This window comes from Ranitomeya variabilis, chromosome 4, assembly GCF_051348905.1.
Source record: "Ranitomeya variabilis isolate aRanVar5 chromosome 4, aRanVar5.hap1, whole genome shotgun sequence".
In the NCBI taxonomy this organism is placed as follows: Eukaryota; Metazoa; Chordata; class Amphibia; order Anura; family Dendrobatidae; genus Ranitomeya; species Ranitomeya variabilis.
This window is the reverse complement of record NC_135235.1, coordinates 214,695,039-214,839,217: the sequence shown is the minus strand read 5'-3', so window position 1 is coordinate 214,839,217 and position 144,179 is coordinate 214,695,039. Positions and strand designations below refer to the sequence as shown.

The 144,179-nt window shown below is 45.0% G+C and overlaps 1 protein-coding gene and 1 long non-coding RNA gene across 3 annotated transcripts; both read left to right on the top strand.

Moving 5' to 3' along the window:
* Positions 1-38,446: 38,446 nt before the first annotated feature.
* ATP1A3 (ATPase Na+/K+ transporting subunit alpha 3) lies at positions 38,447-139,149 on the top strand. Of its 2 annotated transcripts, none has more exons than XM_077259908.1 (23): positions 38,447-38,648; positions 124,655-124,774; positions 125,008-125,067; positions 125,171-125,374; positions 125,515-125,628; positions 125,787-125,921; positions 126,337-126,454; positions 126,991-127,259; positions 127,705-127,903; positions 128,006-128,115; positions 128,237-128,371; positions 131,220-131,412; positions 132,747-132,922; positions 133,666-133,802; positions 134,622-134,772; positions 135,404-135,572; positions 135,666-135,820; positions 135,925-136,048; positions 136,666-136,811; positions 137,201-137,331; positions 137,936-138,037; positions 138,457-138,548; positions 138,938-139,149. In XM_077259908.1, the coding sequence occupies exons 1-23, from the start codon at positions 38,643-38,645 to the stop codon at positions 138,964-138,966; spliced, it is 3,075 nt and encodes a 1,024-aa protein (XP_077116023.1). In that variant the 5' UTR covers positions 38,447-38,642; the 3' UTR covers positions 138,967-139,149. The 2 variants fall into 2 exon arrangements, with proteins under 2 accessions (XP_077116023.1, XP_077116022.1); XM_077259907.1 differs by lacking the exon at positions 38,447-38,648 and adding an exon at positions 40,282-40,317.
* A 380-nt stretch (positions 139,150-139,529) lies between these two features.
* Positions 139,530-139,956, top strand: LOC143770352 (uncharacterized). The gene is made up of 2 exons (XR_013214617.1): positions 139,530-139,648; positions 139,755-139,956. It is a non-coding gene; the product is annotated as an uncharacterized LOC143770352 (long non-coding RNA).
* The last annotated feature ends 4,223 nt before the right edge of the window (positions 139,957-144,179 follow it).

Sequence of the window (144,179 nt, the reverse complement as noted above, 5' to 3'; positions counted from 1 at the left end):
CACTTCTATTGATACTTCTTATGGTGTACACCGGTTATCATAAGTTAGAGACATTTCAACCATTATCTTCTATGGTTCTCATTTAGAAAAATAAAAACAAAACCCTGCGGGTTTTTCCTAATTTGTCCTTCTGAAGACACAAAGCCTAATGTCCCCCACAAACTATCTGTACGGTCTGTGTTCTGCTTTATACACAGCCAGTCACTGACTGTCATTTTTAGACATACAACAGTCCCGATAGATGAGTTGTAGACTGCTGCTACTGATAACGACAGAGAACATTGTGGGCACTGGGTTTTATTTCTATGTTTTCCTCATACATGGACCTGTTGGTATTGGTAGTTTAGCTGCTGAGAATAGTTACTGCAATCTGCAAGATGTCATGAGAAATCTTCAGAAAATGACCAAGCCATTTCTTAGTTTTAACTATTATCCTATGAATGTGTAATTTTCCTACAAGCCCTGAATCTACGACCCCTGGACATGGAGGAGGCTCGTCACTACCGAAATGGAGCTGCATTGCCTTATCTGTCACGTTACCCTGACTTATATACTGTACATTAGAGGGATTTACATATTCTATCACACGAGTTTGATACTTTGCAACGATGTCTGATCTGAATTACAAAGAAAACAATCTATTTTACAAAGCACCGGACATAAAAGAAAGTCATTTGTATTACAAAGAGTCGGCAGCCGCTGTGCCTTATTCTTTACATGAGCAGGAAATGGGCAGAGAACAGAAAGAGATGAAGGCGCATGGCAGATACATTTTGGAAAGAATATTATGTAGGAACCAAGGAAAATGCATCAAATAATTATTAGGCGACTGCTTATGGCTGATCTGAGAGCCTGTAAAGAATTTAAATGTTGGTGAAGAATTAAGGAAAATAGCGCCACCCTTGTCCACTGGTTGTTTCTGGTATTGCAGCTCTGCACCATTTACTCCAGTGGAGCAAAGCTGCAATACGAGACAACACCTAATGACAAGGTAGTGTTTTAAAAAAAAAAAAAATAAGATAGACATTATTTTAACAAGATATGGAGTCATGGATTGGTACTGAGGATATAACCCAACTCCAAAAGGATAGGAGCTGCCCTACAGTATTTGGTGACATCACATTGTATAGTCGCATAATACAAAGGAGGAATAGCACAAAATCATTTGATCGACGTCGATTTGGCAGCTATAAATCACATTTTAACTACAGCGGCCACCACAGGAGAAATGTGGTATTGCATAGTACCAATTTAACTGAGAAAGGTGACCATATACAGGGGCTTATAGCAGAGGTCCTTGCGTATAGAACAGAATGCAAAATCACTATATGCCTTAATGGGGTGAGGACAGGGACAGAAGGAATGTATTAAAAGTAGAGATTCAAATACTGTGATGTTTGTGTCACCTATAACTATGAACCTGTCATGATCCTGACCGGGTTTTGAGTCCTGTCAACCCCTTTCCCTGTCTGGTCATGTCAGGGATTAACTTTGCTCTGCCTTATTCTGGGTTCAGGTTTGCTATTTAGCTCCGCTGCATCCTGCAGGCAGTGTCAGCTATATTTTCTGCCTACGGCAGGTTTTCCTTCCTCTCATCCCGTCCCGACTTAGTTTTTCCTTTTGTATTTGAATTTCCCGGTGTGTGACTCTGCTTTGGTTCTGACCTGATTTTGTCTCTTGCTTCTGTTACTGCAGCTTCTGACTGGTACTGACCCTCTGGCGCTCGGCTGACTCTGTATATTGTGTTTTCCCTTTGTACTGCGCTACTCTCTAGGTTTTGACCCGGCTTGTTTGAGTATTCTGCTGCCACCCGGTGGTAGTCTCGCTGCAGCGCTTCAGGTCTGCTTTTGCAGACTTGCTGTCCTCCTTCCACTCTATTGCCGTCTAGTGGAGCTTGCATCATCCTGCATAGCTGCAGCGTGACAGAACCTTTCTATAGTAAGGACTGGTAATAATAGGGGATATAACCCTAATAAAATTCAGATTTGTACGTCACTTTGGAAACCACCATAAACTCCTAAACAGATGCCAGGAGCCACTGAGCGTAAGGGATCCATGGAAGCTGGGTAAGTGTAATTCACACTGGTCGAGCAGAAGATGGAACAAGTGTAGATTGGAAAGCTAGTGCAATTTTGTCACCTACCTGGCATCATATCTTAGTGTCTAAAGATCTAATCACCCAACTATCTCTGAAACGGGGAGGCACTGGAACATTATTACTTAAAGGGGTTGTCTGGTGTTAAGCTACAAGTTTACAGTCACTCTATATCCCTCTATGTGACTGCAGACTTGTGAACCCTCACATCACACACACTGTACACTCTGAGGATTCACTAGTGACGGCGCCGGTATTAGCCGGTGATGTGACCTCAAGTATGTGGTTTTCAAAGTTCCGGCAATATTCCTACTAGACTGTGTATGACCTCACGCAATACACTTCCACCCAGTGCTGGCGCTGGGAGTACAGGTATGTGATTGTGGTGGGGTGTGGGACAGAGCAGGCAGGGACAGCAATCATAAATACCTTTATTAAGACTGGGAGAAAATAATACCAAACATAGATATGATTCCTTAGAGTCTACAATCTCACCCCACCCCCCCACCCCCCCACCCAAAAAAAAAAAAACAAGTGGGGGGGTCGCCACCTGGAAATACGACGCCAACAATAGTCCTTAGACCAGTTCCTGAAATCCAGCAGGGTGGGCAAGACATCACAATACCATGTGGCAACTGATCCGCCGTCTCCAATAGTCCATACACTGTCCGCGGCAGCAGATCCTCTCCCTTTGCATGATACAGCATCAACTAACGAACCAAACATATGGCTTATTGCTCTCTCTCTCTTGGGATCAGACCCCCGACTGGGCAGAAACACTCACACCCCACCCCTCTTAAATATTTCCAAAGGTAGCTCAAATTATGAAGAAGCTTCCAGAAGCCAAGTCTCCAGCTGGTCTGCAGGGTTGTGTATTAGGGAGTCCCCCTGCAGAGAGGAAGAAAAACACACATGCCCTCACCAGATGCAGGACAGAAAATGCTAGTGATTACAGTAATGTCCATGAAAAGAGGCTGGGGGTGGCACACTGTTACAGTGATTTGCATACATGCAGTCACGTACCTACTAGACGTCCATGGCCTCACTCACTGCAAGTGTATTGAGCAAGACCAGATACAGTCTAGTTGGAATGTGGCTGGGACTATGAGACTAGCAGGGGTTGTTCTCTTGTACTTTGTCAATCTCTATAAGGGGTTAACAGTGGGAAAACGACACTTGCTTTTGGGGTTGGGATGGGAGTTGGAAGACAAGGAAGATACCCAAGGTCCTAAAAGGCACGGGTAAATCTGCAGGGCTCTAAGGACTAAGGAGAAGCAGCATCACTTCTGTAGCCAATTTATGGTGAACAAATCTACTGGGAATACAGGCGAGTTTAGTGATGCAGTAAAGAGAGCGGGTGCAACTATCCACCTGACATAGGTCCCCTTAGCCCATAAAACCTCGGATTATAGATATCGAGCAGCTTTGTTTGCATAGATTTGTTTTCCTTGAGTGGTTTCAGCCTATGGGGTCATCTGCTGAGGGAGTCGGGGTCTGGTGGTCCAAGTAATTCTCCTTAAGAGAGCGCTGTTGGTGTATATCAAAATTTAGAGGTGGGGGCACTTAGTGTTTTAAGGACCACTTAATCGGAGCGCCAAACAGGTTATTGGGTGGATCAGAGAAGTCCCCTACTGCGAGACCGACGGGTCAGAAAGCGTGACTCATGGAATGGCCAAAATAATGAGAAGAGAACATACGGTCGCGCAAGAAAACATTATTGAATTGTGTGGCTGGAATTACTTAGGGGGTAACTGATACCCCCATCTAACTGGGAAAGTAAGGATAAATGTCACATAAATGGGAGCTTCGTTACTGGGACTCCAAGCAGTTGATAGAATTGGGGACCCCCTATTTCTTTACACCAGGAGCAATAAAGACGTGGTTAAGCACGCTCACTGCCATTACACGCTATGGAAGATAACGTAAGAGTCTCGCACTGCAAAGAAACATCAAACCGAATATTACATGGTGACTGTATCCATTATTCACATGGCTCTCCATGATGAATATGTGGCTGATCTCCGCTAATAATGACAGATGGATACATTGGGAAACAGACAGGGAAGAGGGGGATGCGGCTGCAGAATCTCTCACTGTAAGAGAGGCTGAATACTATGTGAATAAGGAGCATGTGATACATCACCGAGGAGAGGGAAAAAAGGAAAAAATATTCAGTTAGGAGTTTACAAGCTGCCAATACACACATAGTATCACACATGTACACCCTACTACTGGACATCTACAATATATACACATAGTATAACACACACACACATCTGGCAGTACAACCAAGTGCTCATATAGTATCTCCCCCTCATAAGTGCACACAAATAATTAAATCACTACATACTTTGTTTCACCCAACCCCACACATAACATTACACATGTACACACCTGTTGTCAGAAATGTATCACAAGTATCACACATCAATATTATCTCACATCAGTAGTATCACACATCAGCAGCGTCTCTCATCAGGAGTATCACACATGAGTAGTGTCCCACATCAGCAGATCAGCAGTGTCACACATGAGTAGTGTGGTACATCATTAGCCTCATACATCAGCAGTGTTGATGTTACCATTATAACGTTTTTGAGGCTGGCCACCAAAGCCGAGGCTGGCCACCAAAGCCGAGCCTGTTGACCACCATGAGGTTTTACCTCCTCTATTAGTTAAAATGAGTCCACCTTTACTTGTGTGCAACTTCCACCGGACTCCTAAACTGCCACGAAAGAGGACATTTGACGCCTTAAATGGACTCGATTGCCATCAACCATGCCTAATAAAGCCATCAACCATTTCTACATACTATGGAAAGACTATGCCTACAAGTAACAGAATCCCAGAGCTCCAACAGAATAATTTCAACAATGCAACTCTATCAAATTATGATTGATAATACAGTAACTAAAGCAAAATAACAGTCGCTAAACATCCTGCAATGAGGATCCCATCATGGGGAGTGTGGAAAGTACACCATAATAAAAGTGGAAGCCACAGTCTGAATACCTGTATAATGACATCTGTCAAGCCTCAAAAACTATTATACTGCATGTATTGTAGCCAGCTCTAATAATTCACCAACTCACAGTTTTTGGTTCTAGAAACTACCATTATGTAGAGTAGCTGTGCTGTGCAGTAATAGTTTCTTAAACCCACTTACTACTGCTACCTGAAAAGTGATGAGTATATATAAAGAGAAAGATATTATAAATAGGGAGTAATTAAAAGCTATACACAATATAACATCAACATTATAATCGACCATTAAATAACTTCATAATATTTGGACATAGTAATTGAAATAAACCTATAGCAGAAAAAGTCTACAAAGGCATTATTAATAGCCCTGCCTTGCCATTGTTAATTGTTTTTCAAGCATTTGATGACATTTACTGTTAACCGCTCCCCCTGGGTCAAAGGCATCGGGGATAGGCATAATGCCCTTCATGTTAATACACTTGATTACTTTACCGTTAGCTGCTCTCACTGGCTCAAGGGCACCAGGAATAGGCATATTGCCCTTTGTGTTAATGAACTTAGTTACTTTACCCTTAGTCTCTCCCACTGACTCAAGGGCTTTGGGGATAGGCATATTGCCCTTTGTGTTAATGCACTTGATTAATTTACCCTTAGTCACTTCCACTGACTCAAGGGCTTCGGGAATAGGCATGTTGCCCCTCGTGTTATTGCATTTGATTACTTTACCCTTATTCCCACCAACTCAAGTGCACCACGATTACGTACATTGCTCTCCAGTTTAATGCCCCAGATTACTGCATTGTCCAGACGACAATCTTGAAAGAAATAGGAGTTGATCAATATAAACAGTCAAAATCCGTACCTCAGCATTCTCAAGTCACATGAAAAAAAGAGGGTCCTTGAAGTTACAGATTGTATTGAAAAGCATGGCTACCTTTTATTCTTCTCCCCTCAGCTGCTGTTTCTAGCTCGGAGGAACCAATTTATTCTGTAGGCATGCAAAATATGATTGCCATGACCCCAGGGACTTTACCTAACAGGGTCTTATAAGATATAAACGCTTCTAGAGACCAGGGGACCATACCATGATGGTCACCCCTCCACACCAGGGGGCCATACCCAAGATGGTTACCCCTCCACACCAGTGGCCCATACCCCAAATGGTTACCTTTCCATACCAGGGGTCTATACCTGAGCTGGTTACCCCTCCACACCAGGGGCCCATTCCCGAGATGGTTACCACTCCATACCAGGGGGCCATACCCGAGATGGTTACCACTCCACACCAGGGGGCCATACCTAAGATGGTAACCCCTCCACACTAGGAGGTCATACCCAAGATGGTCACCCCTCCACATCAGAGGGCCATACCCGAGATGGTTGCCTATCCACACCAAGGGGCCATACCTGAGATGGATACCTCTCCAAATCAGGGGGCCATACCTGTGATGGTTACCCCTCCACACCAGGGGGCCATACCCGAGATGGTTACCCCTCAATACCAGAGGGTCATACTGTGATGTACACCCTTCCAAACCAGGGGGCCATAGCTGAGATGGTTACCCCTGCTGACCAAACTATAAGTAACTTTAAGGACCCACTAAAAAGGAAAAACAAATAACTGATTTTTTTAAATGTATTATATAGATACATATAATGATCAGTAGCAGTTTATCCACAACACTAATTTTGAGAACTCTTTACCTCCACAACCATTTTTTTAATTCAGTTCCAGAAATGTATAAGATGTGGGATAAGTGAGGATGAAACACCATGTATGTACAAATAAGATAGAGTTTACAACCAAGGTATACAACAGGTTGATACTGGAAAATATCCCTTCATCAGGTCAGATATAGTCAGTGATGGGCAATGCTGTGTGAAATGTTGCAACAATAAATGAGGAGAAGCCGCCTGCTCCTCTACAGCAGTCACAGACAGACACGGCTCTCAAATCACCAGCTGTACATAAATAGTAAGAAATATAATATCTAGGTCTAGTATAAGCTGCCTGCAGCCATAGGTGGATGTGCAGAAGACTTTACTCCAGTCAGTCACGCTACCTACATACAATAGACGAGAGACAGGGCTGAAAACTGGGTCCGTGATGTGTCCTCCATAGCAAGGTGTAGCATCACAGTAGGATGTGCTGTGTTATTGTGCCCACTCACTGCCCCGCCATGTGCTGAGTTATTAGTGCCCACTCACTGCCCCGCCATGTGCTGCGTTATTAGTGCCCACTCACTGCCCCGCCATGTGCTGAGTTATTAGTGCCCACTCACTGCCCCGCCATGTGCTGAGTTATTAGTGCCCACTCACTGCCCCGCCATGTGCTGCGTTATTAGTGCCCACTTACCGTCCCGCCATGTGCTGCGTCATTAGTGCCCACTCACAGCCCTGCCATGTGCTGAGTTATTAGTGCCCACTCACCATCCCGCCATGTGCTGCGTCATTAGTGCCCACTCACCGCCCCGCCATGTGCTGAGTTATTAGTGCACACTCACCGCCAAGCCATGTGCTGCGTCATTAGTGCCCACTCACCGCCCCGCCATGTGCTGAGTTATTAGTGCCAACTCACCGCCTGCCATGTGCTGCATTATTAGTGCCCACTCACCATCCCGCCATGTGCTGCGTCATTAGTGCCCACTCATCGCCCCGCCATGTGCTGAGTTATTAGTGCCCACTCACCGCCAAGCCATGTGCTGCGTCATTAGTGCCCACTCACCGCCCTGCCATGTGCTGCGTTATTAGTGCCCACTCACCATCCTGCCATGTGCTGCGTCATGAGTGCCCACTCACCGCCCCGCCATGTGCTGAGTTATTAGTGCCAACTCACCGCCTGCCATGTGCTGCGTTATTAGTGCCCACTCACCATCCCGCCATGTCCTGCATTATTAGTGCCTACTCACCATCCCGCCATGTGCTGCGTCATTAGTGCCCACTCACCGCCCCGCCATGTGCTGAGTTATTAGTGCCAACTCACCATCCCACCATGTGCTGCGTCATTAGTGCCCACTCACCACCCCGCCATGTGCTGAGTTATTAGTGCCCACTCACCGCCAAGCCATGTGCTGCATTATTAGTGCCCACTCACCACCCTGCCATGTGCTGCATTTAGTGCCAACTCACTGTCCCGTCATGTGCTGAGTTATTAGTGCCCACTCACTGTCCTGCCATGTGCTGAGTTACCCCCCAAATATTTATTTTATATACGATACAACATATATGGGGCAGAGGGACCGGACTCACTGAACCTTGTCACGCTGCCAGGATCCAGGTAAAAGTGCCATGATCTTCCCCTAACATTGGGTCACTGTGCTTGATTAAATAAAGTAATCCACTAATGGTTAGTAACAACATGACAGTAGGGTTGAGCGAAACGGGTCGTGCATTTTCATAAGTCGCCGACTTTTGGCAAAGTCGGCGTCTCATGAAACCCGACCCGATCCCTGTGCGTGGTCGGCCATGCGGTACGCGATCTTGGCGCTAAAGTCGCGTTTCGTATGACGCGTTTAGCGCCATTTTTTCAGCCAATGAATGAGCGTGGGCAGAGTGATGACATAGGGGTTAGGGGAGTGAACGCCTATCGTCATGTTATCGCTTGTGCGCAGTAGGGATTTGAAATGTGCAATACGAAATTTTCTGTGCTGGGACGGAGGGGAGAGAGAGAGAGAGAGAGAGAGAGAGAGAGAGAGAGAGAGAAAAAAAATAAAAGAAAATAAAAAAATAAATTGCTTCATTGGGTTTCGTGTTTCGGCCGAAACCCGACTTTTCACGGTGGTCGGCCGATTTCACTCGACTCGACTTTTAAGACAGTCGGGTTTCACAAAACCCGACTCGACCCTAAAAAACTAAAGGTCGCTCAATCCTACATGACAGTATTTGTGTGCCTATAATAGACATGTCGGATGGTGTGCATTACTTTGCACAGGCTTGATGCACAAGTTATTGATTAGAGATACCAATTTGGTCAAATATATTTTATGTTTGCATCTTGACCTCTGCAAATTAACACACGTTTTAATGCATGCGCTATTTACTTGGTAAAGGCTTGGTATATAATTTTTTTGCGTGTTTAGAGCACGTAGCTTATGATCTCCTGTTTAGGCTCACTGATGGGACTTTTATGTGGTTACTTTGAGCTTGAGATTTGATCAAGTCACCTTGCTAGACAGCAATTTTTACTATTGTTTGAGTTCTAAAGTCCCTCTTTCCCATTTCTGCACCTTTCTTAACCCCTTACCGACATCGGGCGTAATAGTACGCCGATGTCAGTATCCCCCTCTTTGATGTGGGCTCCGTCTGTGAGCCCACATCTTTTCCGGGACATGTCAGCTGTTTTGAACATGTGACATGTGCCCGCAATAGCCGACGGTGGAATTGTGATCCACCCGCCACTATTAACTAGTTAAATGCCGATATCAAACTGACAGCGGCATTTAAATGGCGCTTCCGGCCATCGGGCTGGAAATACACGTATCGGTGACCCCCGGTCACATGATCGGGGGTCATCGGTTCGTCGGCATGACAACCAGAGGTCTCCTTGAGACCTCTATGGTTGTCAGTGCTGGATTGCTGTGAGCGCCACCCAGTGGACAGCGCTCATAGCAAGTGGGTATTTCCGCTACATAGAGGCGACCTGATCATCGCCTGTATGTAGCAGAAGCGATCGAGTTGTGACAGCTTCTAGCTTCCCATGGAGACTATTGAAGCATGGCAAAAAGTAAAAAAAAAAGTATTTAAAAATATTTAAAAAATATATATATATATACATAAAAGTTCAAATTACCCCCTTTCGCCCCATTCAAAATAAAACAATAAAACTAAAATCAAACATACACATATTTGGTATCGCCGCGTTTAGAATGGCCTGATCTGTCACTTAAAAAAAGGATTAACCTGACCGCTAAATGGCGTAGGGAGAAAAAAAGTCAAAATGACAAAATTACGTTTTTTTGGTCACTGTGACATTGCATTAAAATGCAATAACGGGCGATCAAAAGAACGTATCTGCACCAAAATGGTATAATTAAAAATGTCAGCTCGGCACTCAAAAAATAAGACCTCACCCAACCCAAGATCACGAAAAATGGAGACGCCATGGGTATCGGAACAAAGCATTTATTTTTTTGTAAGCAAAGTTTGGAATTTTTTTTCACCACTTAGAGTACACCTCGACCCGCAAAAAATAAGCCCTCACATGGCCATATTGTTGGAAAAATAAAAAAAGTTATGGCTCTGGGAAGGAGGGGAGCGAAAAACGAAAACGTAAAACTGAAAAAAGCTCCGGGGGTGAAGAGGTTAAAGTTTTATCTTTGCATTTTATCATGTAATTGATATAATAAAAAATTAATAGTTTTTTTTTTCCTTTGATCCACTCCTTTATCCTTTGGGGGTACCTTTACCTAGGATGTTTTGTAATATTTAACATATATGATAAGGCGCCAGGTAATCCACTCAGGCCTGTGCTATCCACCATCTTAGGTAATAAAAAACAAGCACTTGGTGGGTATACACCGATCCTGCAACATATGAGGGGGACAATATACAGAAACAGGATGGATATATAAGGCAGAAAAATACCTGTATACACAGCATGATCCGTATATAGCAGAGTGAGGAGTGATAACATGTACCACAGGATCTGTATACATGATAAGTATACAGCACAGGGATGGAGCCTCTACCCAGATACCACATATAGTGAGAATAACTGGATACACAGGATCTGTATACACAGCATGATCAGTATGTAGCAGACATGAGGTCCCATACAGGTCACCAGACTCCATAAATTGGAAGAGGGGAATAATCAGCACACAGCAGGGACAGTATACACTGCACTGACATGAAGTGCAGCCTCTCCTCATCATACATATACCATCCCCCGACTGTTCCCCTCTCATTAGTGTCTAGTACATGTGACTGCCCAGCTCCACCCTAGTAATAGCAGACACTGTATCCATAGCTCCCAACCGTCCCTCATTGTGCGGGACTGTCCCGGTTTTGATGCTTTGCCCCACTGTCCAGCACGGGACGCTCTGCTTCCCGCAGACAGCAGGAGAAGCAGCCGACACGCCCCCTTGTGTTAAGCCATGCCCCTTACCCTTCCGTATGCAGTGCAGTACGTATCAGCCGGTCATCCCTGCACCCGCAGAGCCTTACACCACATATTGGCTGCTCTGTGCGCACAAGACCTGTGATGAGGTCACAGGAGGGGAGGAGTCAGGGGTCACATGATCGGGACCTCCATGGATTGCAGAACTTAGCTGTGCTGGTTGCCAACTTGCCACATGGTGCTGCTGGATGAGGTAAGTAAGCTGCCTTATGTGGGGTCAGGAGGTGTACAGTGTGGATGTAGCAGAGCCATGTCTGTGTATGAGGTGTATGGAGCGGAGCCATGTGTGTATGAGGTGTACGGAGTGGAGCCATGTGTGTATGAGGTGTACGGAGCGGAGCCATGTGTGTGCGAGGTGTATGGAGCAGAGCCGTGTGTGTATGAGGTGTATGGAGCGGAGCCGTGTGTGTATGAGGTGTATGGAGCGGGGCCATGTGTGTACAAGGTGTACGGAGCGGAGCCGTGTGTGTACGAGGTGTATGGAGCGGAGCCGAGTGTCTGTGAGGTGTATGGAGCGGAGCTGAATGTGTACAAGGTGCATGGAGTGGAGTCGTGTGTGTGCGAGGTGTATGGAGCGGAGTCATGTGTGTATGAGGTGTACAGAGCGGAGCCATGTGTGTGCGAGGTGCATGGAGCAGAGCCGTGTGTGTATGAGGTGTATGGAGCGGAGCTGTGTGTGTATGAGGTGTATGGAGCGGAGCTGAATGTGTACGAGGTGTATGGAGTGGAGCTGAAGGGTTACGAGGTGTATGGAGCGGAGCTGAATGTGTACAAGGTGTACGGAGCAGAGCCGTGTGTGTATGAGGTGTATGGAGCAGAGCCATGTGTGTATGAGGTGTATGGAGCGTAGCTGAATGTGTACGAGGTGTACGGAGCAGAGCTGAATGTGTACGAGGTGTACGGAGCAGAGCCATGTGTGTATGAGGTGTACGGAGTGGAGCCGTGTGTGTATGAGTTGTATGGAGCGGAGCCGTGTGTGTATGAGGTGTACGGAGCGGAGCTAAATGTGTACGAGGTGTACGGAGCGGAGCCGCGTCTGTACGAGGTGTACCGAGTGGAGCCGCGTGTGTACGAGGTGTATGGAGCGGAGCGCGTGTGTACAGAGCGGAGCCGTGTGTGCAAAGTGTACGGAGCGCAGCCGCTTGTGTAGGAGTAGCTATGTGTGGCCATTATACAGTATGGAGCATCATGTGCGGTCATTATACAGTATGGAGCATCATGTGTGGTCATTATACAGAATGGAGCATCATGTGGGGCCATTATACTGTATGGAGCATCATGTGTGGTCATTATACAGTATTGAGCATCATGTGGGGTCATTATACAGTATGGAGTATCATGTGCAGTCATTATACAGTATGGAGCATCATGTGTGGTCATTATACAGTATGGAGCATCATGTGCGGTCATTATACAGTATGGAGCATCATGTGGGGCCATTATACAGTATGGAGCATCATGTGGGGCCATTATACAGTATGGAGCATCATGTGCAGCCAATATACAGTATAGAGCATCATGTGCAATCATTATACAGTATGGAGCATCATGTTCAGTCATTATACAGTATGGAGCATCATGTGTGGTCATTATACAGTATGGAGCATCATGTGGGGCCATTATACAGTATGGAGCATCATGTGCGGTCATTATACAGTATTGAGCATCATGTGGGGTCATTATACAGTATGGAGCATCATGTGCGGTCATTATACAGTATGGAGCATCATGTGGTGTCATTATACAGTATGGAGCATCATGTGCAGTCATTATACAGTATGGAGCATCATGTGGGGTCATTATACAGTATGGAGCATCATGTGCAGTCATTATACAGTATGGAGCATCATGTGTGGTCATTATACAGTATGGAGCACTGTGGGGCCATTATACAGTATGGAGCATCATGTGCAGCGAATATACAGTATGGAGCATCATGTGCAGTCATTATACAGTGTGGAGCATCATGTGCGGTCATTATACAGTATGGAGCATCATATGCGGTCATTATACAGTATGGAGCATTATGTGTGGCCATTATACAGTATGGAGCATCATGTGCGGTCATTATACAGTATGGAGCATCATGTGCAGTCATTATACAGTATGGAGCATCAGGTGCGGTCATTATACAGTATTGAGCATCATGTGTGGCCATTATACAGTATGGAGCATCATGTGGGGTCATTATACAGTACGGAGCATCATGTGGGGCCATTATACAGTATGGAGCATCATATGCGGCCAACATACAGTATGGAGCATCATGTGCAGTCATTATACAGTATGGAGCATCATGTGCAGTCATTATACAGTATGGAGCATCATGTGTGGTCATTATACAGTATGGAGCATCATGTGGGGCCATTATACAGTATGGAGCATCATGTGCGGTCATTATACAGTATTGAGCATCATGTGGGGTCATTATATAGTATGGAGCATCATGTGCAGTCATTATACAGTATGGAGCATCATGTGCGGTCATTATACAGTATGGAGCATCATGTGTGGTCATTATACAGTATGGAGCATCAAGTGGGGTCATTATACAGTATGGAGCATCATGTGCAGTCATTATACAGTATGGAGCATCATGTGTGGTCATTATACAGTATGGAGCACTGTGGGGCCATTATACAGTATGGAGCATCATGTGCAGCGAATATACAGTATGGAGCATCATGTGCAGTCATTATACAGTATGGAGCATCATGTGCGGTCATTATACTGTATGGAGCATCATGTGCGGTCATTATACAGTATGGAGCATCATGTGTGGCCATTATACAGTATGGAGCATCATGTGTGGTCATTATACAGTATGGAGCACTGTGGGGCCATTATACAGTATGGAGCATCATGTGCAGCCAATATACATTATGGAGCATCATGTGCAGTCATTATACAGTATGGAGCATCATGTGTGGTCATCATACAGTATGGAGCATCATGTGTGGCCATTATACAGTATGGAGCATCATGTGTGGTCATCATACTGTATGGAGCATCATGTGTGGCCATTATACAGTATGGAGCATCATGTGTGGTCATTATACAGTATGGAGTATCATGTGCAGTCATTATACAGTATGGAGCATCATGTGCAGTCATTATACAGTATGGAGCATCATGAGTGGCCATTATACAGTATGGAGCATCATGTGTGGTCATCATACTGTATGGAGCATCATGTGTGGCCATTATACAGTATAGAGCATCATGTGTGGTCATTATACAGTATGGAGCATCATGTGCAGTCATTATACAGTATGGAGCATCATGTGTGGCCATTATACAGTATGGAGCATCATTTGTGGTCATCATACTGTATGGAGCATCATGTGTGGCCATTATACAGTATAGAGCATCATGTGTGGTCATTATACAGTATAGAGCATCATGTGTGGTCATTATACAGTCTGGAGCATCATGTGTGGCCATTATACAGTATGGAGCACTGTGTGGCCATTTTTTTTGTTTATAATTATTGTATATGAAACAGTGTGATCAGCAGGGCTAAATGGGTGAGGTTGGGACGTGGATATGGGTGTGACTAATTATGAATGGGTGTGGTCAGAGGCGTGGCCTAAAATTTGCGCGCAACGCCCGCCGCAAACTTTGGCCCTCTTTCCCATCTTCAAAAGTTGGGAGGTATGACTGTATCATGGCAGATATCTGCTCACAGCCCTTGTTTCCCAATTTATACAGTCACCAGCACCCACAACTCATAAAGACTCTGTATAATACAGCAGTAGTGTGTGATATATCAGCGATGTCTGCAGGAGGGTCACACAGGAGCGGCCTCTACATGTGTGAGATAATAGCAGACACATGAAGGAACATGGCGGCTACGTGAATTTCTGAGGTAACATTGATCCCATATATGATGGAGGGCACGCTAGTACACAATGTCTGAGGTAAATATGCTCCTATCAGCTGTAATGTGAGGTGATGACCCCAGTATTATACTCCTGACACTGCGGACACATGAAGGAACTAGGCGTCTACATACATTTCTGAGGTAATATTGATCCCATATATGATGGAGGAGCTGATACTACCCTACCCAGCAAGTTTGACTTTCAAAAGAGATAAAATTAAAGACTCCAGTAGCGCTTCAGAAACTGTGAATCCTGCAGCAGATACAAATACAGTGCCACCCTTCTGTATTAGTAGCTATAAACAGGTATATATATAAAAATGATCCGCGCTGGGTTCTCCAGTTTTGTAGCCACTAGATACCTCCAAAAAACAATAAGTATTTGCACCTTTTATATGACTTTAAAAACTATTAAAAAATATATTTGTGTTGTGTTTTAAAATAACTCCACCGTGGAGCACGACATTACCATAAGAAAATTCTGAGCAAGATAATAAATTGAATTTTTACCTGGTGCGGTACAGTCGATAATGTCCACAGTTCCCTTTAATCGGTCTTTGTAAAAGTCCAAATGTGGAAAAATGCGGCTTCGGTGGAGTTTTTTTTCTTTTTTCTCTTTTGCTTTCACTTGAGCGGGCTCCAGGCAGTGCCCCGGCCGGCGGCAAAACAGCCCTATGCTCGCTCACTGCTAGTAGCGACTATGCGCTGTTGTGCAGCTCTCGGTTCTCTGCCTCTGCAGGACCTTGCGTGACGTCACGGTCATGTGATTGCTCACGTGACTTGCTACAGATAGCACAGTGGACCAATTTCGGTCCAGGGATGAAGGAATACGTCCTATTCCGAAACTAGTAGGAAATTGGTCCACTGTGCTATCTGTAGCAAGTCACGTGAGCAATCACATGACCGTGACGTCACGCAAGGTCCTGCAGAGGCAGAGAACCGAGAGCTGCACAACAGCGCATAGTCGCTACTAGCAGTGAGCGAGCATAGGGCTGTTTTGCCGCCGGCCGGGGCACTGCCTGGAGCCCGCTCAAGTGAAAGCAAAAGAGAAAAAAGAAAAAAAAACTCCACCGAAGCCGCATTTTTCCACATTTGGACTTTTACAAAGACCGATTAAAGGGAACTGTGGACATTATCGACTGTACCGCACCAGGTAAAAATTCAATTTATTATCTTGCTCAGAATTTTCTTATGGTAATGTCGTGCTCCACGGTGGAGTTATTTTAAAACACAACACAAATATATTTTTTAATAGTTTTTAAAGTCATATAAAAGGTGCAAATACTTATTGTTTTTTGGAGGTATCTAGTGGCTACAAAACTGGAGAACCCAGCGCGGATCAAGTTTGACTTTCAGCCTCCATAAGTGAGTTTACACATGATGTTATACCTTTTTAACCAATGGTTTATTGAAACTGCCTTATTTTAAAATTCACTTATTTCAGGATCTCTAGAGGGATATATCCTTACACCTCATACACCATGTATTAACTACCCCACTCCTCGCCTTGGAAGAAATTTATAGAGCAAATTTCTCCTATTTTCCACTGGATTTATGTTTGACATCTCTATGGTGGTGTTCTTTTTGCTGCTTATACCTTCCTTATTATAATTGCGCCTCCAACCATTTAGGCTATGTGCACACGTTGCAGATTTGCCTCTGGAATTTTCTGTGCGGATTCTGCATCTTTTGGCAGAAAACGCAGGTGCAGACTTGATGCATTTTTCTTGCGGATTTTGTGCGGTTTTCCTGCGGATTTACTGTGCATTATGTGCTGATTTCATGCGTTTTTACCCCTGCGGATTTCTATTTTGGAATGGGTGCAGAAATGCTGCAGATCTGCATAAAAGAAGCGACATGGTCGTTTTTTGAATCTGCTGCGTTTTCGGAGCAGATTTTTCAGCACCATCAGCACAGCATTTTTTTTGCCATTGATTTATATTGCACTGTAATTCACTTGCAGATCTGCAGCGTTTCTGCGCACAAAAAAACGCTGCAGATCCGCAGGAAATCTGCAATGTGTGCACACAGCCTTACTATAGTTTCTGATATCAATAGTGTCTCCCATCAGTAGTAGTGTCACACATACACAGCGTCTCCCATCAGTAATGTCTCCAATCAGTAGTGTCTCCCATCAGTAATGTCTCCCATCAGTAGTGTCTCCCATCAGTAATGTCTCCCATCAGCAGTGTCTCCCATCAGCAGTGTCTCCCATCAGCAGTGTCTCCCATCAGCAGTGTCTCCCATCAGCAGTGTCTCCCATCAGCAGTGTCTCCCATCAGTAGTGGCTCCCATCAGTAATGTCTTCCATCAGTAGTGTCTCCCATCAGTAATGTCTCCCATCAGCAATGTCTCCCATCAGTAATGTCTCCCATCAGCAGTGTCTCCCATCAGCAGTGTCACACATCAGCAGTGTCTCCCATCAGCAGTGTCTCCATCAGTAATGTCTCCCATCAGTAATGTCTCCCATCAGCAGTGTCTCCCATCAGCAGTGTCACACATCAGCAGTGTCTCCCATCAGCAGTGTCTCCCATCAGTAATGTCTCCCATCAGTAATATCTCCCATCAGCAGTGTCTCCCATCAGCAGTGTCTCCCATCAGTAATGTCTCCCATCAGTAATGTCTCCCATCAGCAGTGTCTCCCATCAGCGGTGTCTCCCATCAGTAATGTCTCCCATCAGCAGTGTCTCCCATCAGCGGTGTCTCCCATCAGTAATGTCTCCCATCAGCAGTGTCTCCCATCAGCAGTGTTTCCCATCAGCAGTGTCTCCCATCAGCAGTGTCTCCCGTCAGTAATGTCTCCCATCAGCAGTGTCTCCCATCAGTAATGTCTCCCATCAGCAGTGTCTCCCATCAGTAATGTCTCCCATCAGCAGTGTCTCCCATCAGTAATGTCTCCCATCAGCAGTGTCTCCCATCAGCAGTGTCTCCCATCAGTAATGTCTCCCATCAGCAGTGTCTCCCATCAGCAGTGACTCCCATCAGTAGTGTCCCCCATCAGCAGTGTCTCCCATCAGCATTGTCTCCCATCAGTAGTGTCTCCCATCAGCAGTGTCTCCCATCAGCAGTGTCTCCCATCAGCAGTGTCTCCCAACAGCAGTGTCTCCCATCAGCAGTGTCTCCCATCAGCAGTGTCTCCCATCAGTAGTGTCTCCCATCAGCAGTGTCTCCCATCAGTAATGTCTCCCATCAGCAGTGTCTCCCATCAGTAATGTCTCCCATCAGCAGTGTCTCCCATCAGCAGTGTCTCCCATCAGTAATGTCTCCCATCAGCAGTGTCTCCCATCAGCAGTGACTCCCATCAGTAGTGTCCCCCATCAGCAGTGTCTCCCATCAGTAGTGTCTCCCATCAGCAGTGTCTCCCATCAGCAGTGTCTCCCATCAGCAGTGTCTCCCATCAGCAGTGTCTCCCATCAGCAGTGTCTCCCATCAGTAGTGTCTCCCATCAGCAGTGTCTCCCATCAGCAGTGTATCCCATCAGCAGTGTCTCCCAACAGCAGTGTCTCCCATCAGCAGTGTCTCCCATCAGCAGTGTCTCCCATCAGTAGTGTCTCCCATCAGTAATGTCTCCCATCAGCAGTGTCTCCCATCAGTAATGTCTCCCATCAGCAGTGTCTCCCATCAGCAGTGTCTCCCATCAGTAATGTCTCCCATCAGCAGTGTCTCCCATCAGCAGTGACTCCCATCAGTAGTGTCCCCCATCAGCAGTGTCTCCCATCAGTAGTGTCTCCCATCAGCAGTGTCTCCCATCAGCAGTGTCTCCCATCAGTAATGTCTCCCATCAGCAGTGTCTCCCATCAGCAGTGTCTCCCATCAGCAGTGTCTCCCATCAGTAGTGTCTCCCATCAGCAGTGTCTCCCATCAGCAGTGTCTCCCATCAGCAGTGTCTCCCATCAGCAGTGTCTCCCAACAGCAGTGTCTCCCATCAGCAGTGTCTCCCATCAGCAGTGTCTCCCATCAGCAGTGTCTCCCATCAGCAGTGTCTCCCATCAGCAGTGTCTCCCATCAGTAATGTCTCCCATCAGCAGTGTCTCCCATCAGTAGTGTCTCCCAGCAGCAGTGTCTCCCATCAGCAGTGTTTCCCATCAGCAGTGTCTTCCATCAGTAATGTCTCCCATCAACAATGTCTCCCATCAGCAGTGTCTCCCATCAGCAGTGTCTCCCTTCAGTAGTGTCTCCCATCAGTAATGTCTCCCATCAGTAGTGTCTTCCATCAGTAGTGTCTCCCATCAGCAGTGTCTCCCATCTGTAATATCTCCCATCAGCAGTGTCTCCCATCAGTAGTGTCTCCCATCAGTAGTGTCTCCCATCAGTAGTGTCTCCCTTCAGCAGTGTCTCTCATCAGTAGTGTCTCCCTTCAGCAGTGTCTCCCATCAGCATTGTCTCCCATCAGCAGTGTCTCCCATCAGTAGTGTCTCCCATCAGTAGTGTCTCCCATCAGCAGTGTCTCCCATCAGCAGTGTCTCCCATTAGTAGTGTCTCCCATCAGTAGTGTCTCCCATCAGTAGTGTCTCCCTTCAGCAGTGTCTCCCATCAGTAGTGTCTCCCATCAGTAGTGTCTCCCTTCAGCAGTGTCTCCCATCAGCAGTGACTCCCTTCAGCAGTGTCTCCCATCAGCAGTGTCTCCCATCAGCAGTGTCTCCCATCAGTAATGTCTCCCATCAGCAGTGCCTCCCATCAGTAATGTCTCCCATCAGTAGTGTCTCCCATCAGCAGTGTCTCCCATCAGTAGTGTCTCCCTTCAGCAGTGTCTCCCATCAGCAGTGTTTCCCATCAGCATTGTCTCCCATCAGCAGTTATTCCCATCAGTAGTGTCCCCCATCAGCAGTGTCTCCCATCAGCAGTGTCTCCCATCAGCAGTGTCTCCCATCAGTAATGTCTCCCATCAGCAGTGTCTCCCAACAGCAGTGTCTCCCATCATCAGTGTCTCCCAACAGCAGTGTCTCCCATCAGCAGTGTCTCCAATCAGCAGTGTCCCCCATCAGCAGTGTCTCCCATCAGCAGTGTCTCCCATCAGCAGTGTCTCCCATCAGCAGTGTCTCCCATCAGTAATGTCTCCCATCAGCAGTGTCTCCCAACAGCAGTGTCTCCCATCAGTAGTGTCTCCCATCAGTAATGTCTCCCATCACCAGTGTCTCCCATCAGCAGCGTCTCCCATCAGCAGTGTCTCCCATCAGTAGTGTCCCCCATCAGTAGTGTCTCCCTTCAGCAGTGTCTCCCATCAGCAGTGTCTCCCATCAGCAGTGTCTCCCATCTATAATATCTCCCATCAGTAATGTCTCCCATCAATAGTGTCTCCCATCAGCAGTGTCTCCCATCAGCAGTGTCTCCCATCAGTAGTGTCTCCCATCAGTAATGTCTCCCATCAGCAGTATCTCCCATCAGCAGTGTCTCTCATCAGCAGTGTCTCCCATCAGTAGTGTCTCCCATCAGCAGTGTCTCCCATCAGTAGTGTCTCCCATCAGTAATGTCTCCCATCAGTAATGTCTCCCTTCAGCAGTGTCTCCCATCAGCAGTGTCTCCCATCAGTAGTGTCTTCCATCAGCAGTGTCTCCCATCAGCAGTGTCTCCCATCAGCAGTGTCTCCCATCAGCAGTGTCTCCCATCAGTAATGTCTCCCATCAGCAGTGTCTCCCAACAGCAGTGTCTCCCATCAGTAGTGTCTCCCATCAGTAATGTCTCCCATCACCAGTGTCTCCCATCAGCAGCGTCTCCCATCAGCAGTGTCTCCCATCAGTAGTGTCCCCCATAAGTAGTGTCTCCCTTCAGCAGTGTCTCCCATCAGCAGTGTCTCCCATCTATAATATCTCCCATCAGTAATGTCTCCCATCAATAGTGTCTCCCATCAATAGTGTCTCCCATCAGCAGTGTCTCCCATCAGTAGTGTGTCATGATTCCCAATGGCAGGGAAACATCAGAACACAAAAATAACGGACGAGCTCTGGGTGATGGAATCTCGAGCTGACCGTGAGCTAAATCTACCACACAACTAATAGTAGCCAGGGAGCATACCTACGACTTCCTAGATGCCACGCGCCAGCCGGAGGACTAACTGCGCCTGGTAGAGGAAGGAACAGACCTGGCTTACCTCTAGGGAAATACCCCAAAAGATGATAGCAGCCCCCCACATGTAATAACGGTGAGTTAAGAGGAAAAGACATACACAGTATGAAAGTAGATTTAGCAAAGAGAGGTCCACTTACTAGATAGCAGAAGGATACAAAAGAGGACTTCACGGTCAACTGAAAACCCTTTCAAAAAACCATCCTGAAATTACTTTAAGACTCCTGTGTCAACTCATGACACAGGAGTGGCAATTTCAGCCCGCAAGAGCTTCCAGCTACAGAGAATAACTAACAAAAACTGCAAACTGGACAAAAGATACAAAACAAAAGGACAAAGTCCACTTAGCTGATCAGCAGACTAGTAGCAGGAACATGCAACCGAAGGCTCTGGTTACAATGATGACCGGCAAGGAAATGACAGGAGAGCAAGGCTAAATAGGAAACTCCCAAACACTGATGGGAGCAGGTGAACTGAGGCAGCAAAGCACACACAAGTCACCAGTACCACCAGCAACCACCAGGGGAGCCCAAAAAGCGGATTCACAACAGTACCCCCCCCTTAAGGAGGGGGCACCGAACCCTCACGAGAACCGCCAGGGCGATCTGGATGAGCCCTATGAAAGGCACGAACCAAATCCGAGGCATGAACATCAGAGGCAGTTACCCAAGAATTATCTTCCTGACCATAGCCCTTCCATTTAACCAGATATTGAAGTCTCCGTCTGGAAATACGGGAATCCAAGATCTTCTCTACAACGTACTCCAATTCACCCTCCACCAGCACAGGAGCAGGAGGTTCAGTAGAAGGAACCACCGGTACCTCATATCTCCGCAACAACGACCGATGGAATACATTATGGATAGCGAAAGATGCCGGGAGGTCCAAATGAAAGGACACAGGGTTAAGTATCTCCAAAATCCTATAAGGACCGATGAACCGAGGCTTAAACTTAGGAGAAGAAACCCTCATAGGGACAAAATGGGAAGACAACCACACCAAGTCCCCAACATGAAGGCGAGGACCAACACGACGACGGCGGTTAGCAAACTGCTGAGTCCTCTCCTGGGACAACTTCAAATTGTCCACCACTTGTCCCCAAATCTGATGCAACCGATCCACCACCGCATCCACTCCAGGACAATCCGAAGATTCCACCTGACCAGATGAAAAACGAGGATGAAACCCTGAATTGCAAAAGAAAGGAGAAACCAAAGTGGCAGAACTAGCCCGATTATTAAGAGCAAATTCTGCCAACGGCAAAAAGGCAACCCAGTCATCCTGATCCGCAGACACAAAACACCTCAAATAAGTCTCCAAAGTTTGATTAGTTCGCTCCGTCTGGCCATTAGTCTGAGGATGGAATGCAGACGAAAAAGACAAATCAATGCCCAACCTGGCACAGAATGCCCGCCAAAATCTAGACACGAACTGGGTTCCCCTGTCAGAAACGATGTTTTCCGGAATACCATGCAAGCGAACCACATTTTGAAAAAATAGAGGGACCAACTCAGATGAGGAAGGCAACTTAGGCAATGGTACCAAATGAACCATTTTAGAAAAACGGTCACACACCACCCAGATGACAGACATCTTCTGAGAAACAGGGAGATCAGAAATAAAGTCCATAGAGATGTGCGTCCAAGGCCTCTTCGGAACAGGCAAGGGCAACAATAACCCACTAGCCCTAGAACAACAAGGCTTGGCTGGAGCACACACATCACAAGACTGCACAAAAACACGCACATCCCGAGACAGGGAAGGCCACCAGAAGGATCTAGCCACCAAATCTCTGGTACCAAAAATTCCAGGATGACCTGCCAGCGAAGAAGAATGAACTTCCGAGATGACTCTACTGGTCCAATCATCAGGAACAAACAGTCTACCAGGCGGACAACGATCAGGTCTATCCGCCTGAAATTCTTGCAAAGCGCGTCGCAGATCTGGGGAGACAGCAGACAAAACCACCCCATCCTTAAGAACACCAGCAGGTTCAGAATCCCCAGGAGAGTCAGGCTCAAAACTCCTAGAAAGAGCATCTGCCTTAACATTTTTAGAACCCGGTAAGTATGAAACCACAAAATTAAACCGAGAAAAAAACAACGACCATCGTGCCTGTCTAGGATTCAGGCGCCTGGCAGACTCTAGATAAATCAGATTCTTGTGATCAGTCAAAACTACCACCTGATGTCTGGCACCCTCAAGCCAATGACGCCACTCCTCAAATGCCCACTTCATGGCCAAAAGCTCCCGATTACCAACATCATAGTTTCGCTCGGCGGCCGAAAATTTTCGAGAAAAGAACGCACAAGGTCTCATCACTGAGCAGTCGGAACTTTTCTGCGACAAAACCGCCCCCGCTCCGATCTCGGAAGCATCGACCTCAACCTGAAAGGGAAGAGAAACATCAGGCTGGCACAACACAGGGGCAGACAAAAAGCGGCGCTTAAGCTCCCGAAAGGCCTCCACAGCAGCAGGGGACCAATTGGCAACATCAGCACCCTTTTTGGTCAAATCCGTCAGAGGTTTAGCAACGCCAGAAAAAACAGTTATAAATCGACGATAAAAATTAGCAAAGCCCAAGAATTTCTGAAGACTCTTAAGAGAAGTAGGCTGCGTCCAGTCACAAATAGCCCGAACCTTGACAGGGTCCATCTCAACAGAAGAAGAGGAAAAAATGTACCCCAAAAAGGAAATCTTTTGAACCCCAAAAACACACTTTGAACACTTTACACACAAACAATTCTCCCGCAAAACCTGAAAAACCCTCCTGACCTGTTGAACATGAGACTCCCAGTCATCAGAAAAAATCAAAATATCATCCAAATACACAATCATAAATTTATCCAAATATTCACCGAAAATGTCATGCATTAAGGACTGAAAGACTGAAGGTGCATTAGAAAGGCCGAAAGGCATTACTAAATACTCAAAATGGCCCTCAGGCGTATTAAATGCGGTTTTCCACTCATCCCCCTGCTTAATTCGCACCAAATTATACGCCCCACGAAGATCAATCTTAGAGAACCACTTAGCCCCCCTTATGCGAGCAAACAAATCAGTCAGCAAAGGCAACGGATACTGATATTTGACTGTAATTTTATTCAGGAGTCGATAATAAATACAAGGCCTCAGAGAGCCATCCTTTTTAGATACAAAGAAAAAACCAGCTCCTAAAGGAGATGAAGAAGGACGAATATGTCCCTTTTCCAGGGACTCCTTAATATACTCTCGCATAGCAGCATGTTCAGGTACAGATAAGTTAAACAAACGACCCTTTGGAAATTTACTGCCAGGAATCAGATCTATGGCGCAATCACAATCTCTGTGGGGAGGGAGTGAACCAATTTTTGGCTCCTCAAAAATATCACGATAATCAGACAAAAATGCCGGAATCTCAGAGGGAATAGATGACGAAATGGAAACCAAAGGTATGTCCCCATGAGCCCCCCGACATCCCCAGCTTAACACAGACATTGTTTTCCAGTCAAGGACTGGGTTATGAGATTGTAACCATGGTAATCCAAGCACCAAAACATCATGCAAATTGTACAACACAAGGAAGAGAATCACCTCCTGATGGTCTGGAGTCATACGCATAGTCACTTGCGTCCAGAATTGTGGTTTATTACAAGCCAAAGGCGTAGAATCAATACCCTTCAGAGGTATAGGGACTTCCAGAGGCTCTAAATCAAACCCACAGCGCCTGGCAAAGGACCAATCCATAAGACTCAGAGCGGCGCCAGAGTCCACATAGGCATCCACGGTAATAACTGATAATGAACAAATCAAGGTTACAGACAGAATAAATTTAGACTGTAAAGTGCCAATTGAAATAGACTTGTCAACCTTCCTTGTACGTTTAGAGCATGCTGATATAACATGAGCAGAATCACCACAATAGAAGCATAACCCATTTTTACGCCTATAATTCTGCCGCTCGCTTCTGGACAGAATTCTGTCACATTGCATTTTCTCTGGCGTCTGTTCAGAAGATACCGCCAAATGGTGCACGGGTTTGCGCTCCCGCAAACGCCGATCAATCTGAATAGCCATTGTCATGGACTCATTCAGACCTGTGGGCGCAGGGAACCCGACCATAACATCTTTAACGGCATCAGAAAGGCCCTCTCTGAAATTTGCCGCTAGGGCGCACTCATTCCACTGAGTAAGCACAGACCATCCACGAAATTTTTGGCAGTATATCTCAGCTTCATCTTGCCCTTGAGATAGGGCTATCAAAGCTTTTTCAGCTTGAATCTCCAAATTAGGTTCCTCATAAAGCAACCCTAAAGCCAGAAAAAACGCATCCACATTGAGCAACGCAGGATCCCCTGGTGTCAATGAAAATGCCCAATTTTGAGGGTCACCTCGCAGCAAAGAGATTACAATCTTAACCTGCTGGACAGGATCTCCAGAGGAGTGAGGTCTGAGAGAAAGGAACAATTTACAATTATATTTGAAATTCAGGAACCGAGATCTATCTCCGGAAAACACATCTGGTGTAGGAATTTTAGGTTCAGACATCGGAGTATGTATAACAAAATCTTGTAAATTTTGAACCTTAGTAGCAAGATTATTTAAACCTACAGCCAAACTCTGAGGGTCCATCTTTAAACAGGTAAGATCAGAGCCATTCAAGGATTAGAAGGAGAGAAAGGCAAAGGCTGTAATTAGAGCTGAAATACAACTGATCCAACTATGGAGCAAGCATAGGGGGAAAACCCCAAAAGATGATAGCAGCCCTCCACATGTAATAACGGTGAGTTAAGAGGAAAAGACATACACAGTATGAAAGTAGATTTAGCAAAGAGAGGTCCACTTACTAGATAGCAGAAGGATACAAAAGAGGACTTCACGGTCAACTGAAAACCCTTTCAAAAAACCATCCTGAAATTACTTTAAGACTCCTGTGTCAACTCATGACACAGGAGTGGCAATTTCAGCCCGCAAGAGCTTCCAGCTACAGAGAATAACAAAAACTGCAAACTGGACAAAAGATACAAAACAAAAGGACAAAGTCCACTTAGCTGATCAGCAGACTAGTAGCAGGAACATGCAACCGAAGGCTCTGGTTACAATGATGACCGGCAAGGAAATGACAGGAGAGCAAGGCTAAATAGGAAACTCCCAAACACTGATGGGAGCAGGTGAACTGAGGCAGCAAAGCACACACAAGTCACCAGTACCACCAGCAACCACCAGGGGAGCCCAAAAAGCGGATTCACAACAGTAGTGTCTCCCATCAGTAATGTCTCCCATCAGCAGTGTCTCCCTTCAGCAGTGTCTCCCATCAGCAGTGTCTCCCATCAGCAGTGTCTCCCATCAGTAGTGTCTCCCATCAGTAATGTCTCCCATCAGTAATGTCTCCCATCAGTAATGTCTCCCTTCAGCAGTGTCTCCCATCAGTAATGTCTCCCTTCAGCAGTGTCCCCCATCAGTAGTGTCTCCCTTCAGCAGTGTCTCCCATCAGCAGTGTCTCCCATCAGCAGTGTCTCCCATCTATAATATCTCCCATCAGTAATGTCTCCCATCAATAGTGTCTCCCATCAGCAGTGTCTCCCATCTATAATATCTCCCATCAGTAATGTCTCCCATCAATAGTGTCTCCCATCAGCAGTGTCTCCCATCAGTAGTGTCTCCCATCAGTAATGTCTCCCATCAGCAGTATCTCCCATCAGCAGTGTCTCCCATCAGCAGTGTCTCCCATCAGTAGTGTCTCCCATCAGTAATGTCTCCCTTCAGCAGTGTCTCCCTTCAGCAGTGTCTCCCATCAGCAGTGTCTCCCATCAGCAGTGTCTCCCATCAGTAGTGTCTCCCATCAGTAATGTCTCCCATCAGTAATGTCTCCCATCAGTAATGTCTCCCATCAGTAATGTCTCCCTTCAGCAGTGTCTCCCTTCAGCAGTGTCTCCCATCAGCAGTGTCTCCCATCAGCAGTGTCTCCCATCAGTAGTGTCTCCCATCAGTAATGTCTCCCATCAGTAATGTCTCCCTTCAGCAGTGTCTCCCATCAGTAATGTCTCCCTTCAGCAGTGTCCCCCATCAATAGTGTCTCCCTTCAGCAGTGTCTCCCATCAGCAGTGTCTCCCATCAGCAGTGTCTCCCATCTATAATATCTCCCATCAGTAATGTCTCCCATCAATAGTGTCTCCCATCAGTAATGTCTCCCATCAGCAGTATCTCCCATCAGCAGTGTCTCCCATCAGCAGTGTCTCCCATCAGTAGTGTCTCCCATCAGCAGTGTCTCCCATCAGTAGTGTCTCCCATCAGTAATGTCTCCCTTCAGCAGTGTCTCCCATCAGCAGTGTCTCCCATCAGCAGTGTCTCCCATCAGTAGTGTCTCCCATCAGTAAAGTCTCCCATCAGTAATGTCTCCCATCAGTAGTGTCTCCCATCAGTAATGTCTCCCTTCAGCAGTGTCTCCCTTCAGCAGTGTCTCCCATCAGCAGTGTCTCCCATCAGCAGTGTCTCCCATCAGTAGTGTCTCCCATCAGTAATGTCTCCCATCAGTAATGTCTCCCTTCAGCAGTGTCTCCCATCAGCAGTGTCTCCCATCAGTAGTGTCTTCCATCAGCAGTGTCTTCCATCAGCAGTGTCTCCCATCAGCAGTGTCTCCCATCAGCAGTGTCTCCCATCAGCAGTGTCTCCCATCAGTAATGTCTCCCATCAGCAGTGTCTCCCAACAGCAGTGTCTCCCATCAGTAGTGTCTCCCATCAGTAATGTCTCCCATCACCAGTGTCTCCCATCAACAGCGTCTCCCATCAGCAGTGTCTCCCATCAGTAATGTCTCCCATCAGCAGTGTCTCCCATCAACAGTGTCTCCCATCAGCAGTGTCTCCCATCAGCAGTGTCTCCCATCAGTAGTGTCTCCCATCAGCAGTGTCTCCCATCAACAGTGTCTCCCTTCAGCAGTGTCTCCCATCAGCAGTGTCTCCCATCAGCAGTGTATCCCATCAGTAGTGTCTTCCATCAGCAGTGTCTCCCATCAGCAGTGTCTCCCATCTCTAATATCTCCCATCAGCAGTGTCTCCCATCAGTAATGTCTCCCTTCAGCAGTGTCTCCTATCAGCAGTGTCTCCCATCAGCAGTGTCTCCCATCAGCAGTGTCTCCCATCTGTAATATCTCCCATCAGTAATGTCTCCCATCAGTAATGTCTCCCTTCAGCAGTGTCTCCCTTCAGCAGTGTCTCCCATCAGCAGTGTCTCCCATCAGCAGTGTCTCCCATCAGTAGTGTCTCCCATCAGTAGTGTCTCCCATCAGTAATGTCTCCCATCAGTAATGTCTCCCTTCAGCAGCGTCTCCCATCAGCAGTGTCTCCCATCAGTAGTGTCTTCCATCAGCAGTGTCTCCCATCAGCAGTGTCTCCCATCAGTAATATAATCCATCAGTAATGTCTCCCATCAGCAGTGTCTCCCATCAACAGTGTCTCCCATCAGCAGTGTCTCCTATCAGTGGTGTCTCCCATCAGCAGTGTCTCCCATCAGCAGTGTCTCCTATCAGTGGTGTCTCCTATCAGAAGTGTCTCCCATCAGAAGTGTCTCCCATCAGCAGTGTCTCCCATCTGTAATATCTCCCATCAGTAATGTCTCCCATCAGTAATGTCTCCCATCAGCAGTGTCTCCATTCAACAGTGTCTCCCTTCAGCAGTGTCTCCCATCAGCAGTGTCTCCCATCAGCAGTGTCTCCCATCAGTAGTGTCTCCCATCAGCAGTGTCTCCCATCAACAGTGTCTCCCTTCAGCAGTGTCTCCCATCAGCAGTGTCTCCCACCAGCAGTCTCCCATCAGTAGTGTCTTCCATCAGCAGTGTCTCCCATCAGCAGTGTCTCCCATCTCTAATATCTCCCATCAGCAGTGTCTCCCATCAGTAATGTCTCCCTTCAGCAGTGTCTCCCATCAGCAGTGTCTCCCATCAGCAGTGTCTCCCATCAGTAGTGTCTCCCATCAGTAATGTCTCCCATCAGTAATGTCTCCCATCAGTAGTGTCTCCCATCAGTAATGTCTCCCTTCAGCAGTGTCTCCCTTCAGCAGTGTCTCCCATCAGCAGTGTCTCCCATCAGCAGTGTATCCCATCAGTAGTGTCTTCCATCAGCAGTGTCTCCCATCAGCAGTGTCTCCCATCTCTAATATCTCCCATCAGCAGTGTCTCCCATCAGTAATGTCTCCCTTCAGCAGTGTCTTCCATCAGCAGTGTCTCCCATCAGCAGTGTCTCCTATCAGCAGTGTCTCCCATCAGCAGTGTCTCCCATCAGCAGTGTCTCACATCTGTAATATCTCCCATCAGTAATGTCTCCCATCAGTAATGTCTCCCTTCAGCAGTGTCTCCCTTCAGCAGTGTCTCCCATCAGCAGTGTCTCCCATCAGCAGTGTCTCCCATCAGTAGTGTCTCCCATCAGTAATGTCTCCCATCAGTAATGTCTCCCTTCAGCAGCGTCTCCCATCAGCAGTGTCTCCCATCAGTAGTGTCTTCCATCAGCAGTGTCTCCCATCAGTAATATATCCCATCAGTAATGTCTCCCATCAGCAGTGTCTCCCATCAACAGTGTCTCCCATCAGCAGTGTCTCCTATCAGTGGTGTCTCCTATCAGAAGTGTCTCCCATCAGTAGTGTCTCCCATCAGCAGTGTCTCCCATCTGTAATATCTCCCATCAGTAATGTCTCCCATCAGTAATGTCTCCCATCAGCAGTGTCTCCATTCAACAGTGTCTCCCTTCAGCAGTGTCTCCCTTCAGCAGTGTCTCCCATCAGCAGTGTCTCCCATCAGCAGTGTCTCCCATCAGTAGTGTCTCCCATCAGCAGTGTCTCCCATCAACAGTGTCTCCCTTCAGCAGTGTCTCCCATCAGCAGTGTCTCCCACCAGCAGTCTCCCATCAGTAGTGTCTTCCATCAGCAGTGTCTCCCATCAGCAGTGTCTCCCATCTCTAATATCTCCCATCAGCAGTGTCTCCCATCTCTAATATCTCCCATCAGCAGTGTCTCCCATCAGTAATGTCTCCCTTCAGCAGTGTCTTCCATCAGCAGTGTCTCCCATCAGCAGTGTCTCCTATCAGCTGTGTCTCCCATCAACAGTGTCTCCCATCAGCAGTGTCTCCTATCAGTGGTGTCTCCCATCAGCAGTGTCTCCCATCAGCAGTGTCTCCCATCTGTAATATCTCCCATCAGTAATGTCTCCCATCAGTAGTGTCTCCCATCAACAGTGTCTCCCATCAGCAGTGTCTCCCATCAACAGTGTCTCCCATCAGCAGTGTCTCCCATCAGCAGTGTCTTCCATCAGCAGTGTCTCCCATCCGCAGTGTCTCCCATCTCTAATATCTCCCATCAGCGGTGTCTCCCATCAGTAATGTCTCCCTTCAGCAGTGTCTTCCATCAGCAGTGTCTCCCATCAGCAGTGTCTCCTATCAGCAGTGTCTCCCATCAGCAGTGTCTCCCATCTGTAATATCTCCCATCAGTAATGTCTCCCATCAGTAATGTCTCCCATCAGCAGTGTCTCCATTCAACAGTGTCTCCCTTCAGCAGTGTCTCCCATCAGCAGTGTCTCCCATCAGCAGTGTCTCCCATCAGTAGTGTCTCCCATCAGCAGTGTCTCCCATCAACAGTGTCTCCCTTCAGCAGTGTCTCCCATCAGCAGTGTCTCCCATCAGCAGTCTCCCATCAGTAGTGTCTTCCATCAGCAGTGTCTCCCATCAGCAGTGTCTCCCATCTCTAATATCTCCCATCAGCAGTGTCTCCCATCAGTAATGTCTCCCTTCAGCAGTGTCTTCCATCAGCAGTGTCTCCCATCAGCAGTGTCTCCTATCAGCAGTGTCTCCCATCAGCTGTGTCTCCCATCAACAGTGTCTCCCATCAGCAGTGTCTCCTATCAGTGGTGTCTCCCATCAGCAGTGTCTCCCATCAGCAGTGTCTCCCATCTGTAATATCTCCCATCAGTAATGTCTCCCATCAGTAGTGTCTCCCATCAACAGTGTCTCCCATCAGCAGTGTCTCCCATCAACAGTGTCTCCCATCAGCAGTGTCTCCCATCAGCAGTGTCTTCCATCAGCAGTGTCTCCCATCCGCAGTGTCTCCCATCTCTAATATCTCCCATCAGCAGTGTCTCCCATCAGTAATGTCTCCCTTCAGCAGTGTCTTCCATCAGCAGTGTCTCCCATCAGCAGTGTCTCCTATCAGCAGTGTCTCCCATCAGCAGTGTCTCCCATCTGTAATATCTCCCATCAGTAATGTCTCCCATCAGTAATGTCTCCCTTCAGCAGTGTCTTCCATCAGCAGTGTCTCCCATCAGCAGTGTCTCCCATCAGCAGTGTCTCCCATCAGCAGTGTCTCCCATCAGCAGTGTCTCCCATCTGTAATATCTCCCATCAGTAATGTCTCCCATCAGTAATGTCTCCCATCAGCAGTGTCTCCCATCAACAGTGTCTCCCATCAGCAGTGTCTCCTATCAGTGGTGTCTCTCATCAGCAGTGTCTCCCATCAGCAGTGTCTCCCATCAGTAGTGTCTCCCATCAGTAATGTCTCCCATCAGTAATGTCTCCCTTCAGCAGCGTCTCCCATCAGCAGTGTCTCCCATCAGTAGTGTCTTCCATCAGCAGTGTCTCCCATCAGCAGTGTCTCCCATCAGTAATATATCCCATCAGTAATGTCTCCCATCAGCAGGGTCTCCCATCAACAGTGTCTCCCATCAGCAGTGTCTCCTATCAGTGGTGTCTCCCATCAGCAGTGTCTCCCATCAGCAGTGTCTCCTATCAGTGGTGTCTCCTATCAGCAGTGTCTCCCATCAGTAGTGTCTCCCATCAGCAGTGTCTCCCATCTGTAATATCTCCCATCAGTAATGTCTCCCATCAGTAATGTCTCCCATCAGCAGTGTCTCCCATCAACAGTGTCTCCCTTCAGCAGTGTCTCCCATCAGCAGTGTCTCCCATCAGCAGTGTCTCCCATCAGTAGTGTCTCCCATCAGCAGTGTCTCCCATCAGCAGTCTCCCATCAGTAGTGTCTTCCATCAGCAGTGTCTCCCATCAGCAGTGTCTCCCATCTCTAATATCTCCCATCAGCAGTGTCTCCCATCAGTAATGTCTCCCTTCAGCAGTGTCTTCCATCAGCAGTGTCTCCCATCAGCAGTGTCTCCTATCAGCAGTGTCTCCCATCAGCTGTGTCTCCCATCAACAGTGTCTCCCATCAGCAGTGTCTCCTATCAGTGGTGTCTCCCATCAGCAGTGTCTCCCATCAGCAGTGTCTCCCATCAGCAGTGTCTCCCATCAGCAGTGTCTCCCATCTGTAATATCTCCCATCAGTAATGTCTCCCATCAGTAGTGTCTCCCATCAACAGTGTCTCCCATCAGCAGTGTCTCCCATCAGCAGTGTCTCCCATCAGCAGTGTCTCCCATCAGCAGTGTCTTCCATCAGCAGTGTCTCCCATCCGCAGTGTCTCCCATCTCTAATATCTCCCATCAGCAGTGTCTCCCATCAGTAATGTCTCCCTTCAGCAGTGTCTTCCATCAGCAGTGTCTCCCATCAGCAGTGTCTCCTATCAGCAGTGTCTCCTATCAGCAGTGTCTCCCATCAGCAGTGTCTCCCATCTGTAATATCTCCCATCAGTAATGTCTCCCATCAGTAATGTCTCCCATCAGCAGTGTCTCCCATCAACAGTGTCTCCCATCAGCAGTGTCTCCTATCAGTGGTGTCTCTCATCAGCAGTGTCTCCCATCAGCAGTGTCTCCCATCAGTAGTGTCTCCCATCAGTAATGTCTCCCATCAGTAATGTCTCCCTTCAGCAGCGTCTCCCATCAGCAGTGTCTCCCATCAGTAGTGTCTTCCATCAGCAGTGTCTCCCATCAGCAGTGTCTCCCATCAGTAATATATCCCATCAGTAATGTTTCCCATCAGCAGTGTCTCCCATCAACAGTGTCTCCCATCAGCAGTGTCTCCTATCAGTGGTGTCTCCCATCAGCAGTGTCTCCCATCAGCAGTGTCTCCTATCAGTGGTGTCTCCTATCAGCAGTGTCTCCCATCAGTAGTGTCTCCCATCAGCAGTGTCTCCCATCTGTAATATCTCCCATCAGTAATGTCTCCCATCAGTAATGTCTCCCATCAGTAATGTCTCCCATCAACAGTGTCTCCATTCAGCAGTGTCTCCCTTCAGCAGTGTCTCCCATCAGCAGTGTCTCCCATCAGCAGTGTCTCCCATCAGTAATGTCTCCCATCAGCAGTGTCTCCCATCAACAGTGTCTCCCTTCAGCAGTGTCTCCCATCAGCAGTGTCTCCCATCAGCAGTCTCCCATCAGTAGTGTCTTCCATCAGCAGTGTCTCCCATCAGCAGTGTCTCCCATCTCTAATATCTCCCATCAGCAGTGTCTCCCATCAGTAATGTCTCCCTTCAGCAGTGTCTCCTATCAGCAGTGTCTCCCATCAGCTGTGTCTCCCATCAACAGTGTCTCCCATCAGCAGTGTCTCCTATCAGTGGTGTCTCCCATCAGCAGTGTCTCCCATCAGCAGTGTCTCCCATCAGCAGTGTCTCCCATCAGCAGTGTCTCCCATCAGCAGTGTCTCCCATCTGTAATATCTCCCATCAGTAATGTCTCCCATCAGTAGTGTCTCCCATCAACAGTGTCTCCCATCAACAGTGTCTCCCATCAGCAGTGTCTCCCATCAACAGTGTCTCCCATCAGCAGTGTCTCCCATCAGCAGTGTCTTCCATCAGCAGTGTCTCCCATCCGCAGTGTCTCCCATCTCTAATATCTCCCATCAGCAGTGTCTCCCATCAGTAATGTCTCCCTTCAGCAGTGTCTTCCATCAGCAGTGTCTCCCATCAGCAGTGTCTCCTATCAGCAGTGTCTCCCATCAGCAGTGTCTCCCATCTGTAATATCTCCCATCAGTAATGTCTCCCATCAGTAATGTCTCCCTTCAGCAGTGTCTTCCATCAGCAGTGTCTCCCATCAGCAGTGTCTCCTATCAGCAGTGTCTCCCATCAGCAGTGTCTCCCATCAGCAGTGTCTCCCATCTGTAATATCTCCCATCAGTAATGTCTCCCATCAGTAATGTCTCCCATCAGCAGTGTCTCCCATCAACAGTGTCTCCCATCAGCAGTGTCTCCTATCAGTGGTGTCTCTCATCAGCAGTGTCTCCCATCAGCAGTGTCTCCCATCGGCAGTGTCTCCTATCAGCAGTGTCTCCCATCAGCAGTGTCTCCCATCAGCAGTGTCTCCCATCTGTAATATCTCCCATCAGTAATGTCTCCCATCAGTAATGTCTCCCATCAGCAGTGTCTCCCATCAACAGTGTCTCCCATCAGCAGTGTCTCCTATCAGCAGTGTCTCCCATCAGCAGTGTCTCCCATCTGTAATATCTCCCATCAGTAATGTCTCCCATCAGCAGTGTCTCCCATCAGCAGTGTCTCCCATCAGCAGTGTCTCCCATCAGCAGTGTCTCCCATCAGTAATGTCTCCCATCAGTAGTGTCTCCCATCAGCAGTGTCTCCCATCAGCAGTGTCTCCCATCAGCAGTGTCTCCCATCAGTAATGTCTCCCATCAGTAATGTCTCCCTTCAGCAGTGTCTTCCATCAGCAGTGTCTCCCATCAGCAGTGTCTCCCATCAGTAGTGTCTCCCATCTGTAATATCTCCCATCAGTAATGTCTCCCATCAGTAATGTCTCCCATCAGCAGTGTCTCCCATCAACAGTGTCTCCCATCAACAGTGTCTCCCATCAACAGTGTCTCCCATCAGCATTGTCTCCTATCAGCAGTGTCTCCCATCAGCAGTGTCTCCCATCAGCAGTGTCTCCCATCTGTAATATCTCCCATCAGTAATGTCTCCCATAAGCAGTGTCTCCCATCAGCAGTGTCTCCCATCAGTAGTGTCTCCCATCAGCAGTGTCTCCTATCAGTGGTGTCTCTCATCAGCAGTGTCTCCCATCAACAGTGTCTCCCATCAGCAGTGTCTCCTATCAGCAGTGTCTCCTATCAGCAGTGTCTCCCATCAGCAGTGTCTCCCATCTGTAATATCTCCCATCAGTAATGTCTCCCATCAGCAGTGTCTCCCATCAGCAGTGTCTCCCATCAGCATTGTCTCCCATCAGTAATGTCTCCCATCAGTAGTGTCTCCCATCAGCAGTGTCTCCCATCAGCAGTGTCTCCCATCAGCAGTGTCTCCCATCAGTAATGTCTCCCATCAGTAATGTCTCCCTTCAGCAGTGTCTTCCATCAGCAGTGTCTCCCATCAGCAGTGTCTCCCATCAGCAGTGTCTCCCATCAGCAGTGTCTCCCATCAGCAGTGTCTCCCATCAGTAGTGTCTTCCATCAGCAGTGTCTCCCATCAGCAGTGTCTCCCATCTCTAATATCTCCCATCAGCAGTGTCTCCCATCAGTAATGTCTCCTTTCAGCAGTGTCTTCCATCAGCAGTGTCTCCCATCAGCAGTGTCTCCTATCAGCAGTGTCTCCCATCAGCAGTGTCTCCCATCAGCAGTGTCTCCCATCAGCAGTGTCTCCCATCTGTAATATCTCCCATCAGTAATGTCTCCCATCAGTAATGTCTCCCTTCAGCAGTGTCTCCCTTCAGCAGTGTCTCCCATCAGCAGTGTCTCCCATCAGCAGTGTCTCCCATCAGCAGTGTCTCCCATCAGCAGTGTCTCCCATCAGTAGTGTCTCCTATCAGTAATGTCTCCCATCAGTAATGTCTCCCTTCAGCAGTGTCTCCCATCAGCAGTGTCTCCCATCAGTAGTGTCTTCCATCAGCAGTGTCTCCCATCAGCAGTGTCTCCCATCAGTAATATCTCCCATCAGTAATGTCTCCCATCAGCAGTGTCTCCCATCAACAGTGTCTCCCATCAGCAGTGTCTCCTATCAGTGGTGTCTCCCATCAGCAGTGTCTCCCATCAGCAGTGTCTCCTATCAGTGGTGTCTCCTATCAGCAGTGTCTCCCATCAGTAGTGTCTCCCATCAGCAGTGTCTCCCATCTGTAATATCTCCCATCAGTAATGTCTCCCATCAGTAATATCTCCCATCAGCAGTGTCTCCCATCAACAGTGTCTCCCTTCAGCAGTGTCTCCCATCAGCAGTGTCTCCCATCAGCAGTGTCTCCCATCAGTAGTGTCTCCCATCAGCAGTGTCTCCCATCAACAGTGTCTCCCTTCAGCAGTGTCTCCCATCAGCAGTGTCTCCCATCAGCAGTCTCCCATCAGTAGTGTCTTCCATCAGCAGTGTCTCCCATCAGCAGTGTCTCCCATCTCTAATATCTCCCATCAGCAGTGTCTCCCATCAGTAATGTCTCCCTTCAGCAGTGTCTCCCATCAGCAGTGTCTCCTATCAGCAGTGTCTCCTATCAGCAGTGTCTCCCATCAGCAGTGTCTCCCATCTGTAATATCTCCCATCAGTAATGTCTCCCATCAGTAATGTCTCCCTTCAGCAGTGTCTTTCATCAGCAGTGTCTCCCATCAGCAGTGTCTCCTATCAGCAGTGTCTCCCATCAGCAGTGTCTCCCATCAGCAGTGTCTCCCATCAGCAGTGTCTCCCATCTGTAATATCTCCCATCAGTAATGTCTCCCATCAGTAATGTCTCCCATCAGCAGTGTCTCCCATCAAGAGTGTCTCCCATCAGCAGTGTCTCCTATCAGTGGTGTCTCTCATCAGCAGTGTCTCCCATCAGCAGTGTCTCCCATCAGCAGTGTCTCCTATCAGCAGTGTCTCCTATCAGCAGTGTCTCCCATCAGCAGTGTCTCCCATCAGCAGTGTCTCCCATCAGCAGTGTCTCCCATCTGTAATATCTCCCATCAGTAATGTCTCCCATCAGCAGTGTCTCCCATCAGCAGTGTCTCCCATCAGCAGTGTCTCCCATCAGTAATGTCTCCCATCAGTAATGTCTCACATCAGTAGTGTCTCCCATCAGCAGTGTCTCCCATCAGCAGTGTCTCCCATCAGCAGTGTCTCCCATCAGTAATGTCTCCCATCAGTAATGTCTCCCTTCAGCAGTGTCTTCCATCAGCAGTGTCTCCCATCAGCAGTGTCTCCCATCAGTAGTGTCTCCCATCTGTAATATCTCCCATCAGTAATGTCTCCCATCAGTAATGTCTCCCATCAGCAGTGTCTCCCATCAACAGTGTCTCCCATCAACAGTGTCTCCCATCAACAGTGTCTCCCATCAGCAGTGTCTCCTATCAGCAGTGTCTCCCATCAGCAGTGTCTCCCATCAGCAGTGTCTCCCATCAGCAGTGTCTCCCATCAGTAGTGTCTCCCATCAGCAGTGTCTCCTATCAGCAGTGTCTCCCATCAGCAGTGTCTCCCATCAGCAGTGTCTCCCATCTGTAATATCTCCCATCAGTAATGTCTCCCATCAGCAGTGTCTCCCATCAGCAGTGTCTCCCATCAGCAGTGTCTCCCATCAGCAGTGTCTCCCATCAGTAGTGTCTCCCATCAGCAGTGTCTCCCATCAGCAGTGTCTCCCATCAGCAGTGTCTCCCATCAGCAGTGTCTCCCATCTGTAATATCTCCCATCAGTAATGTCTCCCATCAGCAGTGTCTCCCATCAGCAGTGTCTCCCATCAACAGTGTCTCCCATCAGCAGTGTCTCCTATCAGCAGTGTCTCCTATCAGCAGTGTCTCCCATCAGCAGTGTCTCCCATCTGTAATATCTCCCATCAGTAATGTCTCCCATCAGCAGTGTCTCCCATCAGCAGTGTCTCCCATCAGTAATGTCTCCCATCAGTAGTGTCTCCCATCAGCAGTGTCTCCCATCAGCAGTGTCTCCCATCAGTAATGTCTCCCATCAGTAATGTCTTCCATCAGCAGTGTCTCCCATCAGCAGTGTCTCCCATCAGTAGTGTCTCCCATCAGTAATGTCTCCCATCAGCAGTGTCTCCCATCAGCAGTGTCTCCCATCAGCAGTGTCTCCTATCAGCAGTGTCTCCCATCAGCAGTGTCTCCCATCAGTAATGTCTCCCATCAACAGTGTCTCCCATCAGCAGTGTCTCCCATCAGCAGTGTCTCCCATGAGTAGTGTCTCCCATCAGGATTTTACATACAAACCCCTGTTATCTGTGGATACTTGCAGTTCTACAGTGTGGCCTTTGCAGCCTTTCGTGCCCCACGCACACTCACACACGCACACTCACACACGCACACGCACACTCACACTTTCAGACTTGCACTCACCTTCAAGAATGTAACAGCTGCAATAAAAGGGGAGGGAGCATCAGGGTGACAAGTGTGGAGGACGGATTCCGGGCTGGGATTGGCTGAGAGCCTCCTAGGGGTGTGGCCTATGTGACTGCAGCATATGAGGGACCAACTGTGTGAGAGGGGGGAGCAGAGCGGCAGAGGGAGGGACGTGAGCGCAGCCTCCGAGCACAGAGCTGAGCGCCGCATCCTCCGCCGCCGCCGCCACCTCTCCTCCTCTCTTCCCCTCTTTCTTTTCTCTGTCTCCTTCCCTCCCTCTCTGGGGCTCAGCTCTCTGCGCCCCCTTCCCCTGCTGAGGTTTCCGGCCACATCAGACCCCCGCCTGAGACAAAGCCATGGGGGTGAGTATAGATCTCGATCCTGTCTGTGATTGCGTGTAGATCTGCTGGGGAGAAGATCCCAGATTGCATTGCTTCATTGTGCTCAGCTGTCTGTACAAAGAGCTGTCCATGGTCCTGATCAGATCTCCTGAGGCTGTCCATGGTCCTGATCCGATGTCATGGGGCTGTCCATGGTCCTGATACGATCTCCTGGAAGTGTCCATGGTCTTGGTCAGATCACCTGGAGGTGTCCATGGTTCTGATCAAATCACCTGGAACTGTCCTTGGTCCTGGTCAGATCTCCTGGAGCTTTCCATTGTTCTGGTCATAGCACCTGTAACTGTCAATGGTCCTTGTCAAATCTCCTGGATGTGTCCTGACCAGATCTCTTTTAAGAGTCCATAGTCCTGGTCAGATCACATGGAACTGTCCATGATCCGGGCCAGATATCCAGGAAATGTCCATGGTCCTGATCAGATCTACTTGAATTGCCCATGGTCCAAATCAGCTTTATGAGAACTGTCTATGGTCCTATTCAGATTTTGTGGAGTTGTTCAGGGTCTTTTCCAGATCTCCTGGGGCTGTCCATGATTGTTAACAATTCTTCTGGCTCTCCATGGTCCTCGTCAGTTGACCTGAAAGTGTCCATGGTCCTGGTCAAGTCACTTTAGGAGTCCATAGTCCTGATCAGATCACATGAAGGCATCCATGGTCCTGATCAGATCTCCTGGCTCTGCATGGTCCTGCTCAGGTTACCTGGAACTGTCCATGGTCCTGGTCAGATCACCTGGCTGTCCATGCTCTTTGTCAGATCACCTGGAGGTGTCAATGGTACTGATCAGATCACCTGGAAGTGTCTATGGTCCTGATGAAATCTACTATAGGTTTCCATGGTCCTGGCTAGATGTCCTGGAGCTGTCTATGTTCCGGATCAGATCACCTGTCTGTTTGTGGCCTTGACCAGATCTACGATAGTTTTCCATGGTTTTAGTCACGTCTCCAGGTGCTGGTCATGGTCCTGATCAGATCACCTGGCTTTCTGTGGTCCTGATCGATCTATTGGAGGTTTCCAGGTCCTGATCAATTCACCTGGAGCAATCTAAGGTTCTGGTCAGATCTCCTTTGGCAGTCCATGGTCCTAAACTGCTTCTTTGACTGATCAATGGGTCTAAAAAGATCATAGTCCTGAACTGCTTCTTTGACTGATCCATGGGTCTGGAAAGATCTTTACGATCTCTCCATGGATTTGAACATCTCATCTGGAGGCATCTATGGCACTGAATAGTTTCCTTTCCAAAGCCCTAAATGGATCCTCATAGGCACCCTAGATATGCTATACACCTCTTGTAGTGGACTCCCCGTTGCATGACCCCTGCCTACAGTACATGTCGGATCTTCATACGGATCTTTTTAGGCAGTCACCCAAGTGATGTCATGTTTAGCAGCTGAAGGGTTAACGCTGGGCATCACCACCCTGGATAATTGAGTGCACAGCGCAATGCGGTGTCTGTAAGTCTGTCGGCATTCAACGAGATGGAGGGAAAAAAAGCCTTGGGAAATTAGATGAGGTCATCTGCCATAGAGAGGATAGAATACAGTGGAGGGAGCGGAGCGAGAAGAAGACGGGAGAGATGGGGGTGCTGGTGGGAGAATTAGACGGGAGGACACAATGGTATCCGACATAGGAGTGGTGGGTGAATAGGGAGCTGGAAATATCACATCTTCTGACTCATGAGAAGAGGTGGGGGGAGATTTATCGAAAAATTTTCTTTATGTTCGATGAAAAGGTTAAAGTTGGAAGTCTGGAATGTAGAATTGCCGAGGGGCTCACGTGGTTTGGAAAGATGGAGGAGCCCCAAGTTGTCATCTGGTAGACTGGAAGAAGGGCACTTGAAGGTCAGAGGGTGGGATAGGATCCACGGCGGTGGAGGGTAATCTCCCTGGCATCGCTCCTCACCGGCCCATTTCATGCCATCTGTGCATCATCCCGGGGGAAGAATTGTGCTGGTTTTTTTTCAAGGTTATGTAAAAGGCCTCATAATGATCCCATGATCGATGTGATCCCCCCATGCGGGTGATTGCCTGGGCTGTACTGTATCAATCCATCAATAGTCAATCAGGGGTTGCCTGTGGTGGTTGATCTCTTGGGAATGCAAATAATGACCTTTGGGATGGCAGCAGCCTGTGATTTACAACAGAGCAAAAGACCTGCAGGCTTCAAAGATGGAAGAAACCTAAAAGATGGATTACGGTCGAGGAGAAATCGATTCATTTAACCCCTCAAAATCTGTATGCTGCTACATGTCTGGGCAGTGCAGGGTCATCTGTATTGTATCCTGACCGTAATATCTGCGCCATTTGAATTTATTACCTACATGGACTGAATTTTTGGAAATTCGTGACTTGTGGCCTGTTGGCTCCTGATGTCATTGATCAAGGTCATGTTCCTGCAATGGTTTGACTTCTCCATCCACTAATGCAGCAGATATGAGAGGAGATCGCATATGACCTATGGGAATTAATAAAAAATAGAAATAAATGCTGCAGACATCAGGGGATGGATCAGTATTCACCGAGAAGGTGACCCATCTGTGCCTGCCGGGATGTGAATGCTTTACATAAGGATTTGCCTCTTGTACTGCGCATGGTCCCTACAGAGAGGCAGAATGGGGGCTGGGAGTAGTGACATGTGGCATGTGAGCTAGGATAATCCACCACTAGAAACAGATAGGGGGAACACTATGGTGTGTATGTGATACAGGTAGATACCGTACATGAGACATAGGCGTCACATCAGTAGGGTACACAGTGAGTGTATAGTATAATACCTGTGTGTATGGTGCAGTATATAGTATAAAACCTGTGTATGATGCAGTATAAAGTATAATACCTGAGTATGGAGCAGTATATATTATAATACCTGTGTGTATGGTGCAGTATATAGTATAATATATGTGTGTATGGTGCAGAATATAGTATAATACCTGTGTATGGTGCAGTATATAGTATAATACCTGTGTATGGTGCAGTAAATAGTACAATACCAGTGTGTATGGTGCTGTATATAGTGTAATACCTGTGTGTATGGTGCAGTATATAGTATAATACCTGTGTGTATGGTGCAGTATATAGCATAATACCTGTGTATGGTGCATAATATAGTATAATACCTGTGTATGGTGCAGTATATAGTATAATACCTGTGTATGGTGCAGTATATAGTACAATACCAGTGTGTATGGTGATGTATATAGTGTAATACCTGTGTGTATGGTGCAGTATATAGTATAATACCTGTGTATGGTGCAGAATATAGTATAATACCTGTGTATGGTGCAGTATATAGTATAATACCTGTGTATGGTGCAGTATATAGTATAATACCTGTGTATATGATGCAGTATATAGTATAATACCTGTGTGTATGATGCAGTATATAGTATAATACCTGTGTATATGATGCAGTATATAGTATAATACCTGTGTGTATGGTGTATTATATAGTATACCTGTGTGTATGGTGCAGTATATAGTATAATACCTGTGTGTATGGTGCAGTATATAGTATAATACCTGTGTGTATGGTGTAGTATATAGTATAATACCTGTGTGTATGGTGCAGTATATAGTATAATACCTGTGTGTGTATGGTGCAGTATATAGTATAATACCTGTGTGTATGGTGCAGTATATAGTATAATACCTGTGTATGGTGCAGTATATAGTATAATACCTGTGTATATGATGCAGTATATAGTATAAAACCTGTGTGTATGGTGCAGTATATATTATACCTGTGTGTATGGTGCAGTGTATAGTATAATACCTGTGTGTATGGTGCAGTATATAGTATAATACCTGTGTATGGTGCAGTATATAGTATAATACCTGTGTATGGTGCAGTATATAGTATAATACCTGTGCGTATGGTGCAGTATATAGTATTATACCTGTGTGTATGGTGCAGTATATAGTATAATACCTGTGTGTATGGTGCAGTATAGAGTATAATACCTGTGTATGGTGCAGTATATAGTATAATACCTGTGTATGGTGCAGTATATAGTATTATACCTGTGCATATGATGCAGTATATAGTATAATACCTGTGCGTATGGTGCAGTATATAGTATTATACCTGTGTGTATGGTGCAGTATATAGTATAATACCTGTGTGTATGGTGCAGTATAGAGTATAATACCTGTGTATGGTGCAGTATATAGTATAATACCTGTGTGTATGGTGCAGTATATAGTATATTACTTGTGTATATGATGCAGTATATAGTATAATACCTGTGTGTATGGTGCAGTATATAGTATAACTGTGTGTATGGCACAGTATATAGTATAATACCTGTGTGTATGGCGCAGTATAGAGTATAATACCTGTGTATATGGTGCAGTATATAGTATAATACCTGTGTGTATGGTGCAGTATATAGTATAATACCTGTGTGTATGGTGCAGTATATAGTATATTACCTGTGTATGGTGCAGTATATAGTATAATACCTGTGTATGGTGCAGTATATAGTATAATACCTGTGTGTATGGTGTAGTATATAGTATAATACCGGTTCAGTATATACAGCAGTATGATACCTGTGTGTATGGTGCATTATATAGTATAATACCTGTGTATATGGTGCAGTATATAGTATGATACCTGTGTGTATAGTGCAGGATATAGTATAATACCTGTGTATGGTGCAGTATATAGTATAATACCTGTGTATGTAGTGAAGTATATAGTACTAGATTGTGGCCCGATTCTAACGCATCGGGTATTCTAGAATATGCATGTCCCCGTAGTATATGGACAATGATTATTCCAGAATTCGCGGCAGACTGTGCCCGTCGCTGATTGGTCGAGGCAACCTTTATGACATCATCGTCGCCATGGCAACCGTTATGACATCTACGTCGATACTCTGCCCGTCGCTGATTGGTCGAGGCCCAGGCGGCCTCGACCAATCAGAGACGTGGGATTTCCAGGACAGACAGAAAAACCCTTAGACAATTATATATATAGATAATACCTGTGTGTATGGTGCAGTATATAGTATAATACCTGTGTATATGGTGCAGTATATAGCATAATACCTGTGTATATGATGCAGTATATAGTGTAATACCTGTGTATGGTGCAGTATATAGTATAATACCTGTGTGTATGGTGCAGTCTATAGTATAATATTTGTGTATATGATGCAGTATATAGTATAATACCTGTGTATGGTGCAGTATATAGTAAAATAACTGTGTGTATGGTGCAGTATATAGTATAATATCTGTGTATATGGTGCAGTATATTTATAATACCTGTGTATATGGTGCAGTATATAGTATAATACCTGTGTATATGATGCAGTATATAGTGTAATACCTGTGTATGGTGCAGTATATAGTATAATACCTGTGTATATGATGCCGTAAATAGTATAATACCTGTGTATGGTGCAGTATATAGTATAATACCTGTGTGTATGGTGCAGTATATAGTATAATATATGTGTGTATGGTGCAGTATATAGTATAATACCTGTGTATATGATGCAGTATATAGTATAATACCTGTGTGTATGGTGCAGTGTATATAGTATAACACCTGTGTCTATAGTGCAGTATCTAGTATAATACCTGTGTATATGGTGCAGTATATAGTATAACACCTGTGTCTATAGTGCAGTATATAGTATAATACCTGTGTATATGATGCAGTATATAGTATAATACTTGTGTGTATGGTGTAGTATATAGTATAATACCTGTGTATATGATGCAGTATATAGTATAATACCTGTGTATGGTGCAGTATATAGTATAATACCTGTGTGTATGGTGCAGTATATAGTATAATACCTGTGTATATGGTGTAGTATATAGTGTGACGGGGTGTACGGCAGAGCAAGAAGGGACAACAGGCCAAGGGATGATTCAACAGATTTATTACCAAGAACGCTGGAACAACACATGCAGGTAGATCTACAGAGTCCACAGTTAGTCCAACGGAACAGATTCGGGGGCACCTCCCGATAATCCTTGTGCCAGCTAACAAAGCAATAGTCCACACGAGTCCAAGGGATCCCAAAACAATCCCACGAATGACGAGATATGTCCTCAGCTCAAGTCTCGCCCCGTTCGCTTCCACAGTCACGGATGGACGTGGGGTCTTGCCTCGGCTAAGAATCCCCACTCCTTCTCATTCAAGGGTCAACTCACATCTGATCTCAAAAATAAGAATGGATTGTCTGAGCTCCTGGAATCAGCCCATGAAGGGGGTAGGGGTCACACCTTCTATTCAATGGTTGGGTCCACCAGAAGATTCTAGACTGGTCGGCTCCGCTCAGTCTATCCAGTATGTGCATTTGACTAGCCACCTGCTGTGAGGAAGAATGGTTATTCCTTCACTAGTGGTGTTGACAAAGCTTTACATTATAGCTTAGGGCTGCAAGTATTGGGGGAAGGAGACAGGTTAAGTTACATACATCCCATGGCATTGCAAAGTGTACAGTAAATACAACCGAAGAGAAGTCGCACCACATCATGACATATTATACAAAATACAGGACAGGGAAAAAAGTACATATCATGACATATAGTATAATACCTGTGTATATAATTCAGTATATAGTATAATACCTGTGTGTATGCTGCAGTATATAGTATAATACCTGTGTATATGGTGCAGTATATAATATAATACCTGTGTATATGATGCAGTATATAGTATAATACCTGTGTGTATGGTGCATTATATAGTATAATACCTGTGTATATGATGCTGTATATAGAACAATACCTGTGTGTATGGTGCAGTAAATAGTATAATACCTGTGTATGGTGCAGTATATAGTATAATATCTGTGTATGGTGCAGTATATAGTATAATACCTGTGTATGCTGCTGTATATAATACCTGTGTGTATGGTGTAGTATATAGTATAATACCTGTGTATATAGTGCAGTATATAGTATAATACCTGTGTGTATGGTGTAGTATATAGTATAATACCTGTGTGTATGGTGTAGTATAGAGTATAATACCTGTGTGTATGGTGCAGTATATAGTATAATACCTGTGTATATGGTGTAGTATATAGTATAATACCTGTGTATATAGTGCAGTATATAGTATAATACCTGTGTGTATGGTGCAGTATATAGTATAATACCTGTGTGTATGATGCAGTATATAGTATAATACCTGTGTATATGGTGCAGTATATAGTATAATACCTGTGTGTATGGTGCAGTATATAGTATAATACCGGTGTGTATGGTGCAGTATATAGTATAATACCTGTGTGTATGGTGCAGTATATAGTATAAGACCTGTGTATATAGTGCAGTATATAGCATAATACCTGTGTATATGGTGCAGTATATATAAACAAAGACCACTGATACATCCTAAATATCCATATAAGCTGGCACTACCAATCTTAAGGAACCAGCATAGAGTATATACGGACACTCCCATATAATATATCCTATAAAAAACAACGGAGTTATAGTCCATAATATTTTAAAACCAAAATATTTTATTTAAATAGTTAGACATAAGAAAAATTAACAAGGCAGTATAGATATACAATAGATCAATCAGATAGACAGGCTCAGGTGTGAAGACCAAACCACATCCCAATATGTAGGCAGAACCAAGGGAGTGCTACTCTATCTGGATTATATTAGCATATATAAGGTGCACATCAGATACACCACTGCAGCTAGCATAAATGTAAAGTGAGCTGGAACCTCATAATGGTATTACTTACAAAAGTGTTACAAACCCAAAAAGGAGGAGAACCAAAAAAGTCTCACTAAGAGCTGTCTAGCAGATTCACTGACACAAAGCACCAAAAAAATGTAAACTAGATAAGTCTATTAGGAGAGCAGCTTACCCATGGACATATCTGTGGGATGGGAGGTCTAATGCAGCCCCAACGCGCGTTTCGCGTGGGCTTCCTCGGGGGGGTTGCAGTATATAGTATAATACCTGTGTATATGATGCAGTATATAGAACAATACCTGTGTGTATGGTTCAGTATATAGTATAATACCTGTGTATATGGTGCAGTATATAGTATAATACCTGTGTTTATGGTGCAGTATATAGTATAATACCTGTGTGTATGGTGCAGTATATAGTATAATACCTGTGTGTATGGTGCAGTATATAGTATAATACCTGTGTATATTGTGCAGTATATAGTATGATACCTGTGTGTATGGTGCAGTATATAGTATAATACCTGTGTTTATGGTGCAGTATATAGAATAATACCTGTGTGTATGGTGCAGTATATAGTATGATACCTGTGTATGGTGCAGTATATAGTATAATACCTGTGTATATGGTGCAGTACATATTATAATACCTGTGTGTATGGTGCAGTATATAGTATAATACTTGTGTGTATGGCGCAGTATATACAGTTGTGTTTAAAAGTTTACATACCTCGACAGAATTTTTGCCTTCTTGGCCTTTTTTTCAGAGAATATGAATGATAACTCCAAACCTTTTTCTCCACTCACGGTTGGTGGTTGGGTAAAGCCATTTATTGTCAAACTGCTGTGTTTTCTCTTTTTAAATCATTATGACTAACCAAAACATCCAAATGACCCTGGTCAAAAGTTCACATACACCATTTCTTAATACAGTGTATTGCCTCCTCTAACATCAATGACAGCTTGAAGTCTTTTGTGGTAGCTGTGGATGAGGTTCTTTATTTTCTCAGATGGTAAAGCTGCCCACTCTTCTTGGCCAAAAGCCTCCGGTTCCTGTGAATTCCTGGGCTGTCTAGCATGAACTGTGCGCTTGAGATCTCCCCAGAGTGGCTCAATGATATTGAGGTCAGGAGACTGAGATGGCCACTCCAGAACCTTCACTTTGTTCTGCTGTAGCCAATGACAGGTCGACTTGGCCTTGTGTTTCGGACCTTTGTCATGTTGGAACGTCCAGGTCCGTCCCATGCGCAGCTCCCTTAAATGTAAGCTAATTTCGTGAGAAGACATGTAAACCCTTCATCGTCGCTCTACGAGGTCTCCAGCTCAATATATGACAGAAATTTTTAATGTGGTTCTGAGTCTCTTTGGAAAGGAGGAGTCCACCAATGGTGCAGCCCACTCACTGACGTCATGAATCAGAGGGTATAAAATATGGAACCTCATTTTAGGAGTGGTCTTTTGCCCAGGACGTCAGCTAACAGAAGCTCTACAATCTGCTCTGATGCATTTTCATGTGTCGCCCTTCCCCCCACCACATGGCTTGCCATTATCTGAGATGACTGTAAGTGGTTTTCTTCTTTAATCCCTTTTATTTTGTAATTGTTCAGTACATACTATGATTGTCCCATTTTGTAATATCGTTTTATATACTTTTGTAAACACTGCCTAATTTTTATGGAGTAAAAGCTATAATATTTACTAGTCTCATTTTCCTTGCTCTAAGCATACCCTAAGTCCTCCAACTTAAGTCACATCTACTGATTGGGTTGGCTCCTGACCCGTTATTAATCAAAGTAATAGGAGCTAGTGGCAGCGAAGAGTTCTGAGCTTGTCGGGCAAAGCTAAACTGTATCCAGTGTCAGTGTCTCCTTTCAGCGCTCCTGTGACCGATTTCTACCTTTAACCCTGTGTCTATCCTCCTTTGGAGGTTTTCGGCTGGAGCTGCGGCGGTTCCTGGCATTTCCCTTATCCCTGGGGATGCCTCCTCAGCGCTCTTAAATGACCGCCTTACATTAGCTCTAATTGTTGGGCAAAGCCGGCAGCGACAGAAAGGGTTTTATAAGTGGATCTCCCTCCTGTGATTGGGAATAGTTATATCGCCCTCACTGCAGCGTGCCCAATAGCCAGTATACAACCGGGCAGCCTTTCTGGCGACTACTTATCCTAGGTGCAGGTCCCTCGCTGATCTGAGGGTAAGGGGGGGGGGGGGCGCCAGAGAGCTGCAAGTTCCAAACCAGAACTGGGAAATGGGATATAATAAATCCCTGATGAAGAACTGGGGGCAACCAAACACCCCCGGTTGATGACAAGCAATAATGGCTTTCTTCTGGCGACTCGACCATGCAGCCCATTTTTCTTCAAGTGCCTCCTTATTGTGCATCTTGAAACAGCCACACCGCTAGTTTTTAGAGAGTCCAGTATTTCAGCTGATGTTATTTGTGGGTTTTTCTTTGCATCCAGAACAATTTTCCTGCCAGTTCTGGACGACATTTTTGTTGTCTACCTGACCATGGTTTTGTTTTTACAGAGCCCCTGATTTTCCATTTGTTAATCACAGTTTGAACGATGCTGACTTGCATTATCAATTCCTTGGATATCTTTTTGTATCGCTTTCCTGTTTTATACAGTACAGTTCAACTACCTTTTCCCGTAGATCCGATGACAATTCTTTTGTTTTCCCCAAGACTCACAATCCAGAAACATCAGTAGCTGGATGGAAGATGCAAGAGTCTGTCTGGATCTCAGAATCTCACTCAGCTATTATGCACACATACTAATTACAGGCAAATAGGTCACAGGTGAGAATATTACCTTTAGTAGCCATTCAATCCCATTTGTGTCAACTTCTGTGCATGTTATCAGGCCAAAATCACCACGGGATGTAAACTTTTGATCAGGGTCATTTGGATGTTTTGGGTTATCATTATGATTTAAAAAGAGAAAACACAGTAGTCTGACAATAAATGGCTTCACCCAATCACTAACCATGAGTGGAGAAAAAGTTTTGGTGTTATCATTCATATTCTCTGAAAAAAGGCCAAGAAAGAAAAAATTCTACCAGGGTATGTAAACTTTTGAGCACAACTGTAGTATAATACCTGTGTATGGTGCAGTGTATAGTATAATTTCTGTATATGGTGCAGTGTATACTATAATACCTGTGTATGGTGCAGTATATAGTATAATACCTGTGTGTATGGTGGAGTATATAGTATGTTACATGTTACGGAACCACTCAGCACCCAGAATATGTTGTGCAGTTATATGTATGAATAATAGGTTCCATGTGAGATGCATGTCCCTAATGCATCAGCCCACAGGCTGCGCCTCTGGGAAGAGGGGACAAGATATCCCCCTTCTGTTCTCCCCCCACCTTTGTAATTCCCACAGTAAATATCGGCAGGCTCCGGCCCCCTGCGGCTATTGTAATGTATGTCTGGCCTGCTGCTTTTCTATTGGCCTGCCCTCTGTATCTGTGTAATATATTTTGTGTCCTGTGAATAAAGTGTTGTGAGACTGGAAATACGTGGAGAAGCAGTCAGCTTTTATATGCTTTCATGTAATCAAGGAATTCCAGCCAGCGTCCTTCATTCAGACTTCAGCCAAAGCAAAGTGGACCTCCTGAAACATGGGGTGGTACTGAAAGAGGTACCCCAGCTTGGTAGACCCCTTTACACTGGAGGCAGACAGCGGGATGTGATACCCCTTCTACAGGAGGAAAGGAATGAATGGAAAACAACTACCAGAAGTTAAAGAGGACTACATTAAAAGATCTGGTGGAAGCCCGAGGGTTAATTTCCAGCAACAAAACAAAAGCGGATTTGATAGCAGCCATCATGGAACACGACAGTGCAGCACCCCCCAATGTGAGCGTGGAGGAGACTGAATTCCAGAGGGAGGTAAAGAACAGACTGGCTTTCTATGGCCCAAACCCTGCAGTAGAGATCATACTAGAGGTGATGGCTGATGTGCGTACTGATCTGAAGGAAAAGATGGCCGAGCGGACCAGGATAGAGCTAACCAAGATGGAGATGGCAGAGCGGACCAAAGTGGAGCTGGCCAAGATGGAGATGGCAGAGCGGAGAGAGGAGAGTCAGCGAGCAGGGGGAGCTCTGGCCTCCGACCAGGTACCTTCAACAGTAAGCCACAAAAAGATCCAGTATAATGCCTTCTGACAGTTGGGGGAGGCAGAGGAAGACATTGATGGCTTTCTGCAGGACTTTGAGCGGCAGTGTGCCCTTCATCAAGTGAAGCCGGAGGAACGGGTTCAGATTCTGGCCAGCAAGCTGACAGGCCGGGCAGCGGACGCCTATCGCAGGGTACCTGATGAGGACTGTATGGACTATGAGCGGATCAAAGAAGTGATCTTGGCCCGGTATGCGCTGACACCAGAGGCATACCGCCAAAAGTTCCGCAGACTTATAAAACGAGTAACCGATACCCACGCTGAATGGGCCTGTAAATTACGGCGGTCACTGCTACAGTGGGTACAAGGGAGCCAAGCAACCACTAAGGAGGACGTCCTCCAGCTCTTCTTGTTAGAACGATTCTTTAATGAACTAACCCCCGAGACACAGGAATGGCTTCGGGACAGACGGCCAATGACTCTTGAGGAAGCCGCTCGTCTGGCCGATGAACATCATGACGCCAGGAGGCCTCAGTTGTCCGGATCAAAGATGGTCACTAAGGGTCCGCCCATGGACCTGGAGGGCCCCAAACCACCGAAGATTGTAGGGGGACCAGCTAGAAACCCGGCCTACCACAGTTCCCCTGGGGCGCGATGCCACACCTGCCGTCAGCTGGGCCACCTGCAAAGACAATGTCCCAACCGGACTCAGCATACCCAGTGGCCAAAGGCGGGAACAGCTACCTTCAGCCGGGCCGCTGTACACTGCTACCAAGGCGAAGCTGACCCGGCATTGGGGGCTACAACTAACCAAGGGGTGGAAGAAATGGAGGAAGTGCTGCATGAAGTAGACCCCGTGCAGGCAGCCCGGGCAGATAATCGACAACAGCATCGACAGGTCGTGTGGGTTAATGGGAAACTCATGCAGGGACTAAGAGATTCTGGAGCAACTTTGACCCTTGTGAAGCCTCATCTCGTCCAGGACCAAGAGAAGACGGACCGGACAGTGGCAGTCCGTGTAGCAGGGGGAGCCATACATCGACTGCCCACTGCCAGGATTCACCTGAACTGGGGAGTCGGGGATGGCCTGGTTGAGGTCGGCTTGATGGAGGATTTGCCTGCAGACGTCTTGCTGGGAAATGATTTGGGGCCCATGTTGTCTGCCTTCTCGGTTGGCCCTCTGGCTGAGACATATCCTGTGACCACCCGGAGACAAGCTCGAGCTGCGGAGGTGGAATCACACTCAGAGGAGGCCCAGGTAAGACATCCCAGCCCTACACGTATTCCCATAGCCAGACACATTTCTTGGGCCACCCCAGATGAATTTAAGAGGGAGTTACTTGAGGATCCTTCATTGGAGGGATATCGTGGGAAGGCACAGGAGGGGAGAGGGGTACTGGAAGGGGAACAGTTTATATGGAAGCAGGGACTCCTCTACCGGATCACAGAGCAGCACCACACAGGGACGAGCCCCACTATAAAACGACAGCTGGTAGTTCCCAAGAAGTATAGGCAGGAGTTACTGCGAATCTCTCATGACATACCCTTGGCCGGGCACTTCGGCATCAGTCGCACCAGGCATCGTCTGACACAAAACTTCTTTTGGCTGGGGGTAACCTATGATGTTCGTCAGTACTGCCAGACCTGTGACAGTTGCCAGCGCATTGGCAAGAGGGGAGATCGATGCAAGGCCAAATTACGCCCCCTCCCCATTGTGGAGGAACCATTTAGCCGAGTAGCGGTCGATCTGATAGGGCCGTTAGCCAAACCCAGTCTGTCAGGGAAAAGGTATATATTGACAGTGGTAGATTATGCCACACGGTATCCAGACGCGGTTGCGTTACCTAACATACTGGCAGAGACGGTGGCGGCTGCCCTGCTCCAGGTTTTCTCACGGGTTGGATTACCCTGGGAGATTATCTCGGACCAGGGTACCCAGTTTACAGCAGAGGTGACCAACCAACTGTGGAAGCTGTGCGGCGTAAAGTCCATTAGAAGCGCCCCGTACCACCCGCAAACCAATGGGTTGTGTGAACGCTTTAACGGGACGTTAAAACAACTCATTGGGACTTTTACCAGGACCTACAGGGACTGGGAGAAATTCTTGCCTCACCTCCTATTTGCCTATCGGGAGGTGCCCCAAGAATCCACGGGGTTCTCCCCGTTCGAACTAAGTGTTAGAAAACTGGGAAGGAGAGGGCATCATAGAAGGGGTACCTATTGTACCCTATGTGCTGGAATTCCGGGACCGCCTACAGGAGCTGACCCAGGCTGTACGTGGGAACATGCAGGTGGCCCAGCGGCGCCAGCGCGTATGGTACGAACGGAGGGCCAGAGAGCGCACCTTGGAAATAGGGCAGAAGGTCCTGGTGTTAGAGCCCACTAGGCAGAACAAGTTCCAAGCTGCATGTCAGGGGCCCTACCAGGTAGTAGGGAAAATAACCGATACCACCTATAATGTCGCCAATTGTGACGACCCCAGGGTTATCCGCATGTTCCACGTGAATATGCTGAAGCCCTACCGGGAGCACCCTGAAGAGGTAGTGGCCATCTGTGCACCTGAAGCAGAGGATTTAGCCGGACTTCCCTTGCCTGATGTCTTAGGGGAAAGGACTCAGTCTGAAACATGGGACCAGGTACACTTGGGTGAAGACCTAGGCCCCCGGGAGAGACAGCAGGCGGAGGAGTTGTTGAGGCAGCGACAGAGGATGTTTTTGGGGAGACCAGGGCACACTCGCCTGGCACATCACAAGGTTGAGACCCAGGATCAGACCCCCCTGTGACAACCCCCCTTCCGCGTCTCTGAGTCTGTATGAGAAGGGATGCGACAAGAGATGTTGCGTTTAGGGGTCATTGAAGTGTCAGTTAGTCCCTGGGCATCCCCCGTAGTGTTAGTGCCCAAGAAGGATGGGACTACACAGTTTTGTGTAGACTATCGTAAGCTCAATGAGAAAACAGTGACGGATGCGTATCCCATGCCGCGTGTGGATGAGTTGTTAGACCGGCTGGCGGGGGCAAAGTATTTGACCACCATCGATCTATGCAAAGGCTACTGGCAAATTCCTTTTAGTCCTGACGCTATTCCCAAGTTGGCATTTGTCACCCCGTTCAGCTTATTCCAGTTTCGAGTTATGCCATTCGGGATGAAGAATGCCCCGGCGACCTTCCAGAGGCTGGCTGACCAGCTTCTGGATGGTCTCCAGGACTATGCTTGTGCCTACCTGGACGACATCGTCATCTACAGCGCGACATGGGAAGAGCATCTAAATCACATAGAGACAGTATTGGACAGGATCCACAAGGCCGGAATCACCCTGAACCCAAACAAGTGTCACGTGGGCAAAGCAGAGGTTCAGTATTTAGGGCATTGGGTGGGAAGTGGGAAACAGCGACCAGAACCAGCCAAGATTGAGGCCATAGCCAAATGGCCCACCCCACACACTAAAACCCAGGTCATGGCGTTTCTAGGGACAGCAGGGTATTACAGGAAATTTGTTCCCAGTTACAGCAGCGTAGCCAAGCCCCTCACTGATCTGACCCGTAAGAACCAACCCCGCCAGGTAACCTGGACCTCAGAGTGTGAGGAAGCCTTCCGCCAGCTAAAGGACGCCCTCACCAGTACCCCTGTATTGGCCGCACCCGATCCAACTAAATGTTTCCTTGTTCACACAGACGCTTCTATGTTTGGATTGGGGGCAGTACTGAGCCAAGTCGGGCCGGACAGCCAAGAACACCCGGTAGCTTACCTGAGTCGGAAACTACTGCCCCGTGAAGTAAGCTATGCGGCCATCGAGAAGGAGTGCCTGGCGGTAGTATGGGCACTCAAAAAGTTGCAACCATATTTATATGGATGACAGTTTTCCCTCCTAACGGACCATAATCCCCTAGTCTGGCTTAATCGGGTCTCCGGAGACAACGCCAGATTACTGCGGTGGAGTTTAGCCCTACAACCTCTGGACTTCACCATCCACTACAGACCCGGCAAACAAAACGGTAACGCCGATGGACTAAGTCGACAAACGGAACTTGTACCAACCCCATAAACTTTGGTCATCCCCAAACCGATCCGTTAAGGATCAGACTGTGTATGCCGATCGCGTCGCTGAAAAGGGGAGCCATGTTACGTGTTACGGAACCACTCAGCACCCAGAATATGTTGTGCAGTTATATGTATGAATAATAGGTTCCATGTGAGAAGCATGTCCCTAATGCATCAGCCCACAGGCTGCGCCCCTGGGCAGAGGGGACAAGATATCCCTTCTGTCCTCCCCCCACCTTTGTAATTCCCACAGTAAATATCGGCAGGCTCCGGCCCCCTGCGGCTATTGTAATGTATGTCTGGCCTGCTGCTTTTCTATTGGCCTGCCCTCTGTATCTGTGTAATATATTTTGTGTCCTGTGAATAAAGTGTTGTGAGACTGGAAATACGTGGAGAAGCAGTCAGCTTTTATATGCTCTCATGTAATCAAGGAATTCCAGCCAGCGTCCTTCATTCAGACTCCAGCCAAAGCAAAGTGGACCTCCTGAAACACTGGGTGGTACTGAAAGAGGTACCCCAGCTTGGTAGACCCCATTACATAGTAAAATACCTGTGTGTATGGTGCAGTATATACTATACCTGTGTGTATGGTGCAGTATATTGTATAATACTCGTGTGTATGGTGTAGTATATAATATAATACCTGTGTGTATGGTGCAGTATATAGTATAATACCTGTGTGTATGGTGCAGTATAGAGTATAATACCTGTGAGTATGGTGCATCATATAGTATAATACCTGTGTGTATGGTGCAGTATATAGTATAATACCTGTGTATATGGTGCAGTATATAGTATAATACCTGTGTGTATGGTGCAGTATATAGTATAATACCTGTGTGTATGGTGTAGTATATAGTATAATACTTGTGTGTATGGTGTAGTATATAGTATAATACCTGTGTATATGGTGCAGTATATAGTATAATACCTGTGTATGGTGCAGAATATAGCATGATACCTGTGTATATGGTGCAGTATATAGTACAATACCTGTGTGTATGGTGCAGTATATAGTATAAAACCTGTGTATGGTGCAGTATATAGTATGATACCTGTGTATATGCTGCAGTATATAGTATAATACTTGTGTATGGTGCAGTATATAGTATAATACCTGTGTATGGTGCAGTATATAGTATAATACCTGTGTATGGTGCAGTATATAGTATAATACCTGTGTATGTTGCAGTACATAGTATAATTCCTGTGTATATGCTGCAGTATATAGTATAATACCTGTGTATAGTGCAGTATATAGTATGATACCTGTGTATATGGTGCAGTATATAGTATAATACCTGTGTCTATGGTGCAGTATATAGTATAATACCTGTGTGTATGGTGCAGTATGTAGCATAATACCTGTGTATGGAGGAGTATGTAGTATATTACCTGTGTATGGTGCAGTATATAGTATAATACCTGTGTATATGGTGCAGTATGTAGTATAATACCTGTGTATGGTGCAGTATATAGTATAATACCTGTGTGTATGTGGTGCACTATATAGTATAATACCTGTATATGGTGCAATATATAGTATAATACCTGTGTATGTGGTGCAGTATATAGTATAATACCTGTATATGGTGTAATATATAGTATAATACCTGTGTATGTAGTGCACTATATAGTATAATACCTGTGTATGGTGCAGTATATAGTATAATACCTGTGTATGTGATGCACTATATAGTATAATACCTGTGTATGGTGCAGTATATAGTATAATACCTGTGTATATGGTGCAGTATGTAGTATAATACCTGTGTATGGTGCAGTATGTAGTATAATACCTGTGTATGGTGCAGTATGTAGTATAATACCTGTGTATATGGTGCAGTATGTAGTATAATACCTGTGTATGGTGCAGTATGTAGTATAATACCTGTGTATGGTGCAGTATATAGTATAATACCTGTGTATATGGTGCAGTATGTAGTATAATACTTGTATATGGTGCAGTATGTAGTATAATACCTGTGTATGGTGCAGTATGTAGTATAATACCTGTGTATATGGTGCAGTATGTAGTATAATACCTGTGTATGGTGCAGTATATAGTATAATACCTGTGTGTATGTGGTGCACTATATAGTATAATACCTGTATATGGTGCAATATATAGTATAATACCTGTGTATGTGGTGCACTATATTGTATAATACCTGTATATGGTGTAATATATAGTATAATACCTGTGTATATAGTGCACTATATAGTATAATACCTGTATATGGTGCAATATATAGTATAATACCTGTGTATGTGGTGCACTATATAGTATAATACCTGTATATGGTGTAATATATAGTATAATACCTGTGTATGTAGTGCACTGTATAGTATAATACCTGTGTGTATGGTGCAGTATATAGTATAATACCTGTGTGTATGGTGCAGTATATAGTGTAATACCTGTGTGTATGGTGCAGTATATAGTATAATACCTGTGTATGGTGCAGTATATAGTATAATACCTGTGTGTATGATGCAGTATATAGTATAATACCTGTGTATGGTGCAGTATATAGTGTAATACCTGTGTGTATGGTGCAGTATAAAGTATAATACCTGTGTGTATGGTGCAGTATATAGTATAATACCTGTGTATGTGGTGCACTATACAGTATATAATACCTGTGTGTATAGTGCAGTATATAGTATAATTCCTGTGTTTGGTGCACTATATAGTATAATACCTATGTGTATGGTGCAGTATATAGCATAACACCTGTGTATGTGGTGTACTATACAGTATATAATACCTGTGTGTATAGTGCAGTATATAGTATAATACCTGTGTGTATGGTGCAGTATATAGTGTAATACCTGTGTGTATGGTGCAGTATATAGTATAATACCTGTGTGTATGGTGCAGTATATACTATAATACCTGTGTATATGGTGCAGTATACAGTATAATTCCTGTTTGGTGCACTATATAGTATATAATACCTGTATGTATGGTGCACTATATAGTATAATACCTGTGTGTATGGTGCAGTATATAGTATAATACCTGTGTATGGTGCAGTATATAGTATAACACCTGTGTATGTGGTGCACTATATAGTATATAACACCTGTGTATGTGGTGCACTATATAGTATATAATACCTATGTGTATGGTGCAGTATATAGTATAATACCTGTGTATATGGTGCAGTATATAGTATAATACCTGTGTGTATGGTGCAGTATATAGTATAATATATATTATATATATACCTGTATATGGTGCAGTATATAGTATAATACCTGAATATGGTGCAGTATATAATATAATACCTGTGTGTATGGTGCAGTATGTAGTATAATACCTGTGTATATGGTGCAGTATATAGTATAATACCTGTGTGTATGGTGCAGTATATAGTATAATACCTGTGTGCATGGTGCAGTATATAGTATAATACCTGTGTGTATGGTGCAGTATATAGTATAATACCTGTGTGTATTGTGCAGTATATAGTATAATATCTGTGTGTATGGTGCAGTATATAGTATAATACCTGTGTGTATGGTGCAGTATATAGTATAATACCTGTGTGTATGGTGCAGTATGTAGTATAATACCTGTGTATATGGTGCAGTATATAGTATAATACCTGTGTGTATGGTGCAGTATATAGTATAATACCTGTGTGTATGGTGCAGTATATAGTATAATACCTGTGTGTATGGTGCAGTATATAGTATAATACCTGTGTGTATGGTGCAGTATATAGTATAATACCTGTGTGTATGGTGCAGTATATAGTATAATACCTGTGTGTATGGTGCAGTATATAGTATAATACCTGTGTGTATGGTGCAGTATATAGTATAATACCTGTGTGTATGGTGCAGTATGTAGTATAATACCTGTGTATATGGTGCAGTATATAGTATAATACCTGTGTGTATGGTGCAGTATATAGTATAATACCTGTGTGTATGGTGCAGTATATAGTATAATACCTGTGTGTATGGTGCAGTATATAGTATAATACCTGTGTGTATGGTGCAGTATATAGTATAATACCTGTGTGTATGGTGCAGTATATGGCACCCCCTTACCCTGCTAGCCAATAACGGTATTGATAGAGGATAAGAAAGTGAGCGCAGCTGCTCTAATTTATGTTGAATAATGCGGCACAGGATGTGACGGGATGTACTGTATATATACTACCAGTTCCTGATAGGAACATGTATATACCCCGATCCAGTCACCATCATGTCCCCAACACCACATAAATACGAAAACTATGCTGCCACCATGACCTTTTATAGGTGGGTCGGACACCCATTTGGTAATGTGAATTTGCGCGGAGTACGTGGCGAATCGCTCATAAAGCAAGAAGAACGAAGCTAGCAAATTTATAAGTTTACTCCAGAAAAATCCAATGAAACATAGCAACGTGTGCATAGCCGTTAGGGAGGTTCCGGAGTAGGTTCCCACACCATTAGTATTAATAGAAGAAACTCGGCACTCAACTTAATTATGTGCAAGAATAGACGATTTTAATGAAGTCCACAAAATGTAGTTAAAATAGAAACGTTTTGGTCACAAAACAGGACCTTCATCAGTCACTAGCAACTGTTATTTGCAAAAAAAGGGGACTCATTTGGGTGCACTCGCATTATAAATATTGCAGAGATTATGTGAACAGCCACTTAGAGTGGAAGAGCCAAGAAAAGTGGGCAACCTTGGTAATAGGATAGTGCGCCTAGCCTGTGTGGCAGTATGGAAGCGGTATCCACCGCTGGTCCCTGGATACCGCGTCTAATCTTGCACATAATTGAGTGCTGAGTTTCTTGTATTATTATTCCAGAAAAATCGGCAATGTTTACAAAACATACAAATGATATTACAAAAGAGACAAAATACAAGTATGTACAAACAATGACAATAGTGTAATACCTGTGTATATGGTGCAGTATATAGTAAAATACCTGTGTGTATAATGCAGTATATAGTATAATACCAGTGTATGGTGCAGTATATAGTATAATACCTGTGTATATGGTGCAGTATATAGTGTAATACCTGTGTATGGTGCAGTATATAGTATAATACCTGTGTGTATGGTGCAGTATATAGTATAATACCTGTGTATGTGGTGCAGTATATAGTATAATACCTGTGTGTATAGTGCAGTATAAAGTATACTACCTGTGTATATGGTGCAGTATATAGTATAATACCTGTGTGTATGGCACAGTATATAGTATAATACCTGTGTGTATGGTGCAGTATATAGTATAATACCTCTGTTTATGGTGCAGTATATAGTATAATTCCTGTGTATGGTGCAGTATATAGTATAATACCTGTGTATGGTGCAGTATATAGTATAATACCTGTGTGTATGGTGCAGTATATAGTATAATAACTGAGTGTATAGTGCAGTATGTAGTATAATACCTGTGTATGGTGCAGTATATAGTATAATACCAGTGTATATGGTGCAGTATATAGTATAATACCTGTGTTTCTGGTGCAGTATTTAGTATAATACCTATATATCGGCTGCAGTGTTTAGTATAATACCTGTGTATATGGTGCAGTATATAGTATAATTCCTGTGTATGGTGCAGTATAAAGTATAATACCTGTGTGTATGATGCAGTATATAGTATAATACCTGTGTATGGTGCAGTATATAGTATAATACCTGTGTATATGGTGCAGTATATAGTGTAACACCTGTTTATATGTTGAACTGTATAGTATAATACCTGGTTATGGTGCAATATATAATAATAATAATAATAATAATTTTTATTTATATAGCGCCAACATATTCCGCAGCGCTTTACAAATTATAGAGGGGACTTGTACAGACAATAGACATTACAGCATAACAGAAATCACAGTTCAAAATAGATACCAGGAGGAATGAGGGCCCTGCTCGCAAGCTTACAAACTATGAGGAAGAGGGGAGACACGAGAGGTGGATGGTAACAATTGCTTTAGTTATTTGGACCAGCCATAGTGTAAGGCTCGGGTGTTCATGTAAAGCTGCATGAACCAGTTAGCTGCCTAAGTATGTAACAGTACAGACACAGAGGGCTATTATCTGCATAAAGTGTATGAGAACATGATGCGAGGAACCTGATTATGTTTTTTTTTTGTTTTTTTTTATTTAATAGGCCTCACAGGGATAGTTAGGCTAATGCGTTGAGGCGGTAGGCCAATCTGAACAAATGAGTTTTAAGGGCATGCTTAAAACTGTGGGGATTGGGGATTAATCGTATTAACCTAGGTAGTGCATTCCAAAGAATCGGCGCAGCACGTGTAAAGTCTTGGAGACGGGAGTGGGAGGTTCTGATTATTGAGGATGCTAACCTGAGGTCATTAGCGGAGCGGAGGGCACGGGTAGGGTGGTAGACTGAGACCAGAGAGGAGATGTAGGGTGGTGCTGAGCCATGGAGTGCTTTGTGGATGAGGGTAGTAGTTTTGTACTGGATTCTGGAGTGGATGGGTAGCCAGTGTAATGACTGGCACAACGTAGAGGCATCGGTGTAACGGTTGGTGAGGAATATGATCCTGGCTGCAGCATTCAGGACAGATTGGAGCCGGGAGAGTTTGGTAAGAGGGAGGCCGATTAGTAGAGAGTTACAATAGTCCAGACGAGAATGAATAAGTGAAACAGTAACAGTTTTTGCAGAGTCGAAAATAAGAAAAGGGCGAATTCTAGAAATGTTTTTGAGATGCAGATAAGAAGAGCGAGCCAGTGATCGGATGTGGGGGGTGAATGAAAGCTCGCAGTCAAGGATGACCCCAAGGCAGCGGGCATGTTGCTTTGGAGTAATGGTGAAACCGCACACGGAGATGGCAATGTCAGGCAAAGGTAGGTTAGTAGAGGGAGAGAACACAAGGAGTTCAGTTTTTGACAGGTTCAGTTTCAGATAGAGGGAGGACATGATGTTAGAGACAGCGGTAAGACAATCACTGGTGTTTTCTAAAAAGGTCGGCGTGAGAACAGGAGAAGAGGTGTAAAATTGGGTGTCGTCAGCATAGAGATGGTACTGGAAACCAAATCTACTGATTGTTTGTCCAATAGGGGCAGTATACAAAGAGAAGAGGAGGGGGCCTAGGACTGATCCTTGAGGAACCCCAACAGTAAGGGGAATGTGAGAGGAGGAGGAACCAGCAAAAGATACAGTGAAGGATCGGTCAGAGAGATAGGAGGAGAACCAGGAGAGAACGGTGTCCTTGAGGCCGATGGAGCGGAGCATAGTGAGGAGGAGCTGATGATCCACAGTATCGAATGCTGCGGAGAGATCCAAGAGAATTAGCATGGAGTAGTGACCATTAGATTTAGCTGTTAGTAGGTCATTAGAGACTTTAGAGAGGGCAGTTTCAGTAGAGTGTAAAGAGTGGAAGCCAGATTGAAGAGGGTCGAGAAGAGAGTTATCTGAGAGATAGCGGGTAAGACGGGAGTGGACCAGGCGTTCGAGGAGTTTGAAGATGAAGGAAAGATTAGAGACAGGTGTATAATTAGCGGCACAGTTTTGGTCGAGGGATGGTTTTTTAAGTAATGGATGTATGATGGCATGCTTAAATGAGGAGGGAAAAATACCGGAAGTGAGAGAAAGGTTGAATATTTTTGTTCGGTAAGAGGTGACAGCCGGGGAAAGGGACTGGAGGAGATGTGACGGAATGGGGTCACTGGTGCAAGTGGTCGGGCGAGAAGATGCAAGGAGCCTGATTACTTCTTCTAGTATAATACCTGCATATATGGTGCATTATATAGTATAATACCTAGGTGTATGTTGCAGTATGTAATATAACACCTGTGTATATGGTGCAGTATATAGTATAATACCTGTGTATATCGTGCAATGTATAATATAATACCTGTATATATGGTGCATTATATAGTATAATACCTGGGTGTATGTTGCAGTTTGTAGTATAATACCTGTGTATATGGTGCAGTATATAGTATAATACCTGTGTATATCGTGCAATATATAGTGTAATACCTGTATATATGGTGCATTATATAGTATAATACCTGGGTGTATGGTGCAGTATGTAGTATAATACTGTCACCGGTGTGTCTGCAGAAGGTTTCTGCATTTGGCATTGCAGACTCCTTCTTAATCCTTCTGACTTTGGGACCTAGTGGCAACCTCCCTCCGGCTCTAATTGACACACCTGCACCTGGGTGTTTATAGACCCTCAGCCTGTTTCATGGATTGTCGGTGATATTCATATTTTCCCTTGTGAAGGCTTTGTAATAATTATAGGGGATAACTCAGGAGACTCTTTGCGTGGAACAAGACAACTACAGGACACAGTTTTATAAGTGGTAAAGTCTATATTATCATACGGTGATTCAAACAGGTGCAGAGAGAAACTCAAGTCCACAACACTTGGTGTAAATATTAAACGCAGCTTAACAGTCTATAGGAAACTTCAGAGGAAAATGCAATAAAGCAGAAAGTCTATGAAGCACAGTTATTCTTGAGGATACGTGACACGAATAAATCATTGTCTTAGTGCAAACACAGATAGATAAGCTTATAAGGCAGTTCACATCATATCTTAGCTCAACCATGAGCTAACCATGTTCCTTGGCAAATGCGATATCCATGAAATTGCCACCTGCACCAGAGTCAATCATAGCTGCACTGGAAATCCACTGTCCTGAACACAGGATCTTAATAGGGAGAGAACAGTGAGAGTTCTTTTCCTTCAGCTCCTTGGGGGGTGAAGTCATAGAAAGTGAATGGAATACAGCGTTTAAAGGCAGGCTACATTCAGAGATGTCAGGTTCATCATCACAGTTGTCATACTCCCCTACTGCTGCTAGCACCTTGTTAGGCCGTCTAGGACACTTAGGACAATTGATCAAGAAGTGGTCAGACTGGCCGCAGTAGAAACATAGACTTTCACGATGGCGATGCTCCCGGCGCTCATTGATCTCGCACCTCTGAACGGAATCAATTTGCATGGGCACCTCCTCCACCTCCCGAGAGGTTTTACCTGCAGGCTCTTTGGAAGGAAGGGAAAAGTTAGAAATACGGTTATATGCAGCAAATTTCTCCTGCCTACGCTCAGTAAGGCGAATGTCTATGCGCACACAATGCTGTATAAATGTCTCTAGCTCCTGTGGTGACTCAGAGCGAGCTAGTTCATCTTTTATAATACTAGACAGACCCCTTTTCAAAATAGGCAATTGTGCATAACTGTCCCAATTATTATCTACCGCTAATCTCCTGAATTCAGTGGCATACTCAATAACAGAACGTTTAGCCTGGCGTAAAGACAACAAAGCAGATTCAGCGGTTGCACGGCGATTAGGGTCATCAAACATTAATGCCATAGCGGCCAAGAAATCATCCAAGTTATATAACCGTGTCGCGATCACCATTAAATCTGAATGGGGGCAACTTAGGTGGGCTAGCTGGTGGCGGTTGCCCCAGAGGGTAAAGTCACTTGTGCAGCTATTTTGCGTGCTTATGTCCTGAAAAGCCCGTCCATACTGGTACTCTAGGCCAGCAAGTTTGTTTTCCTGGGCTGCCATGCGGTTGCTTAAGTCCTGAAAAGTTTGTCCAAACACTTGTTGATTGTGTTCAAAGCTTCCAAACTTCTTTTGCAGACCTTCCACATCTGTCTGCAGTGATCTAATTATGGAAAACACCTGCTCTAATCTGCTCTCTGCCATCATTGTTCCAGCAGTCTCCTTTTTTATGGCTAGAGTATCCTGTAATAATTATAGGGGATAACTCAGGAGACTCTTTGCGTGGAACAAGACAACTACAGGACACAGTTTTATAAGTGGTAAAGTCTATATTATCACACAGTGATTCAAACAGGTGCAGAGAGAAACTCAAGTCCACAACACTTGGTGTAAATATTAAACGCAGCTTAGCAGTCTATAGGAAACTTCAGAGGAAAATGCAATAAAGCAGAAAGTCTATGAAGCACAGTTATTCTTGAGGATACTTGACACGAATACAGTTATATGGAAAAGTTTGGGCACCCCTATTAATCTTAAGCTTAATGTTTTATAAAAATTGCTTTTTTTGCAACAGCTATTTCAGTTTCATATATCTAATAACTGTTGGACACAGTAATGTTTCTGCCTTGAAATGAGGTTTATTGTACTAACAGAAAATGTGCAATCTGCATTCAAACAAAATTTGACAGGTTCATCAGTATGGGCACCTCACCAGAAAAGTGACATCAATATTTATTAGATCCTCCTTTTGCAAAAATAACAGCCTCTAGTCGCTTCCTGTAGCTTTTAATGAGTTCCTGGATCCTGGATGAAGGTATTTTTGACCATTCCTCTTTACAAAACAATTCCAGTTCAGTTAAGTTTGATGGTCGCCGAGCATGGACAGCCCTCTTCAAATGATCCCACAGATGTTCAATGATATTCAGGTCTGGGGACTCCTTGTCTTAGTGCAAACACAGATAGATAGGCTTATAAGGCAGTTCACATCATATCTTAGCTCAACCAGGAAGGCCTGGTTAATAGTCTCAGGTTTTTGCAGAGCAGAAACAGCTTACATGTCCAGCAAATGCAGATGGAAGTAAACACGAGCAGCAGATGAAGGAGGATTACTGGAACTGGTGTATGCAGCAGGAACTCAGAGCAGAGTAGCAGGATCACCACACAGGTTCACAGGAGCAGGTATATAGCCAGGGAGTAATCAGAGGTCAGGAGCTGGATGCAAGGCAGAATACTCTAGCACAGACTGAAGGCTGGGGTGGAGTTTTATAGCAGGAAGACACAGTACACATGAGACCAAAGATGCCATCTTGGAAAAGGGCAGTAATGCACAAAAGGTAAAAAATGTTCAGAGTACTGACAGGCTTGGAGCTATAGCAGTTGGCTTACTTTCTCTGTGGATCTGTTGGAGGACGTTACCTCTCTGAGTCTGCTCAAGATCAGTTGCTTCCCCCTTGTTTGTCTTCATTCTTTTCTTTAGTGTGCAGTGGGGACTGACCAGTGTGCATCCCCCTTCCCTATTCAGAGCTTAGCTCTGGGGATATACAGAGCTTAGGTTCCTGCTCATCGATTGGTGTGGAACCAATATAAGGACGGTTAGGGCAGACAGGGTGATTTTAGATCTGCCTAGGGGTCTCCTCTCCCCGCTTTCCTAGTGTTGGGCTTCCTTCCCCACTTCCCCTCTTATTGCACTTACTCTTCCCACACAGTGCGTGACATTATTACTGGTCGTGCATATTTAGGAAAAAAAACACCTGACATGTGGTTTTATTTATCCTTGTTTTTTTTTTCCTTGGGCATGTTTTTTTTTTTTTTTGTTTTCTCTTGGTTATGGATCCGGTTGCAGGGCTGGCAGAGCAGCTACACTGTCTGTCTCTGGTAGTGAACGACCTCGACTATGAGGTTCAGCAGCCGCAACAGCAGCTGCAGGTCGCTGATGTTGTGGTATCTGCAGGTAAGCCGGTCCTGCTGGAACGCAAGGTTGCCCACCCGGATAGGTTTTCCAGAAGTATAGTCAAGTTTTTTGTGTTTAACCCCTTAACGACCGCCAATATGCCTTTTAACGGCGGTAGTTAAGGGTACTTAAACCACAGCGCCGTTAATTAATGGTGCTGTGGAAAAAATGTATAGTGCCCACCAGAGTCGGATTTTCACAGGGGGTCTCAGCTGCCGGAGGTAGCCTAGACCCCCAGAGAACATGATTCGGGTTGGTTTCTACTGACCCCGGGTTGCAGTCTCCGGTAATTAACCATTTACCGGCGACCGCAAAAAAAGCGCGATTTGCCATTTAATTTCTCTCTCCTCTGATGTGATCGCACAACTGATCAGAGGAGAGAGAAATAGGGTCCCTGATCCCCCGATACTTACCGGTGTCTCCCGATGTCCGTGGGACCTCCTGCTTCCTCCCCCCATGAGCGACGCCATCTTTTCCTATTGGTTCATTTTGGTCATTGTGATAATCCCTATCACAGTGATCAAAATAAAAAAGATAGTAAATAACCCCCCCCTTTATCACCCCCTTATTTAGGGAAAAATAATAAAACAAAGAAAATGTATTTATTTCCATTTTCCCATTAGGGTTAGGGCTGGGGCTAAAATTAGGGTTAGGGTTGGGGCTAAAATTAGGGTTAGGGTTGGGGCTAAAATTAGAGTTTAGGTTGGGGCTAAAATTAGGGTTAGGGTAAGGCTTCTTTTACACTTACCGTGGTTTTGCGTCCCGTTTTTGCGGTCATTTCTATGGGGCCGCAAAAACGGGCTGCAATAATTCTATGGAGCGTCTTATGGCCGTGAGGGCCATATTTATGGCTGTGAATAAATATCGAGCCTGCTCTGTATTTTTCACAGCTAACGGACACGGCCCCCATTGTAATTCAATGGGGCCACAAAAACAACGGAAGGTTGTTTTTGCGGTGCACCGTGACTTCCGGTTTTGCTGACCACTGTTCTTTTTTTCCAATATTTTTGCCATAGTTTTGCAAACCCGAAAAACGGCAATCCGCAAGTTTTTTGCTGTCCGTGATTGCGGCAGACCGTGAAAATTGCGGCAATACAGCCCACAAAAAAGGCCCGCAACAACGGGCCGCAAAAAACCCGGTAAGTGTAAAAGAATTTTTAGGTTTAGTGTTAGCCTTGGGATTAGGGTTATGGTTAGGGATGGGATTAGGATTAGGGTTATGGGTGTGTTAGGATAGGGTTAGGTTTGTGGTTAGAGTTATGGTTAGAGTTGGCATTAGGATTAGGGGTATGTTGGGGGTTTGGGTTGTGATTAGAGTTATGTTAGGGTTGGAATTAGAGTTAGGGGTATATTGGGGTTAGGGGTGTGATTAGGATTATGGTTAGGGTTGGGGGTGTGTTGGGATGAGGGTTAGGTTTGTGGTTAGGGTTATGGTTAGGGTTGGCATTAGGATTAGCGGTATTTTGGGGTTAGGGTTGTGATTAGAGTTATGGTTAGAGTTGGGATTAGGGTTAGGGGTGTGTTGGGGTTAGGGTTGTGATTAGGATTATGGTTAGGGTTGTGTTGGGGTTAGGATTGGAGTTAGAATTGGGGGTTTCCACTGTTTAGGTACATCAGGGGGTCTCCAAACGCGAAATGGCTCCACCATTGATTTCAGCCAATTTTGCGTTGAAAAAGTCAAATGGTGCTCTCTCCCTTCTGAGCTCTGCCGTGCACCCAAACCGGGGTTTACCCCCACCTATGGGGCTTCAGCATACTCAGGACAAATTGGACAACAACATTTGGGGTTCAGTTTATCCTGCTACCCTTGGGAAAATAAAAAAAATTGGGGGCTAAAAAATCATTTTTGTGGAAAAAAAAGATTTTTTATTTTCACGGCTCTGCGTTATAAACTTATGTGAAGCACTTGGGCGTTCAAAGTGCTCACCACACACCTAGATAAGCTCCTTGAGGATCTAGTTCCCAAAATGGAGTCACTTTTTGGGGTTTCCACTGTTTAGGCACATCAGGGGCTCTGCAAACACAACATGACGCCCGCAGACCATTCCATCAAAGTCTGCATTCCAAAACATCACTACTTCCCTTCCGAGCTCTGCCATGCGCCCAAACAGTGCCCCCCCCCCCACATATGGGGTATCAACGTACTCAGGACAAATTGCACAAAAACCTTCCTGGTCCATTTTATCCTATTACCCTTGTGAAAGTAAAAATTTGGGGGTGAAAAGATCATTTTTGTGGAAAAAATATGATTTTTTTATTTTTACGGCTCTACGTTATAAACTTCTGGGAAGCACTTGGGGGTTCAAAGTGCTCACTACACATCTAGATAAGTTCCTTAAGGGGTCTAGTTTCCAAAATGGGGTCACTTGTGGGGGGTTTCCACTGGTTAGGCACATCAGGGGCTCTCCAGACACGACATTGCATCTGATTTAAATTCCAGCCATTTCTGCATTGAAAAAGTCAAACGGCACTCCTTCTCTTCCAAGCTCTGCCATGCGCCCAAACAGTGGTATACCCCCACATATGGGGTATTGGCATATTCAGGAGAAATTGCACAACACATTTTGTGGTTCATTTTCTCTTTTTATACTTGTGAAAATAAAAAAATGGGTTCTGAAGTAATATGTTTGTAAAAAAAAAGTTAAATGTTATTTTTTCCTTGAATATTGCTTCACTTCCTGTGAAGCACATAAAGGGTTAATAAAATTTTTGAATGTGGTTCAGAGCACCTTGAGGGGTGTAGTTTTGAGAATGGTGTCACTTTTGGGTATTTTCTGTCATGAACACCCCTCAAAGTGACTTTAAATGTGAGGTGGTCCCTAAAAAAAATGGTTTTGTAAATTTTGTTGTAAAAATGAGAAATCGCTGGTCAACTTTTAACCCTTATAACTTCCTAACAAAAAAAAATTTGTTTCCAAAATTGTGCTAATGTAAAGTTGACATGTGAGAAATGTTATTTATTAACTATTTTGTGTGACATATCTCTCTGATTTAAGGGCATAAAAATTAAAAGTTTGAAAATTGCAAAATTTAAAAAATTTTCGACATATTTCTGTTTTTTTTCATAAATAAACGCAAATAATATTGAAGAAATTTTACCACTAACATGAAGTACAATATGTCACGAAAAAATTTCAGAATCAGAGGGATCCGTTAAAGAGTTTCATAGTTATAACCTCATAAAGTGACAGTGGTCAGAATTGTAAAAATTGGCCCGGTCATTAAGTACTAAATTGGCTCTGTCACTAAGCTTGCAAACTGTATTTTAAACTTTGTCCTCACTCCTCCAGAACTTAAGAGCAACGAGTCAGTATTGTGATCTCTCTACTACAGGGAGATCCACAGTCCTGGGGTTCCTCTTTGTCGCAGGAATCGGTTTGTCTCCAGTCTGTGAAGGGATTTTTTTTGGCTCTAGCACTAATTATTATTATTATACATTTTTATAGCGCCATTTATTCCATGGCGCTTTACATCTGAATACGGGGCAAATATAGACAAATACATTAAACATGAGCAAAAAACAAGGCACACAGGTACATAAGGAGGGAGGACCCTGCCCGCGAGGGCTCACAGTCTGCAGGGGATGGGTGAGGATACACTAGGAGGGGGTAGAGCTGGTTGTGTGGCGGTTCAGTAGGTTGAGGATCACTGCAGGCTGTAGGCTTGTCGGAAGAGGTGAGTCTTCAGGTTCTTTTTGAAGGTTTCTATGGTAGGCGAGAGTCTGATGTGTTGGGGTAGAGAGTTCCAGAGTATGGGGGAAGCACGGGAGAAGTCTTGGATGTGGTTGTGGGAAGAAGACATAAGAGGGGAGTAGAGAAGGATTGGAGGTTGCGTGTAGGTATCGGGAGACCATGTCACAGATGTATGGAGGAGATAGGTTGTGGATGACTTTGTATGTCATTGTGAAGGTTTTGAACTGGATTCTCTGGGCGATAGGAAGCCAGAGAAGGACTTGGCATAGGGGAGAGGCTGCTTAATAGCGGGGAGACAGGTAGATTAGTCAGGCAGCAGAGTGTAGGATGGATTGGAGTGGTGCCAGAGTGCTAGAGGGGAGGCCAGAGAGTAGGAGGTTGTAGTAGTCAAGGTGGGAGGTGATAAGGGCATGCGCTAGTGTTTTTGTTGTGTCGCGGTCAAGGAATGCGCGGATTCGGGAAATATTTTTGAGTTTGACACAGCAGGATGAGGCAAGGGCTTGGATATGTGGCTTGAAAGAGAGGGCAGAGTTGAGGATCACCCCGAGGCACCGGGCGTGTGGGACTGGGGAAAGTGAGCAGCCATTGACATTGATGGATAGGTCTGGTGGAGGGGTAGAGTGAGATTGGGGAAAGGTGATGAATTCTGTTTTGTCCATGTTCAGTTTTAGAAAGAGAGCAGAAAAGAAGGCTGAAATAGCAGGCAGACAGAGTGGGATTTTGGTAAGGAGGTGAGGTCAGGTCCGGATAGGTAGATCTGTGTGTCATCGGCGTAGAGATGGTACTGCATACCGTGTGATTCTTTTAGCTGTCCAAGGCTGAAAGTGTAGATGGAGAAGAGTAGGGGTCCTAGAACAGAGCCTTGAGGAACACCGACTGACAAGGGGCGAAGTGAGGACGTGGTGTGGGGGAGGGAGACACTGAATGTTCGGTCTGTCAGATATGACGAGATCCATGATAGGGCCAAGTCTGTGATGTCAAGAGATGAGAGGATCTGTAGCAGAAGGGAGTGGTCCACAGTGTCGAAGGCAGAAGACAGGTCCAGGAGAAGGAGGACAGAGTAGTGTCGCTTGCTCCTGGCAGTTAGTAGGTCGTTGGTGACTTTAGTTAGGGCAGTTTTACTTAGTGATGGAGTCAGAAGCCAGATTGTAACCGATCAAAGAGGGAGCAGGAGGATAGGTGGGAGGACAGTTCTATGATGACCCTGACCGAATTGCCATGGCTGAGACCAGGTTGCATCGCCTTCGGCAGGGGAATCGGTCAGTGGAGACATATAGCTCCGAATTCCGCAAATGGGCAACTGATACAAAATGGAATGACCCGGCTCTCAGAAGCCAATTCTTTTGGGCCTTAATGAAAGGTTGAAGGATGCTTTGGTGGTGTATAAAACCCCAGAGTCCTTCGAGGTCGCTATGTCATTGGCTATAAGTGTTGGTAGATGCCTTTTGGATAGGTGGGTAAGACCACCTTCTCAGGAGCCTCTTTTTTGGGGTAGTGCCTCTTTGCTGGGGAAACAGTCTGGCGGTGAACCATCAGGAACCCCATGCAGTTAGGGGTCGCCTCTGCATCGTACATTTCCCCAGAGATTCACAAAAAGAATGGAGTGTGGTTTTTTTGTGAAAAAAGGGGCATTTTATTGGGGCCTTTACTTTGAAGCCTAAGCAAAAGGAGACTTGTTTAACCCTTGTTAGTCTGGAGTTGAATAAACAAGGGGTGCATTTATTGTCAACCTGCAGTTCCCGGTTTGTCCTGACAGCAGAGGTGGTGCTGGAAAGCAAAACCGATCAGATTTCTGTGTTTGTTGACAGTGGAGCTAGAGTCAGCATGGTTGATGTTGAGTTTGCCAGAACTCACAGACTGGTTTGCTGTGCTTTAGCTAAGACCTTTCCCATATTCGCCATCGACTCAGCGCCACTTGCACAGATAGTTCTGACTCAGATTGTACATAATGTAGGACTGAAGGTCAGGTGGGTTCATTGTGAGATAATTCCTTGTTATGTCCTGGACGTTCTTCCCACTCCAATTGTATTGGGTCTTCCCTGGTTGGTGAAACATAAACCGCTGGTGGATTGGCAAGCCAGGGAGATTGTTGAATAGGAGATTACTGCCATGAGAAGTGTTTAAATATTTCCCTTTCTACAGTGTCTACAGAAACCTTACCTGCATTTTTGTTTTGAGGACTTTTTTACTGAGAGGGGGTGTCAGGACTTGCTTCCTCATCGTGAATATGACTGTCCTATTAACCTGACCCCCTGAGCTAAACTTCCAAAGTCCAGACTGTATAATCTTTCTGGCCCTGAGAGACAAGCCATGAAAGATTTCATTGCGGAAAGTCTGGAGAAGGGGCATATCTGACCCTCTTCTTCACCCGTGGCGGCAGAGTTCTTCTTTATGAAGAAAAAAGGTGGTGGGCTACGTCTCTGTTTAGATTTCTGGGAATTATATCAGATTATTATCCAAGATCCATACCTTCTTCCTCTGATTCCGGATCTGTTCAGCCAGGTCGTGGGAACTAAGATGCTCTCCTAGTTAGATTTAAGGGGGGCCTACAACCTGGTTAGAATCAGAGAGTGCGATAAATGGAAAAGGCGTTCAGTACCCCTGAGGGATATTTCGAGAGTCTGGTCATGCCTTTCGGTCTGACCAATGCACCTGCGGTATTCCAACATTTCATTAATTATGTTTTCCATCATTTGGTAGGTAGGTTTGTGGTGGTCTATCTGGACGATATTTTGGTTTATTCACCCGATTTTGAGACACATTGGGGGCATGTTAAACAGGTGCTGGAAATATTAAGAGATAACAAATTATAAGGCAAACTAGAAAAATGTGTTTTTGCCGTCCAGGAGGTGCAGTTTTTGGGTTACCTTTTGTCAAATAAGGGTTTTCATATGGATCCGAAGAAGGTCTGTGCTGTCCGTGATTGGGACCGTCCCGAGAACCTGCAGTCTATACGTTTTCTGGGCTTTACTAATTTTTACCGGAAATTCATCCAGAATTATTCTGTAGTTGTGAAACCCCTTACTGACATGATAAGGAAGGGGTCTGATTTTTCCAAATGGTTGGATATCGCCCTGCAGGCTTCTTCCTCCCTAAAGAGCTGTTTTGCCACGGCCCCTATAATCAGTCAATCCGATGTTTCCCAACCCTTTGTTGTGGAGGTTGATGCATTGGAGGTGGGGGCTGGGGATGTGTTATCTCTGGGTCTCAGGGTCTGTCCCCAGTAAATGGCGATGATGCACTTTCTTTTCTAAGAAATTGTCCTTGGCTGAGAGAAATTATGACGTGGGCAATAGGGAACTTTTTTCAGTGAAATTGGCATTTGAAGAATGACGACATTGGTTGGAGGGGCTGTCATCGGCGTAGAGATGGTCCCGGTTTTTTACTAAGTTCAATTTTGTTGTCACTCTCCGTTCAGTGGTCAAAAATGTCAAGGCTGACAGAATTTGCTATTAATCATCATCAGAAGTCTACCGATAGGTCACCGTTCTTTGGTGCATATGGTTACTATCCACAGTTTGGTACTTTTAGCGGGGGAGAGGCTTCGGGAGTTCCTGAGGAGGAACATTTTGCTTCCTCACTCTCTTTAGTGTGGTGAGGGTTTATGAGTAATTTGAAGATCATGGGAGACAGGTACAAACTTATAGCTGACAGAAGCGCTTGCCAGGTCCGGACCTGAATATGAATGACTTTGTGTAGTTGTCTACAAGGAATATCAACTTGTGGGTTCCTTCCTGGAAGTCGGGTCCTAGATTTATTGGACCCTATAAAATAACTGCCATCTTTAACCCAGCAGCGTTTTGTCTTGAGCTACCCCAGGCCCTTAAGATCCACAATGTCTTTCACAGGTCTCTCCTCAAGAAATATGTGGAACCTCTTGAGTCTTCACACCTACCGCCGCCCCCATAATGGTTGATGGAAATCTAGAGTTTTAGATTTTGGGGATTGTAGATTCTCGCCTCCAACATTGTACACTACAATACTTGGTGCATTGGAAGGATTATGGCCCAGAGGAAAGGATGTGGGTTTCAGTATCAGAGGTGAATGTCCCCAGGCTGGTTCATTCATTCCAAACCTCTTATCCTGAGAAACCTGGTACTGAGTGTCCGGAAGCCACTTGTAGAAGAGGGGGTACTGTCACGGGTGTGTCAGATGCTACAGACAGTCGCTCTGAATCAGACTGTAGAAGGTCTCTGCGTTTGCCCTTGCAGATGCCGTCTTAATCCTTCTGACGTTTGGACACAGTGGCAACCTCCCTCCAGCTCTCATTGACACACCTGAACCTAGGTATTTATAGACTCCCAGCCCGGTTCAAGGAGTCACTGGTTGTCACGATATGGTATGAAATATCATATAGGTTTAGTTTCTCTTGTCAGCCCAGGATGTGGGCTAAGAAACCCCCCCTTCTCTTTTACTTCAGAGTTGAGCTGCCTTTCCACTATGCATGGGGGAAGAGAGTTTTATTGACGAAAGGCATTTACGACCGGCATTTCCTGTAGTAGAAAGTGCTCAGCTTTAACTGTTAGAGAAGATTCTAGAATCATGAAAGTCCTTTGTTCTGTTTTTGAAAGATATTAGGCAAACGATTTAAAATACGAACACAAAAATATATCGTCATAATCACACTCGGAGGATCTACCCATCCCTCGAAACACAGGTTTCTAGCTCCATCTGGTACAGAGGTAGGGATTTCTCTGTCAGTGTGCGTGACAGGTGGGACATGTTTGGTCTCACTGGAATGCCGGCGATGATACGAGATGAATGAGGGGTATGGTGCGATTATGATATGTTCAGCAGCGGAATTACAAGTCTTAGAAAGATTTAACTTATACTTAGTCAGAATGCAGAGAGAGAGGAGGGACTGGGATAGCCAGCCCTTTTGGTGATGTCACCAGGCTAAACTATAACTGTTTTGGCCGGACTCCAGCAGGCAGTCTGTTGCTGGAAGAACATGTGGGTCTGACCTGAAGAGCTGTACCTCATGCATTGGGATTTTTGGGAGCCCCTCCCCCTAGCATGGTGTTTGCCTGAACTGATATGAACTAAGAACATGTGAGTTATCTTTTCTTCCTTTAATCCTTTTATTTTCATAATTACCTTGTACATGTTTGCAATTGTCTCATTTGTAACATCTTTGTAAAATATTTTTATAAAAAGCACTGCCTACATTCTGTGGGGTATATTATTTCATGCCAGTCCTTTCTCCCTGCTCTAAAACCGTACCCTAAGTCTCTTGAAGGGGAATTACGCTACTGTTTTGGGGTTAGCTCCGGACCCGTTTGATCGGAGCTGGTGGCAGCTTACCGTGTGCCGGCTTTTGGGGGGTCACTGTAGCGACTGCGGCTTGATAATTATTGTTCCTGCCTGAGTGGGAGTAGTTATCGCGTCGCTGCAGCGCGCCCAATAGCCAGTACATAGCAGGCAGCCTTTCTGGCGACTAATTACCCTAGGTGCAGTACCTAATCTGACCTGAGAGTAAGGGGGGCGCCAGAGAGCTGCAAGTGTTGAGTGAAACTGTAAGCGGGATACACAAATCCCTGCAGTTCATGGTATATTGAAGAGCAGTGGGATACCTAAAATAAGCCCCTGCTGTAAACTAAGAGGTCAATAGCATTGTGTGTGTTCTTTTCATCACATTGTGGCAGTGGAGGAAAACTAGGATAAGCCCCCTGCACATGTGATAGCCGTCTGCTGGTCTAAAGTCACCCCAATCCGTGACATATTGTGGGCAGCGGCTAAGGGATCTTGACAGTCACGGTGTGAATCGTGACATATTGGTGGCAATGCGGTGGGATATTAGAGCATTAGTGATTTGGTTTGAGCAATCATTCCTCTCACTAAAAACTTGCAGAAAGTTCTTGCGAGAACCCTGCGCAAATAAGTTTGGGAGAACGAACTCAGTGCTTATTAGTTGTGAGACAATTGTGTACTGGTAATTATCCCTTCCCTTTTTCTTCGTTTTTCTATCCTATCTTTTATTTGGCAACCATGGTTGTGCTGGGAGAAACCTTTTATGAGCAGCAGACCAAAGACACCCTTGTGGCCTTGTGCAAGTCACAGCACATTGACTATGCAAACAAAAACAAAAGCCAACTGGTCGCAGTCCTGATGCAATGGGAAGCCGCTCTAGACCACTCACAGAGCCCAGAGGCCGCAGATGCCAGCACCAGCGAACATGGTGCTGCAGCAGAGGTCCAACCACTGAATGCTCGCCCCGTTAGCAATCCGGGCGAATTGGACCCCCACCTGCAGGCGGCCTTGAAAGAATTCCCCACTGACGACCATGAGGGACGTCGGCAGCTGATTCAGCAATACCGGCAGGAGGCCGAGGCCCGAGCCGAGCGAGAGGCCCAGCGAGAGGCTGAGAGAGCCGAGCGAGAGGCCCAGGCCCAGTGAGCCGAGCGAGAGGCCCAAGCGCAGCGGGAGTACCAGCTGCAGATGGCCCAACTGCAAATGCAGGGGTCGTCCCACAGCCGTGAGCCCAGCAGCGCTCAGACACCAAAGCCCCGGCCCGACCACTTTCCTGTTATGGAAAAGGATGGGGACTTGGACACTTTTCTGCGGGCCTTTGAGAAAGCCTGCAGACAGTACCAGCTGCCTTCACAAGAATGGGCACGATACCTGACACCAGGGCTGAGAGGAAAAGCTCTGGAGGCGTTTGCTGCACTCCCTCAAGAACAAGATGGTGACTATGAGGCCATCAAGCAGGCTTTCATAGCTAAGTACCAGCTTACACCCGAGGTGTACCGTAAAAAGTTTCGGACCCTCCAACGTGGCCCACATGACAGTTACAGTGATGTGGTGCATGGACTGGGGACCCACTTTGACCAGTGGACCCAAGGACTGTCAGTGACCACCTTTGCACAGCTGCGAGACCTGATGATCAAAGACCAGTTCTTCCATCTTTGCCCAACTGAGGTGCGACAGTTCGTGATGGACAGAGAACCCAAAGACGTGACGAAAGCAGCGCAGATTGCCGATGCCTATGAGGCCAACCGTAGATCGGAAGTGCAGAAGCCAGTCACCACCAGCTGGAGAGGGGGTAAGCCTGCAGCCAACGCCAGTACCCCTGCCAGCCAACCCACCAGAGGTCCTGTCCCTGTGGCCAACAGCACCAGACCAACCACCGAACTTCGCCAGTGTTACCACTGCAGGCAGACTGGACACCTCAGTCACCGATGTCCAGCCAAGCAGAAGAACCCCTCATCCCAGGCCCCAGGGCCTAATGCAGCAGTTCTTTTGGTGGGTGGTGTGGCTGGGAGGGGGTGTGATAACGTACAGCGTGTCATTGTGGGAGGTCGTGTTGCTACAGGCCTCAAGGACACCGGGGCTGAACGAACCCTCATCCGACCCGAACTGGCGGCCCCTGAAGAAATCATTCCGGGGAAAACCCTAACTGTCACTGGGATTGGGGGCATCAGCTGTCCCTTGCCAATGGCCCGGGTTTTTATTGATTGGGGTGCCGGGAGCGGGGTGAAGGAAGTGGGGCTGTCTGATAATTTGCCCACTGATGTTTTGTTGGGGACTGATTTGGGGAGGTTGTTTGCATACTACGTCATTGACACCCCTCCCCAATCTACTAATGAGGGTAAAGTTAACCCTGGTGGTGATGATGATGATGATGGGAAATCGCATGTGTTACCTGACCATGCTTTATCTTGTAGTGATGCATCTGTTAACCATTTTTTCCCTAGGATTGATGGTGAAAATGTTGTACCTATGCCAACTGTATCTGATAATGATGTTTCTGTGAAAGTTGATGTGTCCATAGGTACAGGAGTGCTCAGCCACGTCGCTCTGCGGAGTGAGACGGCTGAGGAACCCCTAGCAGGGGCAAGTGTCGGTGCTACCGGAAATGGGGAGATACATGGGAACCGTGAGGAAGGTGATGCCATGCATTTGACCAGTGCCACCGAGGAAGGTAACTGGCCCATAAGTAGCAATGCCCCTGAGGTAATGGGGGTGGATGGGGAGGCAGAGCCCATAGCAGCGTCGGCTGATGGGTCTGTAGAAATCCCCGGGGAGACAGCCTACGTAGCTGCTGTCACCCTCAGTCAGAGTGCCCGGAACACAGATACCTGTCTGCCTTCCGGACCCTCCTCAGTCATCAGTGTGACTGAACCAGAGGTGGACCCAGAGCAGGTCCAAGAGGGTTCCCGTGGGGAAGGGACCCTGACATCGCTTTTGGCCTCCCCTAGCCAGGAGTTTCAGGCCGCTCTGCACACAGATGCGAGCCTAGAGAGTTTGAGACAACTCGCCGGGACGTCATTCTCTGAGACTGATAAGGAGAAGGTGTTCTGGGAAGGAGGAAGGTTGTACCGGGAGACAGTACCCGGAGAATCACAAAAGGAGTGGTTGAGGGAAAGACAGCTGGTCGTCCCACAGCAATTCCGGGGTGAGTTGTTGCGGATTGCCCATGAGATCCCGCTAGCTGGACACTTGGGGATCAGCAAAACTAAGGCCCGGCTGTCTCAACACTTCTATTGGCCTAAGATGGGGACAGATGTGTCAAACTACTGCCGCTCCTGTGTCACCTGTCAAAGAGTGGGGAAGGCGGGGCCTGCTCTTAAGGCTCCCCTGATCCCTTTGCCAGTGATAGAGGAGCCTTTCCAGAGGATTGCGGTGGACATTGTGGGCCCGCTGGCCGTCTCCAGCAGCTCTGGAAAGCGATATATTCTTACTGTGGTAGACTACGCTACCCGGTACCCAGAGGCAGTAGCTCTGTCGTCAACTAGGGCAGATAAGGTGGCGGATGCCCTGTTGGCCATCTTTTCACGGGTAGGATTTCCCAGGGAAATGCTTACTGATCGAGGGACCCAATTTATGTCTCACCTAATGGAGGCTCTCTGTAAGAAAATGCAGGTGAAGCACCTGGTATCGAGTGCGTATCACCCACAGACCAATGGCTTGTGTGAACGCTTCAATGGTACCCTCAAACAGATGCTACGCATGCTGGTTGAGACTCAAGGGCGCGACTGGGAGCGGTACCTCCCACACCTGCTATTCGCTTACAGAGAGGTTCCGCAGGCCTCGACGGGGTTCTCCCCCTTCGAGCTCCTGTACGGCAGGCGAGTCCGGGGACCCCTTGGGTTGGTAAGAGAATCCTGGGAAGAGGAGCCGAACCCTTCTGAAGTGTCCATAGTGGAGTATGTCATGCGCTTCCGTGACAAGATGCAGACCTTGACGCAGTTGGTGCATGACAACATGACGCAGGCTCAGGCTGATCAGAAGCACTGGTACGACCAGAACGCCTGGGAGCGGACCTACCACGTGGGTCAAAAGGTGTGGGTGCTGGTTCCTGTACCAACGGATAAGCTTCAGGCAGCCTGGGAGGGCCCATACGTCGTCCACCAACAGCTCAACCCGGTCACCTATGTGGTCACGCTTGACCACACTCGGGGTAGGCGAAAGGCCTTTCACGTCAACATGATGAAGGCTCATCACGAACGTGAACCTTTCGTCCTACCGGTCTGCAGCGCACCCGAAGACGGGGAGGAAGACGCCCTCCTGGACATGCTGGCCCAAGACAAGGCCCGTGGGTCCATTGAGGACGTGGAGGTAAGCGCCTCGCTAGATGAACCACAGCGGTTGCAGTTGCGAACCACACTGGAACCCTTCCGGGTCGTGTTCTCCAACCGGCCTGGAAGGACTGAGTTAGCGGTCCACGAGGTGGACACCGGGAATCACGCCCCACTACGGCGAACACCCTATCGAATCTCTGACCAGGTGCAGCAGATTATGCGCCAGGAGATCGATGAGATGTTACAGCTGGGGGTGATTCGACGGTCAAAGAGCGCATGGGCCTCACCTGTAGTTCTCGTGCCAAAGAAGGACCGGACCACCCGGTTCTGCGTGGACTACAGGGGGCTCAACGCCATTACAGCCTCTGACGCGCACCCAATGCCGCGCATCGAGGAGCTGCTTGAGAAGTTAGCTGGCGCAAAATACCTGACAATAATGGATCTGAGTCGCGGATACTGGCAGATTCCCCTGAGCCCCGAGGCGCAGGAGAAGTCCGCCTTTATCACACCCTTTGGACTGTACGAGTCCACGGTCATGCCCTTCGGCATGAAGAATGCCCCTGCCACTTTCCAGCGGATGGTCAATCTCCTGCTTCAGGGACTGGAGAAGTACGCTGTGGCGTACTTAGATGACATTGCCATCTTCAGTCCCTCCTGGGATGAACACCTGCAGCATCTCGAGGAGGTGCTCGGGCGAATTCACCGAGCAGGACTGACTATCAAGCCGGGAAAGTGCCAGATGGGCATGAGGGAGGTTCACTACCTGGGGCACCGGGTAGGCGGAAACACCCTAAAGCCAGAGCCTGACAAAGTGGGCGTGATCGTGAACTGGCCCACTCCCAGGAACAAGAAACAGGTGATGTCCTTCCTGGGCACTGCAGGGTACTATAGGCGCTTCGTGCAGCACTATAGTAGCCTGGCAAAACCTTTGACGGACCTCACCAGGAAGAAGCTACCCCACATCGTCAACTGGACAGATGGCTGTGAGGGGGCCTTCCAGGCGTTGAAGACAGCACTGTGCAACGCCCCTGTGTTGAAAGCAGTCGACAGCAGTCGACCGTTCTTGGTACAGACCGACGCCAGCGAGTTTGGCCTTGGTGCTGTGCTCAGCCAGGTTGACTCGGAGGACCAAGAGCACCCCGTGTTGTACCTGAGCCGGAAACTTTTGCCGAGGGAAGTGGCCTACTCCACCATTGAGAAGGAGTGCCTGGCCATAGTCTGGGCCCTGCAGCGCTTGCAGCCCTACTTGTACGGTCGCACCTTCACTGTGGTGACCGACCACGACCCTCTGCGCTGGCTAAGCACCATGTGTGGAACCAATGGCAGGTTGCTACGCTGGAGCCTTGCCCTTCAGCAATTTGACTTCACCATTAAACACAAAGCGGGCAAAGAGCATGGTAATGCAGATGGACTCTCCCGCCAGGGTGAACCCACGGAGGTGCGCATGGAGGCATACCGAGAGGTTCTGCCACCGTAGCGCACGCTAAAAGGGGGAGGTGTCACGATATGGTATGAAATATCATATAGGTTTAGTTTCTCTTGTCAGCCCAGGATGTGGGCTAAGAAACCCCCCCTTCTCTTTTACTTCAGAGTTGAGCTGCCTTTCCACTATGCATGGGGGAAGAGAGTTTTATTGACGAAAGGCATTTACGACCAGCATTTCCTGTAGTAGAAAGTGCTCAGCTTTAACTGTTAGAGAAGATTCTAGAATCATGAAAGTCCTTTGTTCTGTTTTTGAAAGATATTAGGCAAACGATTTAAAATACGAACACAAAAATATATCGTCATAATCACACTCGGAGGATCTACCCATCCCTCGAAACACAGGTTTCTAGCTCCATCTGGTACAGAGGTAGGGATTTCTCTGTCAGTGTGCGTGACAGGTGGGACATGTTTGGTCTCACTGGAATGCCGGCGATGATACGAGATGAATGAGGGGTATGGTGCGATTATGATATGTTCAGCAGCGGAATTACAAGTCTTAGAAAGATTTAGCTTATACTTAGTCAGAATGCAGAGAGAGGAGGGACTGGGATAGCCAGCCCTTTTGGTGATGTCACCAGGCTAAACTATAACTGTTTTGGCCGGACTCCAGCAGGCAGTCTGTTGCTGGAAGAACATGTGGGTCTGACCTGAAGAGCTGTACCTCATGCATTGGGATTTTTGGGAGCCCCTCCCCCTAGCATGGTGTTTGCCTGAACTGATATGAACTAAGAACATGTGAGTTATCTTTTCTTCCTTTAATCCTTTTATTTTCATAATTACCTTGTACATATTTGCAATTGTCTCATTTGTAACATCTTTGTAAAATATTTTTATAAAAAGCACTGCCTACATTCTGTGGGGTATATTATTTCATGCCAGTCCTTTCTCCCTGCTCTAAAAACGTACCCTAAGTCTCTTGAAGGGGAATTACGCTACTGTTTTGGGGTTAGCTCCGGACCCGTTTGATCGGAGCTGGTGGCAGCTTACCGTGTGCCGGCTTTTGGGGGGTCACTGTAGCGACTGCGGCTTGATAATTATTGTTCCTGCCTGAGTGGGAGTAGTTATCGCGTCGCTGCAGCGCGCCCAATAGCCAGTACATAGCAGGCAGCCTTTCTGGCGACTAATTACCCTAGGTGCAGTACCTAATCTGACCTGAGAGTAAGGGGGGCGCCAGAGAGCTGCAAGTGTTGAGTGAAACTGTAAGCGGGATACACAAATCCCTGCAGTTCATGGTATATTGAAGAGCAGTGGGATACCTAAAATAAGCCCCTGCTGTAAACTAAGAGGTCAATAGCATTGTGTGTGTTCTTTTCATCACATTGTGGCAGTGGAGGAAAACTAGGATAAGCCCCCTGCACATGTGATAGCCGTCTGCTGGTCTAAAGTCACCCCAATCCATGACATATTGTGGGCAGCGGCTAAGGGATCTTGACAGTCACGGTGTGAATCGTGACACTGGTGATATTCACAATTCACATTTTCCCTTGTGAAGGCTTGGAACAATACCAATCGACTTACTTCCTTTCTGTTGCTGTTGGAGGTCGTTTGGTGTTACCTCTCTGAGTCTGCTCAAGCTAAGTTGCCTCCACGTTGTCTCCCTTCTTTTAGTGTACAGTGGGGACTGACCAGTGCTTATCCCCTCCTTTCTTATTCAGTGCCTAGCGCTAGCGATATACAGGGCTTAAATTCTTGATCGGCGATTGGTGTGGAGCCAATAAAGGGATGGTACAGGAGGGAGGGTGCTATTAGATCTGCCTAAGGGTCTCCACTCTTCCTTCCCCTCTTCCCCTTGTGTTGCACTTAGTCTTCCCACACTGTGCGTGACAAATACCTGTGTATATGGTGCAGTATATAGTATAATACCTGTGTGTGTGGTGCAGTATATAGTATAATACCTGAGTATATGGTGCAATATATAGTATAATACCTGTGTGTATGGTGCAGTATATAGTATAATACCTGTGTGTGTATGGTGCAGTATATATAATACCTGTATGTATGGTGCAGTATATAGTATAATACCTGTGTATATGGTGCAGTATATAGTATAATACCTGTGTGCATGGTGCAGTATATAGTATAATACCTGTGTATGGTGCAGTGTATATATAATACCTGTGTGTATGGCGCAGTATATAGTATAATACCTGTGTATAGTGCAGTATATAGCATAATACCTGTGTATAGTGCAGTATATAGCATAATACCTGTGTATATGGTGCAGTATATAGTATAATACCTGTGTGCATGGTGCAGTATATAGTATAATACCTGTGTATAGTGCAGTATATAGCATAATACCTGTGTATAGTGCAGTATATAGCATAATACCTGTGTATATGGTGCAGTATATAGTATAATACCTGTGTGCATGGTGCAGTATATAGTATAATACCTGTGTATAGTGCAGTATATAGCATAATACCTGTGTATAGTGCAGTATATAGCATAATACCTGTGTATATGGTGCAGTATATAGTATAATACCTGTGTGCATGGTGCAGTATATAGTATAATACCTATGTATATGGTGCAGTATTATTATTATTATTATTTATTGTTATTTATTCCATGGCGCTTTACATGTGAGGAGGGGTATACATAATAAAAACAAGTGCAATAATCTTGAACAATACAAGTCATAACTGGTACAGGAGGAGAGAGGACCCTGCCCGCGAAGGCTCACAATCTACAAGGGATGGGTGAGAATACAGTAGGCAAGGGTAGAGCTGGTCATCCAGCGGTTTGGTCGATCGGTGGTTACTGCAGGTTGTAGGCTTGTCGGAAGAGGTGGGTGTTCAGGCTCTTTTTGAAGGTTTCGATGGCAGGCGAGAGTCTGATGTGTTGTGGTAGAGGGTTCCAGAGTAGCGGTGATACGCGAGAGAAATATTGTATACGATTGTGGGAAGAGGAGATAAGAGGGGAGTAGAGAAGGAGATCTTGTGATGATCGGAGGTTGCGTGCAGGAAAGTACCGGGAGACGAGGTCACAGATGTATGGAGGAGACAGGTTGTGGATGGCTTTGTATGTCATGGTTAGGCTTTTGTACTGGAGTCTCTGGGCAATGGGGAGCCAGTGAAGGGATTGACAGAGGGGAGAGGCCGGGGAATAGCGGGGGGACAGGTGGATTAGTCAGGCAGCAGAGTTTAGAATAGATTGGAGGGGTGCGAGAGTGATAGAGGGGAGGCCACAGAGCAGGAGGTTGCAGTAGTCAAGGCGAGAGATGATGAGGGCATGGACTAGGGTTTTTGCAGATTCTTGGTTGAGGAATGTACGGATTCGTGAAATATTTTTGAGTTGAAGTCGGCAGGAAGTGGAAAGGGCTTGGATATGTGGTTTGAAGGAGAGATCAGCGTAAAGGATTACCCCGAGGCAGCGAGCTTGTGGGACTGGGGAGAGTGGGCGGCCATTTACTGTAATGGATAGGTTCGTTGGGGGGGTCGCGTGAGATGGGGGAAAGATGATGAATTCTGTTTTGTCCATGTTAAGTTTCAGAAATCTAGCGGAGAAGAAGGATGAAATAGTGGACAGACATTGAGGGATTCTGGTTAGTAGGGAGGTGATATCTGGTCCAGAGATGTAGATCTGTGTGTCATCAGCATAGAGGTGATACTGAAAGCCATGAGATTCTATGAGCTGTCCCAGGCCAAAGGTGTAAATGGAGAAGAGCAGGGTCCCTAGGACTGCAGTATATAGTATAATACTTGTGTATGGTGCAGTATATGGTGTAATACGTGTGTGTATGGTGCAGTATATAGTATAATACCTGTGTTTATGGTGCAGTGTATGGTGTAATACGTGTGTGTGTGTGTATGGTGCAGTATATAGTATAATACCTGTTTATATGGTGCAGTGTCAGGAATCCGACCGTATGTCACCAATATGTCAAAGATACAGTACGTTTATCATCCCCACCGCTCACACCAATTTGTCATGAACAGGGGTTGTTTGGTTGCCCCGGGTTCTTTCTGAAGGGGATTTATCTATATTCCACTTCCCAGTTCCGGTTTGGGACTTGCAGCTCTTTGGCGCTCCCCTTACCCACAGGTCAATCAGGGTACTGCACCTAGGATAATTAGTCGCCAGAAAGGCTGCCTTACTTTGTACTGGCTAAGGGGCACACTGCAGTGAGGGCGATATAACTACTCCCACTCAGGTGGGAACAATAATTATCAACGCCTAGAAAACGTACTGTGGGATGGACCGGCCGTTGCACATACCAAATATATAACTTTCATATCTCTGTCACTAATTGGGGTCAAGTTATGCCTTACTATTAAGGTTGTACATGAGCAGACAAAGGATTTCTACACACTCCTGCATTTTGGGGGGGTGGGGGGGAGAGTCCCACACTGGAGTTTCAAGTTACAGCTGTATTCAGGGGGGAGGGAGTTGCCTACGGGCCAAGACAGAGAAGAAAATCTTTCTAGGCAGTGTGTCGGGAACCATGGTACCTTCTGAAAAATATCCCTCAGACCATGGTATTCTTACATTATCGTGACATGCAGTATCTATCTATATAATCGTCTAAGGGATACTTCCGTCTGTTTGTCTGTCTGTTTGTCTGTAACGGAAATCACGCGTCGCTGATTGGTCGCGGCCAGCAGGCAGCGACCAATCAGCGACAGGCTTAGTCCGGCCGCGAATTGGCCCCTCCCTACTCTCCTCCAGTCAGTGCCCCCTCCCTACTCCCCTCCAGTCAGCGCCAGTGTGTCGCCCCATCCCGGACCAAATTTTTACTATTGATGCTGCCTATGCAGCATCAATAGTAAAAAGACTAGATGCTTCCAGCCAGCTACCGCTCGGCACGCTCATTGCTATCTAATTAACGCTGCTGGTGATTAAACTAAAGTAAATAATGACAACATTCAAAAGCGCTTACGCAGGTGGTAAATTAACTTAAAATGAAGTTAATAACAATAGTGTGGTGATGTGTTGGGGCGGGATTATGTGTGGTGATGTGGTGGGGGGCGGGATTATGTGTGGTAATGGGGTGGGGGGGCAGGATTATGTGTGGTGATGTGTTGGGGGGCGGGATTATGTGTGGTGATGTGGTGGGGGGGCGGGATTATGTGTGGTAATGGGGGGGCGGGATTATGTGTGGTGATGTGTTGTAGGGCAGGATTATGTGTGGTGATGTGGTGGGGGCGGGATTATGTGTGGTGATGTGGGGGGTGGGATTATGTAAGGTGATGTGGTGGGGGGCGGTATTATGTGTGGTGATGTGGTGGGGGGGCTGGATTATGTGTAGTATTATGGTGGGGGGGCGGGATTATGTGTGGTAATGTGGTGGGGGGCAGGATTATGTGTGGTAATGTGGTGGGGGACGGGAATATGTGTGGTAATGTGGTGGGGGGCGGTATTATCTGTGGTAATGTGGTGGGGGGTGGGATTATGTGTGGTAATGTTGCGGGGGGCGGGATTATCTGTAGAAATGTGGTGGGGGCGGGATTATGTGTGGTAATGTGGGGGGGCGGGATTATATGTGGTAATGTGGTGGGGGCGGGATTGTGTGGTGATGTGGTAGGGGGCGGGATTATCTGTGGTAATGGGGTGGGTTGGCGGGATTATGTGTGGTAATGGGGTGGGGGGGGCGGGATTATGTGTGGTAATGGGGTGGGGAGGCGGGATTATGTGTAGTAATGGGGTGGGGGAGCGGGATAATGTGTGGTGATGTGGGGGGGCGGGATTATGTGTGGTGATGGTGTGTGGGGGCAGGATTATGTGTGGTGATGGGGTGGGGGGGCAGGATTATGTGTGGTGATGTGTTGGGGGCGCGGGATTATGTGTGGTGATGTGGTGTGGGGGCGGGATTATGTGTGGTGATGTGGTGGGGGGTGGGATTATGTGTGGTGATGTGATGGGCGGGCTTATGTGTGGTAATATGGTGGGCGGGTGGGATTATGTGTGGTGATGTGGTTGGGGCGGGATTATGTGTGGTAATGTGGTGGGGGGCGGGATTATGTGTGGTAATGTGGTGGGGGCTGGATTATGTGTGATGTGGTGGGGGCGGATTATGTGTGGTAATGTGGTGGAGGGGCTGGATTATGTGTGGTAATGTGGTGCGGGGGCTGGATTATGTGTGGCAATGTGGAGAGGGGGTGGGATTATGTGTGGTAATGTGGTGGGGGGCGGGATTATGGGTGGTAATGTGGTGGGGGCGGGATTATGTGTGGTAATGTGGTGAGGGCAGGATTATGTGTGGTAATGTGGTGGGGGAGCGGGATTATGTGTGGTAATGTGGTGGGGGGCGGGATTATGTGTGGTAATGTGATGGGGGGCGGGATTATCTGTGGTAATGTGGTGGGGGGCAGGATTATGTGTGGCAATGTGGTGGGGGGGCGGTATTACCTGTGGTAAAGTGGCGGGGCGGGATTATGTGGTAATGTGGTGGGGGGCGGGATTATGTGTGGTAATGTGGTGGGGGCGCTTTTATGTGCGGTAATGTGGTGGGGGATTATGGTAATGTGGTGGGGGGCGGGATTATCTGTGGTAATGTGGTGGGGGCGGGATTATGTGTGGTAATGTGGTGGGGGGGCAGGATTATGTGTGGTAATGTGGTGGGGGCGACATTATGTGTGGTAATGTGGTGGGGGCGGGATTATCTGTGGTAATGTGGTGGTGGGGCGGGATTATGTGTAGTAATGTGGTGGGGTGGCGGGATTGTGTGGTAATGTGGTGGGGGGCGGGATTATGTGTGGTGATGTGGTGGGGGGCGGGATTATGTGTGGTAATGGGGTAGAGGGGCGGGATTATGTGTGGTGATGTGTTGGGGGTGGGATTGTGTGGTGATTTGTTGGGGGGCAGGAAAATGTGTGGTGATGTGTTGAAGGGGCGGGATTATGTGTGGTGATGTGGTGGGGGGGCGGGATTATGTGTGGTGATGAGGTGGGGGGCAGGATTTGTGAGGGCCGGGATTGTGTGTGGTGATGTGGTGCGGATTGTGTGTGGTAATGTGGTGGGGGTGGGATTGTGTGTGGTTATGGGGTGGGGGGCAGGATTGTGTATGGTGATGTGGTGGGGGCAGAGCTACTGTGCAGGGGGCGGGATTAGCGAATAATCACGATGCCTCTTATATATATAAAATTTAAAATAATAAAAAATTGTGCTATTCTCACCTTCCGACGTCCACTGATGCGTGCGATGCTGCCGCCAGCTTCCGTTCCCAGTGATGCATTGCGAAATTACCCATATGACTTAGGAGACCGCTAAGTCATCTGGGTAATTTTGCAATGCATCACTAGGAACGAAAGCTGGCGGCAACATCGCGCGCATCGGCACAGCTTCGTTGGACGCCGGAGGGTGAGTATATAACTATTTTTTATTTTCATTTTTTTTTTTACAGGGATATGGTGCCCACACTGCTATAACTAAGTGGGCTGTGTTATATACTACGTGGGCTGTGTTATATACTGCGTGGGCTGTGCTATATATTACATGGGCTGTGATATATATTACGTGGGCTGTGTTATATACTATGTGGCTGCTATATACTACGTGGCTGTGCTATATACTACTTGGCTGTCTGTGTTACATGGGCTGTGTTATATACCGCGTGGACAGTGTTATATACTGTGTGGGCTTTTATATACTATGTGGGCAGTGTTCTATACTGCGTGGGCTGTGTTATATACTGTGTGGGCTGTGTTATATATATACGTGGCCTGTGTTATATACTGTGTGGGCTGTGCTATATACTATGTAGGCTTGCTATATATATTACGTGGGCTGTGTTATATACTACATGGCTGCTATATACTACGTGGCTGTGCTATATACTACGTGGCTGTGCTATATACTACATGGCTGTGTTATATAGTACATGGCTGTGCTATATACGACGTGGCTGTGCTAAGCGCGACGTACATACATACATACATATTCTAGATTACCCGATGCATTAGAATCAGGCTACCATCTAGTATAGTATAATACCTGTGTGTATGGTGCAGTATATAGTATAATACCTGTGTATGGTGCAGTATATAGTATAATACCTGTGTGTATTGTGTAGTATATAGTATAATACCTGTGTGTATGGTACAGTATATACTATAATACCTGTGTATATGGTGCAGTATATAGTATAATACCTGTGTGTACGGTGCAGTATATAGTATAATACCTGTTTATGGTGCAGTATATAGTATAATACCTGTGTATATGGTGCAGTATATAGTATAATACCTGTGTATGGTGCAGTATGTAGTATAATACCTGTGTATATGGTGCAGTATATAGTACAATACCTGTGTATGGTGCAGTATATATAATACCTGTGTATACGGTGCAATATATAGTATAATACCTGTGTATTTGGTGCAGTATATAGTATAATACCTGTGTATATGGTACATTCTATAGTATACCTGTGTATGGTGCAGTATATAGTATAATACCTGTGTGTATGGTGCAGTATATAGTATAATACATGTGTGTATGGTGCAGTATATACTGTAATACCTGTGTATATGGTGCAGTATATAGTATAATACCTGTGTATATGATGCAGTATATAGTATAATACCTGTGTATGGTGCAGTATATAGTATAATACCTGTGTATATGGTGCAGTATATAGTATAATACCTGTGTATGGTGCAGTATATAGTATAATACCTGTGTATATGGTGCAGTATATAGTATAATATCTGTGTATGGTGCAGTATATAGTACAATACCTGTGTCTATTGTGTAGTATATAGTATAATACCTGTGTGTATGGTGCAGTATATAGTATAATACCTGTGTGTATGGTACAGTATATAGTATAATACCTGTGTGTATGGTGCAGTATATAGTATAATACCTGTGTGTATGGTACAGTATATAGTATAATACCTGTGTGTGATGCAGTGTATAGTATAATACCTGTGTGTATGGTACAGTATATAGTATAATACCTGTGTGTGATGCAGTATATAGTATAATACCTGTGTGTATGGTACAGTCTATAGGTATACCTGTGTATGGTGCAGTATATAGTATAATACCTGTGTCTATTGTGTAGTATATAGTATAATACCTGTGTGTATGGTGCAGTATATAGTATAATACCTGTGTGTATGGTACAGTATATAGTATAATACCTGTGTGTATGGTGCAGTATATAGTATAATACCTGTGTGTATGGTACAGTATATAGTATAATACCTGTGTGTGATGCAGTGTATAGTATAATACCTGTGTGTATGGTACAGTATATAGTATAATACCTGTGTGTGATGCAGTATATAGTATAATACCTGTGTGTATGGTGCAGTATATAGTATAATACCTGTGTATATGGTGCAGTATATAGTATAATACCTGTGAATATGGTGCAGTATATGTTAAATATGCTTATTTTGCACATTTATTTAATCAAGACTATTCACCAGGTGCATTACGCTTAAAGAAAAAATGTCATGATATTCTCATAAAAAAGTAGTGGTTTATTGAATTGTCCACAGAAAAACCACATTGCAGCAAAACATAAAAATAGATGAAATAGTTACGAACAGATTGTCCATCTGTAAATATCAGCGCTTGTTACTCATCTTTCCCAAAGTTCTGAATGGTAAAAGCCATCTGTGTGAAGTCTGAAATCATTATGGCTACTGACTGTTGTTCCTTGTGTGACTTGTCTGATGTCCATGGAGAATGACGGTGAAGGCAGGAGGTGACAGCCCCCACGTGACAAAAGCCCCCACACCCTCCTAAGATACGTTATTTATATGTCCCACAGACCACGTGTTCCCCTTTATATGGTGTTGACTTATACTCTGAGCTACACACACAGAAATAGCCCTTTGTAATGTCAGCAAGAAGCAATGTGCTCAGTACAGGATTGAGAATATGAATAATTCAATTAATATTTAACAGTATATAGTATAATACCTGTGTATATGGTGCAGTATATAGCATAACACCTGTGTATGGTGCAGTATATAGTATAATACCTGTGTATATGGTGCAGTATATAGTATAATACCTGTGTATGGTGCAGTATATAGTATAATACCTGTGTGTATGGTGCAGTATATAGTATAATACCTGTGTATATGGTGCAGTATATAGTATAATACCTGTGTATATGGTGCAGTATATAGTATAATGCCTGTGTATATGGTGCAGTGATAGTATAATACCTGTGTATATGGTGCAGTATATAGTATAATGCCTGTGTATATGGTGCAGTATATAGTATAATACCTTTGTGAGGTACAGTATATAGTATAATACCTTTGTGAGGTGCAGTATATAGTATAATACCTGTGAATATGGTGCAGTATATAGTATAATACCTGTGTATATGGTGCAGTATATAGTATAATGCCTGTGTATATGGTGCAGTATATAGTATAATACCTTTGTGAGGTTCAGTATATAGTATAATACCTGTGTATATGGTGCAGTATATAGTATAATACCTGTGTATATGGTGCAGTATATAGTATACCTTTGTGAGGTGCAGTATATAGTATAATACCTTTGTGAGGTGCAGTATATAGTATAATACCTGTGTGTATGGTGCAGTATATAGTATAATACCTGTGTATATGGTGCAGTGTATAGTATAATGCCTGTGTATATGGTGCAATACACTCACCGGCCACTTTATTAGGTACACCTGTCCAACTTCTTGTTAACACTTAATTTCTAATCAGCCAATCACATGGCGGCAACTCAGTGCATTTAGGCATGTAGACATGGTCAAGACAATCTCCTGCAGTTCAAACCGAGCATCAGTATGGGGAAGAAAGGTGATTTGAGTGCCTTTGAACGTGGCATGGTTGTTGGTGCCAGAAGGGCTGGTCTGAGTATTTCAGAAATTGCTGATCTACTGGGATTTTCACGCACAACCATCTCTAGGGTTTACAGAGAATGGTCCGAAAAAGAAAAAAAATCCAGTGAGCGGCAGTTCTGTGGGCGGAAGTGCCTTGTTGATGCCAGAGGTCAGAGGAGAATGGGCAGACTGGTTCGAGCTGATAGAAAGGCAACAGTGACTCAAATCGCCACCCGTTACAACCAAGGTAGGCCTAAGAGCATCTCTGAACGCACAGTGCGTCGAACTTTGAGGCAGATGGGCTACAGCAGCAGAAGACCACACCGGGTACCACTCCTTTCAGCTAAGAACAGGAAACTGAGGCTACAATTTGTACAAGCTCATCGAAATTGGACAGTAGAAGATTGGAAAAACGTTGCTTGGTCTGATGAGTCTCGATTTCTGCTGCGACATTCGGATGGTAGGGTCAGAATTTGGCGTAAACAACATGAAAGCATGGATCCATCCTGCCTTGTATGGAGCATCTTTGGGATGTGCAGCCGACAAATCTGCGGCAACTGTGTGATGCCATCATGTCAATATGGACCAAAATCTCTGAGGAATGCTTCCAGCACCTTGTTGAATCTATGCCACGAAGAATTGAGGCAGTTCTGAAGGCAAAAGGGGGTCCAACCCGTTACTAGCATGGTGTACCTAATAAAGTGGCCGGTGAGTGTATATAGTATAATACCTTTTTGAGGTGCAGTATATAGTATAATACCTTTGTGAGGTGCAGTATATGTATCAGAGTGTGACCCCCAGCCTGTTTTCATTGACAATACTGTAATCGGGCCTACATTAGCTTTTTTGTCCTGCATCTGGTGGGGACATATGGGTCTTTGTTCCTCTCTGCAGGGGACATGTCTGTCATTGGATCCTACTCTGGTATCACACAGTCAACAGAGCGAGAGATGGATGAACAGTTCCAAGAACCTTTATTACATGCAATCCGAAAGGTCCATAAAACAAGCCACCACCCAGAGGATAAAATTGTCCAGGAACACGGATACAGTCCAGTTACGGGATAAATGCCCCAGGATATGAGAGTCACAATCCTCCGCTTAGTGATTGACATGGCAGTGCGGCTCAAGATACTTCTCCGTGTCGGGCTCCCTCAGCAGAATTTCCAGGGTTGTCCAGGTTTTTCCAGGTCTCTGGGGTGTTTGCCGTAGCCTCAGCCTCCCACACATGATCTATTTTACTTGTCTCTCACCTCAGAAAGATAGAAGTTTCCTTTTTATACCCACATTTGTGTTTTAGGTCATGCTCCACAGGTCAGGGGGAGAGGTGGCAAGGGCTCATCTTACATTGTTTGAGGATTTAGTCAATATGCATAGTTTGTCCTCTGCTCTGCAGGTCAGCCTGCCACGGGGAACCACACAAAGTTTAATCAACATATTATCAGACTTTGATTGTTCAATGTTCTTGCGTCCCTGTCTTGCAAAGATAGCAGACAGTACCCTGTAGGAGCTGATATAAGAGGCAAACCGCACCCATTCAAAAATATTAAGAGTAAACTTTTGAAACTCATTTGACAACAGTCTATGGTTCTTCACCTACTGAAAATAGATGTCTTGATAATTAACACTAAATGCTGTGTCGTCACATTAGAGGGGATGCACAGAATGATAGACAACAAGACAACACTCCTAAAATTAGTAAAAATATGAACATAGACAAAATGATACCCCATATCATGCCATCACAATCTCTAAAACACAAACCTGCAGACAGGCTGAGACTGGGCTTTGTGAAGCTTCTTCATCCTTTGAGCTATGTTTTAGGTTGGTTGGGTGTGAGTTTCTCTGCCCAACAAGGGGTATGATACAAAGAGAGGTAGGACAATAAGTAACATGATGCGCTCATGAGTTTGTGCTCTCTATTGTGACGGTCGAGGATCTGTTGTTAAGGCTAGGTCCAGGTTCCATGTATGGAGATGGGAGATCAGTTGCCACATGGGATCGTGATGTCTTGTCCACCTTGCTGGGTTTGAAGAACTAATCTAAGGACTGCTTTTGCATCTTCCTTGGCGTCGGATTACCGGGTGGCGCCCCCGGATTTGTTCCTTTTGTTGTATCCACCTTGCAGACTCTGAGGAATCATATCTATGTATGGTTGGTGTTATGTTCTCCCAGTCCTAATAAAGAGCTTTTGGATTGTTCACTTGCCTGTTCTGTCTCACCCCCCATCACAAACTGGTTGGCATCGGAGGGTTCAGAGCAGAGGGATGGAGAACAACAGCCCTGCAACAAATGAAACCAGTACCTCAGAATACAGAAATTGGACTGTGGGGAACCTACATAGGCCCGTGAATTAGGGGTCAGTTTCTATGGACTATCCAAAGATCAACTTATTGAGGTTTTGGAAAGGCCTAGCTTTCAAGATGGCACTGGAGAGGGATTTCCCAGGGCAATTAGAAGAAAGATGGGACCTGGAAGTAAATACCAGGAAAAGTCAGTGAGTTGTGTGGTATGAGGAGGAGATGGCATTGCTTGGGGTTGAAGCCACCATAGAAGATAAACAGGAGGGCATTCTGAGAGCTCATGAAAGGCAGCTCGCTGTGGAAACAGCTAGAAGCTCCAGACAGACAAGAGTCACAACACCCACCATGAGGGAAACCTCACAAGTGTCCCGCAAGGACTTTAAGCCGTTTGATGAGGCACGGGTTTACGAGCCACAGCACCTCAATTTCTGTTACGGAGACACTAGTTAACTCGGGAGACCATCATCCAGGTCATCTTAAAAGAACAGTTCTTTGCCAAATGCCCTGCTGAGATCAGGGAATGGGTAGGTGAGAGAAAACCAGCGACAGTAGAACAAGCTGCCGCTTTAGCTGATGAGGTTCTCACCATTAAGTCTCAGAGGAAAAAGCTTCTGGTGTGTCATAGAAAATATTAAAAATATTTAGAATTGAGAGTCCTCAGTGGTTGAAACCTTTTAATGGCTACCTGAAAAGATGGTAACAAATTGCAAGCTTTCGAGACTACTCAGGTCTCTTCATCAGGCATAGACTAATACAACATCTGAAGAATCACATATTTATACACAACACAGCACAGAGCTGTCATTATGGGAGAGTTATGAACAGTTGTGTCCACAAATATTGGAAAGTTCCTAGATAAGAACCATTGATAGAAAATATTAAAAATCCTTGAGGTCCCTCATATCCCCCCTCCCTTTTTTTCTTTCATCTACTATTTGTCTTGAGACAAATGGTGGATGCCTTTATGTAAAATGGCAGTGACAGAGATGTGAAGCAGATTAATTAAAATGCAAGGTTTCCTCTTTATGCCCAGGTGACTGAAGTGGATGTGTATTGTCCATAGAGAGAGAGAGAGAGAGACAGGAAAAGGTAATTAGGATCTAAGTGGATCTAAAAAGATCTGGCACCCTTTATAAATAGCCATGGTCATTGCAGTTACAATAAATCAAAAGACAGTATGTCTCCGGGACAAAATATGGAATATTGGATTTTCTATCCATCCAATATTAATGAGACGTACATTTTCAGCAGCGGGATAACTAGGCCAAAAATACACATTTTCTCTTAGTTATAAACCCACCAAGAGGCCCCAAATCCATAGGGGCCTTATAATTGCCAACAGCCTGGCCATGTTTGGTCTCTAAGCATAGATAAAATCCCAATACAAAAGATGACATCAGTCTCAAACTTCTGTGATCGCACTATGAGGAGTTATTACATAAATTGGGATTTCCTAAAATTATAAAGGGCTCAGACCAGCCCACAACCGGGCCCTTGTGAGGTAATCACAGAGGGTGTGTGGGTGTGACTCAGGGTCTGATAAAAGATCAATCCCAATTATCATCAGCGTTCGTGCAGAGAGCTTCATATCGTGTATGTAGGGACCCCGTTATCGATGGCTAAATCGAAGCACTCTGCTTCGGCTAAACTGAATCGTCTCTGTGATCGGTGTAGTAAGTTCTGCTGTTAATCCCTTTTATTTTATGTGACTGTTTTATGCTGTATTGTTTTGTCCCCCTTTGTAAATTCTTTTATATATTTTTCATAAACACTGCTTCCCTTTGGATTAAATATAAAATTTAATAGTTCTGTTCCTTCTGTTCTGTAAACTATGCATCAAAGCCATAAGCTACCATACGATGTTCATTCAACCGAGAGTGGTGGTGGCAGCGAGGAGTAGTCTGGGGTTATCGGAAAGTTAGCTGTGACACAAATTCCCTGTGTTGGAATCTGGAGGTGTATATGCCATATGCTCACCATTAATTTTCTGATAGCCGGCCTAGTGGTGCGAACAGGCTGCGGACTTCTCCGTTGATCTTTGGCCAGTCGTGTAATTGTCCGAACGATAAGGGGCAGCAGAGAGCTGTTCTCTCCAAAGATCACAGCGGGTGGGACTCATGACCTTCCCGGCCTGTGATATCGAGAATTTGTGGGATTAAGAAAGTCCTGACAAATTATATATATCCCTGACATGGTGGATGGACAAAAAACTACCAACACCCCACCATCGGTGGTCCCTTGTCCTTCAGTCAACAAGGTTCCATCCCCAAGGTTTGCTATCCCTTTGGATCAGTGGTCCCTTGTCCTTCAGTCCCCAAGGTTCCGTCCCCAAGGTTTGCTATCCCTCTAGATCGGTGGTTCCTTGTCCTTCAGTCCTCAAGGTTTGCTATCCCTCTAGATCACTACCTCATGTTGATACCCATGTGAATCACCTTCCACCTAGTCCTACCTTATCTTCTGGAATGCGGCAAGGAGAGGTAGGGAGGTTTGTAATTATTTAACTTGATGACATTCTTATATAGTCACAGGATTATGAATCTCAGATGGAACATGTCAGGCAGGTTCTACATATTCTCAGAGATAATAGATTGTATGCTAAAATCGCAGTGTGCATGCGCCATAGAGGAACTTCCAATTCTGGGTGCAGGTTTTCAGATGGATCCTACTAAATTACAGGCTATACTAAAATGGGACCATCCTGGAAACCTTAAGGCACTGCAATGTTTCTTGGGTTTTGAAAAAAAATTACCAAAAATTGATTAAAAACTTTTCTGCCATAGCACGATCTCTTACTGAAATAACTAAGAAAGGTATGGATTTCACAAGATGGTTTGAGGATGCTTTGCATGTATTTAGAATGCTTTTCGTCGGCACCTGTATATTAATACAGCCTGACGTGTCTCAGCCTTTTACTGTGGAAGTTGATGCGTCTGAAGTGGGTGGAGGAGTGCTGCTATAACAACTTGTATACCTCATGTAAGGTGATTCACCTATTTACATATATATTTTTGTTATACTATTTTGTAACTATAACATCAATTTCATCTAAAGACAAACCTACAGTGCAGCTTATTTATGTATTTATCCTTTGTTCCATTCCTATATTGGATAGAAACCTCCCTATATAGTGGTTATTTTGCATTTATGTCCTTACTCTAATTTTAATGTGACTTTCTATTTTTGTTTTAACAAATTTTGCTTCCCCTATTTTGTTTTTGGTTAATATATATATATATATATATATATATATATATATACACACCCCAGTACAGTCACTGCCACCACAAATCGTTTATACGGGCCGACTGGACACCCGTTGTACGTAGCATATAGCTTCAGAGGTGCGGTTTACAGAACAAGAGGACAAGAGCTATTACATTTTTTATTTGTAATCCAAAAAGTAGACAGTGTTTAAAAAAATCTACAAACATGGGAAAAAAAACAATATGTTGTATAAAATTACATAAAATAAAAAACAAACAGAAGAAATGTACTGTACTTGTGTCATGGAAATGATGCAGATTGTAGTGGAGGGAAAGACTTCTTTTTTGGGGAAATGGACAGAACCACAGCACACCGTGTTTTCCAGGACTGACCCTGATCATAGTTCAGTATCTGCTTTTATTAACACAAGTAATGCCCACATATATCCCCCCTCAGTGACTCATAACAAGGCCGGTCATGGGATGTGGCTAGGTCTTTAGAGAATCATGGGATCTCCAATTTTCACGATATCTTCGCCGCTGGAGGTCCCAGGTGGGAGATATTAATGCCATATTTCTTGTCAAGTTTTATCATTATTTAGATAGGAAACATGGCATGGATATTATCATCCATCTGATGGATATTATCATCCATCTGATGGATATTAATTTGGAGGTGGTGCTGAGACTGCCCAGCAATGTAAGACAATACCTTTCATCGACATCAAAATATGTCTTGCATATCTGTCATATATATGCCGTTCATAAAAATAACAATATCCTTAATTTGGAGTCTGAACATAAATCTGTCGCTCCCCCATTCTGCAGCAAGCTGAAGTAGAAATTCAAGTCTGTGATCCATCACATAATTAACTTTACTTACATGTTTACTTGAGGGGATGTACGGGTTCCCAGCTGAAAATCAGTGTCACTTGGAGGACATAGAGCTAGATTTTGATCTATGCTTCAATGTTATAATTGTAAAATTTATAAATTTCTCATATTATCTATGACAGTGCAGTATATGGTATAATACCAGGGGTATGGTGCAATATATGGTATAACACCTGTGTACATTATGCAGTATATAGTATAATACCTGTGTATGGTGCAGTATATAGTATAATACCTGTGTATGGTGCAGTATATAGTATAATACCTGTGTGTATAGTGCAGTATATTGTATAATACCTGTGTATATGGTGCAGTATATAGCATAATACCTGTGTGTATAGTGCAGTATATTGTATAATACCTGTGTATATGGTGCAGTATATAGCATAATACCTGTGTGTATAGTGCAGTATATGGTATAACACCTGTATACATTATGCAGTATATAATATAATACCTGTGAATGGTGCAGTATATAGTATAATACAGGTGTATGGTGAAGCATATAGTATAATACCTGTGTATGGTGCAGTATATAGTATAATACCTGTGTATTGTGCAGTATATAGAATAATACCTGTGGTGTATGGTGCAGTATATACTATAATACCTGTGTGTATGGTGCAGTATATAGTATAATACCTGTGTATATGGTGCAGTATATAGTATAATACCTGTGTATGGTGCAGTATATAGCATAATACCTGTGTGTATGGTGCAGTATATAGTATAATACCTGTGTATATGGTGCAGTATATAGTATAATACCTGTGTGTATAGTGCAGGATATAGTATAATACCTGTGTATATGGTGCAGTATATAGTATACCTGTGTGTATAGTGCAGTATATAGTATAATACCTGTGTATATGGTGCAATATATGGTCTAACACCTGTGTACATTATGCAGTATATAGTATAATACCTGTGTGTATGGTGCAGTATATAGTATACTTGTGTGTATAGTGCAGGATATAGTATAATACCTGTGTATATGGTGCAGTATATAGTATAATACCTGTGTGTATGGTGCAGTATATAGTATAATACCTGTGTGTATGGTGCAGTATATAGTATAATACCTGTGTATATGGTGCAGTATATAGTATACCTGTGTGTATAGTGAAGTATATAGTATAATACCTGTGTATATGGTGCAATATGTGGTATAACACCTGTGTACATTATGCAGTATATAGTATAATACCTGTGTGTATGGTGCAGTGTATATGGTACAGTATATAGTATAATACCTTCATCATATTTGCGCCTACCCCGGGTGTGGTCAAGCGTGACCATGTAGGTGACTGGGTTGAGCTGTTGGTGGATGACGTACGGGGCCTTCCAGGCTGCCGAGGCTTATCCTTTGGTACGGGGACCAGCGCCCACACCTTCTGACCCACCTGGTAGGTCCGCTCCCAGGCGTTCTGGTTGCACCAGTGCTTCTAATCAGCCTGGGCCTGCGCCATATTGTCATGCACCAACTAGATTAAGGTCTGCATCTTGTCACTGAAGCGCATGACATACTCCACTATGGACACTTCTGAAGGGTTCGGCTCTTCTTCCAATGATTCCCTTACCAACCCTAAGGGTCACCGGACTCGCCTGCCGTACAGGAGCTCAAAGGGGGGGATCTCCGTCGATGCCTGCGAAACCTCTTGGTAGGCGAATAACAGGTGTGGGAGGTACCGCTCCCTGTCGCGTCCTTGGGTCTCAACCAGCAGGCGTAGCATCTGTTTGAGGGTACCGTTGAAGCGCTCACACAAACCATTGGTCTGGGGGTGATACCCACTCGATACCAGATGCTTCACCTGCATTTTTTTTACAGAGAGCCTCCATTAGGTGAGATATGAATTGGGTCCCTTGGTCGGTAAGCATCTCCTTGGGAAATCTTACCCATGAAAAGATGGCGGACAGTGCATCTGCGCCACCTTATCCGCCCTAGTTTAGGACAGAGCCACTGCCTCCGGGTACCGGGTAGCATAGTCTACCACAGTGAGGACGTATTGCTTTCCAGAGCAGCTGGGGATGACCAGGGGGCCTACAATGTTCACCGCGATCCTCTGGAAAGGCTCCTGTATCATTGGCAAAGGGATCAGGGGAGCCTTAAGAGCAGGCCCCACCTTCCCCACTCTTTGGCAGGTGATACAGGAGCGGCAGTAATTTGTTACATCTGTCCCCATCTTGGGCCAATAGAAGTGTTGAGACAGCCGGGCCTTAGTTTTGGTCATCCCCAAGTGTCCATCGAGTGGGATCTCATGGGCAATCCTCAACAACTCACCCCTGAATTGGTACGAGACGACTAGCTGTCTTTCTCTCAACCACTCCTTTTGGGATTTACCGGCTACGAAGGCTGTCTCCCCGGGGGTTTTCACAGACCCATCAGCCAGTGCTGCTATGGGTACTACCTCCCCATCCTACCCCATCACCTTAGGAGAAGTGCTACCTATGGGGCAGTTACCTACCTCTGTGGCACTGGTCAGTTGCACGGCATCACCTTCCTCACGGTTCCCATGCATCTCCCCATTTCCGTTAGCACCATCGCTTGCTCCTGTTAGGGATTCCTCAGCCATTGCACCCTGCAGAGTGACATGGCTGAGCACTCCTGCACCTGTAGACACATCATCATTAGGAGATAAATGGTTAGCAGGTGAAATATGCACATTTACATCATCATCATCATCATTATGGGATAAAGCATTGTCAGATAAATCACTCGCAGGTAACGCATGCAATTTCACAGCATTGGCATCACCCTTGGTATCAGATTGGGTAGGGGCTCGGGGACGTAATATGCAAACATTCTCCCCAAATCATTCCCCATTAAAACATCGGTGGGCAAGTTATCGGACAACCCCACTTTCTTCACCTCGCTCCCGGCACCCCAATCTATAAACACCCGATGTAATAGCGTGCGCCTCCCCCAGCCTGTGTTACTGGACTGTAATGTAATCAGGCCTAGGTCCACCTCCCTGTACTGCATCTAGTGGGGGATTCTTTGTTCTTCTCAGCATGGGACTCTTCCAATACACAAACCTGTAGACAGACTGCAGACAGGGTTTCTGGAACATTCTTATCTTTGAAGCTGTGTTTAATGGGGTGGGTGTTAAGGTACCTTCACATGAAACGACATCGCTAGCGATCCGTGACGTTGCAGCGTCCTGGCTAGCGATATCGTTTCGTTTGACACGCAGCAGCGATCAGGATCCTGCTGTGATGTCGCTGGTCGCTGAATAAAGTCCAGAACTTTATTTGGTCGTCCGATCGCTGTGTATCGTTGTGTTTGAAAGCAAAAGCAACGATACCAGCGATGTTTTACACTGGTAACCAGGGTAAACATCGGGTTACCAAGCGCAGGGCCGCGCTTAGTAACCCGATGTTTACCCTGGTTACCAGTGTAAAAGTAAAAAAAACAAACAGTACATGCTCACCTGCGCGTCCCCCAGCGTCTGCTTCCTGACACTTACTGAGCGCTGGCCCTAAAGTGAAAGTGAAAGCACAGCGGTGACGTCACCGCTGTGCTGTTAGGGCCGGAGCTCAGTCAGTGTCAGGAAGCAGACGCTGGGGGACGCGCAGGTGAGCATGTACTGTTTTTTTTTTTTACTTTTATGCTGGTAACCAGGGTAAACATCGGGTTACTAAGCGCGGCCCTGCGCTTAGCAACCCGATGTTTACCCTGGTTACCCAGGGACCTCGGCATCGTTGGTCGCTGGAGAGCGGTCTGTGTGACAGCTCTCCAGCGATCAAACAGCGACGCTGCAGCGATCGGCATCGTTGTCGCTATCGCTGCAGCGTCGCTTCGTGTGAAGGTACCTTTAGAATCTCTGCTCAACAAGGGGGCTGATCCCAAGAGTGGTAGGACAATAAGCCACATGTTCAGTTAGTTGATGCTGTGTGCTTTGAAGGACAAGGATCTGCAGCTGCAGCTGGATTCTGGTATCATGTATGGAGATTGAAGATCATTTTGCCACATAGAATTGTGATGTCTCACCACCCTACTGGATTTAAGGACTGAATCTAAACATTATTGTTGTGTGGTGACTTGCGAAGTGCTGGGATCTTATGCTGAGGCAAGATCCCGGTGTCCGTGCATATTGTTAGAGCTGCCACGTGGGACTGGGTTGTGTCCCTCATCTGCTGGATTTATTGAACTCATCCAAGGACTATTTCTATATTTCCCTGGCGTCGGATTACCGCCCCCGGACAGCGGATGCCCCCCAATCCAGTGACAGTCAGGGTTTTCCCCAGAATAATCTGTTGAGGGGCCGCCAGTTCGGGTTGGATGAGGGTTCGTTCAGCCCCAGTGTCCTTGAGGCCTGTAGCGAGATGGCCACCCCACGGTGACTTGCTGCACGTTGTCATAGACCCTCCCAACCGCCCCACCCACCAAAAGAACTGCCGCATTTGGCCCTGGCTGGGGGGTTCTTCTGCTTCTCCGGACAGTTGGTGCTGATATGACCAGTCTTATTGCAGGCAAAACACAGGTCGGTGGTAGGTCTGGTGCTGGCAGTGGGGACAGGGCCTCAGGTGAGTAGGCTGGCAGGGGCACTAGAGTTGGTTGATGGCTTACCCCCTCTCCAGATGGCGGTGACTGACTTCCGCACTTCCGGTTGGCCTCATAGGTGTCAGCAATCTGCGCTGCTTTATCCGCATCTTTGGGCTCTCGGTCCATCATGAACTGTCGCACCTCAGCTGGGCAAAGATGTAGAAACTGGTCTTTGATCATCAGGTCTCGCAGCTGCTCAAAGGTGATCGTTGACAGTCCTTGGGTCCACTGGTCAAAGTGGGTCCTGAGTCCATGCACCACATCGCTGTAACTGTCGTGTGGGCCACATTGGAGGTTCCGGAATTTTTTACGGTAAACCTCAGGAGTGAGCTGGCACTTCTTTATCAGGGCCTGCTTGATGGCCTCATAGTTTCCATCTTGTTCTGAAGGGAGAGAAGCAAACGCCTCTAGAGCTTTGCCTTTTAGCCCTGGGGTCAAATATCGGGCCCATTGGTCATCAGACAGCTGATATTGTCTGCAGGCTTTCTCAAATGCCTGCAAAAAGTCCCCGTCCCCGAAGAGAAGGGAAGGGGTAATTGCTAACACACTGTATTGTCTCAGCACTAATAAACACTGAGTTCGTTCTCTAAAACTTTTGCGTAGGGTCCTCGCAAGACTTCTGCAAGTTTTTATTTAGAGCAATGATTGCTCAAACTAGATCACTAATGCTCTATTATCCCACAGCTCTGCCACCAAAATGTCATGAACCGGGGGTGTTTGGTTGCCCCCGGTTCTTCATCAGGGATTATTTATATCCCACTTCCCAGGTTTGGATCTCTGACGGCCCCCTTACCCTCAGGTCAGTCAGGGAACTGCACCAAGGACAAGTAGTCGCCAAAAAGGCTGCCTGGTCGTGTACTGGCTATTGGGCTTGCTGCAGTGAGGGCGTTATACCTATTTCCAATCACAGGCGGGAAATCCACTTATAAAACCCTTTCCGTCACTGCCAGCTTTGCCCAACAAGCTCAGAACGCTTAGCTGCCACCAGCTCCTATTACTTCTGATTAATAACGGGTCAGGAGCCAACCCATCAGTAGCAATGACTTAGGTCGGAGGACTTAGGGTACATTTAGAGCAAGATTAGGCAGTATTTACAAAAGTATATAAAATATTACAAAATGAGACAATTATAGTATGTACAGACAATTACAAATAAAAAGGGATTAAAGTTGAAAAAACACTTAGTTATCTAATATCATGGATGCCATGCGTTGTGGGGGGGAAGGGAGTGACATCCCAATGCATCAGGCTGACTGCAGAGCCTCCCGTAGCAGGCTTCCTGGACAAAAACTCCTCCTGAAATGAGATTCCATATTTTATACCCTCTGCTCGTGACATCACTGAGGGGCTGGATACGCCCCCTTGGAAAGGTATGGAAAACATTCCATTAAACCTCGGGGTGAGAACCTCGTAGAAGATCGCCAAAACTATCATTCTCCTGAGTATGAGATGGGTGTTAATTTGAGCCCAAACATGAAGTATCTGTATGACCCAGTTAAGTAGTAATCCATTTCTCGGATTTTGCTGGTACGGGAAATTAGAAAATGCACTGGTGTGTAGCTCTATCATTGCACATTCCAATTATGTAACTGGGGTCGATTTATTTGGTCTTAAAATGAACACTCTACTAGACAAAGAGATGGCCATGAGGCTGTAGGCTGCTTTCAACCAGTTCAGGGCCATAAAACTAACCAGCGAGGGATGCTAGCACACTGGTTTCACATTACAGCTCTACAGCAGGGGAGAGGGAGAAGTGGACTTACACACATATGCAGCTGTGAAGGGGGGAAAACTGCAAGGGGGATCAGGGCTGGAGCCTGACAGTACAAAGCCAAAGAGATGTAGCAGAGCTGTGTAGGCATGCATATTCATGACAGTGCAGTATATATAACATCACGCAAAAAAGATGACAATTGGTCAGACTCGATATAATAAATATACTATAAACTTTATTGATACCAATATAAAGAACAGGGAAGTGGAGGGAAGACAGTGGCAACACTGAAACTACTGCTGTAAGCTTAAAAGGAAGGGCGCTGCCACAACTCACAGTCCTCAATCATGAGAATAATGTACATAGAAATTTGAAAAAACTAAGCAAAAAGTGAAAAAAGCATAATAAAAAACCAAATAGACACAAAGTAAATATATATGTTGCAGCAGGCGGGAACCTAAGCACACACTAACAGTCCAGAAAACGTGGAGATAGGCAAACTGGTAAAAAACATTCTAATACCACCACATATGTGTGCCAGAGCCTACCAAATATAGTTAATAATGTATGTCATTGTGGCAAGGTACCCACCGCAGAGAGGACAGGAGTGTTGGGAACGCGCTTCCACCCCAACGCGCGTTTCGGCGGTCACACCTTCGTCAGGGGGCATAGGAATGAGGTGCACCAGGGTTTAAAAGCATCCAAACCGGAATTGAGGATGTGCAGCGGCTAAGAATGTACGTGCGGTAACAGAGAACCTGAAACAATGTCCGCGTGTACCGGAAATAGAGGGGCGTGGCTACCGGAAATAGTTGCGCGATACCTAGGAAACCACAACGCTGGCAGCATCCGAGAATAGCCGAAGAGAGCCGAAGATCGCTGGGGCCCCAGCGATCGCAAGCAATCAGCGGCCAACACGGAGACGCTCAGGCGTCAGGATCCATAGGTCAGCGCCGCAACAATCATGATCACAGCCATATACAAAAGTTACATGTACGGCAAACAACCGAACATGTAAATCATCATGGTGGGGAAGGCTGTGCCACATAGTGCACAAGAACGATATGTACCAAGATGCATTCAAGACAGATACATATACTATATAGTAAATAATACTCTATAATAATACTAATACATAGAGATGTCTCCATAATTATACACTTAATTAAGTGTATAATTATGGAGACATCTTTATGTATTAGTATTATTATAGAGTATTATTTACTATATAGTATATGTATCTGTCTTGAATGCATCTTGGTACATATCGTTCTTGTGCACTATGTGGCACAGCCTTCCCCACCATGATGATTTACATGTTCGGTTGTTTGCCGTACATGTAACTTTTGTATATGGCTGTGATCATGATTGTTGCGGCGCTGACCTATGGATCCTGACGCCTGAGCGTCTCCGTGTTGGCCGCTGATTGCTTGCGATCGCTGGGGCCCCAGCGATCTTCGGCTCTCTTCGGCTATTCTCGGATGCTGCCAGCGTTGTGGTTTCCTAGGTATCGCGCAACTATTTCCGGTAGCCACGCCCCTCTATTTCCGGTACACGCGGACATTGTTTCAGGTTCTCTGTTACCGCACGTACATTCTTAGCCGCTGCACATCCTCAATTCCGGTTTGGATGCTTTTAAACCCTGGTGCACCTCATTCCTATGCCCCCTGACGAAGGTGTGACCGCCGAAACGCGCGTTGGGGTGGAAGCGCGTTCCCAACACTCCTGTCCTCTCTGCGGTGGGTACCTTGCCACAATGACATACATTATTAACTATATTTGGTAGGCTCTGGCACACATATGTGGTGGTATTAGAATGTTTTTTACCAGTTTGCCTATCTCCACGTTTTCTGGACTGTTAGTGTGTGCTTAGGTTCCCGCCTGCTGCAACATATATATTTACTTTGTGTCTATTTGGTTTTTTATTATGCTTTTTTCACTTTTTGCTTAGTTTTTTCAAATTTCTATGTACATTATTCTCATGATTGAGGACTGTGAGTTGTGGCAGCGCCCTTCCTTTTAAGCTTACAGCAGTAGTTTTAGTGTTGCCACTGTCTTCCCTCCACTTCCCTGTTCTTTATATTGGTATCAATAAAGTTTATAGTATATTTATTATATCGAGTCTGACCAATTGTCATCTTTTTTGCGTGATGTTATGTATCTTTGATGATAGGTCCTCTTTAGTCCTATTCACATATGGTAGAGAATTTTGTCTTATTATGCGTCACCATGGTGAATAGTCTTATAAGTTGGTATTTAGTGCAGTATATAGTATAATACCTGTGTGTATGGTGCAGTATATAGTATAATACCTGTGTGTATGGTGCAGTATATAGTATAATACCTGTGTATGGTGCAGTATATAGTAAACAGACTTGTGTATTATTTGGAGCCTTTGGGTCGCTGAGCTTTTATCACAGATTATTGCCGCCATTTCTTCTCTATAAAGCAGCTGATTCCTAAAGAGTCTTCATTATTAAATATCAGTAGATCAGTAAATCCCGCGTTGGACTCTGTTTCCTGATCGAGGCTCTGTTGCGTCGTATTAACTGGGATTTACACTTAACCGCTTAGTGACTGAATGTTTTGCCTGCGCTGCTCTAAGAACACTAGAGGTCCCCAGACTGCAGCTGTGTGATGATGATGACATGGAGGATGCTTCAGACATATGTGCATGTGTGATCTCGCTATCCTTCTGATTGCTCAGCAGCTTTTACGCCTTTCCCTGACCTGAAGTGCTATGGAAAATTTACTGGTTGTGACTTAACCGTGAATAGTATCAAATAACAAAGTCAACTCTGCTACATCCATATATTTCATGTTACTTCTCTGGCCAATAAATACTGCAGCGATAGTGCTTATAGTAGTACTCTTACACATATCAACCATTTTTAATTCTTTATTTTGCTAAAAATTAATTTTTGTATTGGGCTTGATAAAAAAAATCTACAGCCTCTATGTATCACAGTACAGAATGCAGAATGAGAAACTAGTGAACATGTCAGTGTGCTTGTCTGATGGCAGAATCCGAACAATCTTCTAAGCTGATTGATGACAAAATCAAAGTTCATAGGATAATACACCAGAAACTCATTCCGCAGTCTATGTACTGTAATACATAGAGGCTGTAGAAACCAAATGATCTAAACTTGAATTAAGTCCTATTTAATTACCGCCGTCTATGTACTATAATACATAAAGGCTGTAGAAACCAAATGATCCAAACTTGCATTAAGTCCTTTTTAATTACCGCCATCTATGTACTGTAACACATAGAGGCTGTAGAAACCAAATGATCCAAACTTGCATTAAGTCCGCTTTAATTACTGCCGTCTATGTACTGTAATACATAGAGGCTGTAGAAGCCAAATGATCCAAACTTGCATTAAGTCCTATTTAATTATCGCCCTCTATGTACTGTAATACATTGAGGCTGTAGAAACCAAATGATCCAAACTTGCATTAAATCCTATTTAATTACTTACATCCAAAATACATATTCTTTAAATTCTGCTCTGAGAATATTCCAATAAATATCCAATAACCCTTTCTTTAATGCGAATACATTTTTTATATTTTTTTAAAAGCCTCATTTGTTGTTTATTAAATCCATTGGCCACAAAAAATAGCATTTTTGTAATAGAGTTTCACTAAAAATATTCTACAGCCTCTATGTATCAAAGTACATAATGAATTGCTGTTTAGCCAATGTTTTTAAAAAATATTAGTTGTACCCTTTGAATTTAACCCTTTGGATGTATTTGCTAGAGCAATGTCAATGGACAAGCCGAAGAAATGAGCCCCGCTCATTGGCTGCAGGGCTCACATGGCATAACCTTGTCACATAAGACCGACTTCGCCGGAGCTAGGCCGGTGCAGGAGGTGATCAAACTGTACCCAAAAAAGGTGAACAACTCTTTTAAGATGGTGGCCAATGTCTTAGAATGACTGGCGGTCCCTTGAAGTTATGGAAATTTTTTTCCCATTTTCCAACGGGAAATTTTTGATAGCAGTTTATAATGTAATAGTAGCAATAAATAATAATATAATATTAGGATAAAAATCTGTAATAAATAATATATTATTATTACTAAATAAAGTCATAATCTAATAATTTGGATCATTTAAAGGGGGTGCAAAAACACTGATTTTTGCAAGGTCCCCTCGTACTGGATGCGCAGAGGATTCAGTAAATTGCTGCAGTGTTGGCTCCGAGCCAAAGGACTTTCCCATTCAGCGGATTTTGTCGCCGGCGTTGCCTTTCCCGCAGTGCCGCAGAGACAAGGTCACAAATGGATTATAAGGACCAAGGTGATCTGCCGCGAGGGCACGGAGCAGCAGCGGAGGGGACAAGCCGATGCCGCGCACTCAATCAGCGTGGTATCGAAAATACTGGCGAACTGCGCCGTGTGTGTACTGCGAAGGGTTAAGGAAACAGATTATAGGGGGCGAGGGAGGATAATTGGCGGGTCGGCAGAGCATAGCAAGATGGCTATTAGCTGGGCAGAGGCATGAAGAGAGATGCAGGGGTGGGGGGGAGACGACTGCAGTCTCTGCTGCCCACCCGTCCGTAGCCGGGATTTTCTTCCAGCGCCATTTTATTATTTTTTTTTATTTCATCGCCTCCTTTTTTTTCCGCTCGTTCATGGACATTAACCAGTTCAGCCCTGCCTAGAATGTGGGCTAAGGTGGCATAAAAAGAACATCATTTAAAAAAAACAAACAAACATACATTTAAAGGAGGATTCCCATCACCGAGCTCTTATCCCAATATGTAGTAGGTGTAATATTAATAATATTAAAAAAAATACCTTCAGTTAGAATTGTTGTATAGTTTTTCTGATTAGCAATATCGCTTACCCCATGTGCAGGGCATTGCAGTAGATGTCTATGGTTACGAACAATAACAGTTAAAGGTTACTGTATGAATGGTCGTAACCATAGATACCAACTGCAATGCCCTGCACATGGGGTAAGCAACATGGCGAATCAGAAGAACTATACTATATTTTTAATTGGAAGTATTTGCTAATATCATTATGATTACACCTACGACATATTGGGATAGATTTTTTTTGCGATAGGATTATCTATTTAATCCTAGAATATTCTGAATTATGTAGAACAATATGGCAGTTGTTGTGAAATTGGATTCTGGGCTCCCCCGGTGGCCACTTGTGGAATTTAACTTGTGTGCATCATCCCCTCTGTTCACCTGCTCCTATCAGGATGTGGGAGTCGCTATATAACCTTGCTCCTCTGTCAGTTTCATGCCGGTCAACAATGTAATCAGTAGCCTTTCTGTGCATGTTCCTGCTACTAGACAACTCCCAGCTAAGTTGGACTTTTGTCCTTGTGTGTTTTTGCATTTTGTTCCTGTTCACAGCTGCTGTTTCGTTACTGTGTCTGGAAAGCTCTTGTGAGCGGAAATTGCCACTCTGGTGTTATGAGTTAATGCTAGAGTCTTAAAGTAATTTCTGGATGGTGTTTTGATAGGGTTTTCTGCTGACCATGAAAGTGCCCTTTCTGTCTTCATTGTTGTGAATTTGGATTCTGGGCTCCCCCGGTGGCCGCTTGTGGAATTGGACTTGTCATCCTCTTTCCTGTTTCACCTGATTCCATCAGTAGTGGGTGTCGCTATTTAAGCTCATTTCTCTGGTGGTTTCTTGCCGGTCAACAATGTTATCTGACGCCTCTCAGTGCTTGTTCCTGCTTCTAGACAACCACTAGATAAGTTGGACTTTTGTCCATGTTTTGTTTTTGCCTATTTGTTCCAGTTCACAGCTGAAGTTTTGTTACTGTGTCTGGAAAGCTCTCGTTGATCAGGGATTGCTACTCTGGCGTTATGAGTTAATGCCAGAGTTTAAGGTAATCTCTGGATGGTGTTTTGTTAGTGTTTTTCTGCTGACCATGAAAGTATACTATCTGTCTTCTGCTATCTAGTAAGCGGACCTCAAATTTGCTAAGACTATTTTCCTGCTGCGTTTGTTGTTTCATCTGAACTCACCGTCATTATATGTGGGGGGCTACTGTCTTCTTTGGAATATTTCTCTAGAGGTGAGCCAGGTCTTATATTTCCCTCTGCTAGCTATTTAGGTCTTAGGCCAGAGCTGGGCATCTAGCGATAAATAGGAAATGCTACCTGGCTATTTCTAGTTGCGCGGCAGGCTTAGTTCATGGTCAGTATAGTTCCATCTTCCGAGAGCTTGTCCTTCTATAGGCTTGCTATGATCTCTGCAGGCAGAGATCATAGCAAGCCTATAGAAGGACAAGCTCTCGGAAGATGGAACTATACTGACCATGAACTAAGCCTGCCGCGCAACTAGAAATAGCCAGGTAGCATTTCCTATTTATCGCTAGATGCCCAGCTCTGGCCTAAGACCTAAATAGCTAGCAGAGGGAAATATAAGACCTGGCTCACCTCTAGAGAAATATTCCAAAGAAGACAGTAGCCCCCCACATATAATGACGGTGAGTTCAGATGAAACAACAAACGCAGCAGGAAAATAGTCTTAGCAAATTTGAGGTCCGCTTACTAGATAGCAGAAGACAGATAGTATACTTTCATGGTCAGCAGAAAAACACTAACAAAACACCATCCAGAGATTACCTTAAACTCTGGCATTAACTCATAACGCCAGAGTAGCAATCCCTGATCAACGAGAGCTTTCCAGACACAGTAACAAAACTTCAGCTGTGAACTGGAACAAATAGGCAAAACAAAACATGGACAAAAGTCCAACTTATCTAGTAGTTGTCTAGAAGCAGGAACAAGCACTGAGAGGCGTCAGATAACATTGTTGACCGGCAAGAAACCACCAGAGAAATGAGCTTAAATAGCGACACCCACTACTGATGGAATCAGGTGAAACAGGAAAGAGGATGACAAGTCCAATTCCACAAGCGGCCACCGGGGGAGCCCAGAATCCAAATTCACAACACTTCATGCTATCTAGTAAGCGGACCTCGATTTTGCTAAACCTATTTTCATACTACGTTTGTCATTTCATCTTAAATCACCGCCAATATATGTGGGGGCCTCTGTCTGCCTTTTGGGAAAATTTCTCTAGAGGTGAGCCAGGACTGTCTTTTCCTCTGCTAGGATTAGGTAGTTCTCCGGCTGGCGCTGGGCATCTAGGGATAAAAAAACGTAGGCATGCTACCCGGCCACTTCTAGTTGTGCGGCAGGTTTAGTTCATGGTCAGTATAGTTTCCATCTTCCAAGAGCTAGTTCTCATATATGCTGGGCTATGTTCTCTCGCCATTGAGAATCATGACAGTTTGACCGGCCCAAAAAAGGGTTAAATTACTGGCTTAGAAAGGAGAGAAAAAAGAAGTCTGCTACAATTTTTTTTTTTTTTTTTTTTCCCTCTAGTTCTGAGTGTGCTCTTAATTGAATCACTTGCTAGTCTGCCTATACTGCAGCCTTCCTCTCTTCCTCTCCTTCTAATCCTTGAATGGCTCTGTGTTCACCTGTTTCAAATGGATCTTCAGAGTGTAGCTACAGGTTTGAATAATCTCGCCACAAAGGTACAAAATTTGCAAGATTTTGTTGTTCATGCACCTATGTCTGAGCCTAGAATTCCTTTGCCTGAATTCTTCTCGGGGAATAGATCTCACTTTCAAAATTTTAAAAATAATTGCAAGTTGTTTTTGTCCCTGAAGTCTCGCTCTGCCGGAGACCCTGCACAGCAGGTCAGGATTGTGATTTCCTTGCTCCGGGGCGACCCTCAAGACTGGGCTTTTGCATTGGCACCAGGGGATCCTGCGTTGCTCAATGTGGATGCGTTTTTTCTGGCCTTGGGGTTGCTTTATGAGGAACCTCATTTAGAGCTTCAGGCGGAAAAGGCCTTGATGTCCTTGTCTCAGGGGCAAGATGAAGCTGAAATATACTGCCAAAAATTCCGCAAATGGTCTGTGCTTACTCAGTGGAATGAGTGCGCCCTGGCGGCGATTTTCAGAGAAGGTCTCTCTGATGCCATTAAGAATGTTATGGTGGGGTTCCCTGTGCCTGCGAGTCTGAATGAGTCCATGACGATGGCTATTCAGATCGATAGGCGTCTGCGGGAGCGCAAACCTGTGCACCATTTGGCGGTGTCTACTGAGAAAACGCCAGAAAATATGCAATGTGATAGAATTCTGTCCAGAAGCGAGCGGCAGAATTTTAGACGAAAAAATGGGTTGTGCTTCTATTGTGGTGATTCAACTCATGTTATATCAGCATGCTTTAAGCGTACTAAGAAGCCTGACAAGTCTGTTTCAGTTAGCACTTTACAGTCTAAGTTTATTCTATCTGTGACCCTGATTTGTTCTTTGTCATCTATTACCGCGGACGCCTATGTCGACTCTGGCGCTGCTTTGAGTCTTATGGATTGGTCCTTTGCCAAACGCTGTGGGTATGATTTGGAGCCATTGGAGGCTCCGATACCTCTGAAAGGGATTGACTCCACCCCATTGGCTAGTAATAAACCACAATACTGGACACAAGTGACTATGCGTGTTAATCCGGATCACCAGGAGGTTATTCGCTTTCTGGTGCTGTATAATCTACATGATGTTTTGGTGCTGGGATTGCCATGGCTGCAATCTCATAACCCAGTCCTCGACTGGAGAGCTATGTCTGTGTTAAGCTGGGGATGTAAAGGAACTCATGGGGACGTACCTTTGGTTTCCATTTCATCATCTATTCCCTCTGAGATTCCTGAATTCTTGTCTGACTTTCGTGACGTTTTTGAAGAACCCAAGGTTGGTTCACTACCTCCGCATCGGGAGTGCGATTGTGCCATAGACTTGATCCCGGGTAGTAAATACCCTAAGGGTCGTTTATTTAATCTGTCTGTGCCTGAACACGCTGCTATGCGAGAATATATAAAGGAGTCCTTGGAAAAGGGACATATTCGTCCTTCGTCATCTCCCTTAGGAGCCGGTTTTTTCTTTGTGTCTAAGAAAGACGGCTCTTTGAGGCCGTGTATTGATTATCGACTTTTGAATAAAATCACGGTTAAATATCAATATCCGTTACCACTGCTTACTGATTTGTTTGCTCGTATAAAGGGGGCCAAGTGGTTCTCTAAGATTGATCTCCGTGGGGCGTATAATTTGGTGCGAATCAAGCAGGGGGATGAGTGGAAAACCGCATTTAATACGCCCGAGGGCCATTTTGAGTATTTGGTGATGCCTTTTGGTCTTTCAAATGCCCCTTCAGTCTTCCAGTCCTTTATGCATGACATTTTCCGCGATTATTTGGATAAATTTATGATTGTGTATCTGGATGATATTCTGATTTTTTCGGATGACTGGGACTCTCATGTCCAGCAGGTCAGGAGGGTTTTTCAGGTTTTGCGGTCTAATTCCTTGTGTGTGAAGGGTTCTAAGTGTGTTTTTGGGGTTCAGAAGATTTCCTTCTTGGGATACATTTTTTCCCCCTCTTCCATCGAGATGGATCCTGTCAAGGTTCAGGCTATTGGTGATTGGACGCAACCCTCTTCTCTTAAGAGTCTTCAGAAATTTTTGGGCTTTGCTAACTTTTATCGTCGATTTATTGCTGGTTTTTCTGATGTTGTAAAACCATTGACTGATTTGACTAAGAAGGGTGCTGATGTTGCTGATTGGTCCCCTGATGCTGTGGAGGCCTTTCGGGAGCTCAAGCGCCGCTTTTCTTCCGCCCCAGTGTTGCGTCAGCCTGATGTTGCTCTTCCTTTTCAGGTTGAGGTCGACGCTTCTGAAATCGGAGCTGGGGCGGTGTTGTCGCAGAGAAGTTCCGACTGCTCCGTGATGAGACCTTGTGCTTTTTTTTCCCGTAAATTTTCGCCCGCCGAGCGGAATTATGATATTGGGAATCGGGAACTTTTGGCCATGAAGTGGGCTTTTGAGGAGTGGCGTCACTGGCTTGAGGGGGCCAGACATCAGGTGGTGGTATTGACTGACCACAAAAATTTAATTTACCTTGAGTCTGCCAGGCGCCTGAATCCTAGACAAGCGCGCTGGTCGTTGTTTTTCTCTCGGTTTAATTTTGTGGTGTCTTACCTACCGGGTTCTAAGAATGTTAAGGCGGATGCCCTTTCTAGGAGTTTTGAGCCTGACTCCCCTGGTAATTCTGAGCCCACAGGTATCCTTAAAGATGGAGTGATATTGTCTGCCGTTTCTCCAGACCTGCGGCGGGCCTTGCAGGAGTTTCAGGCGGATAGACCTGATCGTTGCCCACCTGGTAGACTGTTTGTTCCTGATGATTGGACCAGTAGAGTCATTTCTGAGGTTCATTCTTCTGCGTTGGCAGGTCATCCTGGAATCTTTGGTACCAGGGATTTGGTGGCAAGGTCCTTCTGGTGGCCTTCCCTGTCACGAGATGTGCGAGGCTTTGTGCAGTCTTGTGACGTTTGTGCTCGGGCCAAGCCTTGTTGTTCTCGGGCTAGTGGATTGTTGTTACCCTTGCCTATCCCGAAGAGGCCTTGGACGCACATCTCGATGGATTTTATTTCGGATCTGCCTGTTTCTCAGAAGATGTCTGTCATCTGGGTGGTGTGTGACCGTTTCTCTAAGATGGTCCATCTGGTTCCCTTGCCTAAGTTGCCTTCTTCTTCCGAGTTGGTTCCTCTGTTTTTTCAAAATGTTGTTCGTTTGCATGGTATTCCGGAGAATATCGTTTCTGACAGAGGGACCCAATTCGTGTCTAGATTTTGGCGGGCATTCTGTGCTAGGATGGGCATAGATTTGTCTTTTTCGTCTGCTTTCCATCCTCAGACTAATGGCCAGACCGAGCGGACTAATCAGACCTTGGAGACATATTTGAGGTGTTTTGTGTCTGCGGATCAGGATGATTGGGTTGCTTTTTTGCCTTTGGCGGAGTTCGCCCTCAATAATCGGGCCAGCTCTGCCACCTTGGTGTCCCCGTTTTTCTGTAATTCGGGGTTTCATCCTCGATTTTCCTCCGGTCAAGTGGAATCTTCGGATTGTCCTGGAGTGGATGCTGTGGTGGAGAGGTTGCATCAGATTTGGGGGCAGGTGGTGGACAATTTGAAGTTGTCCCAGGAGAAGACTCAGCTTTTTGCCAACCGCCGTCGTCGTGTTGGTCCTCGGCTTTGTGTTGGGGACTTGGTGTGGTTGTCTTCTCGTTTTGTCCCTATGAGGGTTTCTTCTCCTAAGTTTAAGCCTCGGTTCATCGGCCCGTACAAGATATTGGAGATTCTTAACCCTGTGTCCTTCCGTTTGGACCTCCCTGCATCCTTTTCGATTCATAATGTTTTTCATCGGTCATTGTTGCGCAGGTATGAGGTACCAGCTGTGCCTTCCGTTGAGCCTCCTGCTCCGGTGTTGGTTGAGGGTGAGTTGGAGTACATTGTGGAAAAGATCTTGGACTCTCGTGTTTCCAGACGGAAACTCCAGTATCTGGTCAAATGGAAGGGATACGGTCAGGAGGATAATTCTTGGGTCACTGCCTCTGATGTTCATGCCTCCGATCTTGTCCGTGCCTTTCATAGGGCTCATCCTGATCGCCCTGGTGGTTCTGGTGAGGGTTCGGTGCCCCCTCCTTGAGGGGGGGGGTACTGTTGTGAAATTGGATTCTGGGCTCCCCCGGTGGCCACTTGTGGAATTTAACTTGTGTGCATCATCCCCTCTGTTCACCTGCTCCTATCAGGATGTGGGAGTCGCTATATAACCTTGCTCCTCTGTCAGTTTCATGCCGGTCAACAATGTAATCAGTAGCCTTTCTGTGCATGTTCCTGCTACTAGACAACTCCCAGCTAAGTTGGACTTTTGTCCTTGTGTGTTTTTGCATTTTGTTCCTGTTCACAGCTGCTGTTTCGTTACTGTGTCTGGAAAGCTCTTGTGAGCGGAAATTGCCACTCTGGTGTTATGAGTTAATGCTAGAGTCTTAAAGTAATTTCTGGATGGTGTTTTGATAGGGTTTTCTGCTGACCATGAAAGTGCCCTTTCTGTCTTCATGCTATCTAGTAAGCGGACCTCGATTTTGCTAAACCTATTTTCATACTACGTTTGTCATTTCATCTTAAATCACCGCCAATATATGTGGGGGCCTCTGTCTGCCTTTTGGGAAAATTTCTCTAGAGGTGAGCCAGGACTGTCTTTTCCTCTGCTAGGATTAGGTAGTTCTCCGGCTGGCGCTGGGCATCTAGGGATAAAAAAACGTAGGCATGCTACCCGGCCACTTCTAGTTGTGCGGCAGGTTTAGTTCATGGTCAGTATAGTTTCCATCTTCCAAGAGCTAGTTCTCATATATGCTGGGCTATGTTCTCTCGCCATTGAGAATCATGACAGGCAGTATTGTCTTGCAGTAAAACCGTCTTTATTGCCCATAGCAACCAATCATAGAGTAGCTATCATTTCACCAAATCTGTTTAAGAAATGAAAGCTGAGCTGTGATTGGTTGCTATGAGCAACAAAGACTTGGTTTCCTTCAGGCCTTATCTAGAACAACATGTCAGTATTATCTAGCAGTGAAACCGTCTTTATGCCCATAGTAACCAATCACAACACAGCTTTCATTTCACCAAAGCTGTTTAGGAAATGAAAGCTGAGCTATGATTGGTTGCTTTGGGCTTGGTTGCCCATAGCTTTTCTTTTCAGGCCTATGTTTTCTTTCAGTCCTTTCTGATATTTTGGGGGGGGCGTATATTGGCATATAGTTTATGGGCTAGGACGAAATAAAAATAAGCATGCCCTATAAGACCGCCTAGTTACGTAGCCCCCTAACTTTATATGGTTCAATGCTGCTATTTAGGACTTTGGAAAAGAAGGATGGATGGCTGTTCCTTGTAGGACCATATAATATAAATGATCATTTATCTATGGTTGCCCATCGTCCCTTAAAGAAAGAGGCACTGCGTAATGTATCACCTCCTCAGTCCTTATAGTAAGCGTTACAACGTGGATCAGTTTTTCAGGAGTGCTCCTTTAAAGAGTCAAAAGCGTCTATTTTTTTCTCTAATTTTATTCTCACTTCACCCCTTTATATTCCATTTTTTTTTTTTTTTTAAATCCGCCGTACGGTTCTATAGATATTGGCTTTTTTATTTAGTGCTATTTGAGGTTCTTTTCCTAGTGGGCGTGGCTCACATGTTATATGCAAATCATCCTAAAGACACGCCCCTGAGGATCCTGAGAGTGACACTCCTCTCACTAAAGACTATAAAAATTAGTACTAAATAAAAAGGCTTATATCTCTGGAACCGTAAGGCGGATTTTAAAAAATCAAAAAGCGAAATACTCAGAAGAGCAGTAGGAATGAAATAAGAGCAAAAACCAGACACTTCTGACTATAATGTGTCTGTTCTCAAGCTTTTAATTTGACATCTGGTGGTCATCATAAGTATTGCAGGTTTGCGCGTTTTGGTCATATTCTAGAAAACAGCGAAGGTACGATGCATTTTTTTGGGGAGGGATATTATAAAGGACACATCACATCTACATTTTTTTAACATTTGGAAACGAATGATGTAACTCTATCCACTTAAATGTTGGTCAATGGTTCTTTCTTTACATGATGGTGGCAAAGGGGCACAAGTGGGAATCTTTATACACAGGGGTGACAGTGACAATCTGTCCAGGAACGACATGAAAATATTGTGCCAGGTATTCTATTTTCAACCAGCTGTAGCTCTTATCACTACCATTTTCAGGTTTATACAACTTTCTAATCTCATTTTATTAAATTTTTTTGAATGGGGGAGGCAAAGTGACCAAAATGACAGAAACTTTTTTTTTTGGGGTTCTTCTTATAGGATAAATATTAAAACATTTTATTGGTTCAGAAAGTTATTCACCCACCGATAGCCAATATATATTTGTTATCATGTAGATTTATTTAAAAAAATTAAAAATTATATATATATATATATATATATATATATATATATATATATATATATAACACACAGTACAGACCAAAAGTTTGGACACACCTTCTCATTTAAAGATCTTTCTGTATTTTCATGACTATGAAAATTGTACATTCACACTGAAGGCATCAAAACTATGAATTAACACATGTGGAATTATATACTTAACAAAAAAGTGTGAAACAACTGAAATTATGTCTTATATTCTAGGTTCTTCAAAGTAGCCACCTTTTGCTTTGATGACTGCTTTGCACACTTTGGCATTCTCTTGATGAGCTTCAAGAGGTAGTCACCGGAAATGGTTTTCACTTCACAGGTGTGCCCTATCAGGTTTAATAAGTGGGATTTCTTGCCTTATAAATGGGGTTGGGACCATCAGTTGTGTTGTGCAGAAGTCTGGTGGATACACAGCTGATAGTCCTACTGAATAGACTGTTAGAATTTGTATTATGGCAAGAAAAAAGCAGCTAAGTAAAGAAAAACGAGCAGCCATCATTACTTTAAGAAATGAAGGTCAGTCAGTCCAAAAAATTGGGAAAACTTTGAAAGTGTCCCCAAGTGCAGTTGCAAAAACCATCAAGCACTACAAAGAAACTGGCTCACATGAGGACAGCCCCAGGAAAGGAAGACCTAGAGTCACCTCTGCTTCTGAGGATAAGTTTATCCGAGTCACCAGCCTCAGAAATCGCAGGTTAACAGCAGCTCAGATTAGAGACCAGGTCACAGAGTCCTAGCAGCAGACACATCTCTACAACAACTGTTAAGAGGTGACTTTGTGCAGCAGGCCTTCATGGTAAAATAGCTGCTAGGAAACCACTGTTAAGGACAGGCAACAAGCAGAAGAGACTTGTTTGGGCTGAAGAACACAAGGAATGGACATTAGAGCAGTGGAAATCTGTGCTTTGGTCTGATGAGTCCAAATTTGAGATCCTTGGTTCCAACCACCGTGTCTTTGTGTGATGCAGAAAAGGTGAACGGATGGACTCTACATGCCTGGTTCCCACCATGAAGCATGGAAGAGGAGGTGTGATGGTGTGGGGGTGCTTTGCTGGTGACACTGTTGGGGATTTATTCAAAATTGAAGGCATACTGAACCAGCATGGCTACCACAGCATCTTGCAGCGGCATGCTATTCCATCCGCTTTGCGTTTAGTTGGACCATCATTTATGAGCCCAAACACACCTCCAGGCTGTGTAAGGGCTATTTGACCAAGAAGGAGAGTGATGGGGTGCTACGCCAGATGACCTGGCCTCCACAGTCACCAGACCTGAACCCAATCGAGATGGTTTGGGGTGAGCTGGACCACAGAGTGAAGGCAAAAGGGCCAACAAGTGCTAAGCATCTCTGGGAACTCCTTCAAGATTGTTGGAAGACCATTCCCGGTGACTACCTCTTGAAGCTCATCAAGAGAATGCCAAGAGTGTGCAAAGCAGTCATCAAAGGAAAAGGTGGCTACTGTGAAGAACCTAGAATATAAGACATAATTTCAGTTGTTCCACACTTTTTTGTTAAGTATATAATTCCACATGTGTTAATTCATAGTTTTGATGCCTTCAGTGTGAATGTACAATATTCATAGACATGATGAGAAACAGAAAAATCTTTCGGTCTGCACTGTGTATATATATATATATATATATATATATATATATATATATATATATATATATATATATATATATATATATATATATATATATATATACAGTGGGGCGAAAAAGTATTTAGTCAGTCAGCAATAGTGCAAGTTCCACCACTTAAAAAGATGAGAGGCGTCTGTAATTTACATCATAGGTAGACCTCAACTATGGGAGACAAGCTGAGAAAAAAAAATCCAGAAAATCACATTGTCTGTTTTTTTCTCATTTTATTTGCATATTATGGTGGAAAATAAGTATTTGGTCAGAAACAAAATTTCATCTCAATACTTTGTAATATATCCTTTGTTGGCAATGACAGAGGTCAAACGTTTTCTGTAAGTCTTCACAAGGTTGCCACACACTGTTGTTGGTATGTTGTCCCATTCCTCCATGCAGATCTCCTCTAGAGCAGTGATGTTTTTGGCTTTTCGCTTGGCAACACGGACTTTCAACTCCCTCCAAAGGTTTTCTATAGGGTTGAGATCTGGAGACTGGCTAGGCCACTCCAGGACCTTGAAATGCTTCTCACGAAGCCACTCCTTCGTTGCCCTGGCGGTGTGCTTTGGATCATTGTCATGTTGAAAGACCCAGCCACGTTTCATCTTCAATGCCCTTGCTGATGGAAGGAGGTTTGCACTCAAAATCTCACGATACATGGCCCCATTCATTCTTTCATGTACCCGGATCAGTCGTCCTGGCCCCTTTGCAGAGAAACAGCCCCAAAGCATGATGTTTCCACCACCATGCTTTACAGTAGGTATGGTGTTTGATGGATGCAACTCAGTATTCTTTTTCCTCCAAACACGACAAGTTGTGTTTCTACCAAACAGTTCCAGTTTGGTTTCATCAGACCATAGGACATTCTCCCAAAACTCCTCTGGATCATCCAAATGCTCTCTAGCAAACTTCAGACGGGCCCGGACATGTACTGGCTTAAGCAGTGGGACACGTCTGGCACTGCAGGATCTGAGTCCATGGTGGCGTAGTGTGTTACTTATGGTAGGCCTTGTTACATTGGTCCCAGCTCTCTGCAGTTCATTCACTAGGTCCCCCCGCGTGGTTCTGGGATTTTTGCTCACCGTTCTTGTGATCATTCTGACCCCACGGGGTGGGATTTTGCGTGGAGCCCCAGATCGAGGGAGATTATCAGTGGTCTTGAATGTCTTCCATTTTCTAATTATTGCTCCCACTGTTGATTTCTTCACTCCAAGCTGGTTGGCTATTGCAGATTCAGTCTTCCCAGCCTGGTGCAGGGCTACAATTTTGTTTCTGGTGTCCTTTGACAGCTCTTTGGTCTTCACCATAGTGGAGTTTGGAGTCAGACTGTTTGAGGGTGTGCACAGGTGTCTTTTTATACTGATAACAAGTTTAAACAGGTGCCATTACTACAGGTAATGAGTGGAGGAAAGAGGAGACTCTTAAAGAAGAAGTTACAGGTCTGTGAGAGCCAGAAATCTTGATTGTTTGTTTCTGACCAAATACTTATTTTCCACCATAATATGCAAATAAAATGTTAAAAAAACAGACAATGTGATTTTCTGGATTTTTTTTTCTCAGTTTGTCTCCCATAGTTGAGGTCTACCTATGATATAAATTACAGACGCCTCTCATCTTTTTAAGTGGTGGAACTTGCACTATTGCTGACTGACTAAATACTTTTTTGCCCCACTGTATATATTATTATTATTATTATTATTATTATTATTTGTTTTATATATTTTTCCAATTTTTTTTTTGTTTCTTACATTTTTTATTGGTTCTAGGGGATTTGAACTTGTTGTGATCAATTGTACAATACACTGAAGTGTTGCAATATTGCAGCATACTGTTAGATTACTGTACTCCTATGAAGCCAATTTTTTAAATACTGCTGTCACAAATGGGAGCGGCAGCTCAGGGGGTTAAACTGCAGGGATAGGAGCTAGGCTTTCCTTTATAATCTGCTCTCAACCCTTCAAAAACTACATCAAAACTGAGCGCCCCAAACATTTGGGTCACCACACTGTTCTCCAAAATGGGCTCACTGGCACAAAAAAACACATATAGATTTGTTCCTCGAGCTGTCGTCACAGAACACAGTGATCATAGTATCTTTTACATGTATTGTAGCTTTCATCATTGACTTTAGTGATATAAAAAAAACACCAAAAAGGAAATGGAAACCAGCAATGAATGTTCATTTCTACATAAAAAAAAAACAACCAGAATTTTGCAACTTCCCAAACCTTTTTTAAAAAAGCGAAAACCTGTAAAAAGTTTTGTAAGTATGTCAGTCCTGCCCTCCAATCCCGTTTGGGAACACTGTCACGGTTCACAGGGAGGATTCCCTTATCGTCCCCACCACTCACACCAATTTGTCATGAACCGGGGTTGTTTGGTTGCCCCTGGTTCTTTCTGAAGATTTATCTATATCCCACTTCCCAGTTCCGGTTTGGAATTTGCAGCTCTCTGGCGCCCCCCTTACCCTCAGATCAGTCACGGTACTGCACCTAGGATAATTAGTCGCCAGAAAGGCTGCTTTACTTTGTACTGGCTAATGGGCACACTGCAGAAAGGGCGATATAACTGCTCCCACTCAGGTGGGAACAATAATTATCAATGCAGCCGGTCGCTACAAAGCCTCCCCAAACGCACAGAACAAATTTCTTAATTATTAACAGGACCAGAGCCAACCGAGATTAGTAGCGTAATTCACTTCAGAGGACGTGATAGTACGTTATAGAGCAAGGAAAAACTGAGCTAGTAATTTTATATATTTTACTTCAAAAAAGGTAGGCAGTGTTTACAGAAGTATAAAAAAATATAAAAGTAGACAAGTCATATGTACAATACAATTACAAATAAAATGGGATTAAAGGTGAAAAAACACTTACATTTCGTTATGTCATCTTATCTCATGGCTGACCGTGTGTTTTGGAGGAGTGGACACATCAAAATGAATCACACATCTGCATAGCAGCTAGACCCCGGACAAAAGACACGTGAAGACTGCTGCTTCACTCACTTATTTCCTAGCCTAAAACCAAGGCACTCCCCCTGTGGTGACCTCACTTAGAGGCTAAATCCTCCCCTTTTCTTAGAGTTATGGCACCCATTTTTATGCCTAGCTCGCTGTATGAACCTTGTATATGAAAGACACAATGATCAGGAGGTGCACCACGTCGGGGCGATTCTTTTAAGTGTAAACACAGCGTAGTTACATGACCCGCTTACAGAGAAACACACTCCTTGCACTCGTTGGGTTAAGCTTCTAGTGATTTTAGGGACTTACAGATCTCTTGATGGACATCCGGAATATATAATCCTTATATCTCTAGCCCTGATCCGTGCCGCTATATATAACCCTAAAAGAACAATAGAAGCTCATGGTTTCTATACCAGTTTTAACCAGTACCAGGTGGGAGGGGGGAATGAGTAGGGTAGGGAGACTTGTCTGCCCGCAGCATAGAGCCATATAAATTCTTGAGGGAGGAGGAAAAGAGGGGTTTGGAATTACACACCCAAGCAGAGGGAGAAAGAGTGGCTGAGAATTCCAGCCTTGTGTTGGCAGGCAGAGGAAACTGCAGCTGAGAACCCTGTATGTGTAACTGTCAGGAAATAGGAAGAAATTCTGACTACTTCAAACACCCACAACCCAACCCCCAAAATGTCTGTTTTTGGGTGGGGTTTATACAAGCCAATGCTCCTTTTAGTTAAAGGATGCTCCGAATTTGCTAAAATTTGGTCTGAAAATTTTGGGCAGGTGCGTATGATGTCTCCCTATTTCGGCCTGACATCTTTGGGACCACTCAGACAGTAGAGCCTAAGTGTGACTGCTGCTCCCTCTGCAGCCTGTATAGTTCAGCCCTGGATATTTAGTACTTTATGGTAATTTCTTGCATAGTGTTTCGTTGTTGTAATCAATACCGACATCCTGTTTACATGCAACTTGCGACATTTCTATGGTTAATGGTTTCCTGTCATACACGCTGCCATATAATACATAAATGTATGCTAGAACAGAATGACGACACCAGCTCCCCCTTTGTACTGGTGCATATAGTTTCTGGTGCCCACCGTGTGCACTCAGAATTCTGCGGATCCAGCATGGTCCCTATACGGACACCATCTCCAGAGGTACTGTATGTATTACAGTATACGGTATATGTAGATCAGTGTGTGTGTGTGAATATATATATATATATATATATATATATATATATATATATTTTTTTTTTTTTTTTTATCATTATTATGTAATTTTTTTGTGCATATTTATTTATGACTTATTTTATATATTTTTGTACTTTCTATTTTATTCAGTAAATATATATATGTATACTAAATTAATAAAATAGAATATATATTATTGTCATTTGTATTTATTTATAAAATGAAAAAAGTAAAACTTAGTAAAATAAAAAAATTATATATATATTTTGTCTTACTATGTTTTACTTTTTTATTTTATAAATTAATAAAAATGACTATTATACATATAAAACAAATAAGAATATATATATTATTGTCCTTTGTATTTATTTATAAAAAGAAAAAAGTAAAACAGTAAAATAAAAAAATTATATATTTTATCTTACTATGTTTTAAATTTTTTCATTTTATAAATAAATGAAAATGATTATTATACATATAAAACAAATGAGTAAAATAGAAAATAAAAAATATATAAATCATAAATAAAAACATTTATTTTCTATTAAAATGTATTTATTATATATAAATATATAATATAGAAAATAAAAATGGACATAAAATAAAGCAATAAATCATGACTAAAAATGCACAAATTAAATAAATAAAAATGACAAATATACAATTATTATAATTTCTTTTCTTATGTTTTAGTTATATATTTTCGAGAAACATGCGCACTGAAAGTTTCATGGCGCCACTAAGTCACGTGATGGACCTTTGTTCAATCATGATTCGTTGGTCCATCCGCTCTCTGCCCTCATGGGATTTTTCTTCTATATGCTCAAAATACGTTTCGCTGTCGATAGAAGCTTTTGACGGACATTGTACGTGTATCATAAGACGCTTCTTGCATTATTGGAATTCTGAAAACCCTTTTTTTTTTTCCTTCTCCTGCAGTATGGCCGGTCGGATAGTTACCGTGTGGCCACCACACAGGACAATAAAGAAGAAGAATCCCCTCAGAAGGGTAAGGCTACAAAGAAAGAAATGGATGATCTCAAGAAAGAAGTGGCCATGGTGAGTCTCGCACACTACAGTAATATTAGTTCAGGGCACTAATAAGACCAGAATTTGGCCCCATACTTACGGTATTTCTTTGCCCCTTTCATCCATATCATTCCTTCCCCAAGGTGCAGTATGTAGAGATCTCATTTTTCATGAAGTCGTCGTCTTCATGTCGGAGTGGACTGAGTACTTCTCAGTCGTGTGCACCCCTTACTGCCCTTCACAAACTTTCTTTATGTTCTCAGACGGAGCACAAAATGTCGGTGGAAGAGGTGTGTCGGAAATACAACACAGACTGTGTACAGGTCAGTGGTTCACGATGGTCATGCCAAAATGTGATGCTACAGAGACATGGCTGAAAAGCAGGAGGCTAAGCCAAAAAAATGTGTTCACTTTTTGTTTCTCCAGGGGTTGACCCTCAGTAAAGCGGCTGAGATCCTGGCCAGGGATGGTCCCAACGCACTCACTCCCCCACCTACCACACCCGAGTGGATCAAGTTTTGTCGCCAGCTCTTCGGTGGATTCTCCATCCTGCTGTGGATTGGAGCTATTCTCTGCTTTCTGGCATACGGGATCCAAGCGGGTACAGAGGATGATCCCACAGGTGACAATGTGAGCAGATCTGATATATCTATAATTGTAATACTGATATTTCTGAGATGGCACATAAGGTGATCATGCTCCTTAAGGTGCTTCAATAAAAGTAATGAGTACTTCTTTCCTGACTTTCGATGTTTGTGTCCTTCATTTAGTTGTACCTAGGTATCGTTTTGGCCGCAGTGGTGATCATCACTGGCTGCTTCTCCTACTACCAAGAGGCCAAGAGCTCAAAGATAATGGAGTCATTCAAGAACATGGTGCCCCAGGTATGTATGGTGGTCTTGTATGGCATCATCCTGCCTCCATTCCTACCTTCGTAGGGTGACTTTTGTTTCCTACCACGAGTTACCTTTCAAGCATCGTAAATCCGTCCCCTACTTATCGCACTCTCACGACTATTGGTCCTTTTCATCCCTTCTCCTAGCAAGCTTTAGTTATCCGAGAAGGTGAAAAGATGCAGCTGAACGCTGAGGAAGTTGTGGTTGGTGACCTGGTAGAGATCAAAGGTGGAGACCGAGTACCAGCTGATCTGAGGATCATCTCTGCCCATGGTTGCAAAGTAAGTTACTATTCACAATAATCGTCCGTAATAAAATGTCCTGGAGACATCAATCATCTCCGTAGAGCATCTTATCACTTCCTGGTGATTTCCTTCCAAGTCGTATAGCTTCGTTCCTCCGTAGACCATGTTGCCGAATCGGTCCTATTGGCAAGTCTAGCGTCATCTTCCTTCAAGGCTTTTGTGTGCAGCCCATTACTCAACATCTTTCAAGCCTAAAACATATCAGTTACAGGACTACTTATTTAGAAGTGGACAGAATCTTCTTAAATATTCTGTATTAACCCCTTATTAGACTCAAGAAATTAGTTGTCTCTGATCCCCTTTCCAAAATATAATCTTTTTTTTTTTACTGTGTATGTATTTCTTCTGATTATTATTTATTCCATGTCTTCTTATCCTTCCACTCTTTTAGGTAGATAACTCTTCCCTGACTGGTGAATCTGAGCCTCAGACCCGATCACCCGATTGCACTCATGATAACCCCCTGGAGACACGTAACGTCACTTTCTTCTCCACCAACTGCGTTGAAGGTAATATTACTTTTCTCCCTCAAAATAATGTTGTATGTCATTAAGAAAGACTGAGGGTGGACACAAAATGAGAGCCCAGTGTTGGAAAAAGTTGACCAACAAGATAATTAAAAGGGTTTTCATTTTCCGGAAAACTCTTGTCCTTTGGCTGCAGTTTGTCTTAGTCACCCATTCCCAGGTCCATCGCTGAGACTTCACCATTGCCCCCAGTGTCTATTATTGTCTGCAATGCTGAAGTCACATTAGTGAGCTCAGCGGGTCATACCGTCAAATCACGCAGAACCACAGAGCTCAGTAATTGGCTGCAGCGCTGTCAACATGACATCGGCGCTGCAGACAATAACACTGGGAGCACTGATGGAGACTTAGCGCCGGAGTAAAGCACAGTTTGTCTATGATTATTTCTTTGGCCACTTTTAGAAGCATTATCGTGGCCGACTTTGCTTTGGGAATGTGGTATAGGTTGTCATATGGGACCATATGAAAATAAAAATAGAATGAAAACCTCATTGTCTACGTAACGGATGCACTTACAGGTACGGCCCGCGGAGTTGTCATTGCCACAGGAGACAGGACAGTGATGGGTCGCATCGCCACATTGGCTTCTGGTCTGGAATCCGGGAAGACCCCAATTGCCAAGGAAATTGAGCACTTTATCCATTTGATCACTGGCGTGGCCGTTTTCCTTGGAATCACCTTCTTCATCCTTTCCCTCATTTTGGGATACTCGTGGCTGGAGGCTGTGATCTTCCTTATCGGAATTATTGTGGCTAACGTACCAGAGGGACTCCTGGCCACGGTCACTGTAAGTACTGGAGACCTCCTAATTATAGCAAGCCATGATGTTTTGTAGGGGATCCCTTTACCGGGGTCCAAGGAGCTCTGCTTGGGTGGCACTACCTTAGCCCATGGCGAATCCAATGTATTTCCAAGAGGATCTGTACCACAAATCTGAAGATAACATTCTAATTTCTGCTACAGAATAGAAAGATATGACTTGGTTGTGATTGATGGGTGACATTTTGGCTTTGTGTGGACCCCACTAAAGTCCAAAACATATCTCTTGGTAAGATGCCACAACTATCTGTTTCTGGAGCAGCCTTCATAACACCTTAACCTTCAGACTAGAGTGTTAATGTTTTGGAGAAGGACGAGGCCATAGCAGCTGTGCATTGGTTGGGTTCCCAGTAATCGGACTTCCATAAATCAGATGTTACATGCACATGTTATAAATTCTCATCTTACCGCAGGTATGTCTAACTCTGACTGCGAAGCGTATGGCTCGAAAGAACTGCCTGGTGAAAAACCTGGAAGCTGTGGAAACTCTGGGATCTACATCCACCATTTGCTCTGACAAGACCGGAACCCTCACCCAGAACAGGATGACTGTGGCACATATGTGGTTCGACAACCAGATTCATGAGGCCGACACCACAGAGGATCAGTCAGGTATGGAAGCCATGCACAAAGCAAAAAAGAGATGTTTACACAGGGTACATCTTCTCACAGTCAACTCAACCGCTTCTTCTTCTCCCATGTTTCTTCACTTAGGTGCTTCATTTGACAAGAGTTCTCCCACCTGGGTTGCCTTGGCTCGCATTGCCTCCTTGTGCAACCGTGCCGTCTTCAAAGCTGGAAATGACAACATTCCCATCCTGAAGGTGCGTGACCTCGGCCGGAGCTACATGTCATTGGGTGGATGCTCGTCTTTTGCATATTTCCTCGCTGTCTGACAATATTCAAGTCAGCTTTGGCCCGTAACCTCACATGTCTCCTTTGCAGAGGGACGTGGCCGGAGATGCCTCTGAATCTGCTCTCTTGAAGTGCATTGAATTGTCTTGTGGTTCTGTCAAGGCAATGAGGGAGAAGAACAAGAAAGTTGCTGAGATTCCTTTCAACTCCACAAATAAATATCAGGTCAGTGACTGATGATCTATGAGAACCCAACTAACTCTACATCCCCAATTATACAAAACCGAGAAGCCAAATTTGGTAATTTGTTAAAAAATGTGTTCAGAAGGCAATGCTGCATCCCAGAGCGGGCATCATATAGACAGTTCCGGTAGCTTTCCGATCATCCCAGGTGATGCTCAGGGTGCCCCTTTTTTCTGTACAGGGACAAAGACCTACATCCCACTTCCTGTAGAGACCTAAAAAACCTGCTCCCACTTCCTGTAGAGAAACAAACACTTTCCCCCACTTCCTGTAGAGAGACAAACACCTGCCCCCCACTTCCTATAAAAAGACAAACCCCACCCCACTTCCTGTAGAGAGAGAAAGATCCGCTCCCATTTCCTGTAGAGAGACAAAGAGCTGACCCACGTTCTGTCGAGAGGCAAAGAGCCATCCCCACTTCCTGAAGAGACACAAAAAGCTGCCCCCATTTCCTGTAGTGAAACATTTGCTCCCACTTCCTGTTGAGAGACAAAGAACTTCCCCTACTTCCTATACAGAGCCAAACACCTGCTGCAACTTCCTATAAAAAGGCAAACTCCGACCCACTTCCTGTAGAAAGAGAAAGATCCAATCCCACTTCCTCTAGAGAGACAAAGAGCTGCTCCACTTCCTGTAGAGAGACAAAGAGCTGCCCCACTTCCTGTCAAGAGGCAAAGAGCTGCTGCATTTCCTGTAGAGAGACAAAGAGCTGCCCCACTTCCTGTAAAGAGACAAAGAGCTGCTCCACTTCCTGTAGAGACAAAGAGCTGCCCCACTTCCTATAGAGTCAAAGAGCTGCCCCACTTCCTGTCGAGAGGCAAAGAGCTGCCCCACTTCCTGTAGAGAGACAAAGAGCTGCCCCACTTCCTGTAGAGAGACAAAGAGCTGCCCCACTTCCTGTAGAGAGACAAAGAGCTGCCCCACTTCCTGTCGAGAGGCAAAGAGCTGCCCCACTTCCTGTCGAGAGGCAAAGAGCTGCCCCACTTCCTGTCGAGAGGCAAAGAGCTGCCCCACTTCCTGTCGAGAGGCAAAGAGACACCTCTACTTCCTGCAGAGAGATAAAGCCCTGCCTCAACTCCCTGAAGAGACACAAAGAGCTGCCTCCACTTCCTATAGAGACAAAAACCAGGCTCCTTCTTGCTGTGGAGACCTAAAGGCCTGCCCCCACTTCCTGTAGAGAAACAAACACTCCCTTCCACTTCCTGTTAAGTGACAAAGTTCCAGCCCCACTGCCTATAGAGACTTAAGACCTGCCCCAACTTCCTCTAGAGAGACAAAACAGACCCCCAAACCTCCTGTAGAGGGCCGAAGCCCCACCACTACTTCCTGTAGCGACACAGACTCGCCCCCACCTCCTGTAATCATTTTCGGTGTCTGTGCTGCTAGAGACAGCAGGCAGTGGATTACAAGTTTACATAATGGCCGACTCTTTGTAGAGATTTTTTTTTGGGTGGGGGGCATACAATACTTTTTACAACTCAGACCACCTTTGTTTCCCACAATGAAATGACCTATTGAGGTGTTGTCCAGGATTGGACAAACATCTTTTAAAAACAGTGCCACATATGTCCACAAGTTGTGTGTGGTATTGCAGCTGAGGTTCAAAACCAGACTCAACCAGTGGACAGGTGAGGCCATGTTTTTATGGGTTTTTCACCTGTACAACTCATTTATTCACTTTGACTTTAATCTCTCTATATACACTAATCAAAATGGGATTCAGTGGTGGTCCGAGATATTTCTACGAGCTGTTAAAAGATAATTTAGACTAGAGTTCCTCTTTAAGACAGCTTCCGGTGGTCTGATAACTCAGCGCCGTGTTCTCCGCGTGCATCCTTCACCCTCCTCTACCACCTTTGTCATCCTCTCTCTAGAGATTAGTCCCAGCTGCTGCAGGATCCCATCCTGATCCTTCTTAACATTCATTTTATAATAACATAAAAGCTTTTTAACTCTACCTCTCCGGCCTGGTACATCGCGTGCCCACATTACCCTAATCTCCGCTCATTGGCAGGACACAGAATAGAAGGCACGTGCAATAAATCTAGTATGTGGACACTAGTACATACTACAACATTGGACATACTACAACATTGGACATACTACAACATTGTATCTCTGCTAATTGCACATTTACCAAAACACTAAATATTGTAAATGAGAAGTGGCCAAGATCTCAGATAGCAAAAATTATAATTACGCTGATGGGTTTGTTCAGTGGCGGCCCAGTTCTGAACTGTTTTCCCTAATTGTTGTAACACTACCTGCAGCTACCAATAGAGGGAGCTCACTACACTTAAATCTTTATGCAGTTAGCTCCTCCTAGTGGTGACAAAAGGCAGCCAGAATTATATAATTTAGAAATTATATAATTATTTTGATAGATTTATTATAATACTATTCAGCTAATTTTTACCTTAAGCACAAAGTGATATAAATAAAGTAATGACGTAAAACATTTGCCAAGGCTGTCAGTGGAAGTCTACATACGCCCTTGAAGACGTGACTCCTGGCAGCTGCTAGTGTCAGGATACGAAGTATTCACAGTTAAAAAAAAAATATTGGACCAGAACCGGACCATGGAGCAATGGCATAAGGCGCCTGGTCTGATGAGTCAGGTTTCCATCATGCGCACAGCCGGTGGGTGTCCGTCACTTATCTAGAGAAGAGGGTCCTGGCATCATGTGGATGTGATGCCTACATAACCTTGTACAGACCACATGATGCCTGGACCTGATGCCCACTTGTCGCTATTATAATACCATCGCGAAGAACAATAAGGTGGAGCTCTACCCTAAGCTTCTTTATGTCCTGCTTGCTTGCTCCACAGCTGTCTATCCATGAGACTGAAGACCCCGATGATAACCGCTTCCTGCTCGTCATGAAGGGAGCCCCCGAGAGGATCCTGGATGTCTGCTCCACCATCTTAATCCAGGGCAAAGAGCAACCTCTGGACGAGGAGCTGAAAGAGGCTTTCCAGAATGCATACTTGGAGCTGGGAGGACTCGGAGAGAGAGTATTGGGTGTGCATTAAAGAAAAAACACGGGCAGGGTACAGAGATGAGCAAATCTGTTCAATACAAATCAAATTTGGGTCGAATTTTAGGAAATTTGCAATACCTGGAGAACTTAAATAATTTGTGATCCGTTGATCAAAAAAACGTTCACACAAAGCAGAAGATTGCATCATACAGAAAAGGGCTTCCCTGTAATGCTTTGCAATTAACACAACACACAACATGGCAAAGGAAACCAGTATGGGCTATCAGAGCCAGTAGACAAGCAGATGCAGGGAATGCAGCAACCCTCCTGATTGGCTTTGCTATTAGAGCCTGTAGAAAAGCAAAGGTATGGAATGCAGCAGCCACATCACATAACATAGCAAAGTCAAACAGGAGGGGCTAACAGAGCCAGAATTAAAGCAGAGGCATGGATTGCAGCAACCATATCACATGATACAGCAAAGCCAATCAGGAGGGGCTATCGGAGCCAGTATAAAAGCAGAGGCAGGGACCGCAGCTGCCACATCACATGATATAGCAAAGCTAACCAGTAGGGGCTATCATAGCCAGTATAAAAGCAGAGGCAGGGAATGCAGCAGCCACATCAGATGACATAGCAAAGCCATCCAGTAGGGGCTATCATAGCCAGTATAAAAGCAGAGGCAGGAAATGCAGCAGCCACATCAGATGACATAGCAAAGCCAACCACTAGAGGCAGGGGATGTAGCAGCCACATCAAATGATATAGCAAAGCTATTTGGTAGGAATTATCAGAGCCAGTATAAAAGCAGAGGCAGGGAACTCAGCAGCCATATCACATGATATGAAAAAGCCAATTAGGAAGGGCTATCAGAGCCAGTATAAAAGCAGAAGCCGGGAACGCAGCTGCTGGTTTTTTTTGTGAATCTGGAAAGAGAGGACATGACAGCTCTGGCATAATAAGGGCTATCATAGCCAGTATAAAAGCAGAGGCAGGGGATGCAGCAGCCACATCAAATGATATAGCAAAGCTATTCGGCAGGAATTATCAGAGCCAGTATAAAAGCAGAGGCAGGGAACTCAGAAGCCACATCACATGATATGGAAAAGCCAATCAGGAGGGGCTATCAGAGCCAGTATAAAAGCAGAGGCCGGGAACGCAGCTGCTGGTTTTTTTTTTTGTGAATCTGGAAAGAGAGGACGTGACAGCTCTGGCATAGAGATAGGGAGAGCTAGTTATAAAATACTGTTAAGATGAGATATAATTGCCTGAAGGCCGAGTCTGCACTGCTCAGAAATCCTCATGACAACACGTCTCGTGCTTTGCGTACTATTCCTATGTAGTGATCTACTTCTCCCTGTGTACCTCTCTCCAGGATTCTGCCATTACTATTTCCCAGAAGAACTGCATCCCAAGGGCTTTGCTTTTGATACCGAGGATCTTAACTTCAGTACCGAGAACCTTTGCTTTGTAGGACTCATGTCCATGATTGACCCACCCAGGGCAGCTGTACCAGATGCTGTAGGCAAATGCAGAAGTGCAGGAATCAAGGTGAGCTGGTAAAAAAAGGAAATAGTTTAAAAACTTATCACAGAATTGGACAAACAAGCAAAGTATACAACTTGTGGCTCTTGAGGTTATGGGAAACACCAACTCCCAGCTGGAGAGTCCAAATTAGAGGCCACTTCTTTGGGCATCACTCTGAAATTTCCACTGCTGGAAATGTCTGGGTCTTCTGCACTGGTTCTCCTTGCGGGCTTTTCCTGGGAAAATGTATGATAATTGTCTCTCTTCTAATGCCACCTACAGGTAGCTAATATCCTATTCATTAAAGAGCCTTAAATCACGATTAGAGATATTGGGCCATTAGCCACTTCGGCAATTTGTGGCCACTGGACAGGAGCCATGAACACCTCCTCTTACAAGACTTCATCCCCAGCCTTGTGCGATGTCACGTGGGCTTCACACTGCAATAACGTTGCACCAGACCAAGCGATCAAACCAAGAGCCTTAGATGCCATCAGATAAAAGGTGGTTCTCAGGGCTTCCGTTCAACGGCCATAGATTACTGACGCGACCGATGGCCCATGTCTTGCGAATTGATTCGCAGTAACTCTACCTATCTGTAGGAAGTTGTTTTGGAGTTTGTCCTATCTATGATTTCCACTTGACAAAAGTATTTGGTCAAACTGTAGTCTTTGGAGACACTAGGACCTTGGCTCAGGACTCAACGACTTATCAGAAGATGACGTTTGCGCGGTTTGCTCTCTTATCATCCTTATGTCTTGCTCTAGGTCATCATGGTGACTGGTGATCACCCAATAACAGCCAAAGCTATTGCCAAGGGTGTAGGCATCATCTCAGAGGGCAACGAGACTGTGGAAGATATCGCAGCCAGACTCAACATTCCAGTCTCCCAGGTTAATCCCAGGTAAAGCTAAACACCAATCAGGAACCAACAGGAAATAGGAACATGTGGATGTCTTACAAGGAGGATTATAGACCTAGGAAGCTGAAATCTGCACTCCTGCTGGGTCTTCAGACTAAGGAGGCCCCATACACAATACATAGTTGTTGGCCGAATGATGATTTGGCCAATCGTTCGTCTTTCCCCCGACTCGAAGAGATAGCCACTGACAGACTCCTTCTCGCCGAGAACAAAATGGGACATACTGGATCCTTATCTACCCCTACATCTGTCGGGGGAGAGTCAGGAGGCCCCTCATACAGGATAGACAATTTAATATCGTTAGTTTAATTTTTATGGGGGTCCCTAAGGAATATTCTTAAGTTTGAAATGTATCTCTTATCAAACAACTTCTCGATCATTAGGGATTTGACCACTGGGACCCCCTCCGATCCTGAGAACTGGGGCTCTGAAGTGCCCCGTGTTGATGGAGCGGTGGCCGATCTTATGGGAGTGCTGAAGACCAGGTAGTGTTGCACTCTTCTATCTCTGGAGGTCCCATTCACATGGGGTTCTTCAGAGTCTCAGTTCTTGGGATCGGTGGGGGTTCATGCAACCAAACCCCCTGAGATCGAAAGTTTTCATACTTGAGAATACCCCATTAAATCACTGCGCTGATCCTGCAATCAGCAGTTTAGCTCCAGTCAAGTCTGAATTTTCAAGTTTTGGACAAAGGAGCCCAAGGACATAACAGATGGAATCAAATCATTAGAAAGGAATGAAACCTACTAGTTGTCTTCATGTCCCAGTTTTCTATATGTAATTTGTACTTTGTCTCGGCAGGGATGCCAAAGCCTGTGTTATCCATGGTACAGACCTGAAAGACATGAGCACTGAACAGATAGACGAGATCCTGCAGAACCATACAGAGATTGTCTTTGCCCGCACGTCCCCACAACAGAAACTCATCATTGTGGAAGGCTGCCAGCGCCAGGTGAGGGCATAGCTGAAAATCTGATCACTATGCTGATTAGCGCACAAGTCATAGTGAAACTACCTGAAGAATTAAATACTTCCAGGCTACAATAAATATAATCTTAGCGCCACCTAGTGTACATAAAGGTATGAAAAATATATGTTTTTTATAACAACAGTACTTTTTAGTAGGTAGTAATATATGGCTTATTGATCTGCGGTGGCAAACCTTGAGAAGCCATCAGAAGAAGCCTAGATGTAGGCTGTCTCCACAGACATCACCCTTGGAACAGGGCCATGGTCCATCAATGTCATGGCATGATGCATGTGCTTATCTCTCCTGAGACTTATGGACTAAGCCTTAGGTAGATTCATGACATCGTAGGGCCTAGTAAGCACTAGAGGCGACAAGAATGCCCGGCTAAAGATGTGGGGACCGGCAGCCACGGAGGACCGGAACAAGGCAAAGTGAATCAAATTGCCCTTCTCTAGTTTGCTAAGATTTTTGCTCTAGTCCCTTTATATAAGAAAGGGATCTATATCACAGGAACATAACATTTCACCTTGGGTCCATGAATGACCCATTACCGGACCCTAAGGACCCAATATCTATGTACTTGGTCTTGGCATCATCTCTGCTTTTCTTGTAGGGCGCCATCGTGGCTGTCACCGGCGATGGTGTAAATGACTCCCCAGCTCTGAAGAAAGCTGACATTGGGGTGGCCATGGGAATCGCAGGTTCTGATGTCTCCAAGCAAGCAGCTGATATGATCCTGCTGGATGATAACTTCGCTTCTATCGTCACCGGCGTGGAGGAAGGTAAGACGGGATTAGGTTGTAGAGTATGGAGGTTAGAACATGGATGTCTCTGCTCATAGATACAACCTCACAAATTATATCTTCTCTACGTAGGTCGCCTCATCTTTGATAACCTGAAGAAGTCAATTGCCTACACCCTGACTAGTAACATTCCTGAGATCACCCCCTTCCTGCTCTTTATTATGGCCAACATCCCTCTGCCTTTGGGCACCATCACCATCCTCTGCATTGACTTGGGCACTGACATGGTGAGTAACGAGTCTGAGGAGTCGGTAAGGTCACCAAGAAATGAGTAACAGGTCAAGCCAGATATTGTTATGCCTAAAATTTCATAAAATAAACTATTCTCTAGGTTCCCGCCATCTCCTTGGCCTATGAAGCAGCAGAGAGTGACATTATGAAGAGGCAGCCAAGAAATCCTCGGACAGACAAACTGGTAAACGAACGATTGATCAGCATGGCGTACGGGCAAATTGGTGAGTCTAAGGGATGGTAGACCCTTCTAGAAAACAGCCACTCTTCCGCCAACCACCGGGATTAGAGAAAACTCTGATCTCATTCAGCACTCATTGATATGCTTAAGCCATTGGTGCTGATGGTTCACCATGTAGACCACACGATCAGACGATTGCAGGTTCAAGTCAGCTAACGGGAATAAAAACCAAAACAAAACAAAAAAGCTGAAAAAAAAAAAAACCGTTTTGAAGAATATTAAAAAGAATACAAATCACTCACTTTTCCCACTTCTTCAGTATCGCCACGTCCGTAAAAATTGGATCTGTCAAAATATAAATAGATTTAACCCATGAGATAAAAACAATCGAAACACAAGAATTTTCATATTTTGGTTGACACATCTCATCCAAACAATTCAATAAAAAGCGATCAAGACAACATACACCCCCCCACATCAACATGCCATAGAAAAAGCAGAAAGGAAAAAACAGGGTAAAAACGAAAATTGGTTGCGTTGGGAAACGATTAATGAATTGGTCCCAACAAATCTGTGATATAGGATTGATTTGAAAAATAAGTACACCTGTGGTTCCACTTTCCAGGATTGTGACGTTCCTCTTCCTACGTCTCCATTCAGGTATGATCCAAGCTCTTGGTGGCTTCTTCTCTTACTTTGTAATTCTGGCAGAGAACGGTTTCTTGCCATCACACTTAGTTGGCATTCGGTTAAATTGGGATGACAGAAGCGTTAACGACCTGGAAGACAGTTATGGCCAACAATGGGTGAGTGGTAAAAATCTTCTTCCAAATTTAGACCTACAGTATATAGCATGTACAGATGTTTGATAGATGTGGGTCCCACCTCTCGATACCTTCATCTGACTCCAGAACGGGAGTCCTCGACCACATCCAGCCATTGTGAACGGAGAGGAGTCTGCATGTGCCGTGTTCCAAATAAAACAGCTTGGCTCACTTTCTTGGCTGATTAGGAAGCACCCATAGAAGTGGGGAGTGAAAGTCACGCATGTGCAGGCTCTTCTTCGGTCACCAGCCAGGATGGGCGACCGCTCTACTTCTCGGGTGGGATCAGCATCTATCCTGAAATGTGACCTACCTGAGATATCCCAGGCTACACCATCTCTGACCTCATGTCCATTCTCTCCTTTCTTCAGACATATGAGCAGCGTAAGATTGTGGAGTTCACATGTCACACGGCCTTTTTCGTCAGCATTGTGGTCGTACAGTGGGCCGATGTCATCATCTGCAAAACCAGAAGAAACTCCGTGTTCCAGCAAGGCATGAAGTAAGTGACCTAGACAAAAATATTCCAGGTGCCACCATAGGAGAGTCACAAGAGGTGGCACTTGCCAAGGTAAAGCTTATTCCCAGATATGATCACTGATCCATTTCCGAGTACCCAATTGAATGGACTCCATACTTGCCATGGGGTGGGTTCAACCCAAAAGTAGGTGCCAGTCCCTATAGACTTTAAGGTCCTTTTCTGTTCCTCCAGGAGTGATAAAACTCATAGATTTCTGCAGAATTCAGCAGTCACCAGCGAGATGTGTATCAGGGCGAGTGTAGGATGGAGGAAGCTGTTAAAAGACAACAAAAGGATGTTGTGAATTATTTAGTTAGCACATTCGAGAGAACTGGTGCAGCACGAGATAAGCCATGGGAGGTTAAGATTGCAGAGGCGATTAATCCTGGTTCGTTAGTAAAACAGAGGCGCAGGAAGGGTGCAGGACAGAGATAAGGGAGAAAATGGTTCAGCGGTAGGGAAAGTGACTGACGCATGGTAGCGGTTGTATAGAACGATCAGCTCGATTGCTCCCTCCGTAAAGATGAAGACTCTTTGAATCACTATTATAATCTGTTTCATTCTTTGTATCTTTTTCCCCATCCAGGAATAAGATCCTCATCTTTGGTCTATTCGAGGAAACCGCTCTGGCAGCATTCTTGTCTTATTGCCCTGGGATGGACATCGCACTGAGAATGTACCCATTGAAGTAAGTAAGATGAACGTTAGTCATCCCAGAAGACACAGGGGACAGCTAGCCCTCTAATTCCCCCAGATACACATGCACATTCAGCTGAGCATGCATGTATTTTGTGTGGCGAGACGGGAATAAGCTGCTGTCAGACACCTCTGGAGGTGGATAGTCTAACATGACCAATCCTACTTTTCCCTGAAACCTGCCAACATGCAAAATTTGGGACACCCTATATACATGATCGGCCAGTCTCCCCAAAAATCAGATTTTACTATAGGGTCCCATAGGTGCCTGTCTTCAGAAATACACCAGTTTTTACACACACTTTCACCTTCTGTCAACCGCATAGGTCGAAGACTAATACTAGTAGCTAATAATCCATGCACTTGGAGATCTAATAAGCGGACTCATCCTTTCTTTCTGTTGTTGCGTAGGCCCAGCTGGTGGTTCTGTGCCTTCCCATACAGCTTCCTCATCTTTATATATGATGAGATCCGAAAACTTATCCTTAGGAGACACCCAGGAGGTAAGTGCAGAGTCAGGTTTTTGTGTATACACATGAAGGTAGTGATGATAATGTGATTGCTTCTCTTGTGGTGGTGGGGGTCCTCAGCGATCAGACACCTATCACCTACCCTGTAGATAGGAGATAAGTTATATGTCTGGGAATACCCCTTTAAATGGGGGTCAGGACCCAGTTAATGGACTGAGGGAGATAACCAAGTACAGTGCTCTGAATGGATCAGCGCATGCGGAGGATCCAAGTGTTGGGGCCGTCAGTAATCACCTGTCCTGACTCTCCCCTATAATTGTGCCGCCAAGCTTTGATTCATGCTGCTGGAGGTTTGGACAGCAGGAATCAAGTGACAGGGCCTTAAATACACTAACACATCTTTATTATTCATTTCTTTACAGGTTGGGTAGAAAAAGAGTCTTATTATTAAATTCCAAGAGACACATCTCCCAGACCTGGACCCTCTCCAATCTCTGAATCCCCTTTCCCCCCTCTCAACTCCCCACCCTTACCCCTTCCCAAACAAAGAAACAAAAAAAACAAAAACAAGATAAAAACAAAACAAAAAAAGAACCCCGACAAAAACAGCAACCACCACAGGATTTCAAGAAACGCAACGTTCGCTGTGAACCCACCTCCCAGCCTTCTGTTCCAGATTCCACTTTGGTTCTTTTTTTCGACTCATTTCTCTCCCCCCCCCCCTTTTTTTCTGTAAAATTATAAATATATATATATTATATATAAATATAAATAGAACCATTTTTTTCTTTTTTTTTTCTTCTTCTTTTTTTCCTTTTTATGACTTACTTTTAATGTTATATTACTAAGGAGGGGGAGAGAGAGAGAGGACAGTACCAGAAAAAAAAGTTAAAGAGGTGAAGGGATCAAAAGGGTAGAGGAAAAAGGCCATGGGGAAAAAAGTGAAGGTATGGAAAGGGAAGAGGAAAAAGGCAATGGGGGGAAAAAGTGAAGGGATTGAAAGGGAAGAGGCCATGGGGGAAAAAGTGAAGGAGGTGATTGGATGGAAAGGGTTGAGGAAAAAGGCCATGAGAAGAAAAGTGAAGGGATTGAAAGGGAAGAGGAAAGAGGCCATGGGGGAAAAAGTGAAGGAGGTGAATGGATGGAAAGGGAAGAGGAAAAAGGCCATGGGAAGAAAGTGAAAAGTGAAGGGATTGAAAGGTAAGAGGAAAAGAGACCATGGGGGAAAAAGTGAAGGAGGTGAAGGGATGGAAAGGGAAGAGGAAAAGAGACCATGGGGGAAAAAGTGAAGGAGGTGAAGGGATGGAAAGGGAAGAGGAAAAGAGACCATGGGAGAAAAAGTGAAGGAGGTGAAGGGATGGAAAGGGAAGAGGAAAAGAGACCATGGGAGAAAAAGTGAAGGAGGTGAAGGGATGGAAAGGGAAGAGGAAAAGAGACCATGAGGGAAAAAGTGAAGGAGGTGAAGGGATGGAAAGGGAAGAGGAAAGAGGCCATTGGGGATAAGAGTGAAAGAGGTGAATGGATCAAAAGGGAAAAGGAAAGAGGCCATGGGAAAAAAGTGAAAGACGTGAATGGATCAAAAGGGTAGAGGGAACAGGCCAAGGGAGGAAAAAAGTGAAAGAGGTGAAGGGTTGAAACGACTAGAGGAAAAAAGTGATTTGAGAAGAGAAGGTGGAGAGATGTCAAATTTACTGGGGTGGGAGGGGGCTGCATTAGTACTCTCTTCGTATTAACCTCTATGCTGCCAAAGGTTATGACCACGGCTCTTCGGAATTACTAGTAATGTGCTGTTTTATCAGCTTTGGGGTTCATTTTCGGGGATTTTCGAGGGTACCAGTAGTGGTCAAATGACTTCTCATGAACAATGTGTTTGGTGAACGGCCGTAGGGTTTTAAGGGGCATTAATAGGTCCCTGTTAACCCCTTAGACTTCCGGAGGGACCAGCTGAGCATCTCTCACATGGAAGTCTTCTATGTGTAATAATAACCCCCTTCACTCAACCACCCACCTACTATTCCTCCATATCTGATGTACTCCGTCTATACGAGAGTGAGCGGTACATGTATCCGTCCTGTGTATTAGGAGGGGGTGAGAGGTACGTGTCCACGTGTCCGTGTGTTTATTAGAAGGGGGCGATAGGTACACGTCCTGATGTCTGTGTATTAGGAGGGAATGACGAGTGGATGTCCTGACGTCTTGTATTTAAAGGCTGCGCGAGATACAGTATATGTCCCTATTCTTCACGTGTAATATGCCAACGTCTGCAGAAAAGTGGAACGGAGGGGGGTGGGGAGGTCAGATTTGGAATAAGTAGACATCACAAAGTTATACAAGTTAAAGCGGAACAGACAATATATCCAGGAGAACGTATAGCAACATAGTGGAGAGATAGGAAGAAAACGACAAAGTTAGAGCATCGTAGGCAATAAGAGGGACCCCGGAGAATCCAGATAGGTGGAGGCTTGTTTGCGTCTCGTGTCTGTTATGTGTCTCCACCCCCCCTCTTGCATTAGTTTTTTGTCAGGTTGTCAAAGAATGTTTTTTTTTTAATCTTGTGTTTTTCCTGCCATTTTCTGTGATTTACAAAAATAAATAATAATAAAAAATACCCCAAAAAACTGCAAATGGACTTATTTCTTTTTACTGCAGAAACAAAGGCAGTGTGTGAGTGAAACTCGTGGGACTGCAAGAGAGAGAAAAAAAAAAAAAGGAACTTGTTTTCACAAGCTGCAATACCAGACATGGTCTATGGATAAGAGTGGCGCTGTTATTCAACACGTTTCAAGTGTTCCTGTAACTTCCAGATGACTGTTCAGAAGAGGCAGTCGTGTGTGTACATGAGGAATAATGCTATTTCTGGACTTTATATCACTGTGTATATAGCATTTTTCCCCTAAGGCTCTCTATTTTTTAGTGGTCTCTAAGATTGAGAGGAAACGCGCTACTATGATGTCTCCCATACACAGCAGACTCAAACACTGTTCTCCTGTCTAGATGCAACACGTTCAGAATTAGTAGTATGAAGAACATTATCTGGCAGTTGTGAGCAGTGTAGCTGTGCATCCAGCTCTAGGATGAGACAGAAGTAGCAGCATGAAGAACATTATACAGATGTTGTAAGCATTGTACAGTAGCTGTGAATCTAGCTCTGGAGTGAGATAGAAGTAGCAGCATTAAGTAAATTATACAGAATTTGTGAGCAGTGAAGCTGTGATTTGAACTCTGGTGACATAGAAATAGCAGCATGAAGGACATTAAACAGAAGTTGTGAGCAGTGTAGCTGTGCATCCAGCTCTGAGATAAGATAGAAGTAGCAGCATGAAGGACATTATACCGCAGTTGTGAGCAGTGTAGCTGTGATTTAAACTCCTGCGTGAGATAGAAATAGCAGCATGAAGGACATTATACCGCAGTTGTGAGCAGTGTAGCTGTGATTTCAACTCTTGGGTGAGTTAAACATTTACCAGAAACATAGTTTATATCTCTCACACTCTGCTCCTCTGGCTTGATTTCTTGCTTAACAAAACTGAGATCACTTTATGATACAAAAATCGTACATAACGATTACAAAAGTACTTCTCACGCATCCTGTAAAGATACTGAAGTCATAGGACACTCCTGAATGGCGGGCTGTAGAATAACAGGCATCCAATCCTGTCCCCAAAGCACATGAACACACACATTATATATACGGTACATTTACACACATACACACTTGCAAATATTGGATCGCCAATAGATGCTACTGCGCAGGAGCGGCCGGCACCATATTGAGAAATTTTTTTTTGCTGAATAAATTTATATCAGCAAATAAAATAATGAAATGCATATTATAGATGTGATCATGCCGGCACCTGCCTGCTGAATGTGATTTTTTTTTCTCTAATACATATAATATTCAGTATGTAAAATAGGGGGCAGGTCAGTGACCTGTCATAAGCCATGCATATGAATAGGTAAGCAGAGCATCAAATAGAGCCCCACCCATAAGAAACACTGTCAGAAACACTGTCCTCCTGTCTAGATGCAACACATGTTCAGAATTAGTAGTATGAAGAGCATTATTTGGCAGTTGTGAGCAGTGTCGCTGTGCATCCAGCTCTAGGATGAGACAGAAGTAGCAGCATGAAGGATATTATATTGATGTTGTGAGCAGTGTACAGTAGCTGTGAATCTAGCTCTGGGGTGAGATAGAAGTAGCAGCATTAATAAAATTATACAGAATTTGTGAGCAGTGTAGCTGTGATTTCAACTCTGGTGTGAGATAGAAATAGCAGCATGAAGGACATTATACAGAAGTTGTGAGCAGTGTAGCTGTGCATCCAGCTCTGAGATAAAATAGAAGTAGCAGCATGAAGGACATTATACCGCAGTTGTGAGCAGTGTAGCTGTGATTTCAACCCTGGGTGAGTTAAACATTTACCAGAAAGCAGCAACACCGTTTCTCTCTCTCACACTCTGCTCCTCTGAGAATTAAACAACAACCACAAGAGGGATTTCATCACCTGGCATCATTGTAATCAGTGTAAGGGCCATGACTTGACACTGTCTGTAGGTTACTGTGCATCCCATCACAATTTTAGCTATCTATACATATGAGACATTCTAAATAATATCGATGAAAAAACAAAGCCTAAGTACCAAGTATATAAAATTTACAAAAATCTTTTATTAATCATAATTTTTGACCAAAAACATGCAAAATGCCATATTAGAGGCTGCAAGAAAACAAAAAACCACCTCCCTCCCCAATACACGCCTCCTGAGGAAGTGACTTTCAAGAAACGTGCGTTGGGGCGGCGGGAGCACCTGCATCAGACGCTACTCACATGTAAGTTTCTCTTGTTTTCATGATTATGTATGCATGAGCACTTTATGATTGGAACACTGGTTGCTCTATATTGAAATTTATGCTTGCATCATATATGGATTCGATCTGAAGCACTTTATATACATATTTATTTAGCACTTTATTGGATCAATAGATATTATTTATCTGACAGCATTAAGCACCTTTTAATATGTTAATTTTGAACTTACATGTGAGTTTAGGATGAATCTTACAGGGCTCCCTAGACTGCTTTTTGGTTTTCTTGCAGCCTCTATTGTGGCATTATGTACAGGGATTGGACAAAATAATGGAAACACATAACGTTTTGGCATCATAATCTTCGAACATGTGATAAGCATGCAAACCGTGACATATGGTAATGTTTTGTAGTTGATTATTTGTGATATGTGTATGTAAATTAACTGTTTGTTTTGCATAACTGTAAGAACATTGATGAGAACCTGATACCATTGGCAGACCTCTCGGATTTTCAAAGAGGCCAAATTGTTGGTGCTCGTATGGCAGGCGCTAGTGTAAAAGAAAGTGCCCGAATGCTTGGCGTGTCAAGAGGTACTGTCTCCAAAGTAATGACTGCGTTTGAAAGAGAAGGAAAAACGTCCGCAGCAAAGCACAGGTCCGGCCGAAAGTCAAAGTTAACAGAGAGACCGTCGGACTCTAAAGCGAATTGTAAGAGAGGATCGCAAGACCACGGCTCCTAAAATCACTGCTGAGCTCCATGAACACCTACAGAACCCAGTTTCAACGAAAACTGTTCGTCGAGAGCTGCACAAATCTGGATTCCACGGAAGAGCTGCAATTACAAAACCGCTGCT

What these genes read in the sequence shown, in the direction of transcription:
- ATP1A3 (XM_077259907.1), top strand. Translation starts at nt 40,297, where the DNA reads ATGGTATCCGACATAGGAGTG. An exon ending in TCTCTGCCCATGGTTGCAAA is followed by an intron (nt 125,922 to 126,336) that starts GTAAGTTACTAT and finishes CCACTCTTTTAG; the next exon opens with GTAGATAACTCTTCCCTGAC. An exon ending in TGGAAGGCTGCCAGCGCCAG is followed by an intron (nt 134,773 to 135,403) that starts GTGAGGGCATAG and finishes CTTTTCTTGTAG; the next exon opens with GGCGCCATCGTGGCTGTCAC.